Source organism: Anomaloglossus baeobatrachus, chromosome 3, assembly GCF_048569485.1.
Source record: "Anomaloglossus baeobatrachus isolate aAnoBae1 chromosome 3, aAnoBae1.hap1, whole genome shotgun sequence".
NCBI classification, from domain to species: domain Eukaryota; kingdom Metazoa; phylum Chordata; class Amphibia; order Anura; family Aromobatidae; genus Anomaloglossus; species Anomaloglossus baeobatrachus.
In genome coordinates, this window is record NC_134355.1 from 72,623,064 (window position 1) to 72,767,242 (window position 144,179).

A 144,179-nucleotide genomic window follows, 5' to 3' on the forward strand; every position below is an offset into this window, starting at 1 on the left:
ATAAAAAAGTATATTAAAGTAAGATGCTCTTAAAGGACTGGATTCGTTCATGTGGCATACAGGTTTTTCAAAAACAATAAATCAAATTTAATTAAATAAACAACAAAAACAAAATGTGATAATTAGAATTTACCAAGTATTAGAAGAGTAGCCATTTTGTATTTATTTTTGTCGTTTTTACAATTTTGTAAAGAGTTTTCACATTGGATATGGTGTAGAAATGCATTTTGCAGTACAAGGTAGGCAAAATGTCCACCAATTAAGTTTTTATTATTCTGACAGCTATGAAATTCTGTGAAAATAAACAGAATCAAAGCTGATTTTCTGTAATCCCACTCTCTTTTCCGCGGCCATGGAGTTAAATGATACAATTTGGGCTACCTCCACCCACCACTAGAGGGAGATAAGGAGCTTACTACATACTGCTCTTAGTAAACTATAATATGTCTATACTCACTAAGCTCTGAACGCCCCCAAGTGGTGGCTTCAGGTAAGTGTAGAAATTTTTTTTTTCTGATCGAATAGTGGTAAATGAAGACTGATCCAGAAAACAAAATAAGGTATTACAATTTGCTTACACAATAGTGAAATTGGCTTTAAAGACTTAGTTTAGATGCCCATCCATCCACTATTGCACATAGCCATAACTGTTGAACCCTCTCCAGGTTATATCTCACCATTATTAGAGAATTTGGAAAATAATAAATATTATAAATTATAAATTTTATTGCGTTGAATATAAAAAAAAATAAAATAAAATATTAAAAATGTAATCCTCTATACAAAATGGCTATCTTTCCGGGCCTCAGTAGAAAAAAAATAATACATAACATAAAATACATAACCATATCTTCTTTATTATATATTTACATATTTCAGCATGGTCTTGCCCGGTTGTAAACTCATTTTGTTACTTAAAATATGTCCCTTATATAATGAAATCATACATGCTATAAAATAAATAAACTTAAAAGAAATCTATATGTTTGATTTAACAAATCATTTGCAGCTGAGTAAATTCACATTTCCCGTGCACACACATAATATATATAAGTATCAAGCAAACGTTAATACAAGCATTTCACAATCATATACCCCCTTCCACCATAGCCATTTCATAGGCTCCTTTATAAATGTTGCCTTAAAGTGCCTATCAGAGACAAACCCAAGCTGATCAACGGCAAGAAGTGAGCAGAGACCGCTTTATAATCGCCAGATGACGTAAAACATAATTTAAAAATTTCTTAAATAAATTAATATAACAGTAATTTCTAAAGAAGCAATACACATTTAAAATAGTAGGTTGCAATCTGTAGTTAACAGCTAAAAGTACCATACAGAAAGCAAAGAAATACTGCACAGAGTCTGGAGAAAGAAAAATGTTTTGAAACCTTTCTTTTTAATTTAATATCGGCAATACGCTCTTGTAAAGCCTCGATAGATCGAAAGTTGCAATAGTCTTTGATACATGACTCTTAAGAAGGACGAGTCAGCAGAAATTATTCCCATTGTGTATATTATTCTCCTTGCACCCCTGAGTATACCGTTTTTTGTTTTTTTCAAATCCGACATACAGTTTCAGAAATAATAAGAATATGAGCAGCCTAAAGACACGCCCCTGAGGATCATGTGAGCCACACCCCTTTGTAAAGACCATAAAAAAGCTCATATCTCTGGAACTGTATGGCGGCTTTGGAAAATACCAAAAACACAATATTCAGGAGGGCGACAGGAATAAAAATAAGTGTGAAACTTGGTGACCGATCCTTTTTAAAATCTTGTAGCAAGAAGGTGACCCATTCAAGACGCCAGCCTAGTGACATTTTTGAACTGCATCCACCTTACAAACATACAAGAAGACACAGTTTTCAAAATTAAATAGGAAGGATAAATTAAAGAAAGCAATGAACATGTTTTGTTTACACAAAGTATTGGTAAGAGTGGACAAATATACAACAAACTGATATTAAAGTACTGAAACAGCAAAGACAAGTGATGATATCAGTCTCGACAAACCAATTAAATATGGGAAGATTTGGCGACTTCCTGCTTACAGACAAAATCTGAGGCATCTCATATACAAAACAAAAAAGTATGCTGCAAGCAAAGTGACCCAAATGGAGGCAAGGCATGCACTGCAATGGCAATAGTGTGTCGAGAAGTAAAGCACTACCCTATAACAAGTAGTACATTGTTTTTATTATTTTTTTTTTTAATTTGACCACAAATATCCAGTTGGTTCTTACAGCATTTTCCTGTTAAAATTTACCACCAATTCTCTTAGTATCAGATGCGGAATCATTTAATAAATTTGGTGGGAACCAAAAGAAGAAACGTTTTTGATCGCGTAAGCCCATTTTATCACTAATAAGAATGATAAATTGTATAAAAATTGCATACAAACCCAGTTATGGGCAATTTATGATCCTCACAATGGTTACCGAAGTACAATGCCTATAGGACATGGAATAAAATGTCTATTTTGACACCAAATACGAAGAGAAGAATGTTGCCTGCTCATCAGTGCCCCTTTTTTTTCCTGCAAAAAATGTGAATGAGCCATTGTGAAGACTGAAATAGATAAGGGTTTCCCTACAGAAGTGGGTTAGTAATGGTTCTCATGAGGTAGCTGGGATGTGTTTATATGCAAAACAAAACTTAAAATGTTTCATGAAAAAACATCCAACTAGGCTTTGCTATAAATCGGTTCTCTACAATTTTACCGTAAAGCAATCCTAGTCTTTTAGTAGGGGGTAACTTGAAGGGTTATTCCCAAGTAGGATAGGTGATAACATGCTGCTTGTTGGGGAACATCACAGATGACAAGAATGAGATTCCAAAATGTTCCGTAAAAATGGTGGCCACACGTCCATGACACAATGGCACTGCCCAAAATAGCCGAGTATAGCGCTCAGCTATCATCAGCAGTCCCATAGACTATATTTACTTTCACTAAAGAAAATCTGGTGCTATGATTAAAAGAGTATGGCAGAAGATATCTGTTTTAGCCACATAATTATCAGCTGCTTGGAAGGATTGAAATAAACTGTGATTTAATATAAAAGGGAATCTCAACTTTCCAACTTTAGTGATAAACATAACATCCACATCAACATACCCATATAGGTCAACAAGATGGACATTATATTAGGCAAGGAGAGGTAGGTTGCATACTTTTCCCAAGAAGCATTACCTTAGTGACTCTCTACCATTAGCTGGATGTTACCATAGAGTATCAGTACCTTTTGTTTGGCTGTTGAGTAGGAAAAGTGATGAAATCAGACTGACCGAAATCTAATTTCAGAAGTTTTCTTTTCCAATGATTACAGATGTTTTGGGAGTGGGGGGCAGGCAGGTCACCAATCAACACAGACCCTAACAATATTGCAAGGTATGGCCAGCTTCAGGGACCCCAAACACGATAAATAACTGAGACACGAAGGATGGCTCAACAGATTGTTTGGCCAACAGCTATTGCTCCCAATTTCCCCATACACATGAGCGTTCACTCTGCAGATTCCACAGGTGGTGGCTTATCTCACCAACAAAAGGATCCTTATGTTCCCCAACATCATCTGTTGGAAAAATTAATGAGGCCCCTATTTGTCGGCCATGCCCACCACTGGGTCCCTCCTCCATTAGTCTATTGTTTATAGGGGACATGTTTATAGTGGATCTGACATCCAAAGAAAATGTGTATATGAAGAAAACCCTGATAAAGAGTCACCAATGGCAAGCCACAAACATTGAGGGACAATATTTTGGGTCTGGCATGTCTTCCATTACACAGGATAGATGCCTTATCAGAAAAACAGATACAGATGGTCTTTGGTCCTAATTCAGAGAATATTTGACTGGTTACAGTTTGGGTTGTATTCCTAGAAACATATATTTGTTCACTTTGGATATGTATAGAAAGGCACATGTCTGGCAAATGATGGATAGAATATGGACACAACACATTGAGGACATGGCTGCATTTCCCCTACATTATACTGTTGTTCAGGCTTTTCAAGATCAAGGCAAGTAATTACGGTTTAGTTGTGTAATATGGCGCTGGACTTTGTAAGCAAGTAATTCATTGTGTGAGGTGGGAAAACAAAAAATGGGTGGTGATAACAGCAAAATTCTCTATTTCAGACCTTGTCAAATGGCTTGTCCCTACTTAAATATGGGTAACCAATCAGGTTATCTAAACACAGTATTAAAGGGGTTGTCCTGTATCAAAAACCAAAAGACACAAAGAGCGTCTGTCTGGAGGATCTGTCCGGTTCTGCGTTACAAAGTCAACCCGTTGATTTTAATAGACATGGTGTAATTCTTTAAATTTCCTGTAGAGGAGCTGTAGGAAAAGTTAACACTTATCGCCAGGCTTGTGCACTGATTGCAGCTGGCTGCTAGTGGTTTCAGCACTTGGACACTTCAAGATCTAATTGTTATCAAGTCAATTAAAGTGGACAACCCATTAAAAAGCGGAACCATATTGTGTATCATGACTGCCTCTCCATATTGTTGATGAAAATTGTCATAGTTTCTTAATAAGTTGATAACTGTATTGCATGTACTGACAACGTTGAGTCACTCATAAAATGGTTATCAAGAATGTAATAGTGACAATAGTTCTTGATATACAGTCATGTAACAATAAATGGGAGCCAATTTTAAAGGGGTAATCTGGGGAGATAAAAAAAAAAAGTCTTCTTCTGTCCCTGCCCTCATAAACTATAAAGATGAAATGCACGGCACAGTTCTATTATCCTTATAATACCTGTAATTCAGTGTGACAGGAGCTGTTCTTTCTGCTCCACCTCCCCTCTGGGAGATTACCTCACAGATCAGGGGGGGTGCTCTCTGCTGTTAGTAACAGTCAGTCTCCTGATAATAGCTGCTTCTGTTGAGAATGTGACTACGCCCCCTGTTCTCGGACTGCAGAGAAGTAAATATTATCAGGAGGCTGGCTGTTACTAACAGCAGGCAGGACACCCCCTGATGTGTCATGTAACCTCTCAGAGAGGAGGAGGAGCGGAAAAAACAGCTCCTGTCACACTGAATTACAGGTATTGTCATAATAATAGAACAGCACTGCGCAGCTCATCTGTATAGTTTGAGGGCATGGACAGTAGAAGAATTTTTTATTTCCCCGGAGTATACCTTAAATAATTTTGGTTCAGTTTAAAGAAAAGCTATTATCAGAAAATTAAATATTGTTTAAATCATGTTTTTCTGTTACATGTAGTTTATTTTTTTTTTTAATTTTGGCAGTATTTTTTTTTTTTCATATCACTTTCTTTAAAAAAAAAAAAAAAGAATAAAAAAAAAATAGTAATCTTAAAATTTTTATACTAGCCACTGGGGCTTTTTTAAGCTCAAACTTCCGGTACTTTCAGGAAGAGTTTTTAGCAAGCTCCTTAACATCAGAGGCAGGACTGCAATGACAGGTAACACCTCTATACTGAGCTGGTAATATACGGATCAACCAATCAAAATAGGTGATATCACAGCTCCCCTACTTTTATAATGACTTTTGTACACATTGATGAGATGTCTTAATACAAAAGATAGGGTTGAGGTCTGATTATTGTGGCTATGTACATGTATTGTTTCCTGGCTGTGGACATGTATTGTTTCCAAAAACTACATGAACCTACAATCTAGAAAAGCCCCAGTGGGCAGTGTGAAAATTGCAGAATTTCTTTTCTTCTATTAATTATTTTAGTACAAATTGTGATATGAAAATATACATTGCGAAAAAACCATTTGACACAAAAACCTGATTTAAACAATAGGTCAATGATGAAATTAGAGTAATTGGTGGAAGCCAGTGACCCAATCAAGTGGAGACAGGTGAGTGAGAAAATAACACTTCACAGGGTGAGCAGAATATTTACCAACTATATGCCATTTTAGTAACAACCTCAATTTCTTTAAAATACAGCTTGAGAGAATCCTACTTCTTAAATTTGGGCTGAACTGTAGAACCAAGATATAAAAAGTTATGGACCAATATTGTACATTTCAATTGGAAAGGAAATTCATAAGCAAATCCTATCAAAATTACTTTGTCGCTTTAAACATTACTTGTCTCCGCATTTTTTTTTCTCTTTTTCCTCTTTTCTAAAAAATCAATATAATAAATGACAGAATCTATACAAAAATATAAAAAAAAACATTTGGGCAAGTGGGATCTAAGCAGCCAGGTATATGCAATTCTTACTGAAAAAGCAGTAATTAATGCCTCCAATTTTTCCTCCCAACCTAAAATGCCAAAGGGGGAGGTACTGATTACCTACCTAATAAAATTTACCTCTTGCAATAACCCTAATTGAAAAAATAGACAGTTATGCACATGCAATTTACAGCGTTCCCCAACATAATTCTTGTGCTTATATACGGACAACTTATTTGACATTTTTAAGTTGTCACTTGATAGTTTTATATGAAATCTTCTGTGGACTGGGGTACGACTCTCCTTGGAGACAGACTTATAAAGGATCTCCAAAGTGGTCATACAGAAGGCACTCCAATACAGCGTAATGCAATATCTAAACAGGATCCTTTTTTGTTATCCAAAAAAAGGCAAAAGTATGCATGCACAGTGCTGTGAATGTGGGGTAAGGAGTTGAGGAGTATGTAGAGCTCTTTTACGAACCAACCAAAACCTCCATTATGTGATCTAATTCTGTGAGGTCCATCTTAAAAGGCTGACTTGGGGTTACCGGTTGGTTGCTATAAGGAGACAAAGTTTTGAGAAGTTCATCCGGTGCCATTTTCGAGGCTGCTCCAGTATTGGATGTGCAAGGGTCAAAATCGTACATGGACGTGTCAATGTCAGAAAAAAGGATGTCATCTAAAGTTAGGTCAGTAAGAAAGCCGGTGGATGTTGTTAATTCAAAATTCCCTGGAAGAGAATCCATTAGTTTTGGCTCACTTGTTCTATTCTCTTGTGTTCCCTCAGGCTTAAGGGTTCCTGCTGCAACAGGTTCATCTTTTAGATGGACGGCTGCTTCTACAGCTGCCTCTATGGAGGTAGACGATGGACACAGCTCCTCAATTTCATCCAATGCGGAGGAGAAACTGTCTTTTACTGGCTGGACAAGAGGCGGTGGAGGCGGTGGTGTTAATTTGCTGCTAGAAAGATTCTGCTGGACTGTTTGGGAAGTGCAATATGTGTCCTCCTCAAGCAGAGAGGCAGGAGTGAGGCAAGACTCTAGTGGTGTAGTGCTTATTAAGTCAGTGGGTTGAAGAGGCTGGGAGTTGAGATGGCTAAAAGCAGGCTGAGCCTCCTGATACGAGTCGCCAAGAGGATCAGAAGACTGTGAAGTGCTAATAAAAACAGGCCTCAAGCTGCCCTCTTGTTTTAGCTCCTCCTGTATCCGTCTCAACATGTTATTAATTAAAACTGTTTTCTGCAAGCTTGGCTCCGTCAGTGGCCTGTGGTTGTAGAGTTTCATAAGGGAAATGTTGAAGATAGTCTGGCGCTGTAAAGTGTAGGATACTTTCGATGGCCCGTCTGTTGGAGACACCACTTTGCCTTCCAACCCATCTTCATGCTCGTCAAACTTTCGCTTTCCCGGTTTAGCCAACATATATCTAAAAGACAAGGGCATAAGAAAATTAAGTTGTTACAATTGTCAAACTGTGTCTTCTGAAAACAGCTAAATTCAAGATTAATTGAAATGAATAACTGTAAATTAGGCCTAAGGCTAGTTTCACGCGTGCGTTGGACGGGATCCGTAGCATTGCGTTGTGTGACGCATGTAACGGATGCGTTGCATATAGTGGCACAACGGATGCTACGGATCGTATAAAATAACGCAATCCGTTATAGTTTTTTTTTCCTTGACTTTACACATCTGGGCATGCGCAGTTGTGTAAAGACGGATGCATTAACGGAATCCGTCAAATGACGCATTCTAAAGGAATCTGCCACCATAGGCGTCCATTATAAAAACAACGGACGCCAAACGGATTCCTGCAGGTTGCGTTTTTTTGACACGCCGCCAAGCGCAGAAAAACGCTACATGCAGTGTTCCATCCGTCCGACGCAGCGTTAAAATAACGACGCTGCGTTGTCCAGCGGATGCAACGCAGACACTTGCGTTACAGTGCGTCGTTCATATAAGTCTATGGAGAATAGCGCAGTGCGTTAACGGACTGCGCTATTCTCCATAGTGACGGAATGCGCTGAACGCAAGTGTGAAAGTAGCCTAAGACACACGGCATGAAAATCGGTGCAAGTGGAGTGCGATAAAAAAATCTCATTCCACTCGGACCAATTCTAGCCTGTGTGTCAGCACACATGAGCAATATTTTCTCAGCCCTAATCGGACCAAGAAAACAATTGCAGCATGCTGCGACTGTAATGCGATACTGTTTTCTCTCGCACGCATTCAAGTCTATGGGGCGAGAGAAAAATCGCACTGCACTACACGGGTGTACCGCGAGTGCAGTGCGAGAATGGCAATAGCCGACTATAGAGGAGAGAGGGAAATAAATCCCTCCCTCCCCTCCTCAGTGCCGGGCCGCCCCCCCGCAGCTGAGGTCCGCTTGCACGGTCGGACCTCAGTCGCAGGGACACTTGCATGACACTCGGCTCTGCTGTATTGAAAGCGTAAGGCAAGTATCATGCGAAGGGATCGCAGTAATCCCCATGTCGTCCCAGCCTTATTGTATGTAACAAAAATGACCCTCTTAGGCTGCATGCTCACGATCAGTGTTTGCAGCGTTTTGGATGCTGTGTTGTACAGCACAATCACAGTGGATGGAATTTCTAGAAATCCCATGCCCACTGTGCGTGTGCGACCTGCAGGGAAAGTGAAAACTGACCTGCGCTGTGGCTTTCCGAGCATGTTAATTCTTTGCTGCGGAATCGCAAGAGTCCTCTGTAGGGAGAACACAAGAGAAAGACCGCAGCGCCCTGAACCCTGATCATAGGCACGAGCAGCTGCATTCTCCTGCAGAAGAGACTCTCAGCCCCGCAGGTCCAGTACGCAGCGGATCCTGATCATGGGCACGTACCTTAATATAGGCAAAAACTGGCCAAGATGTTAAACCACGCGCAGGTAAAGTATGTAACTGATTATTTTGTTAGAATGACACTTGGATATTTAGACAGTAAATTAAGAGCATGTACACATGATATTCTTTAGACACCAATGACCCTGCATTGTTTTGAAGCAAAAGAAAATGCTGGTAGTATTATTCCCTGAAACATCATCTTACATGTCTGTTGTATCATTTTTGCAGCGATTTGGCTTTTTTTTTTAAAGGGAACCAATCATCAGGATTTTCGTGTATAAGCTGCAGCCAGTGCAGTACTGGCACTATCATGCACATTGTGAACATACCATTGGGGTGCAGCTCGGGTGTTTAGGCAGTGAAATTCATCTTTATAAAGTTTGAAATTTCGTGCACTTTTTGATTGACGTGTGCACCTCTCTGTTAATGTCCGGGCGGGTTATGCAGGAGTTCCCCGCCCCCCCCACCAGCCTGTTCCTCCCTCTCTCCTGATGTCCGGGCGGGTTATGCACGTGTTCCCCGCCCCTACGCGCTGCCTGTTCCTCCCTCCCTCCGGCTGTATGTAAATATCTAATCTTCAGAAACATGGCGCCGGAGTGGGCCTCTGCGCACAGCGCTTATCTCCGGCGCCATGTTTCTGAATCCCCCGCATTACAGCTTGGTGTCTGCAGACTGCAGAACAGCTGATCGGAGGACGCGATATCACTACCGTGACCGGGTCTCGCAGCACTGCCGTCACGGGGTCATGTGAGTCCATGGTGAGCTTACCTCACCTGACCCCCGATGTCGCTGGCAGGCTGCTGTCCTGGCCCGGTGTCCTGAGGCGGCACGTCATCATAGCTACAGCTGATCGCGTCCTCCGATCAGCTGTTCTGCAGTCTGCAGACACCAAGCTGTAATGCGGGCTTCAGAAACATGGCGCCGGAGATCAGCGCTATGCGCAGAGGCCCACTCCGGCGCCATGTTTCTGAAGATTAGATATTTACATACAGCCAGAGGGAGGGAGGGAGGAACAGGCGGCGCGGGGGGCGGGGAACACGTGCATAACCCGCCCGGACATCAGGAGAGAGGGAGGAACAGGCTGGTGGGGGGGCGGGGTACTCCTGCATAACCCGCCCGGACATTAACAGAGAGGTGCACACGTCAATCAAAAAGGGCACGAAATTTCAAACTTTATAAAGATGAATTTCACTGCCTAAACACCTGAGCTGCCCCCTGATGGTATGTACAGCCTGTGCATGATAGTGCCAGCACTGCACTGGCTGCAGCTTATACACGAAAATCCTGATGATTGGTTCCCTTTAACATTCTATATAAGATAAGAGAGTTTCCATGCAGAAGCCGGAAGAAGAATGGTCAAGTCAAGTCTTTTAATGGCTTCACAGCTTTTAAATTATGTAGGGGTCAAATTAAGTTACAAAAGATGGAACATATGCACAGCAAGTTGTTTTGACATTGCTGAGTTTATGTTTCTTATTATTCAGGTGAGTTCCGCTGGAAATGACATCGTGTGGACATACTCTATCAATTTTTGAAGCAGATGAGTGAAAGCAGTGAAGAGTAGAGTAAGGATTTAAGAGCCTTTGACAAATGCCAAATTGCGGGAGGTAGACAACTGGGTCACAACACCATTGTGGGGTGGCATGGTACGCAGTGGTTAGCGCCAAAGAAAAGCAGTTCAAGGAATGAAAACCCAAGGTTAGCTGATAAATATAGGGAGTGGAGACTAGATTATTTAATTCAAGTCCATATAAATTTCTGAAAAAGTTATTGTTGGACACTTTTACAAGTCTAGTGGAGTCGATTCGTTGATAGATCAGAACTTTTTCTGCACCACATTAGGATCCTTTACAATATTCAGCAGGTAGTTTTTATTTTATAGCTGAACAGGATAGAGTAAATTAAAATGTAAAACTGTGGTATTTTTTTGGTCTGGAGTAAAAACTTCTAGGGTTTGACCATACTCAAGAAAAATAGAATAATTACCCAATGACTTGATCTGGTAATGCAATATAATTTAGTAGTGCGTTTGTTTGTTCTATAACCTGAACCAAGTTACCGTATTTTTCGGATTACAAGATGCCCTTTTCCTTCCAAAAATTTGGGAGGAAAATTAGGGGTGCGTCTTAAAATCCAAATATAGCTTACCAGGAAGTGGAGAATTGGCGGGGGGCTGCCTGTGCGTCTCTCTGTGCGGGTGGCCCGGTACCTGTCTGTGCGGGCGGCCAGGTGCGGGCGGCTGCCTCTCTGTGCAGGTGGGAGGGCGGCCTGCTGGCTGCCACTCTGTGCAGGCGGCTAGCTTTGCAGCGGCTGTCCCAGATGGTCTGTCTGCGGTCTGGGCTTCAAATGATGGCGCCCAGAGTCAGTACGTGTGCAGATGGAGCTCTTGGATGAGAGCTCATCTGCGCACGCGTCGCTCCGGGCACCATTTCTTTAAAGCACGGACCGCCGACAGAGCATCTGGTACATTCGTTGGACCAGCCTGCTCCACCAAACAACCACCGTCGCCAGCATTGACCCGCCGCCGCTATTAGCACTGACCCACCACTGCTGCCAGCACAGCCTCTACCTTCTGTGACCCCGCTCCACCACCGCTGCCGCCCCCATCCTGTAAGACAACACCGGAGTATAAGACAGCCCCCCCCTTTTTTTAACCCCCCTTTTTTTAACCTTTTTTTAGCTCTAAATTTGGGGTGCGTCTTATAATCCGGTGTGTCTTATAAAATTAAAACTATATGAATGCAAAATGTCTGCTCGCACAAGCCTTTCTGAGGTCATCACGGCCAGCGTTTCAAACTTCCTATTGGGATTGCCATATAAACAATAACAATTATAGTCAGCGGTCTACCACAAGGCTGTAAACCAGCCTATAGTCACTGAACAAGAGCTTTAGCAGCGAATATGTTGATTTAGGTAAAACTTTTGCAGCTCACATGACAATGTTAAAAACTGTAGAGGTCAAATTCAAACAGCATTTAATGGTTGTGGGATGTTGTATGCTTTACAACCATCTGAACATAAATGTCAGTGGTGCCCACATACAGGATTTACATGTGTTTTTTAGAGAAGGAGTTAACCTGATGGTTACTATGATCGTACTTCTGTTGTGGGAATACACTATAATGCTAAGGGTCGCTTTACACGCTACGACATCGCTAAAGCGATCTCGTTGGGGTCACGGAATTTGTGACACACATCCGGCCGCTTTAGCGATGTCGTTGTGTGTGACACCTATGAGCGTTTTTGAATCGTCGCAAAAACGTTCAAAATCGCTCATCGATGACATCACCCCCTCTTCCCAATTATCGTTGCTGCTGCTTCTACGATGTAGTTCGTCGTTCCTGCGGCAGCAAACATCGCTGTGTGTGACACCGCAGCAACAAGGAACCTCACCTTACCTGTGGCCGCAGATAATGAGGAAGGAAGGAGGTGGGCGGGATGTTCGTCCCGCTCATCTCCGCCCCTTCGCTTTGATTGGGCGGCCGCTTAGTGACGTCGCTGGGACGCCGAACGAACCGCCCCCTTAGAAAGGAGGCGGTTCGCCGGTCACAGTGATGTCGCTAGGTAGGTAAGTAGTGTGATGGTTCTGCGCGATTTTGTGCGCCACGGACAGCGATTTGCCTGTGTCGCACAAGCGATGGGGGCGGGTACGCTCGCTAGCGATATCGGTAACGATATCGCAGCGTCTAAAGTGGGCCTAAGGCTCAGGCAGTATTCTTCTTGTAGTATTGTACTTTTAATATTTTACTGTGTTTACCCTTTTCTTAGCTCTGGTCACGCGGTGCTAGTGGCGACCTTCTGCTCTATATGCCAGTGGCCCTGTTGTCGGATGTGAATCAATACTAATGAGTTTCAGAGCTCAAGGCATTGATTGGCTGCAGTGGTCACAGCATGTACAGCATGCAACGAAGATAATCAGAGAAAGGCACTGGCTAGTGGAGCACCTACAGGGAGTGTACCTTTACCTTATTTCTTTACTGTTAGACATTTTTGTGGATCCTGGATATCATATTTTCTCCAAAAAAGTAATGCTTCTTTGGGAAAAACTTTGCATTATATGATTTGCAATGAAAAATAAAAGTATGGGTAAAAAAGAAATATCACTGTATAAGTATTATAGACCATAGGAGCCACATTACAGATCTGCCATGTTTATTTGTTACTTACCGTATATAGCACCATCCTATTCCACGGCGCTTCACCGACATTATTATCACTGTTGGGGCTCACAATCTAAATTTATTAAGAGGTGCAGGTAGATGAAAGGGTTAACAGCGGAGCTGCCGTGGAGTAAAATCGAGTCCAAACTGATAAGGAGAGTGAATGTGGTTAATCCTGCGCTGCTGTCGGTGAACGAGTCCAATGTAAAAGCAGAATTGAAAATAAAAGGTGGTTTAGTCAACGCATTTCAAAGTAAACTTCGCTTCTTCTTCAGGAGAGACCACCAAAAATTCAAAACAAATATAGTATTTTTGGTGGCCTTTCCTTAAAAAATTAAGTTTACTTGAAAATAAAAGGTGATTTATTCAACGGGTTTCTAAGTAAACTTAATTTTTTCAGGAAAGGCCACCAAAAATACTATATTTGTTTCGTATTTGTGGCGGCCTTTCCTGAAGAAGAAGCTAAGTTTACTTCGAAACCAGTTGAATAAACGAACTTTTATTTTCAATTCTGCTTTTACATTGGACTCCTTCACCGACAGCAGTGCAGAATTAACCACGTTTTTATTCCTGTCATCCCCTGGATTTTATTTGTCCTGAAGAAGGAGAACTGTGAAACGCGTTGACTATCTCTGAAACACGTTGACAAATAAAGATCACGATTCTTATCAGTTTGGACTCAATTTTACTTCCACGGCAGCGCGGCTGTTAAACATTACATCTACCTGCTCCTCTTATCTTCCATCGCGTGGCTGCAGCAGCCGGTGTTATACGTCTATACAGTAGTTGTGACTTTTCACAAGTACTAAAAGGTGAGCATTCCTGATCCTTTTGAGGTCCACTATTACACTCAGATAAGACCCTATCTGTGGTTTTTGTAACTCATGCAAACATGGGGAGAACATACAAACTCAATGCAGATGTTGTCCTTGGTGGGACATGAACCCAGAACCCCAGCGCTGCAAGTCCACCATGCTGTGTTTTCTTGCGTAATTATCTGCTTTGTAACCTACTCCCCATCACTTCATTTTGAGAATATATATACCCAATCACATTTAGATTCTTACAATTAAGAAAGGAGAGGGAGGAAGAAATCTTTTTTTACACTGTGATTGTACAAACGTGGTAAGTAAGAGGTTAAAATCGAATGTTGCGTAGAAAAGGGACTAGTATCTTCTCCAGACATAGCAGTCTCCACCAAGGTCACATTCAGTCTTAGTCAGCACAGAACAATGTCTAGCCCCAATACACAATAGGTTTTTTCCAGCGCTGCACCAAAAAAAAAATGCCCGAACAGAAGTCTGAGGTTCCATCAAAACCGGTAATTCCCTACTGGGACAGTACGTGTGCAAATACAAAAACGTCACTGCTGGTACCAAGAAATTTAGCGTTACAACATAACCCTTTCAATTGTAGCTCAAAGTGATGTTTAGTGATCTTTTTTATGCACCCTATTAATGAAATCTGAGTAGAGAGAGGGAAGGTGTACATCTCCGAGCCACATAAGAGAGTAAGTAGTTAAAGGGAACCTGTCATCAGAAATTTCGCCCAAAAGCTAAAAGATTCCCCCTCTGCAGCTCCTGGGCTGCATTCTAGGAAGGTCCCTGTTATTATTGTGCCCCATGTGAGACCAAAATAAAGCCTTTATAAAGTTCTACCTTTTTGTATGCAGCTTCTGTAAATGTGTCACGGGGGCGGGCTCTCTGCCGTCCGTTATTCTGCCTCCTGGTCCTGTATGCCGCCCCCATCGCTCCTTTCCATATCTGATGCACCGCCCACTGCTCCAGCCATCCCCGCGCATGCCCAGTGCCAGTCTCACAGGACTGAGCAGTGTGACCGCTGGTGACGTGTGCGCAGGCAAGTGATTATGGGCGGGACTGTGACTGTTATCAGCAAGTACCCGCCCATAATCTCGTGAGCGTGCAAACCTCTCCAGCATTCACACTGAGCTCAGTGTAGATGCTAGACTGTATGGGCTGCTTCCAGGGATGACGTCCCTTTGTCATGTGATAGTATTTTGAACACGCCCCTATCACATGACAAAGGGACGTCATCCCTGGAAGCACCCCATACAGTCTAGCATCTACACTGAGCTCAGTGTGAATGCTGGAGAGGTTTGCGCGCTCACGAGATTATGGGCGGGTACTTGCTGATAACAGTCACAGTCCCGCCCATAATCACTTGCCTGCGCACACGTCACCAGCGGTCACACTGCTCAGTCCTGTGAGACTGGCACTGGGCATGCGCGGGGATGGCTGGAGCAGTGGGCGGTGCATCAGATATGGAAAGGAGCGATGGGGGCGGCGTACAGGACCAGGAGGCAGAATAACGGACGGCAGAGAGCCCGCCCCCGTGACACATTTACAGAAGCTGCATACAAAAAGGTAGAACTTTATAAAGGCTTTATTTTGGTCTCACATGGGGCACAATAATAACAGGGACCTTCCTAGAATGCAGCCCAGGAGCTGCAGAGGGGGAAGCTTTTAGCTTTTGGGCGAAATTTCTGATGACAGGTTCCCTTTAATTTCAGTAGGGATGGTGTAATGCCTAAGATCACCTGTGATGGCGCTGCAAGGAAACTAAATACATACTGTCAGGGCGTCCCAATCAATTACAGCTGATCGTTGGAGGTCTTAACAGGGGGAACACTGCTTATTGTCAAGGAAATGTCTAAAAAAAAAAAAAATGGCCAAAGCGGGCATCCCCACTAGGAATTATTACCAATAACTCTAGTTATCAATCAGTGGAAAAAGAAACTAAATTAAACTAAATTAGGAATTTCCATTACCAATGAAGACTTGTAGAAGAACACAGAAGCCATTTATTGTGTTAAGCGGGCTTTACACACTGCGGTATCGGTCCCGATATCGCTAGTGTGGGTACCCGCCCCCATCTGTTGCGCGACACGGGCAAATCGCTGCCCGTGCCGCACAACATCGCCCAGACCCGTCACACATACTTACCTGCCCGGCGACGTCGCTGTGAAAGGCAAACCGCCTCCTTTCTAAGGGGGCGGTACGTGCGGCGTCACAGCGACGTCACTGAGCGGGCCGCCCAATAGCAGCGGAGGGGCAGAGCTGAGCGGGACGTAACATCCTGTCCACCTCCTTCCTTCCGCATAGCGGCCGGGAGGCAGGTAAGGAGAGCTTCCTCGTTCCTGCGGTGTCACATGGAGCGATGTGTGCTGCCGCAGGAATGAGGAACAACCTCGTTACTGCTGCAGTAACGATTTTTGAGAATGGACCCCCATGTCACCGATGAGCGATTTTGCACGTTTTTGCAACGATGCAAAATCGCTCATCGGTGTCACATGCAACGGCATCGCTAATGCGGCCGGATGTGCGTCACCAATTCCGTGACCCCAACGAGTTCGCATTAGCGATGTCGTAGCGTGTAAAGCCCCCTTTACTCTCATATTAGGAACAGGAAAGAAGCACAAACCATAGTTGCTAGTCTGTAATCACACAAAGCTTGCAAGGATATGCAATATGCTTTAAGCCTGCTTTACACGTGTCGATATGTCGTGCGATCGCACCCGCCCCCATCGTTTGTGCGGCACGGGCAATTTGTTGAACAGCATGGCGTGCACAAAAAAAATCCCTATTTCTCATAGACTTTGCTTGGAAATCAAAACGCATGCATTTTGGCATTAAAAAGGTGCAGTTGAAAACACTGCTGAAAAGCAGGTAAAAAAGCATCGTGGGCTCATAGCCTTACACAGTTTCCTCATCCAGTGTTCTGTGCTCAGGGATTCCCCAGAATACGGCATCACCGATAACATTTTATAACAGAGAAATAAAATTTGCATGAGCTTCACTATAATTATGAAGTTGTAAATTAAAGGATTGGATGTTGTCCAAAAGTATACTAAGACTTCAAACAATATAATAAATGCCATCAAAATGTCTAATAGGACATATCCACAGATTTACAGTATATCATGAAAGTGAGTACACCCCTCACATTTTTGTAACTATTTTATTATATATTTTCATGAAGCTCTGACATTGATATTTTGCTGTCTACACTGTGCATTTTTTTTTGTCAGCATCTTGGCTGCGTTTTTGAAGATGCAACATGTCAATTCTTTTTTGCGTTTTCCCAGCGTTTTTGAGCCCTTCCAGTCAATAGATTTGACTTAAAGGGATCCAATCACCAGGATTTTGGTATATAAGGTAAAGCCAGTGCTATACTGGCACTATCAGGCTGATTCTATACATACCATTAGTGGTCAGCTCGGATGTGTAGGCTTTCAAATCCAAGAAAGTAAACTTTCAAAAATCAGCAGCTTCTTGATTGGCATTTGCAACTGAGCAGATAATATATGGGTGGGTATTCATATGGATTCCTGCCCCCCTGCTGTTGTTCCTCCCTCTCTGTTCACTATGGTATTATACAAACAAATCACTTTGCTTAAGGACCTGTGGCGAGGTCATACCCATGTTGCCTCAGCCAACAAAGCTGGATACCAGGTCACATGGGTATGACCTCGCCACAGGTCCTTAAGGAAAGTGATTTGTTTGTATAATACCATAGTGAACAGAGTGGGAGAGACAACAGGCAGGGGGGCGGGAATCCATATAAATACCCACCCATATATTATCTGCTCAGTTGCAAATGCCACTCAAGAAGCTGCTGATTTTTGAAAGTTTACTTTCTTGGATTTGAAAGCCTACACATCCGAGCCGACCACTACAGGTATGTATAGAATCAGCCTGATAGTGCCAGTATAGCACTGGCTTTACCTTACATACAAAAATCCTGCTGATTGGATTAAAAAAACGCATTGGGAAAAACGCCGTAAAAACGTCAAAAACACACACTTTTTTTTAATGCGTTTTTGCTGCAGGTGCATTTTTTTGGGGCCAAAAACGTTGCATTTTTGTAACTACAAAACATGCACTGTGTGAACATAGCCATACACTGCACTGACTACTTTACATTCTATCAAAGGGTCAGATCTTCATTGTTGTCCCATGAAAAGATGTCATAAAATAATTACAAAAATGTGAGGGGTGTACTCACTTTTGTGATATACTGTATATTGGCCAAAAAAAACACTTAAGCTTCATCCACTACATTGGGTCATGTAATTAGTTAGCTTACAGGTGCTCTGGCTCTAAATGTATATTTACATGACTCTTAACATGTTGCTGATATTTACTATCCAGTCTTTCTTCTTTGTTCCCATTTATTAAAGGGAACCTGTCACCACTTTTTTGGCCTATAAGCTGCAGCCAGCACCACCGGGCTCTTATATACAGCATTCTAACATGCTGTATATAAGAGCCCAGGCCGCTGTGAGAACATAAAAACACTTTATAATGCTTACCTAACGGTCGTGCGGTGGGCCATATGGGTGTCTCCGTTCTCCGGTGTCGGCGTCACCTCTTTCGGCCATCTTCGTCCATCTTCTTCTCTAGCCGCAGTGCATGACTCGTCCAAAGTCATCCACACTCGCCGGCATTCAGGTCCTGAGCAGGGCAGAGCAAAGTATTGTAGTTCCCCTGCGCAGGATCGTCGAGTGTGTATGACGTAGACGAGTCATGCACCCAGGCTTCAGAAAGAGGACGAAGATGGCCGAAAGAGGAGGCTCCGGCACCGGAGAACGGAGACGCCCATATGGCCCACCGCACGACCGTTAGGTGAGTATTATAAAGTGGTGTTTATGTTCTGCACAGCGGCCTGGGCATGTTAGAATGCTGTATATAAGAGCCCGGTGGTGGTGGCCGCAGCTTATAGGCCAAAAAAGTGGTGACAGGTTCCCTTTCACATATCGATGCTCAAACTTAAAATAAGTAATAATTCAGAAGTTCAGAAGAAGAAAAACAAGGTCACGTTTCCAAGTGCAAAAATGCTACTTTTTTCAGCTGCATTTTTTGTTTTAGTTTACGACCAGAAATGCAATAGCATTCTGCCTTGATTACTGCATTTTTTTTAATGCATTTTCCCTTTAACTTTTTGGTGCAGATTCGATGCAATATTTTTTAATACAATTTTTGGGGGTGAATACAAACAATGTATACTTTGATGTGAGCGAGCCTTAAGCCTGCTTTACATGTTACGATTCTGCATACGATATCGTATGCGATCGTAACCGCCCCCATCGTATGTGTGGCACATTCAATTTTGTTGAATGTGCCGCACAAACGATTAACCCCCATCACACGTACTTACCCGTCCATACGACCTCGCTATGGGCGGCGAACGTCCACTTGATGGAGTGGGAGGGACGTTCAGCGACGTCACACGGCAGCCGGCCAATAGAAGCGGAGGGGCGGAGATGAGCGGGACGTAAACATCCCGCCCCCCTTCTTCCTTCCGCATTACCGGCCGGGAGCTGCAGGATGCTGGTAAGATCTGTTCATCGTTCCCGGGGTGTCACACACTGCGATGTGCGCTGCCCCGGGTACGATGAACAATCTGACGTTCAATTCATGAGGAATGAACGACGTGCGTGCGATGAACGTTTTACCGTTCAATCGCAATCACACTTAGCTTTTACACACTGCAATGTACCTTACAATGCCGTATGTGCGTCACTTACGACGTGACCCCGCCGACACATTGTAAGATACATTGCAGCGTGCAAAGCGGGCTTTAAATGCTTTTATTTATCAATTCACCTTCGGATTGAGATACTCCGCTATTAAGGTCTATCATAAAAAAACTGATTTTACTACTCGACCCTCACATGTAATTTGTGCTCCTGATGACCCAACAGAGCATGAACGCCAATGAAGAAAGGCTTGGTGCGAGTCCCCTCTGTACCGTGCTGCAGTATATGGCGGTGCAACATGAATTATGGATAATGAGACAATCAATGTATCCATTTAATTTTGTTTAGACAAATTAAATACTGGGAAAACAATTCATGTGTATATAATCTCTCCATAAAACGACACACTGCTGTGGAGTGACACCATTGGAACTGTCAGGCAGAAAGGTCAAGTGTTTTGCTGAAGTTCATCACAAAACAAAGTGTTTCCAGGACTATTCCAATTTCAACGGAAACAAATATTTTTCTCATCTTTTCCTTCAAAGTGGATTATTTAACCCTCCCTCATATTATTTACTAGTCCTATAAATTTTCATGGCATGGTCATTTACCAGTTGCACTGAAGCATGCCTCTCACTTGCCGTCTTGTCACTAATGAATGAAGATTTCCAACAAACTGACTTTGGCATGTAAAGGTTAGGATCTTAATAAAACGACATAGCTGGGATTCTCTCACATAAAGACCAGAAAGAAAGCAGGAATATATTAATTATCCTTTTCAGTGTTGGCTCCTAAAAAACAAACAAACACCTGAAATTGGATTTGTCACCAGCTTTGACGATACAAATGACTGTATATACATTATTAAATAGATCTCTCAGACCTGATGATTCTGATGTACTTACATTGAAAAATTCTATGGTACAATGGCTGTATAATTCTTTTTGAAAGTTCAAATTCAGTCTCCACCCTCCTATCCTGATTGTCAGCTCCTCACTGTTCCTCCTCCCTGCTAAGATCTCACACTCCTCAGTACATGCTGCAGCTGTCAGTCAGGCTGGATGTGGCAATATTCATGGGTATAGATGAGTGAACCTGAGGCTGTAGTTTGAGTTCGGAAACTGACTTGCAAAAAAACCCCAAGGTTCGGGTTTGAGGTTCGAGCGGGTGACAAGTATGAACCACTTAAACGTGCAGCGTTGTGCTTGGGTATGAGTGATGCACAGCCGTGTGTGAGCCGAGTGCAGTGTTTGATCGGCTCACATTTGGGTAAAATCAGTGTGATTAGATGTAGTGTACACACACAAACCCTCCCCCCCAAAACAAATTATGAACCCTGCCCCGGAAGAGTTTTGCTAATGGCCCATAAGCAAAACACTGGCACACGGCTGTACATCACTCATACCCAAGCACAGTGATGTTCGCCTGAGTGGTTTGTACTAGTCACTCACTTGAACCTCAAACTGGAACCTTGGTGTTTTGGAAGTCGGATTCCGAACTGGAACCTCGAGCCTTAGGCGGGCTTTGCACGCTGCGACATCGGTAACAATGTGTTACCGATGCTGCAGCGATAGTCCCGCCCCCGTCGCACGTGCAATATCTAGTGAAAGCTGCCGTAGCGATTATTATCGCTACGGCAGTTTCACACGCACATACCTGCCGTGCGACGTCCCTCTGGCCGGCGACCCGCCTCCTTCCTAAGGGGGCGGGTCGTGCGGCGTCACAGCGACGTCACACGGCAGGCGGCCAATTGAAGTGCAGGGGCGGAGATGAGCAGGATGTAAACATCCCGCCCACCTCCGTCCTTCTCATTGCAGCCGGCGGCAGGTAAGGTGAAGTTCCTCGCTCCTGCGGCTTCACACACAGCGATGTGTGCTGCCGCAGGAGCGAGGAACAACATCGCACCTGTCGCTGCACCGGCATTATGGAAATGTCGGAGGCTGCAGCGATGATACGATAACGATGCTTTTGCGCTCGTTCATCGTATCAAAAAGGTTTTACACGTTGCGATATCGACTGCGACGCCGGATGTGCGTCACTTTCGATTTTACCCCATCGACATCGCACGTGCAATGTCGCAACGTGCAAAGCCGCCCTTAGGCTCGCTCATCTCTATTCATGGGCTAGCCGTGAGGCTGGGTAGTCATGAGATCCGTCGGTCAGATATCAAAAGGGTTCGTAATGAACAAAAGGGGTAAAGGGCACTTTACACGCAGCGACATCGCTATCGATATCGCTAGCGAGCGCACCCGCCCCCCGTCGGTTGTGCGACACGGGCAAATCGCTGCCCGTGGCGCACATCGCTTACACACATCACACATACCTGCCTAGCGACGTAGCTGGGGGCGGTTCATGCGGCGTCACAGTGGCGTCTCTAAGTGGCCGCCCAATAGAAGCGGAGGGGCGGAGATGAGTGGGACGAACATCCCACCCACCTCCTTCTTTCCTCATTGCGGGTGGCCGCAGGTAAGGTGATGTTACTCGTTCCTGTGGTGTCACATGTAGAGATGTGTGCTGCCGCAGGAACGATGAACAACCTACGTCCTGCAACAGCAACGATAATCGGAAAAGGAACGACGCGTCAACGATTAGATAAGTAATTTTGATCATTAACAGTCGTTCATGCGTTTCACACGCAACGACGTCGCTAACGAGGCCGGATGTGCGTCACGAATTCCGTAACCCCAACGACATCTCGTTAGCGATGTTGTTGCGTGTAAAGCGGCCTTAAGACTATGGCGCACTCCGGCATGGTCTCAGCTCAAAATTCCAGGAAGGTATTGGGTAAAGACAAAAGTCCAAGTCAAATAGATAGTCAGAATCAAGGCTAAAGGTCAGGTAGCAATAGATCGGAGACTGAACACAGGAGCACAGGGCACGCAAACACCACTGAGCTTAAGGCCAGAGTCACACTTGCGAGTGCCTTGTGTGTAACTCGCGTGAGTCTCTCATTGAATCACCCGGCATGGACTCACACTCTCCGGACAGGAGCGTCTCAGCTGCATAGACATACATGCAACCGACCCGCTCCTGTCAGGAGAGTGCGAGTCCGTGCAAGATGATGACTCGCGCGAGTTACATGTGAGGCACTCGCAAGTGTGACTCTGGCCTTAAGCTACAACTGGCAGTAATTGTAGGCAGGGAGCCAGCTACATAGCCAGGTAATTACTCCAGACAGAAGACACATGGAGGATACCCAGCACGGCCCTGCACAAGATATGCCTTTGCTATTCTGCTATATTTACACCACAGCAGAAAACATTGCAATAATGTAAATGCCATCAATTCCTAAATGCGCTTGATATCCACTATAGCAGCCCTCCTCCTCTTCCAGGGTCTCCTCAGTGCCCTAATGCAATGACTACACGTCAGTGTCACAATGCACTTACCCCTGACGTGAGCGGCAGAGAGCAATCAATACAGTATTCTCCAGATTACCTACAGTTGTGCTGATATTAATCCTCATATTCATTCCCGCATTTGCATACAATAAATGAGACCATAAATCTACGAGACAAGATGTAGACCAAAACAAATGGAGGTGACTGCTCGCCACTATGTAACATCACAAATTCTCCCGTACAGGGATACAGATGCAAATCATATAATGGTTACCAAGTGTTAAACTGAAGCAAAAGCAGCTGAGTAGACGATCCCGGGGCCGGCACGCAGACTCCACCTGTTCTGGAGGAAAGGGCGAGCGAGCCTGAGGGCCGAGGCCTCCGTGTAGGAAGAAGAACTGTATTCCCACTTGGAGACACGGACATTTTTCATTTTTATGTGCTTTCCTTTGAGGTCTTGATTTTTGTAGGACAAGTTGTAGTTTTCAATGACAATACTAATGTCACCATATAATGTACGGAAAATTAAACTCCAAATGGGGTGAAACTTAAAAAAAAGCTCAGCAATTCCAGGTCAATTTAGGATTTGCTTTTAGGGTGTCACTACTTAAAAAAAACCCAAAAAGTTACAAAAAACTGGAAACAGCAACATTTGTCTTCAGTTGCTAGTTTTTTAGGACCCATAAGTTTTTTTTTCCTCATTTCCTCTGATACAGCTTCTTTTTTTGCAGTGTGAGCTGTAGTTTTATTGTTACCATTTTTGGGGTCCTTACAACTTTCCAATCTTTTTTTCTTTCATTTTATCTCTCTAGAAGGTGACACGACCCTCCCAAAAAAAACAAGAGAACCTGCATTACAATTTATTTCTGCTACAGCGATCACATATGGAATAAATATATTCAGATTTTTAGTTTGGAGAAAAAAAGCACTCAGCGATACCAAACAGGTATATGTTTTTTATTTCTTAGGTTTCACTATTTACATGTGGAGAAAAATGGGTGATTTAAAATATATATATATACATACACACACACACACACGCAAATATATATAATTGTTTATACATATTTTTTCAACGTTTTACGTTTGTAAGTAGTCTTCTTAGGGTGCATGCTCAGAATCAGTATTTGCTGCGGTTTGGACGCAGCATACGTCAGCTGTGTCCAAACCGCTGCGTTGTACAGTACAAGAACAGTGGATGGATTTCTAGAAATCTCCTGCCCACTGTGCTTGTTTTTTCCACAGCAAACTCTGACCTGCGGTGCTGCTTTCCCGTCCGCAGCATATCAATTGTTTGCTGCGGAATTGCCTGCGGCCTCCGTAGGGAGAACACAAGCAGGAGACCGCAGCGCACGGGACCCTGATCGTGGGTACTGACGACTGCGGTCTCCTGCAGAGCAGACACGCGGCCCCCCTGATCAGGACTTGCTGTGTTCTGAAAACAGCGAGCCCTGATCGTGGGCACATACCCTTAGGTGACTTGAAATTGCAATCCATACTTATGTCACGAGTGTGTCAGGGCCTGATGTGAACTCTGGGGATCTGGGATCAGGTCATTGTGCATCACAGATTCACATTAGTGCCTGCTCATCATTTTCCCTGCATTGGAGCATATTTAATTCCATCCAGTACTGAAAGGGTAAAAGTGCATTTCTATCTATCCTGCAGTGATCAAACAAGTAGTTGCAACCTCACCTATAAATGTCCACTCCTCACTTCTCTCTATGCTGGCTATAGCTCATACCTATGCTGACCATGTTGAAAGAGCTTGTTGCTGCATAGCAGTGGTGTCATTACTATTGCAGCTGCAAAGTTTCTTATGGAAGAATGCAAGGAGTGCTTGTTGTGTCTTTTCCCACCCATTTGTCTTACCTTCATGTTTTCACTAGTCAGGGTGAGTTCAGTGCCAGCAAGGGCCTAGGCACATGATCAGCATAGGGGGGCAAGGACCCATCTAGGGACCTTAGGGAGTGCAGGGATCAGCCTCAGTTGAGTGTTAGGAGGTGACCCCGCTTTCTTTTCTCTAGCTCCAGGGCCTACTTCTGTATCGTTTCCCTGGTGTATCCTTTGTGTTGGGTCACTAACTGGGGGTCTTCCCCTCTCCCAAATTACATTACCTGATGTTCTTGCTGTGTTGCGCCGCTCGCTGGGAGTCCCCTTGCTCATGGCTTTACACCTGTACTCACACTGTGACAACCTTACCCTGCAATACTGTAGATTGACAACCGCTCATAATGCCCAGGTGCGTTTGGTAATAGTTACGATATAAGCAGTTACTTTAGGGTGCTGGCTGTATAACACAGCAGGCACCTGCGTTGTACAGAGATGGCTCAGATTTAACAAAATCTTATCCACCCATACATAGAAAGACTGTAGCATAAATTGTGCTGAGGTCTGAATCTTGTGGGAGTGGGGGGTGACATTCTGTGTATTATTCCTCTGCATCCTTGTGCTATTCCGTGATCTCACATATCTGTATATCCCGCATCATGACTATTCCTCTGCTCTTCCATACTTATTGGCGTCTATTTAGAAGAAATACATTCTATGTTACCTTTAAAATTAATTACTATGTTTAAATCTCCGGCCTGATTTTTTTTCTTCGGAGTCTGAATGAACATACTGTGCTTACGGAGTGAAGTGTTCCAGGGCTGTTGTTTAATAAGCAGGGCCGTCGCTTTAAATGAGAGCACAAGAGCCTATTCATAAGTACATATGGGCAAAAGGTCAATTTTTTTTCCAACTTTGCAAAAAAACTTTCATGAAATTGTCGTCATTTTCCAAGAACAGGTTTCTCTTCGTGCATTGACATATCGTTTTAGGGTTAAAAAAAATAATACCTCTTCTTATCCCACGATAACTCAGTGCTAACACTATGGCGGTACTCCTGATTGTTTCTTTTACCAAAAGTTTAGTATGTAATCGCTGCAATCAGTGGCAGAAATGTTCACCAACCGTACTACTGGCATCATGGCTCCGATCATTTTGCCAGCAGTTACCGTATTTTTCGGACTATAAGACGCACCGGACTATAAGACGCACCCTGGTTTTAGAGGAGGAAAATAGGAAAATAAAATTTTAAGCAAAAAATGTGGTCATGACACACTGTCATGGGGCAAGGATCTGCTGCTGACACTGTTATGGGGGTAATGTCCCCAAATTCTCTACTAAGGTGCCGCATCCTGGTAATGATCCTCCCTGCCTGGTATATACAGTATATGTCCCTCATCCGCTATACACCGTAATCCTGCCATATGGCCGCATCCTGCTATATACTGGCATGTGGCCGCATCCTGCTATATAACCCATCATGGCATATGGCCCCATCCGGCTCATAATATGCCCCCATCCTGCTCATAATATGCCCCCATCTGGCTCATCATATGCCCCCATCCGGCTCACAATATGCCCCCATCCGGCTCATAATATGCCCCCATCCGGCTCATAATATGCCCCCATCTGGCTCATCATATGCCCCCATCCGGCTCATCATATGCCCCCATCCGGCTCATAATATGCCCCCATCCTGGTGTATGGCCGCATCCTGTGGCACATAAAAAAAATAAACGTTCATACTCACCTCACTTTACCTCACTCCCTGCAGCATCGCTCGTCCTCCCGTCTGTGTCAGCGGCAGCGCCGCTGATTGGAGCCGTCCCCATTACCCTGCTGGATCGCGATCATCTCCTGTGTCTGTGCCAGTGTCCCGGCCGCTGCGTGTGGACACGTGCGCACAGCGATGACGTCATCGCTGTGCGGCCGCTAGTCTCCACTCAGCTGCCGGCACAAACACAGGAGATGATCGCGATCCAGCAGGGTAATGGGGACGGCTCCAATCAGCGGCGCTGCCGCTGACACAGACGGAAGGACGAGCGGTGATGCAGGGAACGGTGAGTACTGTACACTCACTGATTCACTGCTGCCCGCGCTGATGATGACGCGCGGGGAGCAGTGAATACAGCCGCACATGATCACTCCAGGCCGTAGTTGCCAGGGGTGATCATGCGAGCCGGCTGTTTATCCCCCGCCCATCATCCGGCCACCTGTCAGCGCCGGCTTCAGCGCTGAGGGATGATGGGCGGGGGATGGGCGTGCATATTAAATGAGCGGGTCCACGTGGTCACGGCAGGCTGCTACAGCCTGCTCGTGCCCCCGATGACCCGCTCCACCGCAGCACCCACATTCCCCGCAGCCACATTCAGACCATAAGACGCACCCCCCACTTTCCCCCAACATTTGGGGGAAAAAAAGTGCGTCTTATGGTCCGAAAAATACGGTACTTTATGCACATGGGCAGCTTTAGGATATGTGCACAGGTTTAGTATTTGGTGCAGAAATTTCTGCACCATTTCAGCATTTGGCTATGTGCGCACTTTGCGTTTTTATCTGCGTTTCCGCAGCGTTTTCATGCCAAAATGCATGCGTTTTGATTTTTAAGCAAAGTCTATGGGAAATAGGGATTTCTTGTGCTCACTTTGCTGTTAAAAACGCAGCGTTTAATTTGCATATTTTTGGGCAAAACCTCAGCGTTTAAAGAAGCAGCATGTCAATTGTTTTTGCCATTTGGGCAGCGTTTTGCAAACATTGAAGTCAATGAGAAGTTGCAAAACGCAATCAACATAAAAATTCTAGCGTTTTACATGCTTTTTTGATGCAGAAAACGCGTTTTGGACCAATTAATTGCATGCGTTTTTGGCAAAATATTAATGGCATAATATGTCCCTTTACACACACACACATAGTCCGACAATTAAATTTAAGAAAATCCATAAATAAATGTAATTTTATGCATAATTATTATCACAAAGTTATCATTTTAATAAAATTAGCCAATTTTTGATTGATAATAATCTTGATATTTGTCATCATTTTTTTCCTTTTTTTTCATAGCAGTTGTATGTTTAAACTTTATTTAGCATTGTAGTTTTAGTCAAAACGCATCTGATTTTAAGCAGTGAAAAAGCATGTAAAACGCGGTAAAAACATGGTAAATACGCACGCGTATTTATAGCATTTTTGTGGTCAAAACCAACTTTGGCAAAAACCATTTCTGCCAGAGGATGCGTTTAGAACTGCAACTACCTCGACGCAAAGTGCGGACACAGCCTTTCTCTGCTGTAGATACACGGTGACAAAACTGGGAGTTTTTGCTGCATTTTTGGTGCAGATATTTCAAAGTCATTAGAATGGGTGAAATCTGCAGTGAAAAAGGCTGCAAGAATTGACATGCTGCAAAAAGTAAATTCTCAGTGTGTGCATGAGATTTAAGGACTCTCACTGACTTTGCTGGCATCAGGGTTCCCTTCAGTTTTTGTGAGAAATCCGCATTCAAAAATGCATCAAAAAAAGCTATAAAAATGCACTGTGTGGCCCCCTTTAAACATTTGGGAAAATCACTGACGTTTTGCACAGACTGTGTTGAAGGTGCGTATGGCCCTCCGTGTGCTGTGTTTTTGACACACTAGTGTTCACCGTGTGCTATCCATGAGAGCAGGAACGTTTTACTCACCTGTCCCCGGCGCTGCTGTCTCCGGAACTGCTGTTTCCGGGTCCGCGGTGCAGTGAATATTCATGAGCCTAATAAGCGGGCCTGGAAGCAATAGCAGCTCCGGAGACAGCAGCGCTGTAGAAAGGTGAGTGTAGAAAATCATATTATTTCAAAGACATGTGTTTTCTCCGGTACGTGTCACACTGATGTCAAACGGATCACATGAATGTGTGGTTCGTGTGACATCAATGCTTCCGGAGAAAAATAGATTTTTCTCAATGCGGAACACACGGACACACATGTGTGGCACAGGGACACATGTCTGTGAGAAAACACTGATGTGTGCGCAGACCTATTGATTTTAAAGGGTCTACATATGTCTGCGTCTCCGGTACGTATAAAAATGGACATCATACGTACCGAAATCACTGACATGTGAAAGGGGCCTTAAGGAGGAATTAGTTTTCAGAATAAGCTGCCATGTCTACACACACATAACACTATTTCTGGCCATAACTGTATATAGCTTTTTTCCTGAATTTTAGAAGTTTTTTGCCCATGAACTAGAAGCCTCAGCAGTTTCGCTTTGTCTTTCTCTGCTCCGGTCTCCTTGCAGCTTTTCCCTCCTTCTTCTATATAAAGTTTTATAGGCAATGTCAGTAACTTGATCACTCACTTGAAGACAGACTTGTAGACAGATTTGAGTAGTGTTTGCGAGTGAATGATCAGTGCAGGAGAAAAAGTGACTGACAAATTGGTAAAAAGGTTTTTTGGTTTTTTTTTGTTCTAGGAAGATATATTACAAACTTACGAATAAAAACACGGGCGCTTCACTGGATAAAATTAATTGTATAGAATTGGAAAGTAAGAAAGCTGCTGGTATAAAGCAGGCTCCGTGTATTAGCCTGTCAAGTAGATATATATGAACTACCGTGCTACCATATGCAATTCTGATAATAAAAAGTGCAAATATTAAATAGGACTGCACACTGGAACAGACAAACACAATGGCCAACAACATTTGGTTTGTAAAGGGCAAGAGTTACACAGATAGTGCAGAGTGTTCCTGTGTGAATCTTGCCCTTTACAAACCATAGTCATGTGCATATATATTAGTCAGTATCATCTCCATGAATTGTGCTGTGGGACGACCTTGGATGGATATTTAATGCAATTCCATTGATATTATTATTATTTATTATTATAGCGCCATCAATTCCATGGCGCTTTACATGTGAAAGGGCTATACATAATAGGGACAAGTACAATATTCATAAACAATACAAGACACAGACAGGTACGGGAGGAGAGGTCCCAGCCCGCGAGGGCTCACAGTCTACAAATTGATATGTCGGGCATGCCCTGACGAAGAAGGTCTGGGTGCCTTTGAAATGTGTTGGTTTTTGGCCACAGTAAGGCGGGCTTTGCACACTACGACATCGCAGGTGCGATGTCGGTGGGGTCAAATTGAAAATGACGTACTTCCGGCATCGCATGCGACATCGTAGTGTGTAAAGGCTCGATGATTCGATGAACAAGCGCAAAAGCGTCATAATCGTATCATCGGTGCAGCGTCGGCGTAATCCATGATTACGCTGCTGCGACGGTCCGATGTTGTTCCTCGTTCCTGCGGCAGCACACATCGCTGTGTGTGAAGTCGCAGGAGCGAGGAACATCTCCTACCGGCGTCACCGCGGCTTCCGTAGGATATGCGGAAGGAAGGAGTGGGCGGGATGTTTACATCCCGCTCATCTCCGCCCCTCCGCTCCTATTGGCCGCCTGCCGTGTGACGTCGCAGTGACGCCATGCAACCCGCCCCCTTAATAAGGAGGCGGGTCGCCGGCCAGAGTGACGGTCGCAGGACAGGTGAGTGCATGTGAAGCTGCCGTAGCGATAATGTTCGCTACGGTAGCTATCACAAGGATATCGCAGTTGCGACGGGGGCGGGGACTATCGCGCTCGGCATCGCAGCATCGGCTTGCGATGTCGTAGTGTGCAAAGTGCCCCTTACACTCCGTAGCCAGGAGCAAGTGACATCATATACTTCCTCAGTTTGCGCCTCGTGGTTTCTAAGCATGCTACTGGCCGAGGCTCCCTATTACCTTTGCTTACCATCACCACAATGCATCAAGGATCTATAAACCTTTATACCACAGCCTTACAAGCACATTGACCATACTCAGTCAAGCATTTACAAACTTTTTTTGAGTTATACTTAAAACTCGCAGCACGAAACCTATATATATTTAGATACACATACACACACACACACACACATACACACAGTGTCATGGTCGAAAAGTGCTGGAACCCTTGAAATTCCTGCACAGAATGAAGTATTTCTCCGAGAAATTTATTTATAACAGCAAAACAAAACACAGAAAAAAAAAAGAAAAATAAGCAAATGCAACATAATTTCACAAAAAATCCCCAATCCACAAAATGAGCCAGACAAAATTATTGGCAGCTTTTCAAAATAATAAATAAACACCTTTGTTTCAAGCATGTGATGCTTGTTCAAATTCACCTGTGGCAAGTAACAGGTGGGGGCAATATGAAAATCACATCTGAAATCAGATAAAATAAGAATTTGACTCAATCTTTGTATTGTGTGTGCCACACTAAGCATGACGAACAGAAAGAGGAGACGAGAACTGTCTGAAGACTCGAGAACCAAAGTTGTAGAATAATATCAACAATCTCAAGGTTACATGTCCATCTCCAGAGATCTTGATGTTCCTTTGTCCATAATGCACAAAATAACCAACAAGTTTACAACCCATGTCACTGTAGCTAATCTACGTGGACGGCAGAGAAAAATTGATAAAATGTTGCAACACGGGATAGTCCAGATGATGGATAAGCAGCCCCAGTCAAGTTCCAAAGAAATTCAAACTGTTCTACAGGCACAGGGGATATCAGTGTCAACATGAACTATCTGTCCCCATTTGAATGAAATGCTATGGCAGAAGACCCTGGAGTACCCCACTGCTGACACAGACCCATAAAAAAGCTAGACTGAAGTTTTCCAAAATGTATGTGAGAAAGCCAGAATCCTTTTGGGAAAGCTTTTTGTGGACAGATGAGACCAAGATAGAGCTTTTTGGTAAAACACATCATTCTACTGTTTACCAAAAATGGAATGGGGCCTACAAAGAAAAGAACACAGTACCTACAGTCAAATATGGTAGAGGCTCAAAGAGTTTGTTTTGGTGTCTCTGGCACTGGGGTCTTGACTGCACGCAAGGCATCATGAAATCTGAAGATTACCAAAGAAGGTGGCAATGCAGTGCCCAGTGTCAGAAAGCTGTGTTGTGTCCTAGGTCGTGGGTCTTCCAACAGGACAATGACCCCAAACATACTTCAAGAAGCACCCAGAAATGAACAGAAACAAAGCGCTGGAGAGTTCTGAGGTGGCAGTGATGAGTTTGGCTCTAAGTCCCATTGACACCTGTGGAGAGATCTTAAAGTTGCTGTTGGGAGAAGACGCCTTCAAATATGAGACCTGGAGCAGTTTACAAAAGTAGAATGGTCCAAAATTCCAGTTGAAAGGTGTAAGAAGCTTGTTGATGGTTATGGGAAGGGATTGATTGCATTTATTCCAAAGAATATGCAACCAAATATTAAGTTGAAGGTGCCAACAATTTTGTCCGGCCAATTTTTGACTTTTGTGCGAAATTATGTCCAAGTTGCCTTTTTTTCCCCTCTGTCTTTTTTGTATTGTTCCAGTAAACACAAAGGATATAAAAATGTGCACAGCAAAATGTGCAATTGCAATAATTTTCTGGGAGAAATACTTCATTTTATGGAACAATTTCAAGAATGCCGACACTTTTGACCTTGAATGGTATATAAAAAAATATATATATATATACACACACACACACGCACAATATTTAAGGCCAGTTAGATTTGGCAACTACCATATTATAAGGATTCGTTGTTTTCGTTTGCTATTGTTATATTAGGTACCCGACGTGAATCCTGAATGCCATGCACTGATATAATGCCAGGAGAAAATTATCCTTGATGATGAAAATGTCCATCAGGTACTTGGCAACAAGTGAAAATTATATATTTTGGATACATTTTCAATACATGTAAATGCAACTTTAACATTGTAATGGTGTCTCACTTCTAAGCAAACTGCTTGGTGCAGAATAACACACAGCGCAATATATACCGTAAATCTGAACTATATATATATATATATATATATATATATATATATAAAAAAGATATAAGATGCAGAGCGTGTATAGTCACATAAGATATGCACAAGAAATAATAGACATCCCTGGAACAAGATTACACTCCTGAGAAGCTTAGGTCTTATCATTTGCATTTTAATACTATTCTAGGACAAATGGCAACTTATAAAGAGCAAGGAAAAATCACATTCAATATACAGAAGAAATTATAGTATGCAGCTGAGCAATACAGGGACATGTCAAGCCACAAATCTGCTAAATCTGTGACCGTCCCTTGTTATTTGGGAAGAGTAACGAGTAACAAACTGACTTGATCCTAGCCATGGTATGTCTAACCGCAGTGCCACAAAGAAGAAAAAAAAGGAAAGATTCATAATGTTTTAGCCCTATCTAAAGGGAACCTGATTGGAGACTAATGCTGAACGAACCACGGGCAGCAGGAATCACAGACCAGGTGTGTTAATGCAGTCGTGTATGTTTTACTTTGAAACGTTGCGATGTTCCATGTAACGCCCCTGCAACCGGGTCGTTACAGGGTATTAAATATTACCCCCATTTTTCCCGGGCAGGAGGAGTGAAGTCCACACACACTCACTTTCAGGAAGGAGTTAATAGCTTTTGCAGCATGTAGTTTGAGCCTGCATGACTCATCCTGTCTCCTAAATGAGCAGGTGTGCAGGTCCCCATGACAACCCAAGGGGAGGGGGAACCTGTTGAGGAGTGAGTACAGTGCAGAGCAGACAGAAAGTTTACCAGAACGTAAGAGGCTGCGAGAGAGTGCAGACCTCCAGAGAACAGCTCCTGTTGAGGAGATGCTAAGAGACCAGGGCTGATAACATCTAGAGGAAGGGGATGGAGCCGAGGACTGGGGATCTTGGAGAATGTTGTACCTGGTGGCAGTTAAAGTGTACGCTACCGGGCAAGAGAGAGACAGAATGGCGGTGAGTTCCAAGATGCTCCATGCCACGGGGATGGCACTAACGCACTGAAAGAGAGGGAACCCCAGATCACTCCACCGGACCCTTCCTCCTACCTGCCCGGGACCGACCAGAGGCCACAGGCGGCGAGGACCAGCACCTGGGTGCGATGTGGAACAGACTGGAAATAAAGAGAAACTGGAACCCACACTCCGTGACTGGTGTAAGTAATGCTACCGCCCCGTGCCCCCCGATGTCCCTGAGTACTGTTGCCCTGGGTCTCATTAACCTCCCGGTGCTCCCCAGCTCCACCCGTGGGGAGCGATTCCATCTGGCTGCCTGTAACACCTGCCCAGGAGACACTGCGCAGCGGCGGCTAAACATCTGGCCGCATAACACGGGTGGCGCTGCTAGCACCCCGTCCCCGACCCATACCGTTTCCTGGGGGAGAGCTGCGGCAGAGGAGGTCGAGACCTCAGTGGCCGCTGTGAGCTCCCCAGGAACACAGTCACCCTCCTTCCATCCCCTTGTCACACCGGACTGACTGTTGGACTTTCCTTTTATTGAAACCCACCGGGGTCATGGAAGCCGGGTCTGGCCACTCACAGCCTGACCCCGAATACCACCGGCCCGGTGACAGTGACGGCCCTGCAGGCCCCGGCACGGGTGTGTCATTCCAGACAAACCATTCTTTGAAAACTTGTTTGGCGACTATGTATTTCAGATGACCAGTATGAGGCTGGTCCCTGCTCTTCTAGACTGACAGATATCATCCCATACACAGAAATTGGGAAAGACCTGTCAGTAATCAGGAGGGGGGGGGGGGTGAGGGCAGCAGGCTTTATTTGACAAGTCAAGTAGATTTAAAAGGGGTTGTCCACTATTTTCCCCCAGTAAAGTAATAACACTAATACTTACCTCCGGTGGTGACGCTGTTCCAGCAGTGTCAGCGCTACCTCTCCTGGGCTCAAGTAATAGTGATAGGCGATTCCAGGGGAGACAGTGCTGACACTGCTGTAACAGCGCCGACACCGGAGGTTAGTATAAGGTTACAGTTCCACTTGCATCTTGCACGGACGAGTGAATCTGATAAAACATCGGACTGTACTCGCACCAATGCAAAACTATGGTGCAGTGTTCAACTGTGATTGATTTCTCATACCATATCGGCCTGAGAAATGAATTGCAGAATGCTGCGTTTGGCAGCAATTCTTGGCTCATGCGCCCCCATACAAGTCTATGGGAGCGTGTGAAACATTGCACTGCACTTGCATGCCATCCGACTGCACTGCGATATATGCAGAGACAGGCAGCAGAGGAGATGGCGAGAAAGTGTTCCCTCCCTCTTCTCCATTCATTGCAAGATCGTATCACCGTCACATGACCCTCGGCTGGCTCTCGCAGCAGAGGGTCATTAGCATATCGCTTCTGATGCTCTCGCATAGGAAGCTATGTGCAAGTGGAACCGTACCCTAAGGCTATGTGCCCACGCTGCGGAAAATGCGCGGATTGTGCCGCGGATTTCTTGTGGAAAAGCCGCGGATTTTCCAGAAATCTGCAGCACAGCTACTCCCCAGCCATTTCTATGGCATTTGGGAAATGCTGTACCCACGCTGCGGATTTTTCCGCAGCAGAAATCGTGCGGATTTTTGTGCGAAAAAAAAAAAAAAAAAAAAAAAAAAATCGCAAAATCCACAACAAAATCCGCGTCAAATCCGCACCTATGAAAGGTGCGGATTCCGGGGGAAAGCTGCGGATTTTGATGCAGAAAAATCCGCAGATACAGAGTCCCGTGGGCACATAGCCTAGGTATTATTATTTTGCTGGGGGAAACATAGGGATTGAGGAGAGGTTGTCTGAGAAGTGGACAACCCCTTTAAAGTTAGTAAACATAGCACTAATACAATGTGATTGAAATGACAATTATGTTTGCATTTCTCTTGGTATCCTAGAAGTGCTGCTGTATTTTTGTGTTTGATTTTGCACTGCAGTCTCCGCAGATTTGCATCTGTAAACTCATTTGTTAGGAAGTGGTGACTAACTGTAATTTAGAAGCCTAGATGCGTTTGTACATAAAATAAGACCCTCCCTGCTGACATCACAATACAGCTCCAACCATTTCAATAAAAGAAGATCTGCCATCAAAGCTTGGAAATGTAAGTAGCAAAAGTTTACAGTAGTGATGGGTGGACCCGGACTGTAAAAGTACAGATCTGTGCAGTTTCAAACTTACCTGAGTGTCAGACCCAGGATTCCAGGTAATGATCCGGATCCGGCACTCGGGAAATAAAAAATAAAGGAAATGTTAAGAAAATAAGAATGAAGCCAGCGAGCTGTACTTACCAAGGCTCCGGCGTGGCTGTAGCTGCTCCCGTGGTTGCCCATTAAGTTCCGTGGGCCGCTCATTACCTTTATTCAATATGCACTGCTTTCCCCGCCCACCAGCGTGTGTGATTGTTTGCAGTCAGATGTTATCACACAGGCTGGGTGCACGTCTGACTGCAACCAATTAGAGATGTCGGTGGGTGGGGAAAGCAGTGCCTATTCAATGAAGGTAATGAGCAGCCCCGGAAGTGAATGAGAGGCCGCGGAATCAGTTACAGCTGCGCCGGAGCCTCTGTAAGTACAGCCCGCTTACTCCTACCCCCCTATCCCTTTTACCACTATTTTTAATAGCCGGATTCTGGTACCCGAAGACCTGTATGAGGACTGGTGTTTGGCCAAGAACCAGAATTTTTTTTTCAAATCCAGTTAGGTCTGCCGCCTCCCGATTATCTGCGAGTTGGCCCATCACTAGTTTACAGTGATCAGAACCACTAGTTCAGCCCACTGAAATGATTGATGGGTCAGCCAGCCACCTTTACAGAAAATTGAAATACTATTGTGAACAATTTTATCCTCTTAAAGAGTCATGAGCTTTTAGGATAGCAGCACAATTACCCGTTGGGACGACTGTGAGCACGGCCTGATTGTCTCAATTCACATAACAGATCATTAGAATCTTTCATACATTCCATGGCCTTGCTATTAAAATCAGTTAAAACACCACAATATTTTTAACACACATCAATAGTACAGGCAAATAGCACATGTTTTGTAATATATCTAATTTGAGAAAATATGCTTCTTTCTCCACTTATACGCCACTTCACCACTTTTTCCCCTCCTCCCTGAACTCATCACACGCTGAATAAAAACAGCTCAACACCATATTTTTTTTACAGGAAGGGACTGAAAACTCATTAACATGCCAGGTTACACTTTAGGGAGAGGAGGGAGGACGACTTAGCACAGTAAGAGACCAGGCGGACATAAGCAGATCGTGCTGCAGCTTCTGACAAATGTATTTAACGTTAATGCAGGATTAACAGCCACACAGCTCAGTACTGCTGTACTCCTTCTGTGTGTGTGGTACAGGGGAAGACGAGCCGGAATCCCTCAAGTCTGCGGGTTTAGGAGACATCATAGCAGATAGTCTCCTTACAATAGCGCAGGCAGAATTGAATATTGGAAATAGCGCCTCCTAGAGCAGAAAAATAGAGAAAAATGGAGGATACAAGTAAAATAATGAACAGGAATGGTGTTGTTCCTCATCTATACACATGACAGCTTATTTTGAATAGTTACCGGAAATGACAGGGTCACTTTAACTACCTTTTTCTCATTAGGTCCTTGCCCTTACAACACAGAGGGAACACCAGGGTAGCACTACAAAGAAAGGTCCTAGCGCTAGGGAGAGGGGTGTGGGGTCACCTCCTAACACGCACTTGAGGCTGATCCCTGCACTTCTTATGTCCCTTGATGGGTCCTTCCCCCGTGCGCCGTCACAAGCCTAGGCCCTTGCTAGCCTAGAACTCACCTAGCTAGTGAAGGCCAGCGAGACACTCATCTGACCGCTGCAATAAGACAACACGAGGTAGGTAAGACAAACAGGTGGGGAAAGACACAACATAACACTATAGCAGGAACTTCTCAGCTGCAACAGAAGCAACACCTCAGCTTTCTTCAGAGACTGGCTCCTTCAAAGTGAACAGTATAGGTATGAGCTATAGCCGATATAGGGAGGAATGAGGAGTGGATATTTCTAACAGAAGGGAGTGGTTGCAGCTGTAAGATCACTGCAGGATAGAAATGAACATTAACCTCTTCAGTACCGGATGGAATTAAATATGCTTCAACTCAGGGTAAACACTGACTGGGTACTAAAGTGGATCTGTGATCAACAATACACTGTGACTTTCTGATCCCAGATCCCCCGAGATCACATCAGTCCGTGACATACTTATAACAGATCTCCTCTTGTTTATGTGAGCTCCTTCCAGGTATTTTGTTGCTCTCCACAAACTCTAAAAATATACCAATAATTAAATTTGTAATTCAGATTGTGAGCCCCAATGGGGATGGTGATGAATGTGAGTGATAACAATCCCTGTATAGTTTTAAGGAATAAGGTGAAGACAAATAAATACAACAAATGCTGAAAATAAATATATACAATAAAAAAATATTAAAAGGAGGACATGAAAAGTTGTATCATTTGGGAGGAACATGCAAATCGCATCTTGTCATCTCCCTAACACTTTGCTGATCTGTGGTCCTCCGATGCAGTGATATCAATGTATCCCATATTCATGACACCTTGAAGCTCTATTCTCATATATCATGCTCCCCATGCTAGACACTACAGACTCCAGCAGAGGGCGTATTTCATTCTACAGACCTCCGGACACACTACTCCGGTATCGTTAACCGGAGACACCAGGCGTGGAGAACCAGATGTGCACTGCAGGACTTTTAGAAGATTCTTTAGGAAGAAGGATCATTGTAATCTAGCCAAATCCGCGGAGTTAAATCGCGCTTTTGGTAAAACTGAGAACGCAGCACGAAGAAGAATCTCTAATCGCAACGTAACAAACAACAATAAGAAGCTCATTCGGCAGAATGGATATTACAAGAGTCAATTATGCTTAATTCCTAAAAAGTTCTTAATAATCAGAATTTAAAGCAGCACCACATGTTCCCTTGTAGCGGAGTCCCAGCAGTCACATCCATGTTAATTGGAAGGCAAGACAAGACCTTCTTTAACAAATAAGCAATGTAATTATAAAGGGAGTTAATAGCGTAGAGCCAGCTAATGTGTTCCAGCGATATTTTGAAACTGTAATCCGATACTACTGTTTCCATCCTCGTGCTGGCTTCCCTCTCCCTTGTTGCATGCTGTACTATTTGGAGCCCAGAGGGCAGAGCCAGCTCGTACTGTTTATTAATGTTCAGACACTGCGATGTACACGGCACGCCGCCCACGCCAGTCTATACGCCGGCGCTTCCTGACAGCTACCATGGTTCACTTTCGAAAGGGTTAACGGGAGTGCTGCTCACTCAGCATATCCACACACGGCAGAGTCTTCTTCCACTGTCCTCTTCATGTACATATCGCAGCTAAAACCTCATTCAGAGGTCACAGAAATATCTGCATCGTGTGAATATACACTAAAGGAGGCGACTGGGCGCTTCCTCGTAACATTTACATATGGCAAGAGTCCAATTCTACTATATGTGAAATTTCCCCAGTGCTCAGGTGTATAATTATGTCCATAGGGGGCAGTATTAGGCCTTATTCCAAAAACGTACTTCATGTCAATATTAGCTCCCAAGTTCTACCAGATCTAATGTCACTCAATGCAGCTACTCTCACATTCACATTTCTTTTTAATATTATTTATTATTATTCCATTTATTCCATGACGCTTTACATGTGATAATAACTTATGACCAATACAGGGCATAGTATAGGGGGCTTTACAAGCAACAACATCGCTAACGAGATGTCGTTGGGGTCACATTCGTGACGCACATCTGGCCTCGTTAGCGACGTCGTTGCATGTGAAACGTACGAACGACCGCTAACAATCAAAAATACTCACCTAATCGTTGATCATTGACACGTCGTTCAAATCCCAAATATCGTTGATGGTGCAGGACGCAGGTTGTTCGTCGTTCCTGAGGCAGCACACATCGCTACGTGTGACACCCCAGGAACGACGAACAACACCGTACCTGCGTCCTCCGGTAACGAGGTGAGCATGACTTTCCTTCGGCTGCTCTCCGCCCCTCCGCTTCAATAGGATGCCTACCGTGTGACGTCGCTGTGACGCCGCACGAACCGCCCCCTTAGAAAAGAGGCTGTCCACCAGCCAAAGCGACGTCGCTAGGCAGGTAAGTACGTGTGACGGATCCTAGCGATATTGTGCACCACAGGCAGCAATTTACCCGTGACGCACAACCGACGGGGGCGGCTGCTTTCACGAGCGACATCGCTAGCGATATCGCTGCGTGTAAAGCAGCCTTAAGGCCCCCTTGACACATCTGTGCAAAACACTGACGTTTTGCACAGACCGTGTTGCAGGTGTGTATGGCCATCCGTGTGGCGCGATTTTGGCACACTAGTGTTCACCGTGTGCTATATGTGATAGTACACGGAGAGCCGGAAGTTTTTATTCACCTGTCCCTGATGCTGCTGTTTCCGTCGCTGCTGCTTCTGGCTCCGCAATGCAGTGAATATGCATGAGCATAATGAGCGGGCCCTGAAGTAAGTGACAGCAGCGCTGGAGACAGGTGAGTATAGAAAATCATTTTGTTTCAAAGATACGTGTTTTCTGCGGTACGTTTTTACACAGATCTCATGAGTGTGTGGTCCGTGTAACATCAGTGCTGCCGGAGAAAAACGGACATGTGTGTGCTCCACACAGACACACGGTCCATATGAAAACTCAGACCCATTGATTTTAATGGGTCCACATGTGTCCTTGTCTCCGATACGTGTGAAAAAGGACGTCATATGAACCAGAATCACAGATGTGTGAAAGAGGTCTAAGAGCGAGGACCCTGCCCACGAGGGCTCACGATCTACAACACTTCTATGGTTTCCCTAGAACCTATCACCAAGTCCAAAGTGGGCAGTATTTGCTCTTATTTTATTCCTGCTTCTCCCCTGAGAATTCCGTTGTTTTTTGTTTGTTTTTTAAAGCTGCCATGATTCCAGAGACGTAGGTCTTTTTACTTAGTGTAAATTTGTATATTATTTTCCAAGAAGGCGTCGCTAACAAATCAACTTAGAGACACGCCCCAGAAGATCCTGAGAGCTACGCCCCCTTGTAAAAACCATAAAAATTGTACTAAACGAAAAAAGTGTATATCTTTGAAACTCTATGATAGATTTTATAAAAAAGAAGAAATCGTTAGGTGCTGAGTAGTAGGAATGAAATAACAGAGAGAAAGGGATCTGTCACATACAATAAATATATGGGTGGCACAGGGGCTCAGTGGTTAGCACTGCAGTCTGGCAGCGCTGGGGTCCGGGGTCCAATTCCCACCAAGGACAACATCTGCAAGGAGTTTGTATGTTCTCCCCATGTGTGCATGGGTTTCCTACAGGTTCTCCAGTTTCCTCCCACACTCCAAAGACATAGTGATTAGGAATTTAGATTGTGAGCCCCAATGGGGACAGTGATGTTAATGTATGTAAAGCGCTGCGGAATATGTTAGCGCTATATAAAAATAAAGATTATTATATATATTTTCTGTTTTCCCAAGTCTGGCTTTTTGTTGTTTTTTTTTTTTTGCTCCTGTGCCTTTCTTATCCCCAAGATAAAGCTTTACAAATCTAGTTCTTTTATCCAACTGGGCGTGGTCCTCGAGAAGATGCACACAGAGAGCAGTTGAGGACCATGCCAACTAAACTTAAAGGGAATCTGTCAGGAGGTTTGTGCTATGTAATTTGAAAACAACTACTGTAGGTAAGGACAGAGACCCTGATTCCAGTGATGTATCACATACTGTATGCAAGAGTTATTACAGAGTCAGTTTTCTCTGCAGCAGGTGTACCTGACCTCAGTTGTTGAACGCTGTATAATCCCACCCACATCACAGCTTCAGGTGGGGTTATTGTATAGTGACAGAAAGCTGCTATTGGATTGGACTAGAAGGCACGAGGCCAGTTGTCCTGTAGTGATAATCTCCTGCTGATAAAACACTGATTATATTAAAACAGCAAAATGCAGTCCAGTAAGTGACACAGTGCTGTAATCAGGGTCTCTTTCTGTACATTATGGTGCTCTCAGATTACATAACAAAAACTTGAAGATAGATTACCTTTAAAAGACAAGGAGTTAAGGGAAGGGCAGACCATATCTCAGGAACAGAGTAGCGCAGAGATAAAAACTATGCCAGATTCAGGAGAACAGTGGGATTTACACCAGATTGAAATTACATATTTATGGCAAATTCCAGGTCCTCTTGAAAAAAATATACAGCCTCTTATTTTAGCTAATTATATCCATATTTACTTAGTATACAGTAAGTTTCCTGATTGGTACAGCGACGTAATACAGCGACCATAAGAGCGGCTATATTACGTTTGTCATTATTTCATATGGAGGGGCACAGTGTTATTTGCAAATAAATATCACAAAAAAACCCCACAAGACTTATTTTTTGCCATATTAAAAGGGGTTTTCAATTTTCAATGAAGTGGACCCCATTCATGTAAAATAAAGCCGATGACTCTCACCCTCACCAGGTCCAGGCTCTCTGCTGCTGCGCTGGTCTCTTTGTAATTGCTGCAATGGTGTTATGATAATTACTGCGCATGTCACCACTGCAGCCAATCACTGGGCTCAGGGGTCCGTGCCATCTACAACAGCAGTCACTAAGCTCAGTGATTGGCTGCAAGGGTGATGTGCGCTATAGTCAGATTCCCTTTAAGAGAGTAGAAGGCAAATTATATATTGATAAATTTGATAAAAACACAGGAGTGCTCTGAATGCTGAGCACTGTATAACCCGCCCACTCCACTGACTGGTGATTTACACTGTGCATAGGCAGAAAGCTGCCAATCAGAGCAGGTTTACTAGTTCTCTTGTGATAAACTCCTGGTGATAAAAGAGTGGATTTTATCAAAACTCTAGAAAGTGACACTTCACTGGAATCAGGGTCTCTGTCTCTACATAATGCTGCTCACAGATTAAATGGCAAAATCCTGTTGACAGATTCCCATAGCAGGCTGGCCGATGGAGACATTTGGTCCTCTTTATAATATATATATATATATATATATATAAAAAAATATATATTAATATATATATATATATTATATATATATATATTAATATATATATATATATATATATATATATATATATATATATATATATATATATGTATATAGCAGTAGCAGTGATGGTGTGAAATTACGTATTAAAATAATTTTCAGTAAAATTACCAAATATTTTCCACTCAGGAATGCTTGTTGTAATTTGATTTTATCATACAGGGATTATGTAAAAATCTCGTCATCCAGGTATGCAAATATCAAGGTAATTTCCACCTATTTCTTTACTACCTGAGCTTCTCTTGAATTACATATTCTGCAGCCCTACTGACAAAATGAATCGCTCACGTTGGGCCCCGTCCCGGTCTAATTTCCTTATTTCACTTTTTTCGGAAGCTAATGGCAGGGGCATAACTATTGAGGGTACAAGGGTATTAGTTGCACCCAAGCCCTGGAGCCTAGAGAGGACCAATATGTCTCTCTAGCACACATGAGAAGACCAATACTAATAAATACCCCTGATAGTTGGGGCTCTGTTGAATATATTACCTAGATGTCTTCTGTGTTATACAGCCAGCACCCACCTGCTGCCCACCATGGTGGGGAAGCTGTGCCTCAGTCAGAAGGCTCTTAAGTGAGTGCCAGAAAAGTGGTGAGAGGTCTCTTAAACACTGAAAACAACCACTACAAGGCACAACAGTGTCTAGAGACCGACCTCAAAGCGGTATTTACAGGAAGCTGTTGACGGCCCTTGTAGTAGGCGCCCAAAGAGCCACGATTACAGTAAAACAAACAAACAAAAACCAATGCGGCTTCTGAGTATAAAAGTAAAAGCTCAAAAGTGCCACAAGTAAAGCGGGCTTTACACGCTACGATATCGTTAATGTTTTATCGTCGGGGTCACGTTGTTAGTGACGCACATCCGGGGTCATTAACGATATCGCAGCGTGTGACACTTACCAGCGACCTTAAACGTCCTCCAAAGTGGTGAGAATCGTTCACCATGGAGAGGTCGTCCTAAAACGAAAAATTGTTAATGGTTGTTTAAAGATGTTGTTCCTCGTTTCTGCGGCAGCACACATCGCTGTGTGTGACACCGCAGGAGCGAGGAACCTCTCCTTACCTGCGTCCCGCCCGCAATGAGGAGGGAAGGAGGTGGGCAGGATGTTCGTCCCGCTCATCTCCACCCCTCCGCTTTGATTGGCCGACCGCTTAGCGACGTCGCGGTGACGTTGCCGTTGCGCCGAATGCACCTCGCCCTTGAGGGAGGGATTGTTCGGCAGTCACAGTGACGCCGCCGACCAGGTAAGTGCGTGTGATGCTGCCGTAGCGATAATGTTCGCTGCGGCAGCGATCACACGATATCGCATGCACGACGAGGGCGGGTGCTTTTGCGTACGATAGCGCTAGCAATTGCTAGAAATATCGTAGCGTGTAAAGCCCGCTTAAGGCCGAGTAGTTTGGTGGCCATTAGTATTATTATTTATTAACTGCAGTTGAGGCCAGGATCACACAACCGTATTTTCTCCATCACTAATCAGATTTTGATCATAGTGGGATCCATTCTTCTCAGATGTGGAGAAGAATAAAAAAAAAAAATCTTTATCTTCTCCATTCTGTCAGTCCGTGAATCATATCAATTCTTTCATGGACACAGACTGGAATGACTGAGCGCCCTGTAACCACGTTGTGTCCATACTCTTTGATAGCAGGATCCTTTCCGCCCAGACACGTAGGTTTTTACGCCAGATAGAGGCATTTGAAGTTAAGGTCTCGGTATATAAGAGATCACCTTGTCTGGGTTACTGGGCTCACATGCATTGGCCAATCCATAAGTCAAATATCTCTTTTTTAAAATATTTGTATAGCAGTAATGCAATACCAGAGTTCCCTTATTAATTTTTAGCATTTTAGAGTGCAGCTGTATGTATTTTTGTAGTTACGTATTTCAGCTAGCACCTGTTCACACCTGTTGGATCTGCAGGTCCATCTTTTTGATATATTTGAGTGCCATCTAATTCATGGAAAAACTAAGGCAGAAAACAAGTGCAATAGGGTCTTAACTTGTTACCATAGGGGGTAGGGATGAGATTAGTATCTCCGCACCTGGGATAGTTGTGTGTGACACAACTACTGATGTGTGTGTATCAGGCTGCTGCAGATCCGCAGGTGATGGACACCGAGATATGAGACGATCAGGATAAAATGCGGTTCCTTTGAGTGACCTCCATGGACTAGAAGGACTCCAAATGGCTTAAGTTGAAAATGGCTTGTCTACACGTTTCAAGACAATTTAGCCCCTTCCTCAGGACAATCCTATCGTTTTGTCCTGAAGAATGGGCTAGATTGCCTTGAAACACAGACTGTTTTCAACCTAATCCATTTGGGGTCTTTCTCGTCCACTGACAATATCCAAAAAACTGACCCGCACATCCAACAAATGTGAACAGGTGCCAGCTGAAAAAACATAGTAACTATAAATGCATACAGCTATACACTGAAAAGCCAAAAATGTACAAGGGAAAATATGGTACTGCATTACTGCAAAAGAGAGATATTTAGTTTATGTATTGGCCAATGCATATAAGCCCGGAAACCAATGGCAAGGTATCTCTCTTTAATCCGGGAACCTAAGGGGTACTTTGCACGTTGCGACATCGCTAGTAAATGCTAGCGATGCCGAGCGCGATTATCGCTACAGCAGCTTCACACGCACATACCTGGTTGGCGACGTCGCTGTGACTGCCGAAGAATCCCTCCTTCAAGGAGGCGGTGCGTTCGACGTCACAGCGACGTCACCGCGATGTCACTAAGCGGACGGCCAATAGAAGCGGAGGGGCGGAGATGAGCGGGATGTAAACAACCCACCTACCTTCTCCCTTCCGCATTGCCGGTGGACGGCGAGCACAGGTAAGGAGATGTTTGTCGGTCCTGCGGCTTCACACACAGCGATGTGTGGAGCTGCAGGAACGACAAACAACATCGTACCTGTGGACGCACCGACATTCTGAAAATGAACGACGTGACACAGATCAGCGATTTTTGACTGTTTCACGCTCGTTCATCTTCTCTCCTAGGCTTTACACGTTGCGACGTCGTTACCGGCGCTGCTAGTGCGTCACTTTCGATTTGACCCCGACGATATCGCAGTAGCGATGTCGCAACGTGCAAAGTACCCCTAACTTAAATGCCACTATCTAGGCTTACATGCATTGTCCAATACATAAACTAAATATCTCTCTTTTGAAGTAATGCAGTACCATATTTTCCCTTGTACATTTTTGGCTTTTCAGTGTGCAGCTGTATGCATTTTATAGTTTCTCCTCCACTGAGGCTGCGCAGAGGAACCGCATTGTATCCTGATCGTCTCTCTGATCGAGGCATTGCTTCAATGAATAATATTGGTCTAAAGTTTGACGGATTGCACGAGGACTGAAAATACGGTCATCTGCACAAGCCCTGACAGAGATTGTCACCTTCTGTCACCACTGGAACAAATTAAATATGCAACACTTGAGATTTCCCCAATATTGAGAGACTAGGGGCACGCTCCATGGAAATACATGATGTTTTTGTAATCGCCATGCAAATGTTAACCCTGTATTCGTTTGCCTTAGTTGCTGCACCCTCAAAAACATCCTGCATTTCCCCCATATCTATACATTCTCACAACCAGGGTGGGGTCAGAGGGGAGCCATCCATGTACACCCAGCCTCACACATGTTGGATTCCCACATCTGGTTTTCTGAAATCCTTGGATAACTTTTGGAAGCTTAGTGAAGAACAGACGAAAAGCTTCCTATGACTTAGCAGCGAAGACCGCAGGTCGGAGGCCCAGAAAATAAACTGTGGTGTGTTTGTATGGAGAATCGTATGGTTACTGGTAGAAAAGAAGAACTCGCCCGCACAGTGTTTCGGAGACCGTCACAGATAAGCACATGTCCTGTCACACAGTTTACGAGACGGAGGTGGGCGTTTTCGTAAAACAAGGAATCAAATAAATAACAAAGTCTGCTATCCTGTTACAGGCTGGCAGCCCACGGTCTGACATCTAGAGCAGAACGGGCGGCCAAATATCTAAAAAGAAATCTCAGTAAAACAACAATGCCACACCCAGAAGGCAAAATTAATACCAGGTTTAATATCAGGATTTTTTTATATTTATTTTTGGATATAGAAGCCATAAATGAATTGGCAACGACACCTTTATTCCTGACACCGGCTTCAAAGTTTTGCTGGATGGTAAAATTTTACCAGTGGGCACAAAATGTCCCCATCCTGGCCGCTATTGCAAAAAAATCAAAAAGATTTTCCCTCCACTAGCACTGAAGGGGGAGAAGAGTGACACCTCGGATTCACAGAATATGAAGACTGCTCCTGCGCTATCTTTGCCCTGCAAAATTTGGGAGACGGAACAGTGTCCTCAATGATCACAAACCGTACTACAGCCATCATAACAATATAGTGCAGGGGTCTCAAACTTTTTAATTAATGCTTTATTTTTTTTGTTTGTTTACATTTTAGAACTTTCCTGTAAGTAATATAGTTTTATAATTAGGCCTAAGACACCCAGCATGAAAATCGGAGCGAGTGGAGTGCGATAAAACATCACATTCCACTCGGACCAATATTACTCTATGGGGCACTTTGCACACTGCGACATCGCAGGTGCGATGTCGGTGGGGTCAAATTGAAAATGACGCACTTCCGGCATCGCATGCGACATCGCAGTGTGTAAAGGCTGGATGATACGATTAACGAGCGCAAAAGTGTCGTAATCGTATCATCGGTGCAGCGTCGGCGTAATCCATGATTACGCTGATGCGACGGTCCGATGTTGTTCCTCGCTCCTGCGGCATCACACATCGCTGTGTGTGAAGTCGCAGGAGCGAGGAACGTCTCCTACCGGCCTCACTGCGGCTTCCGTAGGATATGCGGAAGGAAGGAGGTGGGCAGGATGTTTACATCCTGCTCATCTCCGCCCCTCCGCTCTGATTGGCTGCCTGCCGTGTGACGTCGCAGTGACGCCGCAGGACCCGCCCCCTTAACAAGGAGGCGGGTCGCCGGCCACAGGGTGTGTGTGAAGCTGGCGTAGCGATAACTTTCGCTACGCCAGCTATCACCACATATCGCTGCTGCGACGGGGGCGGGCACTATCGCACTCGGCATCGCAGCATAGGGCTGCGATGTCGTAGTGTGCAAAGCCCGCCTATGTGTCAGCACCCATGAGCAATTATTTTCTCAGCCCTAATGGGACCAAGAAAACAATCGCAGCATGCTGCGGGTGCAATGTGATCCTCTTTCTCTTGCACCCATTCAAGTCTATGGGGCGAGAGAAAAATCGCACTGCACTCGCATTACACCGGTGTACTGAGAGTGCAGGGCAAGAATGGCATTAGCCAACAACGAAGAGAAAAGAGGGAAATAAATCCCTCCCTCCCATCCGCAGCGCCAGCCTGCCCCTCAGAGCCAGCCCGCCCCTTGCAGCTGTGGTCCGATCGCATGATCGGACCTCAGTCACAGTAACACTCGCATGAAACTCGGCTCCCGCTGTGCTGCCAGCGTGAGCAGAGTGTCATGCGAGGATTGCAGTAGTCTCCGTGTGGCCCCGGCCTTAGGACCATATAGCCAACATCTTTTAGTACTGTCCCCCATCCTGTTACTCTTCTTAAAGTAATGTTCCCATGCTGGTCGCCATCCTCTAGTAATGTGCCCATCCTTGTCCCCTTTTACAAATGTGCCCTAACCTTGTTCCCATCCTGTAGTAATGTGCACTATCCTGTAGTAATGTGCCCCATCCTTGTTCCCATCCTGTAGCAATGTGCCTCATCCTTGTCCCATTTTACTAATGGGCCCATGTAGATCCTCTTCTTGTAGTAATGGCTCCTGTACTGATCCTCTTCTTAGAGCAATGTCCCATCCTGGTCCCCAATTGTGCCATTCTACACACACACACACACACACACATTCTTCTCACCTGTCCTCCGTTCCCTCAGCATCCTCTTCCCTGCTTCTTGCGGCCCACAGGCACAAGCCCCCTTGACAATTGCGGTCCGTCAGACCTTTATCTGAACTTCAGATGAACGTTTGTCTGCTGTGCAGTGTCAAGCTCTCTCTACACTATGCAAATGGCAACAGCCGGCCAATCAGATAGAAGCAGCTGATGTCATATGCATCAGCTGCTTGCCTCTGATTGGCCAGCGGCTGCCATAAGAATAGTGCAGACAGAGCTTGACTCTGCGCAGCACCGGTAAAACATTCATCTGAAATAGAGCAGTGATACGTGCCTGCGGGCCACAAGAAGCAGCCTCAGTGGCTGCATGCGGCTCACGGGCAATGTGTATAAGATGTCTGATATTGAAATAACGTGTCACCTTTGTGGCCACAGATTAGAGCATCTCATATTGGGTATCATACATGGGCGTCTTTGGGAATAAGGTAGTAAAAGTGCAAAAAAATTTGGTGACAGCAAGTGAAAATTTTGGTAAAATAGATACAAAATGCAATGGTTCTAATTTTATATTTTAATCATTTAAAGGGAACCTGTCATCAGAAATTTCGCCCAAAACCTAAAAGATTCCCCCTCTGCAGCTCCTGGGCTGCTTTCTAGGAAGGTCCCTGTTATTATTGTGCCCCATGTGAGACCAAAATAAAGCCTTTATAAAGTTCTACCTTTTTGTATGCAGCTTCTGTAAATCCGTCACGGGGGCGGGCTCTCTGCCGTCCGTTATTCTGCCCCCTGGTCCTGTATGCCGCCCCCATCGCTCCTTTCCATATCTGATGCACCGCCCACTGCTCCAGCCATCCCCGCGCATGCCCAGTGCCAGTCTCACAGGACTGAGCAGTGTGACCGCTGGTGACGTGTGCGCAGGCAAGTGATTATGGACGGGACTGTGACTGTTATCAGCAAGTACCCGGCCATAATCTCTTGAGCGCGCAAACCTCTCCAGCGGTCACACTGTGCTCAGTGTAGATGCTAGACTGTATGGGCTGCTTCCAGGGATGACGTCCCTTTGTCATGTGATAGTATTTCGAGCACGCCCCTATCACATGACAAAGGGACGTCATCCCTGGAAGCAGCCCATACAGTCTAGTCAGTGTGAATGCTGGAGAGGTTTGCGCGCTCACGAGATTATGGGCGGGTACTTGCTGATAACAGTCACAGTCCCGTCCATAATCACTTGCCTGTGCACACGTCACCAGCGGTCACACTGCTCAGTCCTGTGAGACTGGCACTGGGCATGCGCGGGGATGGCTGGAGCAGTGGGCGGTGCATCAGATATGGAAAGGAGCGATGGGGGCGGCATACAGGACCAGGGGGCAGAATAACGGACGGCAGAGAGCCCGCCCCCGTGACGGATTTACAGAAGCTGCATACAAAAAGGTAGAACTTTATAAAGGCTTTATTTTGGTCTCACATGGGGCACAATAATAACAGGGACCTTCCTAGAAAGCAGCCCAGGAGCTGCAGAGGGGGAAGCTTTTAGCTTTTGGGCGAAATTTCTGATGACAGGTTCCCTTTAAAGAGCTTGCTGTGTATTTTGGCACAGATTTCTACTCGTGTCTATGGGATATGTAGTCTAACAGTATGATTCTGCAATGTATTGGGAAAAACAAGATATCTTTAGGGAAAAAAAAAGATACAAAAGGGCTGTAAACTAGGATTAACATTCTGATATAGACAAGGTAAGCAGCTGTTCCCACAGATGGCGCCAATGAAGGTCTATTTTTATTGACAGATCATTTGGATTGAATAATTTCAACCAAAATATCAAGACAGTGTCATCTAGGGTCATTATGTGGTCACATCATAAATAATGCAAACTAACAAAAATTGTACTATATATTATAATTGTATACTGCTAATATCAAAGGGGTTGTCCATGGTATATATATGGAGATACTGGGGGGTCCGACACCCGTCATCGGCACAGATCAGCTGTTTGCAGTGACCATGAGTAGACAGGGTCCTGAGCCATAAAAGCAGGACTCCCTACAGCATATGGTAATCGCAGGTGAGTTTTCAAATCTGCACCAAAGGAAGGGAAATACTAAGAAAATCACAAGTAACAGAGCAGTCTGCTATTCCATATTAGTGTGGACCACGGTGGAAAACGTGCATGAAAAACTCACACTGTTTCCATACTTGGAAGACATGGCCCTATAGCAAAGTGCGGCCTGCAGGTCACATCTGTCCCATAGGCTATTACACTCCGGTATTCTGTCCGATCGCTGAACGGCCGTACCATGACCTGCGCTGCCCACGTCCTGATGTCACCGTGATGCAGATAGTGGTGAAATCATTGGTGGAGGCCGGAGCTGTTGGCTCCTTCTTCCACCAATCACCATGTGCGACTGAGACAGCATATGCAGTGATGCCACATCATTGCGTCTGCTGTGAGGTCAGTGAACCAAAGATTCGTATTGGATTTGATGATGCCCTACAACTTTGTAATTCACTTTTTTTCCCTCTATCTCGTTCCGTTTTCAAGATAAAAACGCTAACTCCGTTGTTTTCCACCAGGTGGCGCTATAGGTGGTTTCATTGCGTAGCGCATGGCTACTTTACTATACCTAGACACCACTTCTATGTCTATAGCTGCCGCCGTTCTCAAGTTAATGTTGGTGGACACACTAATTATATATATATATATATATATATATATATATATATATATATATATATATATATATGGGTGGAGACACTGTATATTGAAGGCTATGTGGGGACGATATTGTATACAGGAGGGCTATGAATGATGGGGCTCAGACTGTATATAGGAGGCTATGTGGGGGCTCTTAATGTAGATAGTAGGGCTGTGTGGGGGATCATACTGCATATAGGAAGGCTATGTGGGGACTCATGCTGTTTATAGGAGGGCTATGTGAGGGTTCATAATGTATATACGAGGGTTATGTAGGGGATTATTCTGTATATGGGGCTATGTTCGGGCTCATACTGTAAACAGGGAGGCTATGTGGAGGAAAGAGGAAAATGGATCCAGCACCAACAATTATGTATAAAAATAGAAAAAAAAATATTTACTGATTCTTTAAAAAAAACGGCATTTCACATTATAACGACATCAGGCATACAAGACACCTCACGCGTTTTGGACAAACATTAAAAATGTCCTTAGTCATAAACCTATAGACCGTTTTTAATGTGTTTGTCCGAAACGCATAAGGTGTCTTATATCCCTGATGTTGTTATAATGTGAAATACCACTTTTTTAAAGAATCAGTAAATATTTTCTTTTTCTATTTTTATACATAATTGTTGGTGCTGGATCCATTTTCCTCTTTCCTCCTGCTCAATTGCCATACCAGACTTGGCCGGTCTGGAGGTTTTCCGTGCACCTCCTCTGAAGTCCTGTGGCACCCACTTCAGGTAAGCTGAAAACGTTTTCTTTTTCACATTAGGCTATGTGGAGGATCATACTATATAGGAGGGCTATGAGGGGGCACATACTGTATAGAGGGGGGCTATGTGTGGGATCATACAGTATAAAGGGTGGCTGTGTTGGCTATCATACTGTATATAGGAGGGTTATGTAGGGACACATGCTGTATATCGGGGTTATGTGTGACCTCATACTGTAAACAGGAAGGCTATGTGGGGGATAAAGTATATAGGAGGGCTATATGGGGGCTCATACTGTATAGATGGGGGATATGGCCTCATACTAAATAAAGGGTGGCTGTGTGGGGACTCATACTGTATTTGAGGCCACATACGATATAGAGGCTGTGTGTACTCATACTATATACTGGGGGTTATGTGTTGACTCATACTGTATATAGGGGGATGTCAGCATACTTCATTTTTCACAAAATTAAGTGATGCAATCAATATAAAATAATTGCCTACTCCTCGTGTAGAGCATACTGCATTTGGAATGTAATAAAAAGGCAGTAACCCTATAAATACACCAAAAGTGTGAAAGCACCACATAAGGCACTGTTTGTTTGTAATATATTTTGATATTTTCCACTATCTAGCCGAAGTGGGGGTTTTTGCTGCAAAAAAAAAAAAAAGTGTCAAAAACAACAGCTAAAAGTTTCAAAATGCAATATTTCTACAAAAACACTATCCAAAACCACTTCAAAAGTAAATGCTGCAACCAGACTGGTAGGAGTGAGCATCCCTTAGGGGGGCTTTACACGTTGCGACATCGCTACTGATACAGTCATGGCCAAAAGTTTTGAGAATGCTACAAATATTAATTTTTACAAAGTCTACTGCTTAAGTTTTTCTAATGGCAATTTGCATATACTCCAGAATGTCATAAAGCGTGATCAGCTTAACAGCAATTACTTGCAAAATCAATATTGGCTAAGAAAATGAACTTTAACCCCCAAAACACATTACATCATTGCATTCCTGCCTTAAAAGGAGCAGCTAACATTGTTTTAGTGATTGTTCCATTAACACAGGTGTGGGTGTTGATGAGGACAGGGCTGGCGATCAAGCAGTCATGATTAAGTAAGAATGACACCACTGGACACTTTAAAAGGAGGCTGGTGCTTGGTATCATTGTTTCTCTTCAGTTAACCATGGTTATCTCTAAAGAAACACGTGCAGCCATCATTGCTCTGCACAAAAATGGCCTAACAGGGAAGAGTATCGCAGCTACAAAGATTGCATCTCAGTCAACAATCTATCGCATCATCAAGAACTTCAAGGAGAGAGCTTCCATTGTGGCTCCAGGGCGCCCAAGAAGGACCAGCAAACGCCAGGACCGTATCTTAAAACTGTTTCAGCTGCGGGATCGGACTACCAGCAGTGCCGAGCTAGCTCAGCAATGGCAGCAGGCTGGTGTGAGTGCTTCTGCACGCACTGTGAGGCGGAGACTGCTTGAGCAAGGCCTGGTTTCAAGGAGGGCAGCAAAGAAGCCACTTCTCTCCAGAAAAAACATCAGGGACTGACTGATATTCTGCAAAAGGTACAAGGAATGGACTGCTGAGGACTGGGGTAAAGTCATTTTCTCAGATGAATCCCCTTTTCGATTGTTTGGGACATCTGGAAAACAGCTTATTAGGAGAAGAAGAGGTGAGCGCTAGCACCAGTCTTGTCTCATGCCAACTGTTAAGTCTCCTGAAACCATTCATGTGTGGGGTTGCTTCTCAGCCAAGGGAATCGGCTCACTCACAGTCTTGCCTAAAAACACAGCCATGAATAAAGAATGGTACCAGAATGTCCTCCAAGAGCAACTTCTCCCAACTGTCCAAGAGCAGTTTGGCGCCCAACAATGCCTTTTCCAGCATGATGGAGCACCTAGCCATAAAGCAAAGGTGATCACTAAATGGCTCATGGAACAAAACATAGAGATTTTGGGTCCATGACCTGGAAACTCCCCAGATCTTAATCCCATTGAGCACTTGTGGGCAATCATCAAGAGACGGGTGGACAAGCAAAAACCAACAAATTCTGACAAAATGCAAGCATTGCTTATGCAAGAATGGACAGCTATCAGTCAGGATTTGGTCCAGAAGTTGATTGAGAGCATGCCAGGGAGAATTGCAGAGGTCCTGAAGAAGAAGGGTCAACACTGCAAATATTGACTTGCTGCATTAACTCATTCTAACTGTCAATAGAACCTTTTGGTACTCATAATATGATTGCAATTATATTTCTGTATGTGATGTAAACATCAGACAAACACAATTAAAAACCAGAGGGCAACAGATCATGTGAAAATATAATTTTGGTGTCATTCTCAAAACTTTTGGCCATGACTGTATATCGTCGGGGTCACGTCGTTAGTTACGCACATCCGGCGCCGGTAACGACCTCGCAACGTGTAAATACTAGATGCGCCGATAAACGATCGCAAAAGCGTTGAAAATTGGTGATCTGTGTAGCGTCGGTCATTTTCATAATGTCGGGTCGACCGCAGGTACGATGTTCTTTGTCGTTCCTGCAGCAGCACACATCGCTGTGTGTAAACCCGCAGGAGCGACAAACATCTCCTTACCTGCGTCCCGACGGCAATGAGGAAGGAAGGAGGTGGGCGGGATGTTACGTCCCGCTCATCTCCGCCCCTCCTCTTGTATTGGCCGGCCGCTCAGTGATGCTGCAGTAACGTCGCTGTGACGCTGAACGCCCCTTCCCCTTGAAGGAGGGATTGTTCGGCGGTCACCGCGACGTCGCCGAGCAGGTAAGTGCGTTTGAAGCTACCGAAACGATAATGTTCGCTACGGCAGCAATCACAAGATATCGCATGTGCGACGGGGGCGGGGACTATCGCGCTGGACATCATTAGCCGATGCTAGCGATGTCGCAACGTGTAAAGTACCCCTTACACTTTGAGAGAAACATCCAATTCATGTCTGGGATTGGATCTGCCAGGCAACCACATACAGTGTGAAATTCCCTGAAGATCGCCAACAATCTCTCTATTGTTCTTTACAGGGTTTTTTCCATTTTATGTAAATAGAGATTAATCATGGCATGAATTAGAAGTCAGCTACATATTGCTTTGAATTGCTCAAGATCTTTGCTTGCTGTCAGAGAATGCACACACATTCCTTGTTTACATACAGGAGTTACGTTTCCACATTCCACAGCATAGTGGGGCAAAACCGGCCTTCAGTCAACAGATCTCAATGGGGTAAAGCTGTGCATTTTATTTTCGCCTTTAAAAAGAAATAAAAAAAGCTTTACGTACGTTAATATTTGTATCACCAAATTAGAGGAATTATAATGCTCCAAAAAAATAAATAAATAAATAAAATAAATTGTTCACTTCCAGATGAATACTGCATAGTTTGCAGAAGAGACGGAGGAAAGTGGGCGAAAGAGGAAGGAAGTTCTCTGACTAGCCGGAAGATTTTTCTCTGCAAATAGTGACCAGACGCTAGGGGAGACAGCTGCGTAAAGCATTAGCAAGCACAAAGAGCCACTCTAATGTAGGCACCAACATAAATGAGCAGCATATAAGTGTGCAGTGGAAGCGAGCTGCTAATGTCATTTACACCTATGTATGCAAATTTTTCCAAAAAGTGTCACAACTCGACATATGCAGGCGTATCGATCAGATGTGGATGGATGTTACAAACTCTTTGTGCTTTTATCCATTTGGATTGGTAATTAGGGGCAATTACATACAAATATGAGTATTTTTAATGTTTTTTTTTGTTTTTTTGTTTTTTTTAAAGAAGATGCACCAATAAAGTTTTGTAATTTTTTAAAAAGAGCACCAATCAGCAGGAGTTTCCTATATAACCTATAGCCAGTGCTATACTGGCACTATCAGGCTGATTCTATACATACCCTTAGTTGTCAGCTCGGATGTATAGGTTTTGAAACACAAGCAAGTAAAGTTTGTAAAATGATCAGCTTGTTGACTGACAGCAGCCGATAGCTGTGGTGGGTATTCATAGTTATCCCCTCCCCCTGTTAGTTATTTTTATTCTATTATACAATCGTTTTACTTTGTGACTAGAAGGCCCTGTGCTGATGTCATACCCATGTGATCAGAAGAGGCGGGGCCTCAGCCAACAGAAAAATTTTGCTTCCTGGTATAAGCGGTTGGCTGACGCCCCGCCCCTTCTGGTCACATGGGTATGACATCAGCCCAGGTCCTTTTAGTCACAAAGTAAAACGATTGTATAATAGAATTCACATAACTAACAGGGGAAAGGGAAAACTATGAATACCCACCCCAGATATTATCTGCGGCCAATCAAAAAGCTGCTCATTTTACAAACTTTACTTGCTTGTTTTTCACATCCTAAACATCCGAGCTGACCACTAAAGGTATGTATAGAATAAGCCTGATAGTGCCAGTATAGGAATGGCTTTAGGTTAGATAGGAAAATCCTGGTGATTGGTTCCCTTTAACAAATAAGGAGGAGGTTTTTGCATAAGCTGGACATTTTGCCTCTTTATTGTTTTTTCCTATACACATAAAGCCTCATTTGCATACACGAAAAAACGGACGGAGCTCATCAGTGTGCTTCATCCATTTTTAGTCCATGTGGCACTGTTTTTCTTGCATGCACAAAAGCTTCTCCTATCCATTAAACAGTAAGGCCATGTACACATGTGTGAATTTTTGATGCATTGTTGATACTTTTTGGTGCAGATTTGTCACAAAAACTGCATGCCTTTCCTTATGCCAGCAAAGTCAATGAGAATTCTGAGGTGCTGTGCGCACGTTGCTTATTTTTTCCTTGCAGATTTGGTGCAGAAAATAGTCAATTCTTGGTGCGTTTTTGAGCCCTTACACCCACTGACGTCATCATGAAAAATGCTTGCAAAAAATGCACTAAGAAAGCTGGAAAAAAAACAAGCAGCGTTTTTGGTGCGTTTTTCTACCAGGAGATGCAGATTTTGAGCCGAAAATTTCCGCACCAAGTACTCAACGTGTGCACATAGCCTAAAACTTGGCGACAGATGAAAAATGAATGGGATCTGTGTGCCGTTTTGTTTTGGGGTTTTTTCATGGACCTATTCATTTGAATGAATGAACTTTATCCATGACTCACATCAAAAACGGACATGTCTTCACATCTTATTTGTGCAAATGTGTGAACAGCCCTGTAAACTATAATGAGTATGTGATCTAGCCGTAAAAAACATGGATATAACAAGTAGGTGAAAAATATCCATCCTTAGGGCAGACTGGCGTATCACTTGCACAAGTGCAATGGAGAAAATCTCGCATTGCAGTCGGCCCCATGTAGGACAATGCTGCAGCTCAAATCAGCGAGTTTTTCCTCAGCCCTAATCGGGCTGAGGAAAAAATTGCAGCACGCCATGATTGTCAGCAAGAGCCGTTTCACTGGCACCCATACAAGTCTACGGGTGCATGAGAAAGATCGGTCTGCACTCAGATGTCATCCAAGTGCAGTGTGATATATGCACAGGCTGACAATGGAGGAGATGGGGAGAATAATTCCTCCCTCTCCTCCACAGCTGTGGTCCGATCACAAGATCACAGTTGCATGACGCTCAGCTCAAACTTGCAGCAGAGCGATACGCTAATGTAACCCCAGCCTTACTGAGTCTGTACAGCTCCTAAAGTATACCAGATCTGTGCGCACTAAGATAATATCCAATGGTAAACTTACGTATGCCTCTGTAAGAAATTGGACCCATAGAGATGCACAGTAAAGGTCTATATTCTTCCGTGACGGCCCCCAAAACATCTCTATACAAAACTTTGTGTGTATAAGTCTTGCATTTTGTATTTTTTTCTTTAAGTTGGCAATTCCTTTCTTTACATAACTTTTTGAAAAAGTTGGATGACAACCCTTATGGCTGCCATTTCATCTCCTGCAGAGAGTGTCACTCAGCTGAATGAAAAAAAAAAGCGGTCATACAGGAAAAAGCTACAAAAACATCAACTCCCCCCCCAATAAAAAAACAAAAATGCAGATTTTGCAAACAAAAAACGCAAGCATTTGCAGTAAGATTATTGAATTTTAGGGTTAAAATGCTCTTTGGTAAAGCATGATTTACAATAGCAAGCTTATAGACTATAATTATAACTCTGAAGTCACGCTATTTTTAGCCTAAGTGCATTAACAATCACTTCCTGTAGAACAGGTGATGTTACTTTAAATGCCTCATACTTGACTGTACAGTGTACATGCATATGAACAGCTCCACCAAAATAGCGCGTTCATTATTCATAGCATTACTTTATATTAGACACCATATCAGAAAATGGGAGTTATAAGTATTGAACACATCACCAATTTTCTAAGGGTGCTACTAACATGAATATCTCACCAGATGTCGGTAAGAACCCATCCAATCCACACAGGGAAATAAATCAAACCAAAGACGTCCATAAATGAAGTTATGTGTAATAATGAGAAATGACACAGGAAAAAAGTATTGAACACATGAAGAAAGAGATGTGCAAAAAGCCATGAAAAGTCATGACACCAGCTGAAATCTATCAATAATTTGAAAGCAATCCTGCCATTTAGTGAAAAATAATATCAGATGGTTCAACTGATGGTCTATAAAATGCTGTCTCATCACCAAGGTGCCACACAAGAAACATCTCATGATCAGTAAAACCAGTGAGCTGTCTCAAGACATTTGCAACCTTATTGTTGCAAAACATAATGAAGGCATTACTTTCAGAAACATTTCTGAACTACTGAAGGTTTAGGTGACCACTGTTGGGGCCATAATCCAGAAATTTAAAGAGTATCATTTCACCATAAACTGTCGATGACCAGGTGCTTCATGCAAGCTTTCAGACAGTGGAGTGAAAAGAACTATCAGAAGAGTTGTCCAAGAGACCAGGACTACCTGTGGAGAGCTACAGAAAGATCTGGAATCAGCAGGGTCAATTGTTTTAAAGAAAGCAACAAGCAATGTACTCAACCTCCATGGCCTATATGCGCGCACACACACACACACACACACACACACACACACACACACACAATATGTGACTCCATTGCTGAACAAAAAGCAGGTTCAAGTGCATTTATAGTTTGCTCAACAACATTTAGACAACCCTGAGAAATACTAGGAGAATATAGTCTGGTCAGATAAGACCAAAATTGGACTCTTTGGATGCCATAATACACACCATGTTTGGAGGCCAAAATGCACTGCATATCACCCCAAAAACACCATACCAACAGTGAAGTTTGGAGGTGGAAACATCATAGTGTGGGGCTGTTTTTCAGCATGTAAAATTCATAAAAGTGAAGGAAGGATGAATGGACAAATGTATTGGGACATTCTTGAAAAAAATCTGCTGCTATCTACCAGGATGATAAAGATAAAATGAGGATGGACATTTCAACAAGACAATTATCCCAAATACACAGCCAAGGAAACTTTCAATTGGTTCCAGGGAAGGAAAATAAAGCTGCTAGAATGGCTCAGCCAATCACATGACCTGAATCCAATTGAAAATTTATTAAATGAGCTGAAGCTCAGAATTTATAAAAAGAGCCCATGGGATCTTCAGGATTTGAAGCGTGTTTGTGTGAAAGCTTGGACCCAAAATCACACCTGAGCAATGCATGCAACTAGTTTTTCCATACAGGAGGTGTCTTGAAGCATCATCAAAGGCTTTTGTATGAAGTATTAAATAAATTTCAATACCTTTTCCCTGTGACATTTCTCAGTATTACACATCACTAAATTTAAGGACATCTATGGTTGATTTCTAGAGTAAAGGCCGCTTTACACGCTGAAATCTCGCTAGCGTGAGTACCCGCCACCTGTCGTTTGTGCGTTACGGGCAAATCGCTGCCCGTGGCGCACAACATCGCTCGGACCCGTCACACTACTTACCTGCCTAGTGACGTCACTGTGACCGGCGAACCGCCTCCTTTCTAAGGGGGCGGTTCGTTCGGCGTCACAGCGACCGCCCAATAGAAGCGGAGGGGGTGGAGATGAGCGGCACGAACATCCCGCCCACCTCCTTCCTTCCTCATTGCGGGCGGCCGCAGGTACGGTGAGGTTCCTCGTTCCTGCGGTGTCACACATAGCGATGTGTGCTGCCGCAGGAACGACGAACAACCTGCGTCCTGCAACAGCAACGATATTTGGGAATGGAGAAGTGTGTCAACGAGCAACGATAAGGTGAGTATTTTTGCTCGTTAGCGGTCGCTCGTACGTTTCACACGCAACAACGTCGCTAACGAGGCCGGATGTGCGTCACGAATTCCGTGACCCCAACGACATCGTGTTAGCGACGTCGTTGCGTGTAAAGCGGCCTTTAGTCAATGCTTCTTGGCAAATGTGCACCTTTAAGCAATCTCTGAAAGGGAAAACTGACCATTTGGGTAGGATCAAATGCATGTGGCTCTTGCACTCCTTGCAGGGTCTGTAAAATTAAAAAAAAAAATTTAAAAAAAATCAAGCGATATTTTCCATGTTTAAATGTATTATGTCTGTACTTGTTGATGCAGATAGTATGAGCCTCTGAGTCCAGTGATTGGCTACAGTCATCACGTGCACTGTAGGTGTCATGTCACTGCTGCAGACTGCCTACAAAGATCGGGGTCAGCGGCAGAGAGGCAAAAAAACCTTCACTGGTAAATACGGACACACTGATGAAAATATGATCCAACACACTGATGAAATCGGTCGGTTTATTCTGCGCAAGAGAAAAATCACCGACCTCAGTCCTAATGTTGAGTTTATTATTTTTAATATGAGCATTCAAAAATTACAAATGGAAACTCCCTCTAAATCATCGGTGTCGCAGATGACTCATGTTTCACCATAGCTGGCAACTATTGTAATGAAAGCAGAATTTGTTGTCTTTGCAAATCTTCCTAAATAATTTATGCATTAATGAAACATAACTTTACCACACAGCATAGTGGTCCCCGATGTCACCCATTTAGTTTAATAAGTTTACGAAAGTGTTCAGCTGCCTATTGGTACGACTCAAAAATGGCAGCTGTGACTGTCTGCAGGGGAAGGATACACATTTAAAAAGCTTAAATGTTCTCCAAAATGTGAATGCAGCCAAACACTAAATACAAAGTCGCCTTGTTCCTGCTTTTACAAAAATTCCTAAAGAAGAAAGAACTATTGATATTTCCTATTTTTATTTGGCTTAAAGAGGAATTGGCAGATGTGTACAACGCTCTTAAATGCTTTGGAAAAGGGCTAAAATATTTTTATTCTCATATGTGTGCCACAGTGGTGTATGCAGAGTGGTTCACACTACGTGGAGCACAGCAGGGCTCATCTTGTCTCTGTGCAAGCGGCCAGAGATTTCTGAGATGTCTAAGGCAAAGCTAGGCCCCCTTCACCGGTCCGTGTTTCCAGTACCTGTGGTGTCCATTTTCACAAATGCTGGAGACACGTTCACACACACGTTTTCACACGGACCATGCGTATGTGGAGACATGTCCGTTTTTTTGCTCCAACACAGATGACAAGGACTAATAAAAGTCTATGGGTCTGTGAAAAACACATACAGCACACGGATGCGTGTGACATCCAGGTGTCTGCCGTTCATGCGACACAGACTAGAATTAAATGCATTCAGCAAATTCAAGATTTTTATCTGTTAAAGATGTGCCAAGATTTTATTTTATATATATATATATATACACACATTATATATATATATATATATATATATATATATATATATATATATATATATATATATATATATATATATATATATATATATATATATATATATATATATATATATATATATATATATATATATATATATATATATATATATATATATATACACACACACACACACACACACACACACACACACACACACACACACACACACACACACACACACACACACACACAACATGAGGTTCCCCCCCATTTTTGATAACAAGCAAAGTTAAAGTAGACCGCTGGGGGCTGGAATTACCAGGCTGGGAAGGTCCATGGTTATTGGGCCACTCCCAACCTGAAAATGCCAGCCTGCAGCCACCCCAAAGTGGTGCATCGTATATACGCCAAATCTGGGGCTTAGCCGAGGCTCTTCCTTGGTGCAGTGGCAATCTGGGCAATGGTTTTTGGGGTTGATGTCAGCTTTGCAGTACCAGCTGACATCAAGCCCTGGTGTTAGTAATGGAAAGGTGTCTATTAGTCAGCCACATTGCTAACCCAGCAATCCCCCCCAAAAAAGACACACAAAAAATTTAGTTAAAAAAAAAAACACTGCCTAAAACGTTTCCTAGTTTACCGGTTTTTAAAAACCCACGCAGCTCCGCCATAGTCCAGAGGATCTGTCGTTGTCCACCAAATGTGTTGAAGTCCACAAAAGAATATCTGAAAAAATAACATGAATATACAAACACAGAGAAATAAAACAAGATTCCTACCCTCATTCACCACCTTATTCAAAAGGAATTTTTTTTTCCACCTGATCCAACATAGTGCAGTGCAAATCTGATGAACAAAGTCTATGAAGCACCGTTCTAAGGCTATGTGCGCACGTTGCGTACTTCACTGCAGAAATTTCTGCAGCGATCTGAAGAGCACACGTGCGCTTCAAATCGATGCCAAAAATGTCTGTAGTGAGAAAAAAAAAAAAGCCGATTCCATGCGCTCTGCCTGCAGCTCCTGCCGTAGACAGGGCAGGGGCTGCCGGCAAAGCGCAGGAAAGAAGTGACATGTCACTTCTTAGAACGCGCGCTTCGGGCTACAAAGCGCAGCGTAACTGCATGTAATTACGCAACGTGCGCACATAGCCTAACACTACATAGACTTTTTTTTACAGGTAATTCCTGGTCATGCTCTGCTTCAGGAGACCCGGCGCCTCTGAAGAGTGGTAAAATCAGTAACGTTACCGCTGTTCAGTATTGAGAGGTCACTATGTCACGCTGCTCTGCTCGAGACCCGACTCTTCTGATGAGCAGTGACGTTACTGACCTCAGCACTCATCGAAGGCGCTGGATTTTATGCAGCATAGTGTGACCCTTAGTAACCTGGGGACCTAGCACCTCTGATGAGCAGTGACATCAGTAACATTACCGCTCATTAGATGCACCGGGTCTCACGCAGTGCAGAGTGACCCATATTGACCTGATGACCCGGCAACCCTAAAGAGCGATAACGGTACTGATGTCACTGCACTTCAAAGGCACTGGTTCTCCCACAGCGTAGTGTGCCCCAGAATTGCCTATAAGAGACTATGGTGTGTCACAACGATGTTCCATAGACTTTTTTTGTTGGATGTGCTCTGGACTACATTGGACTAGCTGGGAATTTTTTTCCCTTTTGAATAAAGTGGTGAACGAGGGCAAGTGTCTTGTTTTATTTCTGTTTGTATATTTGTTTTTTCAGGTGTCCTTTTTTGGACTATGGCAAACTCCCTGGACTATGGTAGAGCTGCATGTTTTTGTTTTTTTTTATAAAATGGTAAACGAGGGAAAGTTTCAGGGAGTGTTTATTTAAATAAATTATTTTTGGGGATTACTGAGTTAGTAAAGGGAGTGTTAAGATAGATACCTCTTCAATGCTAAAATCAGGGCTTGATGCCAGCTGATACTACACAGCTGACATCAACCCCTACTACCATTACCGCAATTGCCAAGGCAATTAGGAAAAGCAGAAACGAAGCACCAAAATTGGCACATCTAATGTGAGCCACCACTTCTGGGGCGGCTGTGGCCTAGTATTCTTAGTCTAGCAAGGGCCCAATAATATGGACCTTCCCAGCCTGATAATATCAGCTCACAGCTGTCTCCTTTACCTTTGGTGATCATCAAAAATGGGGGGACCTTATGTTGTTTTTTTCTTTTCATTATTTATTTGGTTAATAGCTGTAAAATCTGTTATCTATCTATCTAATAATTTCAGTGTCATGCGTTTTTTTCACGAATGTTCCAAAGATGTCAGATGACAACACACACGTACCTACGGATGGTCAAAATGAAATGTGCTTTTTTAACGGACATGTGATGGGGACCTTACATTGTAGGCTCATACAGACAGGACTGTCTCCTTCTCGAGCCTGTGAAATTGGGTTCACAGTTATGCAGTGCTCTCAGCATTGGGTCGCGATTATCTCCGCAAATAATACAATGTTTATATATATATATATATATGTATATATATATATATACACACACACACACACACATATAAACAACTGCTGAATCCACCTTGGCTTCTGTTCAAAGTCCATCTTTTTTTCTTCTATGTTATTGTGTCCACCTAAAGGAAGACGCTGTTAAATGACTTACAAAGTGACTCTGCATTCTATCAAAGAAATCCATCAAGATTTCCATCTGAATGGATTAAAACCTTCCCGGTATGTTCAAAACTAAAAATGAACAAATCGATTCTAGGAATTCAGTATGAAATTTTCAAAAAACATTAAGGATCTAATGATTCTGATTTAATATGAACATCCTTCTGATGCTGCTTACTGCCTGGTCCTCAGACCAGCTTCTCATCGGTCTTCTCCACTCATGTGAGTCAATGACGTGACCACATGGTGCTTACTCAACAGTGATGCCAACGTGAAGGCTTGGAAAGAGGAGAAGATCGAAGAGAAGCCGATGAGAACACAGGACATGGAGTGTTGGTGACGGAACAGGTTTGGGGAGGACCAAGGAGATAGGAGTCTAAAAGCTTTTGTTGTAAACATTTCTTAAAAATTTGATTAGCACCAAATTTATTTATCTCCGTTCTGAATTGAGAGAACCTGGCCGAATTAGCACGTCTATAATGTCTTTTAAATTCAGTACCAATGGAACTTCATAAGAGGTGGCTGGATAAGCAAAAAAATACATTAAATCCACTTATGAGGGTGGAGATTATTCAGAAAGACAGATCTATATAGCTTATTGCACAAAATATGGTGAATTTAGATAGTAATGATATCTATTAGGTCCTGGATTATTTCAGTCTTGATCATGGGATGAGGGGTTGAACAGGCCTTTTATATTGATGGTTCATCCTTAAGATAATTCATCTATATCTGATCGGTAGGGGTGACCCACCACTCAGCGGTTCCTGCTGCTGGCAATGGCCGGATATGCTGAGTTGCGGAGCTGCACAGCAAAGATCCATCAACAGATTAGCAGTCGCTGCCAGGTACTGCACATCCTCTATTGAAAGGAAAAGGGGGCAAATGTGCAGTACCCAGCCGCGGACACTATGCAGTTGACGGAGCTGTGCTGTGCACCTCCACAACTCACACATCCAGCACAGAAAACAGTTGATTGGTGAGGGTGTTGGGTGTCACACCGCCATTGACCAGATATTGAGGACTTATTTTAAGGAAAGGCCAGCAATATAACAGTCCTAGACAACCCCTTTTAAAGCGCACTAATCACCAGGATTTTCCTATATAAAGTAAAGCCAGTGCTATACTGCGCTATCATGCTGATTCTATACATACCTTTAGTTGTCAGATTGGATGTATAGTTTCTGAAATACAGGCAAGTTATAGAAAGGTACAGCTTTTTGATTGGCAGCAGCTGCCGAATAGCTAATATGTGGGTGGGGTTCTGCTATCTATTCCCACCCCTGTCTGTTGCCCTGCTTCTGTAGACGCCAGACTGTATGGGCTGCATTTCTATCATGCCCCTATCATGTGACAGAAATGACTCGTACCTGGAAGGAGCCCATACAGTCTAGCATCTACATAGGCTAGGCAGCAGAAAGGGGCGGGAATAGATAGCAAAACCCGACCCACATATTAGCTATTCAGCAGCTGCTGCCAATCAAAAAGATGTAGATTTCTGTAACTTTACTTGCCTTTATTTCAGAAACTATACCGTACATCCAATCTGACAACTAAAGGTATGTATAGAATCAGCATGATAACGCCAGTATAGCACTGGCTTTAGTTTATATAGGAAAATCTTAAAGATTGGTGCGCTTTATGTAAAATTTAAAAGGGGAAAAAATAAAACAAAAAAAAATGTCTTCAACATAAAAGCAATGGTGCCACAATGGTGTGTGTATATAGGGAGTAGGTAGTGGAAATTATGTCTTAGAGGTAACACAATGTCTAAAGTTTCTTTCCTCTGAGATCTTTCTTTGGACATATTGACATGATTTATAAGAACAGGGTGAGTGAAGCCTGCTCCTTACAGAATAATTGGTTATCTTCTGAGCCCTAGAAGGTCAAAAGGGATCTATTAGGATCTGAAAATTCTGTAGGTGTAAAGCTCAGGATATAAAAGTCAGAAGCAATCACCAGTAAAGAACAACAAGCAAAGGCATGTTAAATATGATAGGTAGGTAATAGACAAACGGATAGATAAATAGATAGAAGGATAGATAGATAAATAGATATACGGATAGATAGATAAATAAATAGATAGATAAATAAATAGGAAGATAGTTAAATAGATAGATAGCAAATAAAGAAGTATTTTCTGCCATTCTTTCACACATATAATGCTATACTTGTGTAATTTGTTTCTTCCTAGAGAAATAAGGCCTCATTCAGACCTCCATTTTTCACATACCTCTTCTATCTGTATTTTTCTCTTTTATGTGAAAAAAGGGCCTAATTTTCATAATTCTCTTGAATCAGATTTTCATCAGTGTTTTCAGCAGTAAAAAACTGACAAAAACAATCCAGAAAATCAGATCCAGAACATTGATGGAAATGGCTTTGTTTTTTTTTTTATCACTGGCTGCCATAGGATTCAGAGCTGAGCAATGTGATGAAATGGGAAGAGTAGGCTACAATAGGGAACTATGTCAGTAGGGGAAAAAAATGGCAGACCTCCCAGACTAATACAAGTAAACACCAATGTTTATACAAAAACCTCTACATTATCCTCTAATAATGGCATATTTTCTCCTTCCCTTCTTTTCATAATTTTTTTCTAACAACAATTACCTTTTTGTATAAATCACCAGTCAAATGTAGACAGTTTTGCGCTTATTTTATTCCCACTGCTCCCCTAAGTATTTTTTTTTTCTGCTTCAAAATCAGACATATGTTTCCAGAAATATGGGGCCTTTCATTTAGCACAATATTTAATGGTCTTTACAAGGGGGCGGAGCTCACAAGATCCTCTGGGGCGTGTCTTTAGGCTGCTCTGCATAATTACCCTGTGAGTAACGCCCCCCTTACTAAAGAACATAAAAATTAGCACTAAATTAAAAGGCCCATATCTCTGAAACTATACGGTGGATTTATAAGAAAAAAAAATATACACAGGGGAGCAGCGAGAATAACCTAGGATGAAAAAGTGACCTAGTGACAGGTCTGCTTTAATAGAGCTTTCCTATAAACTATTTGTTCATGAATGCAGTATTAGATATATTTAATGGAAAATCTGACTAATATTTTGGAGTGATCTGATTCAGAGTGACTCAGAGATAAAAGATCATTAGTTAAAGAATAAAAAAAAGTCACTAATGTGCAACATTCAATGAGGTTAGAATAAAACGGCATGCAGATTTTAAAAACTATTTGTACATGCACAAGATGACTATGTATGACTATATGTATGTATGTATATGTATATATATATATATATACACAAACACACACATACTGTATATACAGTATATATACACATACAATGGCGGAGAAGACTGTATGATCTGTGTGAACATTCTGGAGAAACCATTAAGGATCCGTTCATTGACAACCTGCACACTGACTGTCTGACCTTACAGAAACAAAACAGAAACTGTGAGCTGAAGAAAGAAAACTAAACCTAGAAATAAAAATATATGTCAGTCTGCTATACATTCTCCAGGAATTCCAGAACTCCGGCAGAAAAATCAGGCGCCTCCTTTGGGACAACTCCATGTTAAGAAGATGACTGAAAGAGGGGTGTGGACTGAAGAAGGCGGCATTGTCTCGCTTAGGCTAGGTTCACATTTCCGTTGTTTTGCATCAGTCACATGCGTTGCTTGACGCTTGTGACTGATGCGTTGTACAACGGATGACAAGAATAGAATTCATTGTCGGACAGATGATCTCCCAGCGGCCGGTTAATGAGAGTGATCAGCCAATCGCTCACAGCAGCCGGCCGCCGGATGATCAGCTGTTTGCTCATAGGAGCCGGCCGCCGGGTGATCAGCTGTTTGCTCACAGCAGCCGGCCGCCGGGTGATCAGCTGATCGTTCGGCATCCGAGAATGTGTGCGGGGGGCGGAGTGTGGGGTGGGTGGAGCCGAGCAGGGCCATGGCGCTGAGGACGTCAGTGCAGGGGACTGCATGGCTGGGAACAGGTGAGTGTGTGTGTGTGTACACATGCCGCGTGCGGGAGGGAGCGGAGCCGAGCGGGGAAGTGTCGGGCTCCCTGCACACGTAGCCAGGGTAAATATCTGGTAACTAAGCAAAGCACTTTGGTTGGTTACCCGATATTTACCTTGGTTACCAGCGTACACTGCTTAGCACTGACTTCTTGCACATGTTGCCAGGGTAAATATCGGGTAACTAAGCAAAGCGCATTGCTTAGTAACCCGATGTGTACCCTGGTTACGTGTGCAGGGAGCCAGAGAGATCATGTACAGCTCAAAAAATGTTACAAGCTGCGTTCCTGCCGCCCGGCGGTCAGTCGTTCCACGACTGATCAGTCGGGCGGAGGATGCAACGCAAGGGCATCAGTCACAATCCGCTGCTCATATAAGTGTATGGGAACAACGGAATCCGCCTAACGGATTCCTTTGTTTACCAGAGCCGCGGATTGTGACTGATACAAATTGACGGAAATGTGAACCTAGCCTTGCCTGGACTGTTACAGACAGAGCAGAGAAGGTTACTGCTGCAGCAAGCAGCATCCCAGGCAGACAAGGAACAGTCTAATGGCCTGGTAGTGGATGGGCTGTTATACGACCACCAATCCGTTATATACAAGACAGTCAGAGGTCGCATGCTGGTCTCCTTAGACAACCCGATGAATAAACGTGCTGATAATAAGCCAGCTTGAAGTGACACTAGTGTTTGGCCTCTAATCCCAATTATGGTTCCTAAGGTGGAACTAGTTATAATTAAAGTAATAAAATAATGATATATCCAAAAATGTGACATTTTATATTATACTAGTGGAGCAAGTAATAACAATGAATAGTTTCAGGTTATCAATTATTTAGGTATATTTTACTCTGAGGTCCCTTTTCATCAATGTATGGCACTGGCAATTATTCACACTGCTTATGTCTGATCGAGCCAAAACTACAGTGATGGCAAATAACGGACATGATAGCTCATTAGATAACCCCTGTCTATATTTATTTTTCTTGCTTGTGCACCATTAATTTCACAGTGCTTTACAAACAGCAACACTGTCCCCATTGGGGCTCACAATCTAAATTCCCTACCAGAATGTCTTTGGAGTGTGGGACGAACCCTGAGGAGACACGTAAACCAAGAGAACATACAATCTCCTGGCAGATGTTGTCCTTGATGGGATTTAAACCCAGGACCCCAGCACTGTTTAGATACAGTCAATGAGCCACCGTGCTCCATATGTACTCTAAGGGAACATGGACGTCACATATAGTGTGCCCCGGTGAGGCTTCCCTCCATGAGCCCCAACAGAAAAAGAGCTCTGACTCCGGATGCTGTCGCAAACCAAGGACAGCGATTCAATCCAATGGCCGCCACATATTACTAGATTTCCCCAGGGTTTCCCAATGCAAAACAGCTGTTTGCCGGGAGAAGGACCTGTCAGCTGCATTTTGAACGGGGGATTTATATTCACTTCCTGACGCACCTGTTGCATGGCAGCATCATAGATACATTTTTGGAAAACACTAATTGTAAAAAAAATAAGGGATACGAGCATTCGGGAATACTACTAGTTTCAAGAAGCCGTCAGTCTCCCCTATACATCAGTTTTAAAAAAATTAACTGCCTTATTAATAATTGCCTTAAAAAAGTTGAAAAGTCTGCGGGGTAAATAGAAAGCATTATTGTATTAACTAACAAACAAAAATCACCGAAATATGGGATCCTCCTATTTCTGTCCCAAATCCTAACCCAAAGAAAGAAACACCTTCCCGGTGTTTACACATCGCCGGCTCCTGCTTGTGCACTTTACTCTGTCCTACTGCGGGCAGAGCCTGAAACATAACTGCACATGTGCGAGCCCGAGATGTGTCTTCGCAGGTGCCAGATTTTCCCTGGCTATGTCGATGACGACATAGCTCGGCAAAATCTCATGCCTTGAAGACACATTGGCAGTTCGCGCATGCGCACCTATGTTTTAAGCTCTGCCCGCAGTAGGGAAAAGCAACATACACATCGACGATTTGCGTTTTGCGCATGTGCAAGATTTCCCCCTGCAAGTGTCATCCACGTCAACCAAAGGAAAAGGATGGCAATTAGCGGCGGAGAGGTAGGATAGACGCCGCAGCAAGAATGCCCATGGGAATAGACCGTCCAGATTTATATAGAGTGATGGAGAATATTAAAGGGTTTTTGGAGGCTATACAGGGGGAGCGAGGGGATAATATACACCTTTATGAATGCCGGTACAGGCTCTGCAAAAGGTGGTAGTCTAAGGGGCACTTTGCACACTACGACATCGCAAGCCGATGCTTGCGATGCCGAGCGCGATAGTCCTCGCCCCCGTCGCAGCTGCGATATCATGGTGATAGCTGCCGTAACGAACATTATCGCTACGCCAGCTTCACATGCACTCACCTGCCCTGCGACGTTGCTCTGGCCGGCGACCCGCCTCCTTATTAAGTGGGCGGGTCGTGCGGCGTCATAGCGACGTCACACGGCAGGCGGCCAATAGAAGCGGAGGGGCGGAGATGAGCGGGACGTAAACATCCCGCCCACCTCCGTCCTTCCGCATAGCTGGTGTGAGCCGCAGGACTCAGGTAAGGAGATGTTCCTCGCTCCTGCGGCTTCACACACAGCGATGTGTGATGCCGCTGGAACGAGGAACAACATCGTAACATCGGTCATTTCCAAATTATCGAAATGACAGACGCTACAATGATGATACGATTACGATGATTTACCTGCGATATCGTAGTGTGCAAAGTGCCCCTTAGTTCACACATGAAAAATCTGGTGACAGGTTCCCTTTAATCGTACGTAAATCCGCTTCTTTCTCTCTCGTGGACTCTCAAAACTCTCGATTTATAGGTAAAACCTGTCTTTAGTGAATACAGACGTTCCCATTACTGAGATAGCAGATGACAGTTTATAGAGAAGTGTTGTTTCAGGAGGACATGCAGCAGAATGTCTGTGTCTTCTCCAGATCCTTTCTCCTCCTCTCCATAGAATCTTAAAAGCACCAACAGTCGTCTCCTCTCTCAGAAATATGAAAACCTATCTTAACAGAATACATATTTTACTCATGAATTGAGAGTAAAAGATCAGTCCAGGAGGAGATAGAAGCATATTTCTCTGATAAGGTATATAAAGTTTCTTATTTTCATGTGTACTATTGATTTATGAAATAAAAATTGAACCGATGGTTACACTTCATGTCTTCAGATACACAATTGCATGAATGTACAGTCAGGGTTGAGGGAGGCACAATGCTCTCACTAAAACTTTTAGCGTTGCCATAACCAATAATTTGAACCAGTCTTTATAGCTTCAGAACGTCGTACTAATCTGCCAGTAGTTACTAATTTAATTTCCATATCTAAATAATATAAAAGAATAGAATTTCTCACAATTCCTAATATACAGGATATAAACAGTGGAAACGGGCAATGCTTTGGCTAAAAAGTTACCTCTTTAAAGCACATCAACCACCAGGATTTTCCTTCATAACCTAAAACCAGTGCTATACTGGCACTATCAGGCTGATTCTATACATTCAGTGCTATACTGGCACTATCAGGCTGATTCTATACATACCTGTAGTGGTCAGCTCGGATGTATAGGTTTTAACACTAGAACTACTGGACTCGTAGTCACATAGGAGAAATACATAGTGCAAGTAGTCAAATGACTACCTCAGTAGTTCTAGTGTTAAAACACAATCAAGTAAAGTTTGTAAAATCAGCAACTTGTTGAGTGACAGCAGCATCAGCAGCTGATAGCTGGGGTGGGTATTCATAGTTATCCCCGCCCCCTGTTAGTTATGCTAATTCTATTATAGACTCAATTTACTTTTTTGACTAAAAGGACCTGTGCTGATGTCATACCCATGTGACCAGAAGGGGCACGGCCTCAGCCAACATAGCTAATACCAGGAAGCATAATTTTTCTGTTGGCTGAGGCCCTGCCTCTTCTAGTCACATGGGCATGACATCAGCACAGGTCCTTCTAGTCAAAAAGTTAATTTAGTCTATAATAGAATTAGCATAAATAACAGGGGGGGGGGGGATAACTATGAATACCCACCCCAGCTATCAGCTGCTGCAGCTGCTGTCACTCAACAAGCTGCTGATTTTACAAACTTTACTTGCTTGTGTTTCACAATCTATATATCCTAGCTGACCACTAAAGGTATGTATAGAATCAGCCTGATAGTGCTAGTATAGCACTGGCTTTCGGTTATATAGGAAAATCCTGGTGATTGGTGTGCTTTAAAGCCACTTGTTGGCTTTAAATTGTATATATTTTAATTGTACAGTAGAACCTCGGTTTACAAGTAACTTGGTGTGCAAGTATTTCGCTATACGAGCAAGCTTTGCTGTACGAGCAAATACCGCACACACTTCCGGTTCCGTACTTTCACCGCGCTCTAACCCGCTCTTGCAGTCCACACACATAAGCACAAACACGCACACACACATATTATGCTCACCTTACCTTCCGTTCTATCGCCGGCCTCCTGGTTCTTGTAGTCCGCAGGTGCAGTATGTGTATCCGGTAACCATCGCGACGATGGAGGAACTTCCGCTGTCAGTGCTTCTCAAAGGCAGTGCGCTGACCAATCAGAGGCAAGCGGCTCTTCCCTTTGACGTCAGCGCACTGGCAGCGGAAGCTCCGACATTGGTTGCGATGGTTATCCGATACACATACTGTAACGGCGAACTTCAAGAACCAGGAGGCCGGCGATGGAACGGAAGGTAAGGTGAGCATAATATGTGTGTGTGCGTGCGTGTGTGGATTGGCACAATAGGGGACCAGGATGGGACATTGAGCAAGTTGTGGAATGAATTGTCTGCGCTTGCATTATTTCCTATGGGAAATCTTGCTTTGCTAGACGAGTAACTTGGTTTACAAGCGCACTCCCAGAACGGATTGTTCTTGTAAACCAAGGTTCACCTGTATATATCTTTTAAATTTATATGGAATCAAGTATCCTTTTACACCTCATCCCTTCCGAGTTGGTGCAATGGCATTGTTTTCTATGGCTTTGATCTGTACCAGGAGATGGCGGCAGCCTGGGCAATATTTTCACGACTCACGAGGTTTCTGTTATATATTTATGTCTTAAATGTAGCTAAGTAAATAAGTCCACAGCAATGCTAGATGTTGGGAAGTGTGATGATATTTTATGGCATTTTCTAAAATCCTAAATAACTTTCATAGGCACCTAGAAACCTGCTGATCCATCTTAGATTATATGGGTGACCGGAAGAGAGGGTAGAATGTAGTTAAAAGGACACTTAGCCGCCCCATGCTGCATACAGACGGGTGAGTGTGTTTAATTACACGCGCTTTGTGGTCTCTGTAATAGGAGAATCCTGTAATGCAGTGAGACAATGGACTACACTACTGATGAAGGTGTTCAGACGGCAACACAAAGAATATTACTCAAAAGGTTTAAAAAGTATAAAAAAAATAAAAATAAATTATATATATATATATATATATATATATATATATATATATATATATATATAATATATATCTTAATAGATTTATTATGTAACTGTAAAACAAACATAACAAGGGTCCATTCATGACCTCTGTTCTGTAACGGATTAGGAACATTTTAAAGGGAAACTGTCACCAGTATTTTGACCTATAAACTGTGGCCACCACCACTGGGCTCTTATATACACCATTCTAACATGCTGTATATAAGAGCCCAGGCCGCTGTGTAGAACATAAAAAACACTTTATAATACTCAGCTAAACCGGTCGCTGCGGTGGATGTGGCTCAGATGGGCGTCTTCGTCCTCCGGTGCTGGCGCTCTTTGTTGCCGCTTCTGTCGTCCTTCTGAAGCCTGTGTGCATGATGCGTCCAACATCATACACACTCGCCGGCATTCAGGACCTAAGCAGGGCAGATCAAAGTATTGAAGTGCGCCTGCGTGGGACCGGCGAGTGTATGACGTAGAACGAGTCATGCACCGCGGCTTCAGAAGGAGGATGAAGTTGGCCGAAAGAGGAGGTGCCGGCACCGGAGGACGAAGACGCCCATCTGAGCCAACTCCACTGCAGCGACCGGTTTAGGTGAGTATTATATAGTGTTTTTTATGTTCTACACAGCGGCCTGGGCTCTTATATACAGCATTCTAACATGCTGTATATAAGAGCCCACTGGTGGTAGCCGCAGCTTCAAGGGTAAAAAACTGGTGACAGGTTCCCTTTAGGAAATTTGATACGTATATCTTATTATTCTAAATATCGTGGCCAAAAGTAATATCATTGTGGGTTTGACAGATGTCATGCTACATTGCCTTCTTTCTACAGCAAACCTACTTCCGACAGAAACAGAAAAGGGCTGCTGGGCAAGTACAATATAGGAGCCCTTTGCAGCCCAAAAATTCATTGAAATACACAATTTCACCTGCTTTGCTGTCTGAAATGGGCCCCTTTACCTCTTGGGCCCGAGTAGCCACACAGGCTGCACCAATGATACGTCCGCCCCTGCTACAATACATTGGATGCAGAACGTCCTTAGTTTAAACGGAATCTGTCATCAGGTTTTAGCAGCATAATGTAGACAAAGAGACCCTGATTCCAGCGATGTGTCACTTACTAGGCTGTTTGCTGTATTTTCCATAATATCGCTGTTTTATCAGAGGGAGGTTCTCACTAGAGGACTAGTAAACCTGCTGCCAGGTAGTCCTCCATATTCATGAGGTCTGTATAACCCTGTCCCCCCACTGATTTTTATTTTTTTGGCAGTTTTTTGCCTATGCACAGTGTACACAGAAAGCTGCCATTCAGTGGTGCGGGTGGGGATATACAGAGCTCAGCATTCAGAGAACTGGTAGATCTGCAGCATATAAAAAGGAGATTATCAAAACTACAAAAAGCAGCTCAGTAAGTGACACATCTCTGGGAATCAGAATCTCTGCTCCTAAATCATGCTGGTATCAGATGGGGTAACAAAATACTGGTAAAATATTATCTTTAAAGAAGTCTTATTACTTGCCATGTATATGTCATTATGTCACTGATTACCTACATCTGGTGTTTTCTATTACTGAGATATGGCCCCCCTGTTTCTTGTATGTAAATCTAGTCTTGTTATCCTCAAGAGAATACCCACAAAAAGGAGTTGGTGACCACGCCTACTTGGCTAAAAATCTTAGATCTACATACAGGAATGGAGAGGTGCAAGAACAAAACTAAAACAATGCCAGATTCAGCAGAACAGTGTCATTTACACCAGGTTAAAAAAACTGAATAAAAAAAATCATGTTTATGTCAAATGACCTGACCTCTTTAAAATATTACGAGGGGCTGCTGATAAGTCTTTGGCTTTACCCAGAAAGAAACGAGATAGGATGATGAAACTTTACATTTAGTCCACATACTCTCCACTGATGACAACACACTTCTTACATCGGTATTCCAAGTTCTGTAAGCCTAGCAAAAAGAAGTATTTCGGTTGTGCCTCAAACCAGGCATCTGTAGCAGCCATGGCATCAGAAATGATGTGGAATTTGGTACCCTTGAAGTGTTTGTTCAGGTTTGGAAACAGATCATAGTCGGAGGGAGCTAGATCCGGTGAATAAGGTGGGTAGTCAACCAGCTGGAAGCCCAGCTCTGCCAGTTTTGCCGTGGTCACTTGTGCAGTGTGAGCAGAGGCGGTGTCTTGTAGGAACAAGATTCCTTTGGACAGCATGCCGCGCCATTTGGCCTTCAGAGCTGCCTTCAATTGGTTCAAAGGTTCAATGTAATACCTTGTATTGATGGTGGAATCCTTTTGAAGGTAGTCCACTAGCAGCATGCCCTCCTTATCCCAGAACACCGACGCCATTACCTTAGTGGCTGATTTTTGCACCCTGAACTTCTTTGGACGAGGAGAACCACTGTGCCTCCACTCTTTTGACTGCTTTTTCATTTCAGGGTCATAGAAATAAATCCAAGCCTCATCCATAGTGACCAGTAGATCCAGGAAGTTCTTATCAGTCGGAAATGATGACAAATGGACCGGGAAGTTTTCACTCGCATGCTTCTCTGATCTGTTGTCAAACATTTGGGGAGCCACTTTGCAGATAGCTTCCTCATGTCCAAATGTTCATGGATAATGACACAAACACGTGCACGGGAAATCCCCATAATGTCTGCTATTGCTTTAGCTGATATATTCGTGGATTCTCCAGTATGAGGTAGTGCACAGCATCAACGATCTCCAGAACAACAACCACTCTCGGTCGTCCAGGACGTTCCTCATTATTGGTGCTGAAGTGGCCCGTTTCTTCTCTGTGGAATATGAAGGGCATTTATCCCCCAATGTCTGCGACATATCACCATGAATATCCTTCACGGACTTTCCTTGCAGAAACAAGAATTTTATCACTCCTCTGCAGTCAGTTGCTGTGAATATCGCATTAGACTCCGCCGTTTTGTTTTCCCGCATGCGTAGAACACTGTTGCCATAAGCAACAAACACAAAATTTTGAAAACATATATTAGACACATAAGGGTACTTTCACACTAGCGTTAATTTCCTTCCGTCAAAATCCGCCCTTTTGGAAAACAGTGGAATCCGTTAACTGATTCCGCTGTTTCCCATAGACTTGTATGGATGACGGATTGTGCCAAAGGTACCTGCGTTGCTTCCGCTGGCCGACGCTGCGTTGCGTCCGCTGGGCGGAAGGAACACAGCATGTAACATTTTTTGAGCGGCGGAATCCTCTATTTTTCACTGCGCATGCTCATCTTTTTTTCTTTTTTTAATCATAGAAACTTTATTTTGTCTCTCGGTGGCCGAACATTCAGCTGATCGCCTGGCTGCCGGCATGTGAGAGCTCTCAGCTGAGCGCCCGGCCGCCGGCATGTGAGAGCTCTCAGCTGAGCGCCCGGCCGCCGGCATGTGAGAGCTCTCAGCTGAGCGCCCGGCCGCCGGCATGTGAGAGCTCTCAGCTGAGCGCCCGGCCACCGGCATGTGAGAGCTCTCAGCTGAGGGCCCGGCCACCGGCATGTGAGAGCTCTCAGCTGAGCGCCCAGCCGCCGTCATGTGAGAGCTCTCAGCTGAGCGCCCGGCCGCCGGCATGTGAGAGCGTTCAGCTGAGCGCCCAGCCGCTGGCACGTGAGAGCTCTCAGCTGAGCGCCCGGCCGCCGGCATGTGAGAGCGTTCAGCTGAGCGCCCAGCCGCCGGGTGATCAGCTGATCGTTCACAATAGTCTGCTGCCGGTAAAACTAAAAAATAAAAAAAAAATAATAAATAAAAAAAAGCTTTCCGTTGTTTTGTACGATCCGTTGCATCTGTTGTGCCATTATATGCAACGCATCCGTTGCATCCGTCACACAACGCAATGCAACAGATGCCGTTCAATGCAAGTGTGAAACTAGCCTAGGGCTTTCATGTGATGTAACAGTCGTTACTATAGAAACAAAAAAAGATCACAAAGCTAAAGACTTATCATCAGCCCAATTTTGTTATTGAAAAATCAGAGTTTTTTTCTAAAGAGTTTTGCTTTGAAATCAGCACTTTGGGCTTCAGAAAAGGGTTTTTAGGAGTGAAATCTGACCATCTAGTTCATGACAGATTCCTTTTTAATGTGATATTTCATTTACTCTATTTCTTAAGATATACGACCTCCCTAATAAAAAGGATATAACCCTAAATGATGAATATACTGCACATTACAGCCTAAATGAACCCATATAGTAATGCAAACCATCAAAAATAGATGTGAATTGGGGCTATTTAGATCTGAAATTCTTTTACTATTAGAGCACGGGCGGACTCAGCCCCCAGGACTAATAATAATTTGGGAATTTGATTGGAGTAATTGTCCACCTGGGAAGCTAGAATGCATTTCCTTCTATAATTATATTATTTAACTATCTTACTGTCTTTTGTAATGTAGTGTCTATAAAGTGTTCCACGTCTGTAGTGTAAGAAAGATCGCGCTTTACTTATGAATCAGGCAGAAATACTTCAGTCTACCAACTCTTTGCAAATCTCCCTCCAGGCAATTAGAACTAGTCAGACCTGCTGTGGCAAGCTTGTGTCGCACTACACAAAATGAGAGGGATAGCGAAAAAGAGAGAGAGAAGTAGCGTCCACAGTTTTCCAGCTTCCACCCACAGTGATCTGCATAGGTTACCTCCAGTCATGGGCGTTCCTATACGGCTGCAGCTTGGTGAACGAGAAAGAAACGCTTAGAGTGGAAAATATTAAAAGTCTCAGAGAAATGGCCATATCTGACTTCACAGAACCTCAAAACTTGTTTTTGTTAAAAACTGATCATGGAAATAAAAAATATTGTTGTACATTGGCTAAAAATTGTCAGAGAATGGGTATGAAAACCGAATAAAATCAATAAAATCAATAATGGTGGTGCTAAATAATGCTTAGGCCTCATTCAGTATTTGATAAAACAGCAACTATCAGGATGAACCCTTTTCCAAATAACTGGGGTCCTATGATTGCCAGAGAGGAACATGAACCCCTTATCAATTACAGATTGGTTACATAAAATAATTTCCCTATATATACAACTTACCACAATCGCTCCATTTATAATAAAACTTACATCAGGGCAGTAGGATGGACCCCCTTAAAAATCGTTGGGGTCCTTTGACTGCCAGAGAAGAACATGAACCCCTTATAAGTTACAGTTTGGTTACCTAAAAACAATTTCCCTATATACCACTTATCACAATCGCTCCATTTGTAAAAAAAAAAAAAAAAAAAACAACAAAAACTTACATCAGGAAATTTAAAGGGGGTTTTCTCGGGAAAAAATGTTTATAATGTGACAGGACTTGTCAAAACAATAATCTTTATAATTAATTTATATTCAAAATTCTGCTTTGTTTTAGTAAGGCTAAGTTCACATTTCCGCTAAAATCTATCAGTCACAATCCGCTGCTCTTGTAAACAGCGGAATCCGTTTAGCGGATTCCGCTGCTCCCATAGACTTGTATGAGCAGCGGATTGTGACTGATGATGCTGCGTTGCACCCTCCGCCCGACTGATCAGTCGTGGAACGACTGACCGCCGGGCGGGAGGAACGCAGCATGTAACGTTTTTTGAGCAGCGAGATCCGTCGGATTTCGCTGCGCATGCTCTCTGGCTCCCTGCACACGTCACCAGCTTTGGTTGGTTACCCGATATTTACCCTGGTTACGGTGCAAGGAGCCAGCGCTAAGCGGTGTAGGCCCGTAACCAAGGTAAATATCGGGTAACCAAGGTAAACATCGGGTGCTTTGCTGTTACCCGATATTTAGGCTGGTTACGTGTGCAGGGAGGCCGACACCTCCCCGCTCGGCCCCGCCCCCTCCCGCACTCCGCACATGTATGTACACACACACACACACACACACCTGTCCCCAGCCATGCAGACAAGCACTGACACCCTCGTCTGGCCCCGCCCCCTGCTCGGCTCCGCCCCCTCCCGCACTTTGCATGTGCACACACATACACACATACATACATACATACATGCACATACACACACTCACTCACTGATACACTCACCTGTCCCCAGCCATGCAGACCGCAGCACTTCCACTGACATCCTCAGCGCCTGGCCCCGCCCCCCGCTCGGCTCCGCCCCCTCCCGCACTTTGCATGTGCACACACATACATACATACATACATACATACATACATACATACATGCACATACACACACTCACTCACTCACAGATACACTCACCTGTCCCCAGCCATGCAGACCGCAGCACTTCCACTGACATCCTCAGCGCCTGGCCCCGCCCCCCGCTCGGCTCTGCCCCAGAACTCCGCCCCCCGCACACAACGGAATCCGACAAAGAATTCTGTTCTTTGTCATCCGTTGTACAGCGTTGAACAGCGCATCAGTCACATGCGTCAAGCGACGCATGTGACTGATACAAATCAACGGAAATGTGAACTTAGCCTAACCCAGAGCTCTCTTCTTTTCAACACAGGAGGAGTCAGATCCTATGTTGTGATGTCACTATACCATGTGACTTGACCCCTTTAAGCCAGTGTTCAGTGTGGGAAGGGTTGTGGCTAAATCCCAGTGGCTAAAGGACCTTCCTGGTTAGTGGGCGTTGGGCGTGACCAGTTTGGCTAGTGGGCGTGAACGGCTTGGTTAGTGGGCGTGGCGATGTTTCCTCCCATCCACTAGAATGATTCAAGGGATGGCCTTGCCCCCTTGCACACCTCTCCATTTGGCGGTCTTACACCCAGACCCCCGCTTCTATTATAAACAACTCCATGACCACATGGAGTTTCTTCCTGGTATCAGCTATGTTGGTGGAAGCCCCGCCCCTTCTGGTCACATGGGCATGATGTCAGCAGAGGTCTCTTAGCATCTACCGTGTGTGGGAAGTCCTCTCCACATTTCTCTTGTTCTGACCCCAGTAAACATGCGACTGCAGCCGTCTTCAGCTATACCTTAATCATTAATCATTCAAGAGATGCAGATAGCAAGGATGGAGTAACAATAATAAAGTGTGACCATTACTGATTAACCTTCGTCAGGCTGCATAATTTCACAATGTTAACAGCGACCCCTTATCTCGGAAGGGGGTGGAGATATTTTATTGAAATTTGGCCAATATATTCTGGACCAAAACTGTAGAGATGTCACGAAATTTCCGCCCTCTACGGCTTTTGGAAAAAAAAAATTTATTGCAATTTTAAAACGGAATAGTTACAATTGTACCTATTCAGCTGGACAAAGGTTAAAGGTGGGACATAGATTTAAAGGGGTTTAAAGAGGTCAGGTCATGTAGTTCTGTTATGTCTAGATTTAGGATCCGTTTCTTAATGTGTAAAATTTGAGGAAACTACACCCCTTCCTATCTGCGCCTACAAACACAAAAAACTGATTAAATAATTCAGAATTTTAAATCGTTATTATCAAAAATTACTCTTTCACCATTGCCGTCAATTTCAGAACATGTTTTATTCCCTAAAACACCCCTTTATAAATACCCTCTGCAGACTCCAGGACAGAGAACATCATGTGACAAACTCATCCCGATGTGTTTCATCATTCTTGAGGAAACTGAGCAGTAGATTCTCTAGAAACATGACATTTTTTCCTGCACTTGCCAGATTTTGATCATTTTCAGACTATAGGCTTGCACACGTTTACTAAAAAAAAAAAAAGAAAAACTACAGCCAGGGGCCAGTATAAAATCTATGAATAATGATCAAGGATATGCTAACCTGATCACATGAATTCATTGAGGATGGAAAAGATTGAGGTACTGTACATCTGAGAGATGGAAAAGAATGAAAAATGACAGTCGTGTACGGAGCTGTCTGAAAGTAGTTCATTCATATTCAAGAATAGACGCCTTATTTCTTCTATCAAGAGTGGTGTTGGCATGAATTTGTTAAAAAAAGAAAAATATCAGTCGCACGAGTGTAGAAATATATAAACACAAACATAGAACACCGTAGCAGTGAATGGTACCTCAGTAGATAAAATATATCGACCACGGAACCATGCAGCCTCCTGCCAGCCGGGGCAGACGAGCATCTTACACAAAGCCCAGGTCAAGTGGAGGGGCAAGAGGTGACGTGAATCTCAAAACTGGTGGTCCAGCGCCTAAAGTCTACCCAGAGGCACAACTTGGAGGTTCTAGGCCCCAGGCAAACACTGTAAGGCCACGTGCACATGCTGAGTATTTGGTGAGGTTTTTTTTACCTCAGTATCTGTAAGGCCACGTGCACACGTTGAGTATTAGGTGAGTTTTTTACCTCAGCATTTGTAAGCTAAACCAGGACTGGGTGATAAATACAGAAGTGGTGCCCGTGTTTCTATTATACTTTTCCTCGGATTGTTCCACTCCTGCTTTTGGCTGCAAATAATGAGGTAAAAAAACTCACCAAATACTCTGCGTGTGCACGTGGCATTACAGATACTGAGGTAAAAACCTCCCCAAATACTCAGCGTGTGCACGTGGCCTTACAGATACTGAGGTAAAAACCTCACCAAATACTCAGCGTGTGCACGTGGCCTTACAGATACTGAGGTAAAAAAGTCACCACATACTTAGCGTGTGCACGTGGCCTTACAAATACTGAGGTAAAAAACCTCCCCAAATACTCAGCATGTGCTTGTGGCCCAATATACCCCTAAATAGCATCTACTATTTACATACTACTAAATCCTTCTTCATTAGCCATTCATTAGTTTGAAAGTGCATTTTGACAACACACCTTTTTTTTGGGAAGGTTTGTTGGCAGCCATGAGGCTATCTGACTCTATGGTGAATCCAGGAAGTTTTTCTGGAGGGTTCGTAGGTATGTGTTAGACCCATGACTCCCCTCTATACTTAAAAGGGGCATTCCCATCTCCAAGATCCTATCCTAATATTCAGCAGATGCAATATTAATAATATTAGCAGTTACCTCCAATTAGAAATGTAGTATAGTTCTTCTGATTTACTATGTAACTTACCTCATGTGCAGAGCATTGCAGGAGCTTAGGAATCCATGGTTACATCCACTCATATAGTCACAGTTAGTTACGGTAGTTAGTTGCTCATGGTCATAACCATGGATATCTAAGGTCTTGCAATGCCCTGAACATGAGGTAAGCAACAGAGGTAATCAGAAGAACTATACTATATATTTCTAATTGGAGGTATTTGCTAATATTATTACACCTATTACATATTGATATATGATCATAGAAATGGGAATACTCTTTTAAACCAATTTTAAAGGGTTATTCCCAGAATTAAGGATTAAAGTAATCAATTACCAATAAGACAATGGGGGTTCGGATCCATGAGAACGCCATTTGAAACAGAGCTGAGATATGCATCCTTGATCTGTGCCCCATTCATTGTTTCTTCAGAGCCCAATTCTCATGGATCTAGAACCCATTTCTCAGAATTGCTGGGGTTACCTGTGTTCGTACTCCCAATGATCAGTAAGTTATTCCCTATCAATAGGATAATGAGTGACCAGAACCTCGAGAACCTGGCTTGGACTGGCTGACCAGAGAACAGGAGGATGCTCCGGTGGGCCTTTCTGCAGTAGTATGTCACTTATCCCCCAAACATGATTAGCAGTTGGCACAATATACTTGTTTTACTATGTACAAACAAAGGAAACATCTCGTCATTCATTTTACAGACTACCCACTATATTATTTTATAGAAGTATAGGCAAATTTGTGAATGTACTGGTGGGCCCCAGTCTGACACTGCTGAGAACGGTGCTCTGCAGAACCCTGTCTTGAATGCAGAGGAGGTGCTCATGCTTGTCTTCTGCTCCGTGCATTGTCTCTGTAGAGCTCAATTCTCAAAACCGCTAGGTGTACCAGTGGTGATAAGTAAGTTATCCTCTATACATAAAATAATTTGCGTCTGGAACCACGAGGATATGGATTTGCAGAGCCCTGTCTTGAATGCAGAGGAGGTGCGCATTCTAGACATCTGCTACTTAGAATGTCGCTACACAGACCCATTCTCGTGGTCTCAGACTCTCATTGTAAGATTGTTGGTGGACCCTGTGGTCGGACCCCCACTGTCCTATGGATAGGGGGTTAACTTACAATTCAGCAAACAATGATTTATCATTTACAGTTCATGGATAATGTCCCTGTGTGTCAGCTCTTGTAGTCGCACAGTGTAATTTAGGTTCTCAATGCTACAAGGAACCCAGCAAACATGGTAGGGTGCAGGGTCGGAGGGAGGTTATAGTTTTTTTTTTGTGTGGATCACTGCTGTATAGATATCTTTGTACATATTTCTAATGCAAATGTGAGAAACTTGCAGTCTAGTAGTGCCTGATCCTGCATCGATGGGGTCCTCAAAGTCTGGACTCAGAGGAAAGGAAGGAGCCGGATGTGTTTTGCTCCTTTATCAGACTGCAGGTTCTGTAATCAAGACCTAAATTCTGTTCATTGTCACAAAAAAGAAAAAGAAATCAGTCCACTGATTTGTACTCAATATATGAAAATGAAGTATTGGAAAATTGCTGCAAATGTAGCTAATACCTATAAAGTTTCACTGAAGGACAGATCCTCGCTTCAAGTGCATTTAATGCGGACCAGTGATCCAGTTCTATTTTGGGGCGTCTGCAATCTCCCTGAAAGTGAGTGTATGAATGCCGACAGCAGGCAGAGAACATGATGTACTTACTGGAAGGAGAAGTAACAGCCCTCCTCCTTGTGCTGGCTGCCTGCTCCTTATTGCTACGACGGCCGAACGTGCACATGAAATGCTGAGGATCTAACAATGGCCACCTAAAGCACTACAGAATTTCACCATTTAATTCCTGTAAGGCACGGCATGCATCTCCAGTAATAAACACGTGACTCACTCATGAATCAGTTATTTGTTCTTACCCAAATGATTCACCTGCAAACTAGCCAAGAACGGCATCTTTACATCCTCAGCCCCATCTTTCAGGTTGTGGATACCTAATAATTGGGCGCTTTCTGTTTTACGTATTTTATACCAAATTATCTATTTATTATCGATTTTATATATATATATATATATATATATATATATATATATATATATATATATACACATACATATACATATATATACATATATATATACACATATATATACATATATACATATATATATATACATACACATTTTATATATATATATATATATATATATATATATATATATATATATATATATATATTTTTTTTTTTTTTTTTTTTATTTATTTGTTTTCTGACTTTTTTTAAATATTTCTTTTTAGTACAAGTCATATTGTAGTGTATCATACTTTTATATACTGGTCTTTATTCACTAGGTCACTATCCCCTGAATTGACAGTGGAGGGAATCCTAATTGAGTCACCTGGTGACTAAACAAAAAGAGGGCAGGTGGTCTCCTCTGCTGATTTTATGGTCATAGACCACAGAGTGACCAAAGGGTTAAGTGGCCAGGATAAAAAATATCCTGAAAACATGACCTGTTGGGTCCAAATTGGCATTCATTGTCCAGAAACTCCAAAAGTTCAGCAAAGTGCACTGGAAACTTGAGAACCGAATTCACTTCCTCTAAGTTTCCATTCTGTACTGCTCAGGCTTACATATTACTAATATTAGATTTACACTATTTTCCGGGGGCATAACTAATAAGGAAGGGTTGCAGTTACACACAGGCCCTTGAGCCATTGGGGGGGGGGGGGGGGAATCTAAAAGGTCTTTTTGGCCAATATAAAAAGACCATATAGCCATAGTAGCTGGGAGCCCAGTAGGATATTTTGCATTGGAGCCCACAAACTTTAGGTTACACCACTATTCTTTCCTGGAGCTGTCTGATAATCAATAATAATTTATATTCACTTGCATAGTGCCATTAATTCCATAGCGCTTTACATATATTATCATCACTGTCCCTATTGGGGCTCACACTCTATATTTCCTAACAGTATGTCTTCGGAATGTGGGAAGGAAACCGGTGTACTCGGAGGAAACCCTTGCACATACGGGAAGAACATACAAACTTCTGTCCTTGGTGGGATTTGAACCCAGGTCCCCATGTTTAATATATGTTTGAGTTGATGTTGGATTATAAGCATTTTTCTGTACTTAAAAAAACAATATGCACTTTTTACGGACGCGGCAAACATTGACCGACGCTACAAAAATTCTCTATAGTAGTGGTGTTTGCGAATAGGAGCAGGTGAAGGCGCTAACTTACAGGGAAGTGGGTACGATCAAGACCCTGGCCAGCAAAATATGATCACACAAAAATATTTAGGCTTTATTCAGGCGTTAGTGATTTTTCTTACATACACAATAAAATGTTTTGGGTCAGATTTTCATCACTATTTGATTAGTGTGCCAGTTTTCAGCATAAGAGTTTTATCAGTTTTTCTCATATGCAAAAAAAAAAAAAAAAAAAAAAAAGAATTGTGGAGGTTTTTCAAGCTTCTGCGAGTTCACATGTCCTGTAATCTTCCGTTAGAATGGATTCTGTAGAGATTCATTGTCAAAAAAAGTTCTGCAAACACAAGTTTTTTGTCCTTGTTAAATACTGATTTCAGACGGATCCGTTTTTTTTTTTGTTTTTTTTAACATTGGAGTCTATGGTGAACAGATCGATTAACAGATTGTTATTTAGTCATCCGTTTTTCTTGCATTTCTAAAGGATATGTTTTATTCTTACAGGATGCGTTTTAAATGGAAGATAAATAGCAATCCATTGCCGGATCTGTGCTCCATAGACTCCAATGTGAAAAAAACGGATCCATCAGAAATCAGTTACGGTATTTAACAAACAAAAAAAAAAAATTGTGTTTGCAGAACTTTTTTGCTAACGGATCGCTGCAGGATTCATTCTAAGGCCGGCGTCACACTTGCGATTGACTCGCACGAGTGCAATGCGAGAAAATCTCGCATTGCACTCGGACCAATGTTAAGCAATGAGGCAGCTCCCATCTGCTATTTTTTTCTCAGTCCAAATCGGACTGAGAAAAAAAAAAACGCAGCATGCTGCGATGTCTAGAGTTTCTCGTGCGAGACTCTCCAATGGAAGTCTATGGGTGCGAGAAAAAAACGGATGTCACACGGACGGCACATACACCATCCTAGTGACATCCGATTTTCTCAATACAATTCTATCATGTAGCAGAGAACACTGTAAATGCTCCTGTACATGACAGTAAATGAGTAACAGCTGCTGAGGAAAAAAACAGATTGCACACTAACAGCACACTGACAGCACACTAACAGCACACTGACAGCACACTGACAGCACACTGACAGCACACGGATGAAAAGTGAGAAAAAAATCGTCCTACTTTCCGGCATAAGAATTGGACCGATTTTTCAATCACAAGTGTGACGCCTGCCTAACGGATGACTACAGGAAATATGAACTGAGCCTTAGGCTTCTTTCACATGTCTGTGCAAAACACACACATTTTGCACAGTCCGTGGGGTCGGTGCATATGTGTGTGCATGTGTATGTTCAGCGTGTGCTATCTGTGATAGCACCCGGACAGCGTGAACTTCTATACTCACCTGTCACCCGCACTGCTGTCTCCACTGCTGCTGCTTCTTTTGGGTCTGCAGTGCAGTGAATATTCATGAGCATAATGAGCAGGACTGGAAGCAAGTGATAGCAGCGCCGAAGACAGCAGCGCTGCAGAAAGGCAAGTATAGAAAATCAGTTTATTTAAAAAAACACGTGTTTTCTCAGGTACGTGTCACACTGATGTCACACAGATCACATCAGCGTGTGGTCCGTGTGACACCTGTGCTGCAGGAGAAAAACGGACATGACACTGTGTGTAGGTGTGGGGCTACACGGTCCATGGGAAAACGCGGACATGTTTGCAGACCCATTAATTTTTCTGGGTCTACTTGTGTCTGTGTCTCCGGTACATGTGAAATCGGACGTCATATGTACCGGAATCATGGATGTGTGAAGGGAGCCTTAAACAGTATGTGAAAATCAGACAGCATAGAGATGGCATGTGATTTTTTCGCAAAGCCACACTCGAATTGACGTGATTGATTCCAAGACTCGATAGACAGATAGTGGACAACAAGTCAGTGGCAAGGTGCACTGATCTGCCTGATGACACCAAAGGTGCACCTGTGCTGGGTCTGAACAGTCATTTTATAATGACAAGCCCCTATTAAGTCACAGTGAGATATGATAGAACAGGAAAGGATGTTTCAGCAGTTCTTCTATGGATATTTCATCAGATTTGTAGTCTGCCTACTGACATTTGAAGTAAATAACAAAGTGCCTATATGGCCAGTTCGCCACCAAGATAGGGTGTGATGCATTCCCGCCTCAGCACTAATTATATCCCCAGAGGTTGCATTTCTAATGTAGGAAACCCCCTTACCATAAAATTCTCTCAAATCAGATGTTTCAGCAATTCTTCCCTGGATATTTCACCACCAAGAGAGGGGGCGATGCACTCCCACCTCGGCACCAATGATGGCCCCAGAGGTTGCATTTCTAATGTAGGAAACCCCCTTACCATAAAATTCTTTCAAATCAGATGTTTCAGCAGTTCTTCTATGGTTATTTCATCAGATTTGCAGTCTGTCTACTGACAGGCTCTATTTGAAGTATATAAAACCATTCATATATTGGCCAGTTCTCCGCCAAGAGAGGGTGCGATGCATTTCCGCCTCGGAGCTGATGATACCCCCAGAGGTTGCATTTCTAATGCAGTAAACCCCGTACAATTAAATTCTTTCAAATAAAATGATTCGCTCTATAAAATTTGAAGCCATGTAAAATGTGATCAGAGTGATATGTTACAACATCAGGTCAAGTTACTCAACAGCCAAGCCATTGATGAACAAGTCGGGCCACTCTCCATTGCTTCTTGCTCGTACAGCTGACATTCTACATAAAGTGTGTGTGGCCACAGCCGACGAGGCCCTTCTCCCGACTACTCCGTGCATCCTCCAGTCACATATATGTACCGTACCCAGTTTACATCACGATGCAGCTGTCAGAGAATCCGTGACAGCTGTCCTGTGCTCCCTACACCCAGTGCAATTAGGGATCGGACCGTAGAAGTCAGCGGACCCACCGGTGTGACCCCAGCTGCTGTTATTATAGTCATGGTGTACGGTAAAGGCAATTTTTCTAGATTTTATATAATAGTAATGATATTTTCAGATATTTTGTGGCGCACAATGGTAACCAGTTGTCCCCAGTCTGTTTTCGTTTGCAGCATTTATTTTATTTCATGTTTTAAATAATCAGATTAAAAGCACAAAGTGAATGATCATTCTGCCTATTACACCCGCAGACGTACAGTGGAAGGAAATTCTAGATCCTCTGGCAAGCAATGTGTTACAGACGGCCCAGGGGACGAGCACGGTGCTCAGGATACTGCACATAATGCCGGCAGCCGGTCTACATTTAAATGGACCTTGCCCCTTTTCTTCTGGCTTGTAGAAGTGCAGCCTGCGATCTTTGGACTCGGTAATGAGCCAGTTTTCTCTACTACACTCTCTGTATTGCCAAGTGCTGTTGCAACTGGAGCCATCTCCTCTTGTGTCCAGCACACAGAAAACAGAGCGGCGGAGCTGCAAAGAATCACTGCAGCCATTATTTATAATCCGCCATACAATGTCACCATGCGTGGCCACTGCTCCATCAACGACACCCAGACCGGTCATATCATGAAATCTTCCCATACTACAGGCATGCATAATAACTGATATTAAAGGGGACCTACAAAGCACAATAATTACAAATAAACTATAATATATTCATAAGAAATATCGGATCTGGAATGCTAATATTCTGAAAAATGATATCGTGCTGGCAGCAATCAAGCTTGTATTTTCCACGTCACATCACCTTTGTTAAAAGACCATTAAATAATCCTATGAATGAACTTTAATGCTGTGTGCGCACGGTGCGGTTTTTTTTAATGTGTTTTTGATGCGTTATTTGGTGCAGTTTTGTGCCAACAGTGTCAATGAGAATTCTGAAGGGCTGTGCGCATCTTGCTTATTTTTTCCTTGCAGTTTTGGTGCAGAAAAAAAATCTGCAGCGTGTCAATTGTTGGTGCGTTTTTTTTCCTGCAGTTTGTAGCCCCTCCAGCCATTGACTTCTCTAAAAAAAAAAAAAAACACATGGCACAAAAACGCAGTAAAAAACGCTGCGTTTTTTTACCGCAGGTGCGGTAATCTTTTAGAGGGTGCGGAATTTTCTTAAGAAATTTCCATTTTCTAGTGCGCACAGGGCCTATGGCTGGATTTACACGATTGTATGGCATCTGATGTCAGTGCACTGGATGAGATATACTATTGACCCTCGGCCCCTGCTCTGCTACTAGCGTGAGCAGAGAGTCATGTAACTGTGATCCGATCACAGCTGCGGAGGAGAGGGAGAGATTAATCCCCCACATCTCCTCCATTATCACCTGATGCGATTATCGCACTGCACTCCAGTGTCATCGGAGTGCAGTCCGATGTTTCACTCGCACCCATAGACTTGTATGGGTGCAAGTTACATGTCAGCATGCTGCGACTTTTCGCTCATCCAGAATCTGGATGAGAAAAAAGCTGATCATCTGCTCTCCCTCATTGAATAACATTGGTGCGAGTGCAATGCGAGATTTTCTGGCATTGCACTCGTCCGAGTCATATGCACATGTGAGCGTACCCTTAGAGGAAATGACACATATAAGAGATATACAAATAAAAGAGGTCTGCCAGAGGATTTTTAAACTAATCTGTAGGTAACAGGACTTTAAAAATGCTAAAAAAAAAACAACTGCAGTGCATAGACATATATAAACGTGGACAGAAGTCTGTGATCACACATTGCGACAGTGTTGCATTTTTTCCATCAATTACTGCAAAAACTTATTGTTTGCTTTGATTTTCAAAAAAACAGCACTATACAATATAATACATATACAATACAATATAAGGGCAAGCACGCACTTTGCGTTCTCCTACTTGCAGTTCTAAACGCACGTTTTGGGCTTAATTGATTTGACCAAAGTTGCCTTTTTCAGAACTTTAGCGCTGAAAACGCATGCGCATTTACCGCGCTTTAGATGCGTTTTCAGCGCTTTTTGCATGCTTTTTCATCTGCGTTTTGAACATCAATACACTGCTAAATAAAGTTTAAGCAATCAAACATAATGAAAAAAGAAAAAAACGGGACAAATCTATATTAATGGAAAATATAATGAAAATAGATATATTTCAGAAAATTATAGCTGTAATATACATTTTATCACGAAAATAGCAATAAATGCATATTTTTATTAACTTAAATTGTCGTATTATGTGTGTGTGTAAAGGGACATATGAAATCATTATTTTGATGTCCAAAAAGCATTCGTTTTGGTAGTCCAAAATGCATCTTTTCTGCACTGAAAAAGCAGGTAAAACGCAGGAATTTGAAGGAATCTTGTTTTTTGCCATTTCTCATTGACTCAAATGTTAGCAAAACGCACCTAAAATGGCAAAAACAATTGACATGCTGCTTCTTTGAACGCATGTTTTTTGCCACAAAATATGCAAATTAAACGCAGCGTTTTAAAACGCAAAGTGCGGTCTGAAAATCACCAGTTTCCTATGACTTTGCTGGAAAATCAAAACGCATGCATTTAGGCAGAAAAAAGGTGCTTCTCAAAACGGACCAAAAAAGCAGTGGAAACGCAAAGTGCGTTCTTAGCCTAAGGATGGGGTAGAAAATATGTTTAGTTTCAGGCTATGTGCCCACGCTGCGGAAAATGCTCAGATTTTGCAGCGGATTTCTCGCGGATTTTCCAGAAATCTGTAGCACAGGTACTCCCCAGCCATTTCTATGGCATTTGGGAAATGCTGTGCCCACGCTGCGGATTTTTCCTCAGCGGAAATCATGCGGATTTTCGTGCGGAAAAATCTGCAGCATGTCAATTATTGTTGCGGATTTTTGTGCGGATTTTGCCTATTCAATTGAATTAAAAAAAAAAACGCAAAATCCGCAACAAAATCCACGTCAAATCCGCACCTATATAAAGGTGCGGATTCCGGGGGAAAGCTGCGGATTTTGATGCAGAAAAATCTGCAGATACAGAGTCCCGTGGGCACATAGCCTCAGTCTATGCTCAAAATTCACTGTGCACTATACTACCATCATTGTGGAATGCAATTTTATAAAATCTCATTTTCTGTAGAGAAAGTTTGCAGTAAAAATTGATCTGAAATATTACAAATGTCTATGCAAAGGGATAAATCAGCAGCAAAATGCACAACAAATTCTGCAGAATAAGGCTATGTTCACACTTTGCGGGGTTTTTTCTACAGCAAAACCTGCTCTCTTGGCAGTAAAAAAAACCCTGGTTTTTTTGCTGTGCTTCTGCTGCTTTTTTGCTGTCACTTTGGTGTATCATTTGTCTAAATAAAGTTTTATTCACTGCAAAAATGCAGCCGTGTTTTTCCTCACTTTCTCGCTGCTTTAAGGGCTCATGCGCACGTTGCGTAATTACATGCATTTACACTGTGTATTGCACTGCAGCATAAATGCATGCGTCCTGCGTCCCCTGCACAATCTATGAAGATTGTGCATGAGACGTGCGCACTATGCTTTTATGAACGCAGCGATCCGTGCGTTCTGGATGCAGCTCCCGCTCTGTCTATGGTAGGGGCAGCAGCCATAGCGCACAAAATCGGCTTTTTTTCTACAAAAAAACTGCATCCATTATGCAGTGTTTCTGCAGCGATTTGATGCGCACATGTTATGTCAAATCGCTGCAGAATATTCAGCAGTTACGTGCGCATGAGCCCTTAATGGTGAAAAAAAGCAGCAAAAAAACACTGAAATAATTGACATGCTGCTTTTTTCAAAAACGCTGTAGTTTTCCATTTCAGTCAGGAAAAAAAAAAAAGTGTATGTCTGTGTGCATGAAATTTCTGGAATCTCAGGTTTTGCTGGTACAGATTTTTATTTGCATAAAGTCAATGAAAAAAACCACACAGCAAAAACGCAACATGTGAACTTCGCCTAATAAAGAGCATTTTGACTTTAAGGCGATGTGCGCACGTTGCGTTCTGTACCTTGCAGAAATGAACGCATCCTCTGGCAGAATTTGTCATTGTCAAATTTGGTTTTCACCACAAAAACGCAGGAAATACGCATGCGTTTTTTTTGCGTTTTTACCGCGTTTTACATGCATTTTCAATGCTTAAAATGGGATGCATTTTCAATACAAAGACACTACTAAATAAAGTTTAAACATTCAAACACTAGGAAAAAAGTTAAAAAAAAAAATAAAATATATAAACCTTTAAATCATACACTATAATGATAATTTTCCAAAAATGATAATTGAGATTTAATAATTATGTTCTAAATAAAGTAAAATTATTGTTTGACTTTTTTTTTGAGTAGGGCTGGATGTGAGGGCAAATGGAAACCTCTTAACCTCACTATAAGGCTATGTGCGCACGTTGCGTAAAAACATGCAGTTACGCTGCGCTTTGTAGCGCAGCGTAACTGCATGCGTCCTGCGGCCCCTGCACAGTCTATGGAGATTGTGCAGGGGCCGTGCGCACGTGGCGTCTAAGAGCGCAGCGCTTCGGCTACTGCCGAAGCGCTGCGCAAAAAGAAGTGACATGTCACTTCTTTCCTGCGCTTTGCCGGCAGCTCCTGCTCTGTCTATGGCAGGAGCTGCAGGCAGAGCGCATGGAATCGGCGCTCACTACGGACATTTCTGCAGCGATCTAAAGCGCACATGTGCTCTTCAGATCGCTGCAGAAATTTCTGCAGGGCTTGTACGCAACGTGCGCACATAGCCTAATGCCAAAAACACATGCTTTGATTTTGACAAAAAAAAGCAAGCGTTTTGCATCAAAAATGTATGTAAAATGCTAGGATTTTGATTTAAGATGCGTTTTGATAATTCTCATTGACTTCAATGTTACCAAAACGCTGCCAAAACGCCCAAAACAATTGACATGTTGCTTCTTCAAACGCAGCGTTATTGGACGCATCGTGCGCACAAAATATTGCTATTTCCCATAGACTTTGCTTGGAAATCAAAATTTGCTTGCAAATCATTTTTGCATTAAAACGCTGCAGTTCAAAACGCTGCGGAAACGCATGAAAAAAACACAATGTGCTCACATAGTCTGTATCGCCATAGTCGAGGAGCGGGAATTCCGCACATATATCCGCATGAATAATTGACATGAAGTTACGTGCGGCTGCGGGACATCCGCAGCATGTTCCGCAGCCACACATACCGCAGCATTGATACAGCACTCCCCAAATTCCATAGGGTAACATGGGGAGTGTCTGTACTTGTGCAAACCTGCGGATTTATCTAGAAAATCCAGATAAATCCGTGGGTTTTCAGCAGCAAAATCCGCGGGTACATTGTCCCATGAGCACATAGCCTAAAGGCCGCTTTACACACATTGACATTGCTAACGAGATGTCGTTGGTGTCACGAAATTCGTGACGCACATCCGGCCTCGTTAGCGGCGTCGTTGTGTGTGAAACGCAGGAGCGACCGTTAACGATCAAAATTACTCACCTTATCGTTGATCGTTGGCGCATCGTTCCGTTCCCCAATATCGTTGCTGTTGCAGGTACGATGCTGTTTGTCGTTCCTGAGGCAGCACACATCGCTATGTGTAACACCACAGGAACGATGAACTACATCGTACCTGCGGCCGCCGCCAATGACGGGATATTCCGTCCGCTCATCTCCGCCCCTCCGCTTCTATTGGATGGCTGCCGTGTGACATCGCTGTGACGCCGCACGAACCGCCCCCTTAGAAAGGAGGTGGTTCGCCGACCACAGCGACGTCGCAGGGAAGGTAAGTCCATGTGACGGGTGTAAGCGATGTTGTGCGCCACGGGCAGCGATTTGCCCGTGGCGCACAACCGACAGGCCAAGCCAACAATGTCTATGAGAACCCTGTGGTTTTGTGCATGTTGCATTTGCACCAGAAAATAAACTGCAGCACGTCAATTCTTTCAGCATTTTTCCACCCCACAATGCATGAAAAACGCTTTGGCAAAAATCGCATGCAAAAAGTGCATCAAAAACACGTCCAAGAGATGCAGATTTGATGCAGAAATTTCTGCAACCAAATACTAAGCGAGTGTACATAGTCTCATCCAAACGGCCACACATCAAAAAATAGAGACATATCCATTATCAATCCAGCTGATGGATCAAACATGAGATGCCTGAGAACAATGGTCTCCGTGTGTCATCTGACTGTTATCCGTTTTTTTCTTAGTGGTTAGGAAAAGCTTTTTTTTTGCATATGAGAAAAGAAGATGCTACAGTGACGGTAAAAATGGACACATGGGCCAAAATGCAACAAAATTGCAACCACCAAACTTAAGTAAAAAGGGTCAATTTTTCTCTTAATGTGCGGTATAATGGATGTCTGAAAAAGTCCTTAGGGCAAGGACAGGTGCACACAGGACGTATGGAGGAGCGGATTTCAACCATCTCCGAGGATTGAAAATTACCTGCTCTATATACTCAATGGAACACGTTTTCACTGCAACAGAAATGCACAGAGCCTCAGTTATTATGACCCTTCAGCTGTGATGGAACTACAAATACCAGCATGCCATGCCAGCATCTGGCTCGTCTGATTCACGGGAGTTGATGAAAGAATGTGATGTAATATGCCTGAAAAAGCTGGTGACATCATTCCATCTGAGAAAAGGAATCCTGGCAACCTCGGACAGACCTACAGTATTCTGCCAAGAATTATGCCAGCGATGATATGAAAATCAGCAGCTCTTCCACTTAACCCAGAGTGCAGCGTAGTAGTGGCCGCCTTATCAGTCCGGGTCCGGCGTGATTTACTACTATTAATTACAAAGCAACACAAATGTATCATGCTGGTGATCAGAAGAGCCAGAGATATGCCCTGAATGTATAGCAGATGCAGATCCAAGTAACCTCGTACATTTGTGTGGAGACTGGGGCCCTGCTGTACAATGCAGCCCCATAGAAATAAATGGGAATTCCAGCTACCCCTCACTGGAAGAAGCCTTCATCAGGGACCCATACCCAAGAACCCAATCATTTACGAGGAATCATTTACAAGACGGGAATATCCCTTAATAAAAAAACAACTCATTAAAAGTGCATTTACACTATAACATTGTTTCATATTTAGTTTTAACATGTGATATCACTGATCACTAAAACTGCAAAACTGTAAAAACTCATGATAAAACATGTGGCTAAAAATGTAGCCGACCAGAACAGTGCAAATACAGCCCAAGTGTAGTGGAAACATAAGATGCTAAGTACCTTGAGTCAGTGACAAACAAGCGTAATTATATATATATATATCAAGCATACATATAATATATGTAGTATGTATACCAAGCAAACGTGGCTGAGGCCACATGGGGATTAGAGCGAGTTCTCGCATGACACTCGGCATACACTCGCAGCACAGCGGGAGCAGAGTGCCATGCGACTGTGGTCCGATCGTGCGATCAGACCACAGTTGTAGAGGGGAGTGCCGGCGCTGTGGAGGAGAGGGAGGGTTTTATCTCCCTCTCTCCTCCGTTGCCGGCTGATGTGAGAATCGTACTGCGCTCGCGTTACACCAGTGTAACGCGAGTGCAATCCGATGTTTCTCTCGCCCCATAGACTTGAATGGGTGCGAGTGGAACAGGATCGCATTCCACCTACAGCATGCTGTGACTGTTTTCTCGGTCCGATTAGGGCTGAGAAAATAATCGTTCACAGGAGCTGTCCCATAGAGTAATATTGGTCTGAGTGGAATGAGATTTTTTAGCGCATTGCACTCGCTCCGTATTAAGGCTACTTTACACTCTGTGATAACGGTCCCGATATCGCTAGCGTGGGTACCCGCCCCCATCTGTTGCGCGACACGGGCAAATCGCTGCCCGTGCCGCACAACATCGCCCAGACCCGTCACACATACTTACCTGCCCGGCGACGTCGCTGTGACCGGCGAACCGCCTCCTTTCTAAGGGGGGCGGTCTGTGTGGCATCACAGCGACGTCACTGAGCGGCCGCCCAATAGCAGCGGAGGGGCGGAGCTGAGCGGGACGTAACATCCCGCCCACCTCCTTCCTTCCGCATAGCGGCCGGGAGGCAGGTAAGGAGAGGTTCCTCGTTCCTGCGGCATCACACATAGCGATGTGTGCTGCCGCAGGAGCGACGAACTACATCGTTACTGCTGCAGTAACGATAATCAAGAATGGACCCCCATGTCACCGATGAGCGATTTTGCACGTTTTTGCAACGATGCAAAATTGCTCATCGGTGTCACACGCAGCAACATCGCTAATGCGGCCGGATGTGCGTCACAAATTCTGTGACCCCAACGACTCCGCATTAGCGATGTCGCAGCGTGTAAAGCCCCCTTTACTCGTTGTGTGTGCTGACCCTAATATATGTAGTATATGTACCAAACATACATGTAATATATGTTAGTTCTCGCCAAGCAAAAATGATCAAAAGTGAGTTATGGCGCTACTTTGCCATGTGATGTCATTTTCTACCTACGTTAGGACTATAGAAGGCTTCCGAGAGTGAGAAGTATCAAAATTCGGTAGTATTGGAAATATGCGAAGCTCAAATATCCTGGTCTCCCAGTTGTGATATTACTATTATGCCACTTATCCCTATAGCCCAGATGTGGCTCAGGCATCTCATACACACTAATGTCAACTCTGAAACAGCAAGTGCTACAATTATAACCTTCCTGAACAACATACGGGCATGTTCACACAAAGACACTGGTGCAGCCGATGAGTTTTCCCGGACGAAGCTCCTTCAAGAAACTGCCAGTAGTCAAGTGCGACTCCACCAGCGGTCTTGCCATCATTCTTGCTGTGGCACCGGCATCTCTTGCTTTATAGTGTGAAGCATAGGGAGCGGGCGGCTCCACAGCCAAAACTGGTCAGAGAATAAGAATGGCACTTCTTTAGACCCTGTACGCACACTGCGGATTTACCGCGGATTTTGCCACGGAATTGCTGTAGAAAATGTGTCTAACATTGCTGCAGTCATTCCCCAGCAAATCCTATGGGTTTTAAAAAATGTTGTGCGCACACTGCGTTTTTTTTATACCTGCGGATTTACCAGCGGATTTTCCACTGCGGAATTAATGAGCATGACACTTCTTTTCCGCAGGTACCTTAGATAATGGTAAAAACCGCGGGGACCAATTTACAGAAAATCCGCGACAAATCGCGAGTGCAGTTTTACCGCGTTTTTTGCCGCAGGTGCAGGATTCTTTCAGAGGGTCCGACTTTTTCTTAAGAAAAAGTCACTTTCTAGTGCGCACATAGCCTTAAACCGCAGGGTTTTACGAACACTAAGGCTATGTGTCCACGGGAGAATGTTGCTGCGGATTTTTCTGCATCAAAATCCGCGGCTTTGCCGCAAAATCCGCACCTTTTCAAAGGTGCGGATTTTGGTGCGGATTTTTTTTTTTCCCCAATTTTAAAGCCAAAATCCGGATCAAAATCCGCAACAATAATTGACATGTTGCAGATTTTTCCGGATCAAAATCCGCACCAAATCCGCCGCGGAAAAATCCGCAGCATGGGCACAGCATTTCCAAAATGCCATAGAAATGGCTGGGAAGTGCCGCTGCTGCAGATTTTCGGGAAATCCGCGGCTTTTCTGCGAGAAATCCGCGGCAAAATCCGCGCATTTTCCGCAGCGTGGACACATAGCCTAAATGCGTTAAAAAAAGTGATATGTGCCCATTTTCAGGGGAGCTTTTGCACCACTTTTTAAAGCTGATTCACAGGATCCGCCTGAAAAAGACGTCATCATGTGCAGAGAGCCTATGGGCTTGGCAAACCAGGCAATTTTTTTCAGCACTTTTCCCAAATACAGATTTTACCAATCATCAGTATATGTAGAATGTTAGTAACTTTATCGGTTCCTATTTTCACATTGCATTAGTTATTATGTATCAGATTAAGGCTGGGATCAGATGGCCGTATAAGGCTGCTTTCACACTACGTCTTTTTAACATGCGTCCTGAACGTTTTTTTAACGCAAAAACGGATCCAGTGGAAATGCGTTTTCATTTCAATGCATTTGCAGTGGACTCGCGTTAACATGCGTTCACCTGCGTTTGCGTGCGTTATAGTGAGGATCCAGCGACTTGCAGTTTTTTAACATCTTTCAAAAACGCTACATGTAGCGTTTTTGAGCTGCGTCCAAATACTGCAAATCGCTGGATCCTGACTAAACAGCATGCAAACGCATGTGAACGCTGGCGTGCTGATAGGCAGGATCCTGCTTGCTCTACTGAGCATGCCCAGAACCAGTCTCGCGTGATCAGTCCCTCTCTCTCCTACCTCTCTGTCTCTCCCCCTCCCTCTCCTCCACCTGAGAGCTGCGGACACTCGTAACCAAGGTAAATATCGGGTAACCACTTATCTTAGTTACCCGATGTTTACGTTGGTTACGTGTGCAGGGAGCCCGGCTCCTAGCAGCTGCAGACGCTCGTAACCAAAGTAAATATCGGGTATCCAAGCAAGTATACCCGATGTTTACCTTGGTTACGGACCTCCGCAGTTGTAAGAAGCCGGCTCCCAGTCTGGCAAGTTTAGTTCCCATCACTCCCGATCACATGACTCCAATGCCCGCCCTTAAACATCCATTGACAGGATCCTGCAAAGTAACATGCGTTTGCATGCGTTTTTTGCTGTAAAAGCAGGATCCGCTTTTGCAGCAAAAAAACGTTCAGGACGCATGTTAAAAAGACGTAGTGTGAAAGCAGCCTAACTCGGACAAGGATTGCATCAAAATACCCGGACTGGCCACCGGCTCTCCTGACCTGAGAGTATTCATGTATTTCTATGCAGCTCTCATGCTCAGGTCAGGAGAGCCACCGGCCAGTCCGGGCATTTTGATGCAATCGTCGTCCGTGTTATACAGCTCTCTGACTGCGCCAAAGACCAGTGTTTTGTTCATCCACACTAACAAAAACTGAAGAAAGAGTATGTTCACATGGCAGGTTTTTCCACAGTTTTTTAGAGCAGAAAAAGAGATAACAAAACGATCAAAAGCATGGGCCTGTTGATGGGAAAACGGCTCGCTGATCATATCTTCAAGCATTTTGAATGTCTTTTAGGCCTTGTGCGGACAAGAAAAGGGATTTTTCTCAAGAAATTTCTGGAGTCTGAAAGATTAGTGCACTTACGTTAAAAAAAATGTAATAATAACGCTCCAAAAAACGCATGTGTTTTTACAGCATTTTGCTGCGTTTTTCTACAGGTTGGTCCCTGCGTTTTTTTACCATTATCTATGGCAAAAAACGCAGGTACCCCCAAAAATACTCCAGTGGGAACAAAAACATAACAAAGCAAAAAAAAAAAAAAAAGACAGTCCAGGTTTACAGAATTCAAAATTCAAGTAAAAAGGAGCAATTCCTGAAGTGTCTTCTTGAAAAATTGACATTTTTGACAGTAGGAGTATGACACGGTGTGAACTTACTCTTAAGGCTGCTTTACACGCAGCGAAATTGCTAGCGATGTCGCTCGTGAAAGCACCTGCCCCCTTCGTTTGTGCGTCACGGGCAAATCACTGCCCGTGGTGCACAATATCGCTAGGACACATAACACGTACTTACCTTCCTAACGACGTCGCTGTGGGCGGTGAACAACCTCTTTTTTAAGGGGGAGGTTCGTGCGCCGTCACAGCGCAGGTGTCCAATAGAAGCGAAGGGGCGGAGAGCAGCCGCATGAAAGTGACGCCCACCTCGTTGCTGGAGGACGTAGGTACAATGTTGTTCGTTGTTCCTGGGGTGTCACACGTAGCGATGTGTGCTGCCTCACTCAGCAACGACAAACAACCTGCGTCCAGCACCATCAATGATATTTAGGATTTGAACGACGTGTCAACGATCAACGATTAGGTGAGTATTTTTGATCGTTAGTGGTCGTTCGTACGTGTCACACGCAACGACGTCGCTAACGAGGCTGGATGTGAGTCACGAATTCCATGACCCCAACGACGTCTCGTTAGCGATGTCGTTGTGTGTAAAGCCCCCTTAAGGGTATGTGCCCACGATCAGGACTCACTGTGTCCTGGACGCAGCGGGTCCTGACCTGTGAGGCCGCGGGTCCCCTCCGCAGGAGATCATAGGAGACCGCAGCTGCTCGTACTCACGATCAGTGTTCATCGCGCTGCGGTCTCTTGCTTGTGTTTTCTTTATGGAGGACGCATGTGAATCCACAGCAAACAATTGACATGCTGCGGTTTGGAAAGACGCACCACAGGTTAGTGTTTGCTGCGGAAAAAACAAGCATAGTGGGCACGGGATTTCTAGAAATCCATCCACTGTGCTTGTACTGTACAATGCAGCGTTTTGGACACAGCTGAAGCATGCTACATCCAAAACGCTGCAAACAGGCATTTTTTTATCAAGATTTTACAGTGAATCCGGTTCAATAATCAATATAAGAAAACTCTGTGTGAACATACACTAAAGAAAACTTCATTTGTGGGATTTTCATGTCTCAGAAGGGTTTGGAACGATTTCACGCCACAGAGCGGTTATATAGTATAAGCGCTATAGAACGCCGCATTGTCTCTTCCCATTGAGAAAGCATGAATGCTACATATGTTCACTGCTACGTCGTGAGGTCTTTATTCTAATGATGAAGGCTTTTCTTTGCCAAGCCAGCTGTTTTTGAAGTGCTTTCCAACTTTTTTCACAGGCCACAAATATGGCATTACTAAATGTTCACGAGCGGTATCTTTCGCAGGGAGAATGAGCCTGATATAAAACATCCAGCCCTTTTGAAATATGGACTAACAGCTGGACGACCTCAAAGAGTGGAAGACAAGGAAATGCTCTCAAAAATATATTTACAGTCATAAAGAGAAAAAAAATCCTCTGCTGTATTGTTGCATTAGGAGGCAAATTTGCCATTCAGTATTCTAGATTGCAAACTATGTCTGAGGTGACTTTTAAAAGGGTTTTCTGAGACTTTAAGGGGTTGTCCACTACTACGACAACTTCTGATTCCACGTTTCCCCCAGGTAAAATAAAAAAGCCTGCATTTACCTTCGTGGCCAACGCGGTTCCAGCGGTGCCAGCGCTAGAGTTCCTGGAGGTCTGATGAGTTGTGACATCACGCGAGCCCCGCCTCAAATCAACGCCGGCTTCCTTCTCCCTCTCCTTCGGACAAATTAATCAACAGGAAGTGAGCGCTCTGCGGCTGCTGCTCACATCCTGTTTATTGCTCCTGTGTCCAAAGGAGAGGAGAAGGAAGTTGGTACTGATTGGACGTGAGGCTCGCGTGACGTCACAACCTCACGTGAACGAAGTTGGCACTGATTGGATATGGGGCTCCTGAAATGTCAAAACGTCACAACCTCACATGAATCTCAAGAATGCAAGCGCCGACACCACTGGAACTGCATGAGTATAGGCTTTTGTTTTTTAGTTTACCTGGGGGAAACGTGGAATCATAAGGGGTTGTCCTAGTAGTGCACAGCCTCTTAAAAGGGGCTGTGCAATAAAAACAAATGATGACATATCAAGATAACTTGCAAATCAATGGGTGTCTGACTGCTGGGACAGCACCAATCGTCAGAACAAAGAATTTTTTCTTCCTGATACAAATCGGACGCTCTACCACACTCCATGGGGCTGCCGGGAAAAAGCCCAGAAGCCCCAAAGAGAATGAATGGAGCAGAGGTCGAGCGTGCACACCATCACACCATTATTAGGCTATGTGCACACATAGCGTTTTTTTGACATTTGTGCGTTTTTGGCCGCACAAAATGTACAAAAACCCCAAAAAAAACACACCGGAAAAAACATATGTGTTTTTACTGCGTTTCGGTACGTTTTTTGCTGCGTTTTTGATCACTGCGTTTCGCTGCGTTTTTCCAATGCATTGCATGGGTGAAAAACACAGCAAAGAACTGACATGTTTATTTTTTTTTTTAGCTCAAAAACCCAGCTAAAAAATAAAGTTGTGTGCGGACAGCAAAAATTAAACGTTTGCTGGGGAAGCAAAGTCATACAGTTTTGGGCCCAAAAACCCACAAAAACGCACCCGAAAAACGCGCAAAAATGCCGCGAAAAACGCCTAGTGCGCACATAGCCTTACTTTTATTCCCCATATTGTCAAAAAGTGCGTGTCCCAGAAGTTGGATCTGTAAAAACATGATAATTTGTCTTCACTGCACAACCCCTTTAAATATTGATAACCAAGTTCTAGTATTGCAAAACTCCAGGCACTAAAATGTTTGCAAGACTGGAATGGTTATAAGTGCATGTTCATACGCAGCAGAGTGTCTGCAGATATTCTTGCAGGTTTGATGATTTTAAAAAAATTGACAAAGCAGATTTTAAAATCTTCCTTTCCAAAATTCTCAGCAAGCGTACATGAGATTTTCTGACATCTCATCTACTTAGTCGGTACTGTAATATGCTGCAGATTTATCCAAGTCAATCCACAGCAAATGGAAAGTATGAGCATATCCTTAGGCTACGTTCCCACAATGAGTATTTGGTGAGTTTTGGCTGTTGCGGATTTTCTGTAGCATTTCTGCACCTGTTATGTAAATTCAGTCACTTGAGTTATTTCACTGCATTTTCAAGGCGTTTTCCTACATGCTGCTTATCACGTTTTTGACGCAGAAATGAAGCCAGGGATGAAACAACTGAAACGTAACAAGCCCTTTAAGACACATTATTGCATTTTTTTCTTATTATAGTCAATAGCCCCGTCGGCGCATGCGTCCGAAACACATTTTGCGAGGGGGGGAGGGGGGGTTCAGACAGATGCCCCGACAGGACCAGTGGACATAGATAGAAACGTAATGTGAAAGCGGCCTAAAGCGGGCTTTACATACTGCGATATCGGTCCTGATATCGCTAGCGTGGGTACCCGCCCCCATCTGTTGCGTGACACGGGCAAATCGCTGCCCGTGCCGCACAACATCGCCCAGACCCGTCACACATACTTAACTGCCCGGCGACGTCGCTGTGACCGGCGAACCGCCTCCTTTCTAAGGGGGCGGTCCGTGCGGCATCACAGCGACCCAATAGAAGCGGAGGGACGGAGATGAGCGGGACGTAACATCCCGCCCACCTCCTTCCTTCCGCATTGTGGCCGAGAGGCAGGTAAGGAGAGCTTCCTCGTTCCTGCGGTGTCACACGGAGCGATGTGTGCTGCCGCAGGAACGAGGAACAACCTCGTTACTGCTGCAGTAACGATATTTGAGAATGGACACCCATGTCACCGATGAGCGATTTTGCACGTTTTTGCAACGATGCAAAATCGCTCATCGGTGTCACACGCAACGGCATCGCTAATGCGGCCGGATGTGCGTCACCAATTCCGTGACCCCAACGAGTTCGCATTAGCGATGTTGTAGCGTGTAAAGCCCCCTTTTGTCATTCCCAAGTCAGAAATGTAATGCTAAAAACTGTTTGGTCATGTCTTCTTACCAGAGAGGTCCATGCACAATGAAGCAACCAGATTACTTGGTGATTGCTCTACAAATAAACTCTTGACTCTCCAGAGAGCTAAAACTGGAAGCCAAAACTGCATCTTTGAGCTCGCTCACACCATTGTATAGCACGAACAAGGGAAGTCTGAAGTTTTATTGGATAGCACTCAGCCCAATGTTATACTATGGGGCAGTGATGATCAGCATTTTTTTTTATCATGCCAATTTGGTATAAGAAAATAATCGCAGCATGGTGCGAGTGGCAGCGAAAATCGGATGATATGCACCTATATAAAGTCTATGGGTGCGGGGAAATCATCGGACTGCATTCAGATGGCATTCAACTACAGTCTGATTTCTGTGGACTCACAGAAAGGAGAAGACAGATAAAATTTGTTCTCCATCTTTTCCTCACCTGTACTACGATTCTCACATGTGAGAAAATCGGATCACATTAAGCTGACACTCTGCTCAGTTTGATCGGAGTGTCATAAACATAATCAATCCGATTCTTTAAACGAGAATATGCGCTCGTGTGACCATACACATCACACTAAAGTTATAAGAAAGTTTTAAAGCTCTGCAAGAACCTCTGTCAGACTCAGCAGCATTTTATGTCCTGGAGAACAAACAGATCAGGTGGTAAAAATCCAACAAGCAGACCCTTCTCTTACCGGACTTCATCTGGCAGGGCAGAGTTGGGAGGAATCTCCCCATACACATTACACTGTCAGCTGATCAAGCTAATATCATTAGGTTCGGACGACATTAGTCTAATGTGTACGGGTGATTTAAAGATGTCCGGACCCACCAATTTTGAAGGAGCTCGCTGACCATTTACTGTGTTTTTGGGAGTTTGGCCACCTTTTTTTCTGCAAAAAATAAGGAAGTAAAGATTGGGTATGTTGAATTCCAACATGCCCAATCTTGTGTTTACAAGAGAGAGAAACCTCTGCCAGATGTCCCCTCTTTCCATTAAGCACACAAGCACATGTGGCCGTACCGAGTATGATTGTGTATAGAGAGGCCAGGAGTAATAGCTATTGGCTAAATGAGTAATCATTTGACAACTATTGAAGGTGTTTGGCTGCATTAAGACACAACACTCCGCCACAAGTAAATAATAGTAGCAACTATGATAGCGCAATGATGAAAACTTCAGATGTGCTGTACATGTCAGCATCACAGACTTAAAGAGGTTGTCCACTACTTTTACATTGATGGCCTATCGTTAGTATAGGTCACTAATGTCTGATTGGGGTCCGACACCGATGATCAACTGTTTTCGGTGCTGATGGTGGCAGCCAAAAATGCTTACTTTCCGGAGCTGCCCCGTCTTCTGATACAGTAGCGGCGCAGAAGGGTACTGCACATCCACCTTCTAATGATCTGAATGGGAGGTAGATGTGCAGTACCCGGCCGCAGCTACTATCAAAAGACGGGCAAGCTCCGGAACTGAGCATTTACGACCACCTGCTGCCGGCGGCGCCACTGAAAACAGCTCTAAAGGTACCGTCACACATAACGAGATCGCAAGCGAGATCGCAGCTGAGTCACGGTTTCTGTGACGCAGTAGCGATCCCGTTAGCGATCTTGTTATGTGTGACACCTACCAGCGATCAGGCCCCTACTGTGAGATCTCTAGTCGTTGCAGAATGGTCCAGGCCATTTTCTTCAAAGGTGATGTCCTGCTGGGCAGAACACATTGCTGTGTTTGACGCTGTGTGACAGGGTCTCAGTGACTGCTGAGATCGTTATACAGGTCGCTACTGCGACCTGTATTGTTCCTGCATCGTTGGTAAGATCTGACTGTGTGACATCTCACCTGCGACCTCCCAGCGACTTACCTGCGATCCTATCAGGTCGCATCGTTTTCGGGATCGCTGGTAAGTCGTTGTGTGTGACTGGGCCTTTAGACAGGGATGCCGATGTCGGACCCCAGCCAATCAGACATTGATGACTCATCCCAAGGACAGGCCATCAATGTTAAAGTAGTGGACAACTTCTTTAAATCTCCTAAGCCCACATCTGAGACATCTATACCTGGGTCCCGCAGTTACAATGTGCCATTTATGATACTGGCATTGACTTGTAAGTAAAGACACCTTCAGGTATCAGTGCTTTGGTGAAATTGTGTCCTCTGCACCCTTAAAGTTACATCACTGATAGCACCCATAACCTGCTATATGCACATGTGGTACATTCAGGTGCCAATATTTTGGTACATACATATACAGAGTCCTTTTATGTACAAAATCAGGTAGAAAACATAAATTATGGGATGTGCCATCGTAAGCCGTAATATATAAGTAGTCATTGGTTCTATGGTAGAATATAGCACGTCACCTTCTTCTTACAGGTCTGCGTGCTTTGGTCCACTTTCTGTGCACATGGCACTGTCTTATAAAAGCAAAGAACTCTAAAGTCTAATAGATTTGGCTAATATAACTGAGCTCTAAGTCCACACACTGCATTATATATTTTACTATATGATATACTGTAGTCTGTTAAAAAATTGGACCCCAAGTTGATGTGTCCAAAAGTAGCACAGAAAAATTTGTAGGGAAACTTTTTGGGGATGTGTATGAAGACCTAGACCAACAATGTAGTAGAGTTGCTTGTAGTCCTATGTAAGACTGCATAAAACACATTGTGATAAGATAGAAAACTGTTCCAAATCACAAACCCTTGTAAACTTTGGCTGAATCATTAATGGCCAATTCCCCGGTATTATTATTATTACTATTATTTATTTTTAGAGCACCATTAATTCCATGGTGCTGATCAAAATATTCACTGCCTCTACCTGTGGCTTCCTGATCATGGTGCTTTGTGACCAAGTTTTAATGTATATATCTGTCTGTTGGACAGATATAGACATTAAAAAAAATTGAGATGATGACTAAGTCCATTGTGCTGCAATTATATTACAAACTTTAAGAAAGGAGAAAAACAAAGGTAAATAACAAAAGAAAAACAAGTTAAATTAAGAGCAAAGTGTAAAATTACATAAAGTATTGTATCAAAATAGAACGTATTATGGGAAAACTTAAATACTGACTCTGTCAAGTCAAAGAACATTCCCACCTGTTTTATGGTCTTCTAACATGTAGTCATGGGGCGATGGCAAAGTCTTCTGACAAATATCTACCAAGACCGACCCTACAGTTAGGAAATACTGAAGAAAATGCAGTAAGACGGAGCCATACTGTTGGAGCCTACACGCTGGTGATTGTCTAGAGAATCCTAACTGGAGACAAAAGGTCCAGGAACACATTGTGGATTTCTGGCCATCTGTCTACAGCTGCAGATACCCAGGGCTCGTCCGCCTGAGCCTCCAAACATGAAAACACACCACCAGGATGGCCTTTCCTGCTATGTGTAAATCCAGGGGACGAGTATTTCCTCATCTGAAAGCGGAAAAAGACTTTAAAAATTCAGGACTATGTAAATACACAGCATTTAGCTGGAGATGGCGAATGCTCTATTAACCCCTGTGTCCACCTACAGCTGCAAAGTGTATAGATGACACTGCATTAACTCTTAATACCCTTATGCCTGCAATAGAAAAGACAAGTTACAAAAAATAAATGAACAGCCCCATCGGTCTTTACCAAGGACGTTTAATAAGGTTAGAAAGAGAAACTAAGTTTCCAAGCAGTCACAACTGTCTTAACAACCGACGGTAGTAGCTGAACCTAGAAATTGTCGAGAGCCAACCCCTGTCCTCTAACTCAAGGGAAGTGCCTAAAGTAGCTGACACGGTCACACAGCTACCACCGACGGTGTCATCTGACATTTTCCTATGTCTTGTCTGTCAACGACAACTGCAAAAATCCTCTCGCTTCGTTCAATGAGAATTGTCTGCCTTAGGAATGTGGCACCCACACAGCAGGTCATCTGGACGGTACATGGCTGCTTTCTGATCGTACGGTGGAAAATATGGTGCCGATAGGTAGATAGGCAACTGTAGATAGGTGAGCAAAGGTTAAGTTTACTATCCAAGGCAAAGTGGCTCGTTAGCTCTGTGGCTAGTACTCTAGGTACATAATCCAGTAGCCCCAACCCAGCTACACTATTAGATAGATAGATAGATAGATAGATAGAGGTTTCATTCACCAGGCAAAGGTTTGGTGACCTAACCTGGCCAAGGCAAAGTGGCTTGTTAGCTCCCTGTGACTCTTTGCACTCTGGGTAGATGGACCAGTAGCCATCCTTTAGGAACACTCCTGAATTGATAGATAGATAGATAGATAGATAGATAGATGTACATAGAGGCAAAGATTCAGTTTAATAACATAAGCCAAGTGCCTTGTTGGCTACCCCTGGGTTTACGCACTTTGGGTTCATGCACCGGTAGCCATCTCCGGGCTACACTCCAAGATGGAGAGATAGATAGATAGATAGATAGATAGATAAGGGGCACAAATTCAGTTTGACACCCAAAGCCAAAAGCCAAGTGACTTGTTGGCTACTCTTGGGTTTAAGCACTCTGGGTCCATGCCCGGGTAGCCCTCTCCCAGCTACACTCCAGGCTGGATGGATACATAGATGCAAAGATTCGGTTTTACACCCAAAGCCAAGTGACTTGTTGGTTACCCCTGGGTTTAAGCACTCTGGGTACATGCCCTGGTAGCCCTCTCCCGGCTACAGTCCAGGATGGATGAATAGACAGATAGACATATTGTATGTATTCTCTAAGTCCATTGCATGGTTAGTAAATGTCAATATTTGTTCCACAATGTTTCTTATTCTGTCATGCTGACACCTATATCCTGGCACTCAATAAATAATAGACATTGTATATTTACTACTCCAAACATGAACACAAGTACACATTTCCCACCGCAGAAGACTTGCAGAAGAGCTGTCACAAATCAATGTACAGGCTCCAGCAACACTTGCAACAACTCAAACCCAAACGTATCAATTGTAAGTGAAGTGATGGAACTTTACAGCTCTCCTGCCCCAGCCTGTGCCAAGCTGCCAGTGGGCACCCCCAGCCACAGGAGTTCTCTCCTTAAAAAATAAAAAGCAAAACCCAGGGATGAAATGACTGGAACTTACCACATGCAGTTGCACCTGAGGTCTAAAGCATCTGGATGGCCAGAGTCCCCTAATCCAGCACCAGATCCATAGGTCCTTGGTGCTGCACAATTATGAAGCCAGTGCTTTTTGCATGATACAATGGAGGAGGAGAGGAGAAGAAGCCACTGGCTGTGCGGCTGCCTGTGCTCCCAGCACTTGCCATGAAACAATATGACGTGAAGTAAAAGCTCTTGCAAGCTCCTTGCCCTGTAGCTCACGTCAAAGCTCCTCCTATGTCCCTGGCAGAACTCCCTCCTCATAGCTCTTGTCACCCTCCCTCCTTGTGTTGTCTCCCTTCCCCTCCCCCTCCTCCTCCTCCTCCTCCTCCTCCTCCCTTCAGCCTCTGATCTGCAGCTCCAGACTACAAGGCTAGAAAGTAGCAGCTCCCAGCCACAGCCTAGCACATGCCCCACTTGGAGGGACTGGCCAATGGTGAGGGGAGGCCTCTCACATATCACTTACATGTGTCTTTGTCCCAAGAGATGAAGATATGTTAATGCAAATCTGCTGCAAGGCAGTGAGTGCAGCATACAGAGGTGCACACTCCATGCTGACCTGTCAAATCTCACTCTCCCTCATCTGCTGCAATGTATGAGGGAGGGGGGGACCTACAAAAAAAATGGAGAGGTTTATTTTTGCTTCAGCAACTTCTCATCCACTACTGCTGTTATTTTAGGAGAAGGCAGCTTCATTTTTGTTGCATTATTCATGGGTAAGGTGCAGTTCTTCGCCCAATACACTGTGTCCTCATTATACCCCATCACTGTCAGGGGCTGGGAAAAAAAATAGCCATTTTAATGAGAATTTTGTGAGGGGGGGATTTCGAAGTCTAAATCCCAAAGCAGTGTAAAAAAAAAAGTGTCTGTCAGGGCTTGTGTGACTGTAAGAAGGGGACTGCCAGATGTGTCCGAGACGGTCCTGTGGGTGTAATGCAAGGGTGACCTCTGTGAGGCCGTATGATGTCTCCGTGTGCCTCCAATTACCAGAAGCACATGAGTGCCTGTCTACACGTCCATATTACACCCCTGTAGGATATCTGTGTGCCACTAAAGGCGGTGTACACTGTATTGCCCATGGGAGTAGGAAAAGCGGTCATCTAGTGCATTAATATTGATTGCCTAGCCTTAGGCGGGCTTTGCACACTACGACATCGCAGTTGCGATGTCGGTGGGGTCATGTCGAAAGTGACGCACTTCCTGCGTCGCTCTCGTAGTGTGTAAATCCTAGATGATACGATTAACGAGCACAAAAGCGTTGTAATCGTATCGGTGTAGTGTCGGCAAATTCCATAATTACGCTGACGCGACGGTCCGATGTTGTTCCTCGCTCCTGCGGCAGCACACATCGCTGTGTGTGAAGCCGCAGGAGCGAGGAACATCTCCTACCTGTGTCACCGCGCCTCCCGTCGGCTATGCGGAAAGAAGGAGGTGGGCGGGATGTTTACATCCCGCTCATCTCCGCCCCTCCGCTCCTATTGGCCGCCTGCCGTGTGACGTCGCAGTGACGCCGCACGACCCGCCCCCTTAATAAGGAGGCGGTTTGCCGGCCAGAGTGACGTCGCACGACAGGTGAGTGCATGTGAAGCTGGCGTAGCGATAATGTTCGCTACACCAGCTATCACAAGATATCACTGCTGCGACAGGGGCGGGGACTATCACGCTCGGCATCGCAGCATCGGCTTGCGATGTCGCAGCGTGCAAAGTACCCCTAAGGATAGGTTATCAATGAGGATGCAACGTCCATTACTCCCACTGATCACCTGATCCTGGTACCGGTGGCCAGATGTGGTCAGTCATCTCTGCCAACTGTAAGGGGGCAAGTGCAGCTTATCCTCCCCCATTTGAATAGGGGTAGTTCTACAGTACCCCGCTGCAGCCACTATAAAATCGTTCTGTGGCTGATCATATCCAGCCGACCTCGGAAACAGCTAAGCAGGTGGGGTGGGGTGCAGAGTGTCACAATCCCACCAAATCTGATATTGCTGACCTCTCCCTTAAAGAAAAAAACCCTTTAAGGTTGCTTTCCTACCATTGTTAGATTCACTTTAAGTGATAATGAATCCATGAACCTGTCATTAGGTCTTTGCCACCCTATCTGAGAGTGAGAGCATGATGTAGGGGCAGAGACCCTGATTCCAGCAATATAAATTAATGAGCAAAAGGGTAACAAATGTTTTTAACTTTTGACTTTCAGGCTCCATATCTCACCAACCACTACAGCTTTGCATATGTGACTATCTTCATTTTATATACAATCATCTTGGCTATCTCATACATAAACGTGACTTGTAACTATACAGCACATGATGAATTATGCAGATTCTTGTCATGTCACTGCATTGTTACTGTTTTGCTCCTAAAAATCTAAATTTAAATGTTTATTATTTTGTTAGTGTTTTGTAAATCCATCTTTGGCCTCAGCTCTGCCTGAATCCTTCTGGGCTTGCTCTCGATCAGATTCAAGGATGTCTCTTCCGAAATCTGATCCCGGGTCTCTTCTACACGGTCCCGATCTTGGCGCATACTGGTCGCCTCACTTGGGTGTGTATACAGAATTTTCTTGAACTCTACCCACAAGTGTTCAGTTGGGTTGAGGTCTGGGGATTGTGGGAGCCGATCCATCACCTCTAATTCATTGTCATTGAACCATTTCTTCACCAATCTGACCACTATGTTGTCCTTTTCATACACAAAATACTCCAGTGTACGAAGTAACTCGTCTTGTATCACATATAGCTCAGCACTGAGACCCCACCATCAATCCTGGTCAAGTATCCAATGCCTTAGGCTGTGAAACAACCCCATATAATCAGGCTTCCACCACCGAACTGGACAGTTCCTTCAATTTCTTGATATGTTGGCCCTTTTTACCTTGTTTCTTCCAGACCAATTTGCACCCAACAGATGCTAGTCTACTGACTTTCATTTCAGCACTCAAAATCACCTCTTTCCATCTTCTACTGTCCACTTTTTGTACTTTTTCCCACACTCGAGCCAACGCTTTTTATGACAATATTGAAGTTGAGGATTCTTCACTTTTTTCAGGCCACCATTCCAGACTTGTGTAATGTGTGTCATACAGTGCTTGCATGGACATCTGTGATCTCACTATTATGAAGCATATGAGCCGCCTCCACTGCAGGGTTTGTTGCACCAAAACTGATAGACCTTGCGATGAGCCAACTTGTTGACTGATATTTTGCCTCGACGTCCACCTCTTGGCTTTTGAATGGATGGACGGACTTAATTTCTTGTTCTTCCAACTGTCATGGCTCTCATATAATACAGTTTGGCAATTTTCTTGGCCAAGAGTCCGCTATCAATAAGCTGGATGATGCTGCTTCTCTTTTCTTGGGTAATCTTATTCATGGCTGCTACTCAATTTGAACCAGTGACCTTCACTTGGGAATCAACCTAATAACACACTGAACTATTAGGGATTGTGAGAACAGGTTGTAATTTGTAGTAATTATAAGGGAAGAAAAAAATTTCGATCACCAGGCAAAACGGCAACAATGCAGTGACATGACAAGACTCTGCATAACTAATCATATGCTAAATAGTTGCAAGTTAAATTTATGTACAGTACAGACCAAAAGTTTGGACACACCTTCTCATTCAAAGAGTTTTCTTTATTTTCATGACTCTGCAAATTGTAGATTCACATTGATGGCATCAAAACTATGAATTAACACATGTGGAATGAAAGACTTAACAATAAAGTGTGAAACAACTGAAAGTATGTCTTATATTCTAGGTTCTTCAAAGTAGCCACATTTTGCTTTGATTACTGCTTTGCAGACTCTTGTAATTCTCTTGATGAGCTTCAAGAGGTAATCACCGGAAATGGTTTTTCAACAGTCTTGAAGGAGTGCCCAGAGATGCTTACTACTTGTTAGCCCTTTTGCCTTCACTCTGCGGTCCAGCTCAACCCCAAACCATCTCGATTGGGTTCAGGTCTGGTGACTGTGGAGGCCAGGTTATCTGGCGTAGCACCCCATCACTCTGCTTCTTAGTCAAATAGCCCTTACACAGCCTGGTGGTGTTTGGGATCATTGTCCTGTTGAAAAATAAATGATGGTACAACTAAACGCAAACCGGATGGAATAGCATGCCGCTGCAAGATGCTGTGGTAATCAGTCACATCAACAGGAGGAGGGGAGGAGAGAAGATCCAGCACCAACGTAATAAAAAAATTCTTTATTCAAAATTCATAAAAAAGGTAATTCCAACCAAGTGCAGAATATATTTACGCTTGACGCGTTTCGGAGAAAGTAGACTCCTTATTCATAAGCAACATAATCAGAATGAGTAGCCAAGGTGATATATATACCTATACGCCCCTCATCTGAGCCGGATCTATATACAGAACCACCAAAGTAGTGCTCACTTTATATATAAAAGAGATAATACATTAAAAAATATTAGAAATACAAACATGCAGAAATATAAAATCAATGTTAGACAAACCACATTTTCATTTTAATATATATACAATGAATCAAAGCAGTGATTTAGTTCTCCTAAATAGCGTGCATTCAGCTAAAGCGGGCTTAACACGCTACGATATATCTAATGAGATGTCGGCGGGGTCACGTCGTAAGTGACGCACATCCGGCATCGTTAGTGATATCGTAGCGTGTGACAGCTATGAACGAGCAGAAATACTCACCTTCTCGTTCATCGCTGACACGTCGCTCATTTTCTAAAAATCGCACGTTCTGTTGTTCATCGTAACCGGGGCAGCACACGTCGCTCCATGTGACACCCCGGGAACGATGAACACAGCTTACCTGCGTCCTGCCGACAATGCGGAAGGAAGGAGGTGGGCGGGATGTTTACGTCCCGCTCATCTCCGCCCCTCCATTCCTATTGGCCGGCCGCTGTGTGACGTCGCTGTGACGCCAAACGTCTCTTCCCCTTCAGGAAGAGGATGTTCGCCGCCCACAGCGAGGTCGTTTGGAAGGTAAGTACGTGTGACGGGGGTTACAGTATTGTGTGACACGGGCAACAAATTGGTGGTGAGCTGAACTAAATTCCTTAAGATGCTGTGGTAGCCATGCTGGTTCAGTATGCCTTCAATTTTGAATAAATGCCCAACAGTGTCACCAGCAAAGCACCCCCACACCATCACACCTCCTACTCCATGCTTCACGGTGGGAACCAGCCATGTAGAGTCTATCCATTCACCTTTTCTGCAAAGCACAAAGACATGGTGGTTGGATCCAAAGATCTCAAATTTGGACTCATCAGACCAAAGCACAGATTTCCACTGGTCTAATGTCCATTCCTTGTGTTCTTTAACCCAAACAAGTCTTTTCTGCTTGTTTCCTGTCCTTAGCAGTGGTTTCCCAGCAGCTATTTTACCATGAAGGCCTGCTGCACAAAGTCTCCTCTTAACAGTTGTTCTAGAGATGTGTCTGCTACTAGAACTCTGTGTGGCATTGACCTGGTCTCTAATCTGAGCTGCTGTTAACCTGCGATTTCTGAGGCTGGTGCCTCGGATAAAGTTATCCTCCGCAGCAGAGGTGAGTATTGCTCTTCCTTTCCTGGTGCAGTCCTCCCAGGTTCTTTGTAGCATTTGATAGTTTTTGTCACTGCACTTGGGGACAAAATTGTGTTAATTCATAGTTTTGATGCCTTCAATGGTAATCTACAGACAGGGAGAGAGACAGATAGGGAGAGAGACAGATAGGGAGAGAGACAGACAGGGAGAGAGACAGACAGGGAGAGAGACAGACAGGGAAAGAGACAGACAGGGAAAGAGACAGACAGGGAAAGAGAAAGACAGGGAAAGAGACAGACAAACAAGGAAAGAGACAAACAAGGAAAGAAACAGACAGGTAAAGAGACAGACAGGGAAATAGACAGACAGAGAGAGAGACCGACAGAGACAAACAGGGAAAGAGGCAGACATGGAAAGAGACAGGCAGGGAAAGAGACAGACAGAGAAAGAGACAGACAGGGAAAGATACAGACACAGATAGAAACAGACAGACAGGAAAAGAGACAGACAACCAAGCAGACAAAGAGACAGACAGACACACAGAGACAGACAGGGAAAGAGACATGTGCCGCCCCCGTGTCAGCAGCCGGACTGCTCGGATCCGGATTCCCGGTGGCTCGAGGGGCGTCCAGACCCAGGGGTCGTGCGGCCACTCAAATGAAGGGGGGTATTTACAGGGGATTTCGTTTAGAGTTCGTGACACCACCCATGGTGTGTGGTAATGTGGAATACCACCGCTGCAGTTGGGAGCACCCGGGGTGATGGAGTGGGGCAGCCAGGTGTTAGACCCCTCCATGGGTAAGGGGAATGCCCCGGGACTCAATGATGGTGTTCGGGGAGTGCCGTGGGAAGTGAAGGGGGTCACTTGCGTACTTACTTAGTCCAAAAAGCTGACACCGACAACTGGATAAACCAAAGTTCTGGACACCGCTGCCGCTAGTTTGGGTCCTGTCCCAGATGGTGCTGCCTGATGATCTGTGACCTTCCTCCTGGCACTTAGTTCACTTCTTTGTTGGTCCCGGTAGTATAGAAATAGTCGGGTCCCGCTCTCCAGTGTGGCTAACTGTGGGAGCTTGCTCTTAGAGTTCACGCTTGGGATTTTCTGGACCCTTTTAGTGGAAAGTCCTATCCCCCTCGTTGCGCTAGTACCCCGATTTTGGAGTGGGTGGAGAGCGGATCTTGAAGGCTCCGTTCTCGTAGGTTAAATTGTCAGGTTGCCTGAAGCTACTCCCTGACATAGCGTCCACGTACCTCGTCGTGCCTTGATCCCAGCCCGGTGGTGGTACAAGGCTGCCGGCTGTTTTCCTCGACAGTTCCATGCCCCTTGTCACAATCCCCTGCGACCGGGGGTCCAGCTCCTAATAGGTCCAAACCACTGTCTGCTACCTAGGTGCCTCCAAGGAGCCCGGCTCCTGACCTCCTCTCTCCTTCACTTCCAACACTCACTCTCCTGCTCCTGACCTCCCCTTACCAACCCCCCAAGTGGGCGACCCTATTCCACTGAGGCCGTCCACTGGTGTGTCTGGTGGGTGTGGTGCAGAGTGTTCCTAGGACTTTGATCAGCTGATGTAGGCAACACCATGTAGTTGGGAACCCATAACCAAAGAGGAGGTGAATATTGCACAAATGGGCAGATTGCACAATACCCTGTGACGTCCTGATAGTCCAGGGCGTCACAGGCAGACAGGGAAAGGGACAGACAGGAAGCTAGAGAGAGAGACAAAAAGACAGAGACATAGAGAAGTTGAGAGAGATACAGACAGATAGAGAGGGAGAAAAACAGAGAGACAGTTACTATCCTGGGCAATGCCGGGTACTACAGCTAGTCAAGACATAAAATCCAAAAAATAATCCATGGTGGGTAACCTGTGAACAAAACGGGATTTGTTCATAGGCTACCTACCATGGATTATTTTTTGGATTTTATGTCTTGATATTGCAAGTTTTTTATGAAATTTGTGTTAAATAAAGGATGAGTTTTTAAGAAGTCGTCGATTGCCGGATATTAATATTCCTTTGTACATCTTCTCCTACTGGTGAGCTGACCCCTTTCCTCTTGGTACTGCTGTATGTGCCCCTATTACTGCACCAGCTGTGTGGCACAAAAACTGTGCTCCTCTTACTGCCCCACATAAGGTAGTAATGTCAGCACGGTGCCCCTTACATGGTAAAAAATATTAATGGTGGAAATTATTAATGCCCTGTGCAAGTGTCCACATTTTGCTCCTAGAAAGTAATAATGCCCCCTGTGTGCTCCTTTGACGGTCACAATACCCTGAGTGCACCTATAACATTAATGATTAAGTGCTTTCTTAACATTTAATAATTTCTCCCCATGTACACCTCCCCTATACACAATATGATGGGTCCACAGCTCCCCCAAAAACAACAGTCCACACACACTGAATAACAAAACAAATTTTAAAAAAAGCAGCGGGCTGACACATTGGCCAGAGGCTTATGTCTAGATGAACAAAAAGATCAGCAGTTCGAAATCGGACATGTCCAATCGATATCACCCTTGGCCATCAGTCGGCCAGCGGACCATGCACATTAGACTGTCGGTTGAACCTACAGAAATCAGCGGATTTGCCCATTATTAGTCTAATGTGTATGAGTTTTCAGGGTTCCTTTCATGCTGTCCAACTAGCAATACCAAGAGTCTGTCCGCACGTTGCGTTTTTTCTTGCGTTTTAGTTGTGTTTTAAACTGCACTGTGTCATTGACAAACTGCATGCATTGTGCTTCCCCAGCAAAGTCTATGAGAAATCACAACTTCCATCTGCATGTTGCTTTTTTTAAGGCAGCGTTTTGTTTGACAAATATTTGTCAAAATCTTTGACAAAAAAAACAGCATATTAATTCTTTCTGCGTTTTGGTCACGTTTTTTCACCGATTGAAATGAATGAGGTGTGTCAAAACGCAACCAAAATGTTAGCTGTGCACTGCATTTTGGTTGCGTTTTGGATGCATTTTTGTCAACAAAAACGCAGGTCACCAACTTTTCTCCATTCTATCCCTCTTTCTCTCTCTCTCTCTCTCCCTGCTTCATACTCACTGATCACCGGTGCGGCACGGCTGTCACACGGCTCCTGCGGCCTCTTCTGCTTCTAAAAGTGCCGGCCGCTCATTAGGCTCATTTCATATTCACTGCTTCCCCCCGCCCATCGGCGCCTATGATTGGTTGCAGTCAGACGCGCCTCCACGCTGAGTGACAGCTGTCTGACTGTAACCAATCTCCAGAAACTGGCAGGCGGATCTATATTGTACAATAAAATAGATAATTTAAAAAAAAAAAACAGCGTGCAGTCTCCCTCAATTTCATACCCAGCCAAGATAAAGCCTCACAGCTGGGGACTGGTATTCTCAGGCTGGGGAGACCCATGTTATTGGGAGCCCCCCAGCCTAAAAATATCAGCCAGCAGAAGCCCGGAATTTCCACATCCATTAGATGTGACAGTCCCGTCACTTTAGCCAGCTCATCCCGATTGCCCTGGTGCGGTGGCAATCGGGGTAATAAAGAGTTAATGGCAGCCCATAGCAGCCACTAAGTCCTAGATTAGTGATGGCAGATGTTAAGGATCCGGCATTTCCAATTTTGGACCGCCGTTCCTTTTGTTTCCAGTGAGGTAAGCCAACACCAAAGTTGTTCGAAAGCGGCTTTCTCATATAAAACACAGGACAGTTCAATTGAGCAAGTTATCCTGTGTGTGGGAGAGTCTGGAGAGATAACTTGCAGCTGTCATTCGGCCAACAGCTACCCTGTTTCCCTGAAAACAAGACCTACCCCAAAATAAGCCATAGAAGGATTTGGGCACAGTAGCAGAGGGGCGCGCTCCCAGGCACTGCAGCAGAGTGGTGTGCTGGTGTTAGGGCCAGATGGACGGGCAGACCCGGGAGGTGGATCCACTGGGCCGAACTCCCCGATGAGGGAAAGGAGTCCGGTAGCCGGAGCACTTTAGGTAGCAGAACAGTCCGTGCACTGGAAGACAATGGAGAAGTCCCTGGGACCACGAGGTCACTGATGGTGGTCCGGGTGACGGAGCTCAGGTTCGGAAGCCGTGATGATGTCAGGCGGGGTCCGGAACCGTTGGAGCGAGATGACGGGTCACCGCAGGGAACCGAGATGGTGCGGACTGTCAGGATGGCAGATGGGCAGCGTTCGGGGTTCAAGACACAGCAGGACCGGATGGCGATGCAGGATCGGCTCTAGAAGACAGAGAGGTAAGTATCTCACAGAACACAAGGAGACCTGACTCCTAGATTGGGAAAACACGAAGAACAGGCCCCGCTCCCTTGGACATTAACCCCCTATATACCCTGTACCTGTGTGCATCATTTCCTGTTCGTGGACACTGGCCCTTTAAGAAAGGGTCAGTGACCGCGCGCGCGCCCTAATGCGCATGCGCGCGGCCCGGGTGCCAGAAGCCAACACAGGAAGCTGAGAGGAGGACGCAGCAGAGCCGGCCATGGACTGGGAAGCCGACGGGCGCCGGGAGCGGGGACCAGGGGGCCTGGGAAGCGCTGGGACTGGAGGCTGGAGAACGGGGAGCGTGGCAGGTGAGCCGGGGAGCGGAGCAGAGGACCCGGGGAGCGTGACAGTACCCCCCCCACGCCCCCCTCCCCGCAACCGGGACAGGAAGGCACGGATCAGAGGAGTGCCCACGTTCTCCCTGGGCTCCCAGGACCTATCCTCAGGACCATACCCTTCCCAGTCCACCAGGAAGAACTGTCGACCTCGTACGGTCTTCATAGCCACGATATCCCTTACCGCATAGATGTCGTCCTGAGCAATAGGGGGAGGAGCCGGACTGGCGGCAGCGGAGAAGGGACCAAGGACAACCGGCTTGAGCAGAGAGACGTGGAAGGAGTTGGGTATCCTCATCGTGGCCGGGAGCTGCAGTTTGTAGGAGACCTCATTGATCTTGCCGAGGACTTTAAATGGTCCGATGTAGCGAGGTCCCAGCTTGTAGGATGGTATCTTCAGTCGGATGTACTTGGAAGCAAGCCAGATGAGATCTCCCGGAGAGAAACACGGAGGATCCAGACGTCTCTTGTCCGCGTGTCTCTTCATCCGCAGGGATGCACGTGCAAGGGACGCCTTAACTGAGTCCCAAATGGTAGCAAAGTCACGGAGCACTGCATCAGCAGCAGGGATGTCCGAGGAAGAGGATACCGGCAATGGGACAGACGGCTGAAGTCCGTAGACGACATGGAAGGGAGAACTGGAGGAGGACTCACTGACGTGGTGATTATGGGAGAATTCAGCCCAAGGAAGAAGCGTGGACCAATCGTCATGATGGGCGTTGACGTAGTGACGTAAGAAAGAGGTCAATATCTGATTGACCCGTTCCACTTGGCCGTTCGACTGAGGATGGTAGGCCGAAGAAAAGTCCAAAGTCACTCCCAGATGTTTACAGAGAGCCCTCCAGAAGCGGGAGGTGAACTGAGTTCCTCTATCGGACACGATGAGTGATGGAAAGCCATGCAAGCGGAAGATGTGATGTATATAAGCGTCCGCGAGTTCCTGGGCAGAGGGCATTCCAGCCATAGGAACGAAATGGGCCATTTTAGAGAACCGATCCACCACGACCCATATGACTGTGTGTCCGGAGGACAATGGCAAGTCCGTAATAAAGTCCATCGCTATGTGTTGCCAGGGAACTGAGGGTATGGGCAGAGGCAGAAGACGGCCATATGGCAGGTGTTTGGGAGTCTTGTTCCTGGCACAGGAGGAGCAGGCAGAGACAAAAGAGGCGACGTCCGTGCGAAGGGATGGCCACCAGTAATGACGCACAATCGCAGTCCATGTTTTCTTCTGACCTGCATGACCGGCTGTTTTCGAGGCATGGCCCCAGTGTAACACTTTTTGCCTGTCAGTCTCAGAGACATAGGTCTTCCCAGGCGGTATCTGGGCCAGGGTGACAGGAGCCACTGGAATAATCTTACTTGGACAGATGATGGGTTGAGATGTCTCTTCCTCCTGCTCCATGGGCATGAAAGACCTAGACAAGGCATCAGCGCATACATTCTTGTTCGCGGGTCGGAAATGAAGCCGGAAGTCGAACCGGGCAAAGAACAAGGACCACCTGGCTTGCCGTGGGTTCAGTCGCTGAGCAGTCCGCAGGTATTCCAGGTTTTTGTGGTCCGTGTAAATAATGACGGGGTACACTGCTCCTTCCAGAAGATAGCGCCATTCTTCCAGAGCCAGTTTGACCGCCAATAGCTCTCGGTCACCGATGGTGTAATTGCGTTCAGGCGCGGAGAAGCTCTTGGAGAAGAAACCGCAAGTCACCATCTTCCCGGAGGAGGACTTCTGCATGAGTACTGCTCCGGCTCCCGAGGAGGAGGCATCCACCTCCAAGGTGAACTGGCGGTTTAACTCTGGACGGTGGAGTACAGGAGAGGAGGCAAAGGCTCGCTTTAGAGAGCCAAACGCGGCGTCGGCCGCAGGTGACCAGTCCTTTGGATTAGCCCCCTTCTTGGTCAAGGCGGAGAGAGGAGCAGTCAGAGCCGAGAAGTGAGGAATGAACTGGCGGTAATAGTTGGCGAATCCCAGAAAGCGCTGGATTGCCTTCAGTCCAGAAAGGGGAGGCCAGTTGAGAACGGAAGAGACCTTCTTTGGATCCATCTGCAGTCCGGTGTCGGTGATGAGGTACCCCAGGAAGGGGAGAGAAGACTGTTCGAAGACACACTTCTCGTACTTGGCGTACAGACGATTCTCTCTCAGTCTTTGTAGGACCAGTTGCACGTTCTCTCGGTGGGTCTGGAGGTCCGGAGAGAAGACAAGGATGTCATCCAGATATACCACCACACAAACGTAGAGAAGGTCCCGGAACACATCGTTCACTAATTCTTGGAAGACTGCTGGTGCGTTACACAGGCCGAAGGGCATCACGCAGTATTCATAATGCCCATCGCGAGTGTTGAACACGGTCTTCCATTCATCCCCTGAGCGGATACGGACCAGGTTGTAGGCACCCCGAAGATCCAACTTGGTGAACACACGAGCTCCTCTGAGCCGATCAAACAATTCGGGGATGAGCGGCAGGGGGTACTTGTTCTTTACGGTGATTAGGTTCAATCCCCGGTAGTCTATACATGGGCGTAGGTCGCCCTCTTTCTTCTTTACGAAGAAGAAGCCTGCTCCAGCAGGAGAGGAGGATCTCCGAATGAATCCCTTAGCCAGGCTCTCTGTGATATACGTAGACATGGCTCTTGTTTCGGCTGGAGACAGTGGATATATCCGTCATCGAGGTGGTGTAGTTCCCGAGAGCAGGTCAATGGCACAATCGTAAGGACGATGTGGCGGAAGTACTTCGGACTCCTTCTTATCAAAGACGTCCACGAAGGACCAATAGGCTGAAGGCAGTCTCGGTAGGGACTCGGGAACCGGAGGTCGCCGGATAGGTTGTATGGTCTTCAGACACTTCTCATGGCAAGAAGACCCCCATCGAGTGATATCGCCAGTGCCCCAGCTGACTGAAGGCTCGTGTGTCCGCAACCAGGGAAGGCCCAGCAGGATTTGATGTGACATATGTGGGAGGACGTAGAGAGCGATGTTCTCGGTGTGCAGAGCACCGATACGCAGTTCAAGCGGCTTGGTGATCCAGGAGATGGTGTCAGAGAGGGGTCTCCCATCCACAGAGGCAATCACAAGAGGTTTGGCGAGTGGAGTAACAGGCACCTGGTACTTGTCCACCGTGGCCTGCTGGATGAAATTGCCTGCTGCCCCAGAATCGAGGTACGCCTCAGCCGTAAACCGCGTCTCTCCCGTTGTCACTTGCACAGTCCATGTAACCGGGTCTGAGAGAGTCCCAGCACCTAGGGTGGCCTCTCCTACCAACCCTAGGCTTTGGAGTTTCCCGGCCTCTCAGGACAGGCGCGTAGCAGGTGTGTGCTTTCTCCGCAGTAGAAGCAGAGACCCTTGGCGAGCCGCTCTGCTCGACGTTGTTCCGACTGTCGCACACGGTCGATCTGCATGGGCTCATGGACGGAGACGCCTGAGGCCGTTGACTGGAGTACGGCGGGCTTCTGTGGAGGAGAGGAATGCCGTACCGGACGTCTCTCACGGGACACCTCTTTGGACCGCTCCTGGAAGCGTATGTCCACTCGAGTCGCTAGGGTAATCAGGGCGTCCAGGGTGGACGGTACGTCACGTCCAGCCAGCTCATCCTTGATTCGACCCGAGAGTCCTTCCCAGAAGGCGGCGGTTAGGGCCTCGTTATTCCACCCGAGTTCTGAAGCCAAGGTGCGGAAACGGATGGCGTATTGACCCACCGTCAGAGTTCCCTGACGTAACCGGAGAAGAGATGAAGCAGACGCGGAGGCGCGTCCGGGTTCGTCAAAGGTGCTGCGAAAGGCCTGTAGGAAGTCCTGGAGGTTCTTGGTCATAGGGTCCTCCTTCTCCCACAAGGGGTTCATCCACGCCAGTGCCTCGCCCTCTAGGTGAGACATGATGAAGGCGACCTTGGCTTGGTCGGAGGCAAACAAATGTGGCAGCTGCGTGAAATGGAGGGAGCATTGGTTTATAAACCCCCTGCAGGTCTTGGGATCTCCGGCATACCGGGGTGGTGAGGCCAAACGCAGTCTGGAAGCATCCGAGGAGGCTGCCACGGGAGCGGGGGCCGTGGATTGACTAGTGGAGGCCCGGGACGCTGAAGATGTGACCGAGGCTTGTAGCGTATTCAAGCGGGCGTCCACGGAACTCATAAAGTTCAGCATGCGGGTCTGGACTTCACGCTGGCGTTGGAGTTCCTCATGCAAGGCCGCTAGTGCTTCGGCGGGATCCATGGCCTGTTCTTACTGTTAGGGCCAGATGGACGGGCAGACCCGGGAGGTGGATCCACTGGGCAGAACTCCCCGATGAGGGAAAGGAGTCCGGTAGCCGGAGCACTTTAGGTAGCAGAACAGTCCGTGCACTGGAAGACAATGGAGAAGTCCCTGGGACCACGAGGTCACTGATGGTGGTCCGGGTGACGGAGCTCAGGTTCGGAAGCCGTGATGATGTCAGGCGGGGTCCGGAACCGTTGGAGCGAGATGACGGGTCACCGCAGGGAACCGAGATGGTGCGGACTGTCAGGATGGCAGATGGGCAGCGTTCGGGGTTCAAGACACAGCAGGACCGGATGGCGATGCAGGATCGGCTCTAGAAGACAGAGAGGTAAGTATCTCACAGAACACAAGGAGACCTGACTCCTAGCTTGGGAAAACACGAAGAACAGGCCCCGCTCCCTTGGACATTAACCCCCTATATACCCTGTACCTGTGTGCATCATTTCCTGTTCGTGGACACTGGCCCTTTAAGAAAGGGTCAGTGACCGCGCGCGCGCCCTAATGCGCATGCGCGCGGCCCGGGTGCCAGAAGCCAACACAGGAAGCTGAGAGGAGGACGCAGCAGAGCCGGCCATGGACTGGGAAGCCGCCGGGCGCCGGGAGCGGGGACCAGGGGGCCTGGGAAGCGCTGGGACTGGAGGCTGGAGAGTGGGGAGCGTGGCAGGTGAGCCGGGGAGCGGAGCAGAGGACCCGGGGAGCGTGACAGCTGGCAGAGTGCCAGGGGTAGTAGCAGAGGGGCATGTTACCAGGCACAGTAGCAGAGGGGTGAGGAGCAAGCTGCCAGGCGCAGTATCAGAGGGGCATGTTGCCAGGTGTTGTAACTGAGGGGCGAGGCACATGCTGCAGGCACAGTAGCAGAGAGGCAATGAGCGTGCTGCCAAGCCAAAGTAACAGAGGGCGAGGAGTGCTCCAGTATGCACCACAGCGGAGAGGTGTGTTGCCAGGTGCTACAGCAGAGGGGCACACTACCAGGCATAGTAAAAGAGGGGTGAGGACTGCCAGGCACCGCAGCAGGGGGAGCGCTGCAGTTAGAGGGGGGACACTGCCAGGCCCAACTGCAGAGTGGCGCACTGCCAGGCGCCCCAGCAGATGGGTGTGCTGCCAGGTGCCAAAGAAGAGGAGTGCGCTGCCAGGCACCGCAGCAGAGGGGCACACTGCAGTAGCAAATGGGTAAGGGCCGGGGGACTCTGCCTGGTGCAGTAGCAAAGAGGCGTGCTGCCAAGGGCAAATAGCAAGAGGGGAAAGGGGCCCAATGCCAGGAGCAATAGCAGAGGGGCAAGAGGCAGAATGCCAAGCACAGTAGTAGAGGGGCAAGTGGAGTAATGCCAGGTGAAGTTGAAGAGGGGTGAGGGGCACAATGCCAGGCATTGTTGCAGACGGGCAAAAGACACATTGCCAGGCACAGTTGTTGAGGGGCGTGCTGCCAGGTGTAAGTAGCAGAGGGATGAGGGACACACTATCAGGTGCAGTAGCAGAGGGGCGGCCTGCTAGGCGTAAGAGCAGAGAAGTGTGCTGTCAGGCGAAAGAAGCAAAGGGACACCAGGCCAAATTCAGTTGCAGAGGGCGATGGGCACATTGCCAGGCACAGTTGCAGAGGGATGAGGAGACACATTGCCAGAGACAGTTGCAGGTGGGCGAGGCACTGCCGGCCGCAGCAGTGGGGGGTGAGGGGTTTTCTGACCAGGAGGTGTCCCAGGTAGTCGCTATACCAAGTGTGCACTTCTATGTTTCCTATGGGCACAGGTAGACTTATCAAACTTTGGAACTACAACTTCCAGTCTGCTGTGATTTCATTGATACGCGTTCTGTGCGGTCCACCAATGTGTTGTCCACACTGGGAACAGCTGCTGACTGATCACAACTCCCTGTGGTTATCAGCAGATCATAGAGAAGGTTTTCTTCACTTTTCCCGTTGTCATGTCCATATGCTCCGCCATCTTTACTACTGGAAAGTGAACTAACAGCGCAGGAGCTCGGTCGTGGCTACAACGATGATGATGTCGCAGGAGGGGGCGGAGCCTCCTGTATCATAACGCCGGGCTCAACTACTCTGAAGAGGAACTGATAGCAGAGCTGTCCTGCACAAGGGGGAGGATTAGGCAGGGGAGCCATGTACTAGAGGAGGGGGCTGTATATAGATGAGAAGAGCCATGTACTAGAGGAGGGGGCTGTATATAGATGAGAAGAGCCATGTACTAGAGGAGGGGGCTGTATATAGATGAGAAGAGCCATGTACTAGAGGAGGGGGCTGTATATAGATGAGATGAGCCATGTACTAGAGGAGGGGGCTGTATATAGATGAGATGAGCCATGTACTAGAGGAGGGGGCTGTATATAGATGAGAAGAGCCATGTACTAGAGGAGGGGGCTGTATATAGATGAGAAGAGCCATGTACTAGAGGAGGAGGCTGTATATAGATGAGAGGAACCATGTACTAGAGGAGGAGGCTGTATAGAGATGAAAGGAGATATGTACTAGAGGAGGAGGCTGTATATATATGAGAGGAGCCATGTACTAGAGGAGGAGGCTGTATACAGATGAGAGGAGTGATATACTGTAGTAAGTGGCTGTATGTAACGGATAACAGAGGAGATGTACTGTGCAAAGCATGACCGCAGAACCAAAATCACCAAAAGGAGACTTGTTGTGAGACACTACACCCATAATATATTTTATTGGAGCGTACCATTCATATATTTTATGTTTTTCGTACAAGGCTGTATAGCACAAGACGCGGCCCCCATTACATCTCCGGGGGTCTCTCCCGGATTTCTAAAAATTCTGAGTTTTTATTTACTTTAACATCTGTCACTCAACTTTCGCAAAATCCTTAGTGGCTGATCCCCCGGCTCTAGAGCTGTGAATTCAGGGAACCATTGATTGCACATTTCCTTCTTATAGCACTAAGTCCTCTGCTTTGTAACGAGACAAGAAAACTGAACAGTGGGGCTCTTGGAATATAAACGTGGAGCCCTGCTACAATATTACTTTCTTATATAGGAAAAAGGACAAGAACGAGCCTTTGGATTATAAACCGTGGAGCCTTTGGATTATAAGCCGTGGAGCCCTGCACCCTTATTGCCTTTTTGGAGAGAAACAGGATAAGAATGCTACATATTCATCAGAATGAAAAAAGAGCCGATGGAGGATGACCCAGGACCATGATGTGAACCTGGTGACGTATACCACTCCCCTGCTCTGTATCTGCTAATGTCATGTAACCCTTTGGTGGCGTTTAATCAAGGCTGGTGTTTTTCTATACCAACTTTCATAAAGTGCCTGTTGGAGTAAGATGCACCAAATTCATTTCCTCTTAATGAATTTGACTCATGATTTAAAGGGAATCTGTCAGGAGGTTTTTGCCACCTAATCTGCATAACGTTCGGTCAGAGATCCTGATTCCAGCGATGTGTCACTTACTGGGCTGCTTAATGCAGTTTTGACAAAATCACTGTATAATCAGTAGTAGATTATCATTACAGGACTACTTGGCGTGCTGCAGGTAGTCCAGCATATTCATGATCTCTGTATATAACTGCTAGAGATCTGCAACAGAGAAAACATTGATTTTATCAAAATGACAGCAAACAGCTCAGTAAGTGTCACATCGCTGGAATCAGGGTCTCTTGTGACTTCTCCCTGTATATTCAGCTCCTTGGGAGACTCATGTACAGGGTGCAGTGTAAAATATGCAAAACAATTAGCAATTTTTTTTATGAGCTTTCTGGTTATAGGTCCTGTGAAAAATCTATATGTAAATTTTTTTCAGACTTTTAGTTCAGATTTGTTAAAGGGGTTTTCTGTCGTTAACCTCAAGCCTGGACATCCCCTTTAAGACAAAAATTACATTTTATTATATATTAAATATATTAAAATGTTTGTCCACGACGGGAAATCCCTTTTAAAGTAAATAGTTCCCCTCGTCAAATTTCTGGTGCAAACTGGTTGAGGAGTGAACTCTAAGGGCGGCTTTGCACACTACGACATCGCAGGTGCGATGTCGGTGGGGTCAAATTGAAAGTGACGCACTTCCGGCATCGCATGCGACATCGTAGTGTGTAAAGCCTAGATGATACGATTAACGAGCGCAAAATCGTCGTAATCGTATCATCGGTGCAGCGTCGGCGTAATCCATAATTACGCTGACGCGACGGTCCGATGTTGTTCCTCGTTCCTGCGGCAGCACACATCACTGTGTGTGAAGCCGCAGGAGCGAGGAACATCTCCTACCGGCATCACCGCGGCTTCCGTAGGATATGCGGAAGGAAGGAGGTGGGCGGGATGTTTACATCCTGCTCATCTCCGCCCCTCCGCCACTATTGGCCGCCTGCCGTGTGACGTCGCTATGACGACGCACGACCCGCCCTCTTAGGAAGGAGGCGGGTCGCTGGCCAGAGCAACGGTCGCAGGGCAGGTGAGTGCGTGTGAAGCTGGCGTAGTGATAATTTTCGCTACGCCACCTATCACACGATATCGTACCTGCGACGGGGGCGGGGACTATCGCGTGTGACATCGAAGCATCGGCTTGCGATGTCGCAACGTGCAAAGCCCGCCTAAGGGGTACTTTGCACGCTGCGACATCGCTAGCCGATGATAGCGATGCCGAGCGCGATAGTACCCACCCCCGTTGCACATGCGATATCTTGTGATAGATGCGGTAGCGAACATTATCGCTACGGCAGCTTCACAAACACTTACCTGGTCGGCCTCACCGCGACGTCACTAATCGGCCGGCCAATAGAAGCGGAGGGGTGGAGATGAGCGGGATGTAAACATCCCGCCCACCTTCTCCCTTCGCATTGCCGGTGGACGGCGGGCGCAGGTAAGGAGATGTTTGTCGCTCCTGCGGCTTCACACACAGCGATGTGTGGAGCCGCAGGAACGACAAACAACATCATACCTGCGGACGCACCGACATTATGAAAATGTCCGACGTGACACAGATCAACGATTTTTTACTTTTTCACGCTCGTTCATCTTCTCTCCTAGGCTTTACATGTTGCAACGTCGTTACCGGCGCCGGATGTACGTCACTTTCGATTTGACCCCGACAATATCGCAGTAGCGATGTCGCAACGTGCAAAGTACCTCTTAGGCTGCGTGCCCACGATCAGTGTTAGCAACGTTTTGGATGCAGCATGCTTCTGCTGCATCCAAAACGCTGTGTTGTACGGTACAAGCATAGTGGATGGGATTTCTAGAAATCCCGCGCCCACTGTGCATCCCGCAGTAAAAACCGACCTGCAGTGCGGCTTTCCTGAGCTGTAGCATGTCAATTGTTTGCTGCGGAGTCGCAAGTGTCCTCCGTAGGGAGAACACAAGCGAGAGACCGCAGTGCCCTGAACCCTGATTGTGGGCACGGGCCACTGCGGTCTCCTGCATTCTCCTACAGAGGAGACTCTCTGCCCTGCAGGTCAAGACCCTCTGAGTCCAGGATAGAGTGGGTATAACATAAAAAACACTTTACAATACTTACCTAACGGTCGCGCGGTGGGCCTTATGGGCGTCTCCGTTGTCCGGTGCCGCATCTTTTGTCCATCTTTGTACTCCTTCTTCTCTAGCCGCGGTGCATGATAGGTCCGACGTCATACACACTATGTTTATAACTAGCCAAGGCAAAGCAGACAGCGGGGGGTTGGTATTATCAGGCTGTGTAGGTCCATGGTTATTTTGCCCTTCCTAGCCTAAAAATAGCAGCCCCTAGCCACTTCAGAAGTGGCACATGCATTAGATGCACCAATTCTGGCACTTTGCCCAGCTTTTCCTGATTGCCCTTGTGTGGTGGCAATCGGATTAATACTTTTGGAGCTGATATCAGCTGTGAATTGACAGCTGGCATCAACCCCGGGGGTTAGTAATGGAGAGGTGTCTATTAGACACATCCATTACTACCCCGGCTGAAAGAAAAAATTTCATGGATGGCATATGTGCCTTTTGTGAATAATAGAATATTGCAAGTTATTGTTACTAGATTTTGTTATGGGACGTTGATCCAGGAAACTAGTCTGATTGCCATATGTGGAGTCGGGAAGGAATTTTTCCCCTAAATGGGGCAATTAGCATCTGCCTCATGGGGTTTTTGCCTTCCTCTGGATCAGCATATTAGCTTTTAGAATGAACTTGATGGACTTAGGTCTTTCAACCTTAAAGCTATGAAACTGTCTTTGTATTGAGGCTCAAGGGTGTGGGTAGGGACTCGCAAGATAATGAGGACCCTTGACGTGGGTTGCAAGCTTGTATATTTTGGCCAAAATATTGACCCATGCCACATAAACTTATTATATATTTTTGCACATTATATCTCTTTTTATGCAGGATGCAGCCAAGACCATCTATGTTGGCCTTGTAAACTAGGGTGTCTGTGAGTGCTGGGCAGCCCGCCTAATCTAATACTATGGGTGTCACCAATAGACTGGAAGCCAGGCACTCTGCACTTCATGTATGTGACCAGCCCCCTTCAGGCCTTTTCTGTGTGCAATGTTAATACTGAGCAATCACCCCCTCCACGATTTGACAGGTGGTTGTCTCATCAGTGTTTTGCACCTGTTTTGCAGCTGTGTTACCTCTATATTTATCAAGGAGGGCTGCTCCATCCGGTTACTGCATTACATTATGTGACCTGGGCAGGTAATTACTGTTGCCCATTTTTACTATATTGCAATTATGAAATTTTGGGAAATTTAAATTTTTCTGTGGCTTTGATTATAATTTTAGTATAGGGACTCACAAAACAATGAGGTCCCTTGACGTTGGGTTGTGAGCTTACGTATTTTATGTATTTATGTTGGTCTTGTACACTAGGGTGTCTGTCCCAGTGGAGTGCAATGATAGAGTGCTGGGTAGGGTGTCTGCCCCGGTGGAGTGCAATGATAGAGTGCTGGGTAGGGTGTCTGTCCCAGTGGAGTGCAATGATAGAGTGCTGGGTAGGGTGTCTGTCCCAGTGGAGTGCAATGATAGAGTGCTGGGTAGGGTGTCTGTCCCAGTGGAGTGCAATGATAGAGTGCTGGGTAGGGTGTCTGTCCCGGTGCAGTGCAATGAGAAAGTGCTGGGTAGGGTGTCTGTCCCAGTGGAGTGCAATGATAGAGTGCTGGGTAGTCCGTTTGATCTAATAGTAGGGGCTTCAGTAATAGGCTATAAGCCAGGCGCACTGTGCACTAAATTACCCGCCCTGTATACAAGCAGAATGCATGTGCAATTTTAATACTGAGCAATCACCCATCACTCCACGAATTGGTAGGTTGTGAGTGGTTGTCTCATCAGTATTTTGCCCCTGGGCTGCCTTCATCTTTATCAAGGAGGGCTGCTGTATCCTGTTAGTGCATCAGTTTCTGTGACCTGGGCAGATAAATACTGTTGCCTTTTCGTTTGCTATGTTTAACTTATTGTTGAATCAACCACTAGCCTCAAGCACGCTCCTCTGGCCAGCAGCTACTCTGTAGATGCAACCTATTGCTTGTGGTAAGTCTCTATCTCTGTACAAGGGTGTAAAAGTGAAGGACAAGGTTTCTCTGGAACCTGTAGGATAGAGTGGCTAGTGTCAAGTCTGTCCTAGGAAGCCTGTTTGAGCCGACGGCCTCAAACAGGTCCTAACAGAAAGTCGCAGTAGACAGTTTTTTCATTTAGGGTTGATTCAGCAACTCTAGCCTCAAGTTAGCTCCTCCTGCCAGCAGCTACTCTGTAGATGCAGCCCTGGACCTGTGGTACATCGCAGTAGCAGAGGGGTGTGAGCTGTACTGCCAGGCTCAAGCGGCAGAGGGAAAGGGGACCATTGCCAGGCGCAAGTAGCAGAAAGGGTTCGAGAAGCACCACAGCAGAAGAGCACACTGACAGTCACTACAAGAGAGCGGCGTGCTGTCAGGTGCAGTAGAAGAGGGGTAAGGGGCATGCTACAAGGTGCACATAGCAAAGGGGCGGTGGGGGCACTGTCAGGCACTGCAGCAGAGTGGCGCACTACCAGGCGCCACAGCAGAGAGGCTCACTGCCAGGCACAGTAGCAGAGGGGCACATTGCCAGATTCAGCAGCCAGGTGTAATAGCAAAGAGGTGAGGGGCATCCTGCCAGGCACTGCAGCAGAGTGGTGTGCTGCTAGGTGCCACAGCAGAGAGGCTCGCTGCCTGGTGCAGTAGTAGAGGGGCAAATTGTCAGGTGCAGGCACAGAGAGGCAAGGGGCACTCCGCCCAACACATTAGCAGAGAAACGTGTTGCCAGTTGACACACCAGAGCAAAGGGGCAACGGGAATGCTGCCTGGTGCAAATAGCACAGAGGCGAGGGACGCACTACCATAAGTGTTTTGTTTTGTAACGTTCAAGTTAAAGTGCCTCCCATAAAGGGAAAATCTGTTTTTGTTTTATACTATGCAAAGTTAAAAGCAATTCGGTACCATTGATATGTATTACATTTGCAGCCCGTGGGTGTGCTGGAATTTGCCAAGGGGGAATGTGGCGCCCCTGAGGCTTCAGGCGCCACAGGGTACTGCACCTGATTTAAGGTTCGGTGCTCATCCTGGATTCCTAGGAGACCAGTGCCGGTTCCACACAACACCACATACTTCAGACAGCAGACTTCTCTCCCCAATGGGGACTGGGACCCTTCTCTCCCCAATGGGGACTGGGACCAGGATTGGGTCACAAAGGGGGTCACCACAGCAGTTGGATCTATAGGATGCCACTGCACCTAGGGCCTCCCGAACTACTGGATCCGGGACTCAGGGTCAGGGAGGAGGAGTCACCGGGGAGTGGGAGGAGCGATAGAACAGTTAGTGACAGTTGGAGTTAGTCAGCAAGGGACTTCGGTCCAGAGAGGAGCTCACCTAGTGACATCGGTGGGACATATGAGGTACAGTCGCTGTTGGGATACAGCGTCAGTTCCCTCGGGACTGGCGCGATCGAGGTGCAGAGCCCTAGGTTAAGGGACGCTTCAAGTTCGCCTAATAATTCTGCCAGGGAGAGGTGATTTCAAGTTTCCTCACTCACCACAGAGTCCGGGGCACAGCAGCATATAAAGCCTGGGAATTGAGACTTAAGGCCCAGTCACACTAAACAACTTACCAGCGATCCCAACAACGATCCAACCTGATAGGGATCGCTGGTAAGTTGTTAGGAGGTTGCTGGTGAGATGTCACACTGCGACGCTCCAGCGATCCCACCAGCAACCTGACCTGGCAGGGATCGCTGGAGCGTGGCTACACGAGTTGCTGGTGAGCTCACCAGCAACCAGTGTCCCAGCCCCCAGCGCCGCGTGGAAGATGCTGCGCTTGGTAACTAAGGTAAATATCGGGTAACCAACCCGATATTTACCTTGGTTACCAGCGCACGCAGCTACACGTGCAGAGAGCAGGGAGCAGCGCACACCGCTTAGCGCTGGCTCCCTGCTCTCCTAGTTACAGCACACATTGGGTTAATTAACCGATGTGTGCTGCAGTTACATGTGCAAAGAGCAGGGAGCAGCGCACACCGCTTAGCGCTGGCTCCCTGCTCTCCTAGTTACAGCACAAATCGGGTTAATTACCCGATGTGTACTGCAGCTAAATGTGCACAGAGCAGGGAGCAGCGCACAATGCTTAGCGCTGGCTCCCAGCTCTCCTAGCTACAGTACACATCGGGTTAATTACCCGATGTGTACTCTGCTACACGTGCAAGAAGCAGGAGCCGGCACTGACAGTGAGAGCGGCGGAGGCTGGTAACGAAGGTAAATATCGGGTAACCAAGGACAGGGCTTCTTGGTTACCCGATGTTTACCGTGGTTACCAGTGTCCGCAGAAGCCGGCTCCTGCTGCCTGCACATTTAGTTGTTGCTGTCTCGCTGTCACACACAGCGATCTGTGCTTCACAACGGGACAGCAACAACTAAAAAATGGCCCAGGACATTCAGCAACAACCAACGACCTCACAGCAGGGGCCAGGTTGTTGCTGGATGTCACACTAAGCAACATCACTAGCAACATCGCTGTTACATCACAAAAGTTGTTCGTTAGCAGCGATGTTGCTAGCGATGTTGCTTAGTGTGACGGGGCCTTTAGATCCAACCCACTACAGGTTCGCGCTGGAGCCCATCTTGGTGGAGACCTGCACCCTGCGGGCATAAAGGACAATCACTGAGTAAACAACTGGAACCGCAGCCCCTCTGTCGCCTGCTTACTTGCTGTTGCCCTGTATCTCGGCGCCACCGTCACTATAACTACCATCATCCTCCCTGGGGCCTAGCTCTGCTTGCGGAGAGCTGGAACATTCTAGCTGTGTCACACCATCAGTCCCAGCAGTGAGAGACACTACGCAGCGGCAGCTCCCTCTCATAGCCGCACACCGCAAGTGGCGTGTAAAGAAGTCACCAAATACTCAGTGTGTGCACGTGGCATTACAGATACTGAGGTAAAAAGCTCACCAAATACTCAACGTCTGCACGTGACCTTAGGGATACTGAGGTAAAAAAAACCCTCACCAAATACTCAGTGTGTGCACGTGGCCTAACAGATACTGAGGTAAAAAACTCACCAAATACTCAGCATGTGCATGTGGCCTTACAGATCCTCAGGTAAAAAACTCACTAAATACTCAATGTGTGTGTCGCGGGCGGGGGACAGATCACAACCGGGGGGCCACTCGAGGCACTCGGATCCGGGCAGTGGCTGTGGCTCGAGTGGCAGCCGGATCCGGGGCTCGCGCAGCCATCCGTTGCCCACGAGTGAAAAGGGGTTATTTACAGGGGACAGAGTCTTTGTCGGTGACGCAACCCGTGGGTTGCGGTGAGTGACGGTGACACTGCTTCTGCCTTTTATGTGTTTGCCCAGGGTTGATGGAGTGGGGCGGAAAGGTGGGATCCCCTCCACGGGTAGGGGAGGTGTAGTCCCGGGGCCCAGAGAATGGTGAGGGATTGCAGGGAGCAGGAAACTCACAGTTCAGTTGTCATGGTGCTAGATGAGCTGCGGGTGATTTGGCTGGTCAGTAACCACACACACAGTCTGTATTGTAAACCAAATTGCCAATGGCCGGTCACCTTTGGCGGGTGTCTTCGGGTCCCACACCCAGATATACAGCCAGGGGTCCTTTTCTTCCACACTCTCTGTCTGTCTCTTTCTTGTCTGGACTAGTCCGCTTGAACGGCCTCCTGACCGGATCCCCTCTCTCGGCACCAGCGGGCTACAACCCTGTCCCGGTTGGCCTCAGGTTCCCCGCGACCGGATCTCCGTGCCTGTGGCCCTCACTGCCACCTAGTCCAGTAGTCCAGGGCTCCAACCCCGACTACCAACCTCTCCAGGAAGCTCCAACTCCCTCCTGTCAGCTTTTCACTGACTACAGCTCAAACTGAAGCTAAACTCTGCTCTGTCACTTCCTAAACTCTTTCTATCCCTCCCCTCCCATTTTCCAGGAGAGGGTGTGAGTAGGGCCTGATTGGCTAGTGTATATCTGTGTGGGGACTGTGTTGGTGCCTAGGAGGAGAATGGCCTGCACTTTGGTGGATTTGTGCAGGCTCTGTGACAACCTGGCTTTGCCAGGGCGTCACATGTGCACGTGGGTTTACAGATCCTGAGGTAAAAAAAACTCACCAAATACTCAGTGTGTGCACATGGTCTTACAAATACTGAGGTAAGAAGCTCCCCAAATACTCAACGTGTGCACGTGGCCTAAATTATCTTTTATATTCATTTTATGGATCTGTAATGTTCGGAACTCATCAGATATACTACTATATTAGATATCCTAGCTACATTATATGTTCTGTGTAAACCCTTGAAATTAAACTCTACTTATGTTATGTAATGGTCACATGTGGTGTATTTGTACTGGTTTTTTTTTCATTGGATATTCACAAGAAAATCCACAGTAAAGCATGGCACTGTGCATGTAAGGCCTTATTGAGACGTCCATGATTTTATTTCACGTAAAAACATGGACCGCTGTACATCAGCATTTTGTCCGTGTGTCACTTTTTACCATCAGTATTACCTTACTAATTTATCATGTATGTGTGGCGCCCCTGCGGCTTTAGGCGCCACAGGGTACTGCCCCTCCCCAGAGATGCAGTATTCACCCCTGTACGATGGAAGTTGTCACCGGTTAGCCACCAATAATACAGTCAAACAACACATAACACGGTAGCTTTCACTGGGTCTGGGCTAGGGTAGGTGCTAGGGTGGCCATCATGAGGTATGGGACCTCTTGCCCACTAGTTCAGGAACCCGGGAGGCGGGGCACTAACAAGGGTAGTTAGGAGCCATCTCACACAATAGTCAGTCTGTTCCGGGTGCAGCAAGCGCTAGGTCACACTCAGGAGGAGATAAGCAGAGACACGGACAGTTCGGGACCCGTGGTCTGGAGCTGGAGGCTCGACCCGGGTTCTTAGGAAAGAAGGGAGATCCCAGGGTTCGTGGGGAGTGCAGAAGGCACCCGTAACCTGTTCCACGGCCCAGGAGCTGGGGGTGGAGGGAAACCGACAAAAGGAGACGCACAGAAGTAAACACCGGCCTCGAGCTCCGAAGTATCCGGAATCGGCTGAAGCCCATCACAGCGTAGCTCGGTGCTCCAACGGCAGTGTTCTTCCAGTGAGTAAAGAACTTAAACTGCATGCTCTGTGTGGTCCTGTTACTGCCGGCGCTTCCAACATTACGTCCCTTCGCCATAGGTGACTACCATTCCTTTTATCCTCCCTGGGGCCAAGCTCTGTCTGTGGAGAGCTGTGAGACATGAGCTGCGTTACCATCTGGCCCAGAAAAGAGAAGTCCCGCAGCGGCGGCTAATAATTTGCTGCACACCACAGGTGGCGTCACGAACAGCTACCCCCACCATCCCCATCCCTTCATCTTTATTGACACCGCCGGGGTCACGAAACTGGGCAAGGCCACCACGGCGTCCCAGGAGAAGAACCACGGCCCAATGACGGGTAACCTCAGACCCCATGGGCGCGTCAGGTGAAAAAAAAAATCAATTGCAAAGTTTCCACTGCACATTCATGACATCCGGGATCAATGTATGCAATTTTCATGGAGTCATAGACTTGTATGGGTAATTTTCATCCGTGACTTGGATCAGCCTCGGACATGTTTCAGTGATTTTTTTTGTAAATACACGGCCTGCAAACACACGGTCATGTGACCAGCGCCATACACTTTAAAGGGCACATGTTCTTTCCATATAAATTACAGCTAGAACTTGTATGTGATTCATGGACGTCTAAATGAGGCTTAAAGGGGTAGGTCATTACTCTGCAGTAGTGGCCACATCCCTGTAAAACTGATAGGGAAGGCTTTTTCTAAATACCTTGTTCAGCCAATTCACCCTATGAGCGGCATGATTGCGGTCCGCTCATCCCCATGAAGTGACCCCCGGGCTCCGTGACCTCTGAGATGCGGTGATATCACGTCAACTTCCAGTTGACCCGACATCACCGAGGCGGCCTGTCTTCCTGAGTGACTGGTCTGTGGGTGGTGTTTCCCTGCTCATCACAGCTGCGGGAAGTACGTTTCCATAAACTACCATTCATGTCCGGCGCTACGATCACAGCGGCTCAGAAGCAGAGCTGGCAAAGTCATGACACATAACTGACACCCTACATAATACATTTTACCCCTCTGATGCCGCTGTCAGTAGTGACAAGGGCATCAATCTACTTACCAGAGGGATGGAGCTCCCTCTTTCCTCTGATCACCATAGCGCGATTGTGCCAATGGTCTCCATTTTGACCCCGGGCCAAATAATGGCCGTGGAGTCACCCAGGTAGGGTGACCTGTGAGGCCTGACTCGCCTCTTGCCTTTCTGCTAGTCACTGAACTGATGCTCTGCAATGCAAAACCAGACCATTAGATCAGTGGTCACACCAGGAAAAGTTGATGTCTTAGGCCTAAGCCACACGGCGAGAAAAACGGTGCGAGTGGAGTGCGATAAAAAATCGCATTCCACTCGGACCAATATTAGCCTGTGTTCCAGCGCACATGAGCGATTATTTTCTCAGCCCTACTCGGACCGAGAAAACAATCGCAGCATGCTGCGATTGTAATGCGAGAATCTTTCTCTCGCACCCATTCAAGTGAATGGGGGGAGAGAAAAATCGCACTGCACTCGCGGTACACCGGTGTACCGCTAGTGCAGTGCGAGAATGGCAATAGCCGGCTACGGAGGAGAGAGGGAGAAAAATCATTCCCACCCCTCCTGCTCGCACGAACTGACCTCAGTAGCAAGGACACACGCATGACACTCGGCTCTGCTGTACTGCCAGTGTGAGCCGAGTGTCATGCAAGGGGATCGCAGTAATCCCCGATGGCCCCAGCCTTATCCTAGGACTAGGTAAAAAAAGAAAGTTGAAAAAAATTGTAACAAAATAAAAAAAAAAAATAAATCACACAATAAAGGACAATAAACCTGAAAAAAATATGATACCAATAAATACATATAAATATGTAAAAACAGAAATAGACAAAAAAGTACACATATTTTGTATTGCTACATTCAAAACAATTCTCTCTATACTGTCACACTAAATAACCCTCGAGCACACACTGTAAAGAAAAATGTGTCAAAAAACATTCCATTTTCATCATCCCCCAAAAAAAGTATAAGGCTCCTTTCACATTGCGTTTTTCCCTACGTCCACAGGTCCCGTCGGAGGATCCGTCTGAACCGCCCCTCCCCCACTCTGCAAAGCGTGTTCCGGACGCATGCGCCGGCAGGGCCATTCACTGTAATGGAGTGCACTGCGTTAGCGTGTGCTCTGTTTTGTGCCATTTTTGCACATATACGTTTTCTGCAGACAGACACCCGAACGTAGTGGGCGGTTCGGACGGATCCTCCGATGGGACCTGTGGACATAGGGAAAAACGCAATGTGAAAGGAGCCTTATAAAACACTATAAAAAGTTGCATGTCTATTAAAATGGAATGGCTGAAAACGCTATCTTGTCCAGCAAAAATTAAGCTTTCACTCAGCTCAGTTCACAGAAAAATAATAAATCTATAGCTCTCAGAATGTACTAATGCAAAAACCATTATTTTTTCTATAAAATTGTTTTTGTTGTGTACAAGTGGCAAAACATAAAAAAACAACATAAATGTGGTATGACTGACCCAAAGAATAGACCTGTCTTATCAATTTTACCAAACGGTGAACAGCATAAAAGAATCCAAAAAACCCCTCCTGATTGCTGTTTTATGTTCACTCTGCCTCCCAAACAGGAATAGAAAAAGCTCAAAAAATGTTATGCGCCCAAAAATGGTACCAATGAAAACATCAACTTATCCCTCAAAAAAAACAAGCCCTTACATGACTGTCTGCAGAAATACAAAAAAAGATAATAGCTCTCAAAATATGGTGATGATCTCCTGGGAACTACAATGTATTGGGCACTACAATGGCATATTTGCAACATCCTATACTGCTTGTTTCTGGAAAACACCCATGGAGTCAAAATTGTTGCTATGCCTCTAGATAAAATCGAAGAAGGGTGTAATTTAAAAAATGAGGTCACTTGAGGAGGGATTCTCTTCTTCCTACACTTAGTGACTCTGTATATAGTCTGCAAACTATTGTGTGAAAACTTGTACTCCAAAAGTCAAATAGTGCTCCTTACTTCTGCAGTCTGGCCTTGTGGCTAAGCAGTACTTTACAGCCACATTTATTGCCAGGTTCAGCAAAAATTGTATGACAAAGTTTGGTGCCATTTTTACCCATTTCCCCATGTTAAAATATAAAATCTGGGGCTAAAACAAAACTTTTGTAGTAAAAATGTAATTATTTTTTCCTCATCGCCCAATGGTAGAAAATTCTGCGGCACACCTGTAGTTTCAATATGATGACTGTTTGTCAAAGGCAACTAAACCCCTATACTAAAGACTATAAAATAAAACTTAACTTTTAATTCATATATTAAATAATGAAGCACTAATAATATAAAAAACACACAGTATGGGACTAATATTGCTAATAGCACAATTACATTCCTTATCTTATTAATCCCTATGGATGAGACACCGGCCGTGTGTCTATAACATTCACCATAGAGTTCAGTAGTCCCTATACTGGCTATTTAAAACCTAAGGGCGGCTTTGCACACTACGACATCGCAGGTGCGATGTCGGTGGGGTCAAATTGAAAGTGACGCACATCCGGCATCGCATGGGACATCGCAGTGTGTAAAGCCTAGATGATACGATTAACGAGCGCAAAATCGTCGTAATCGTATCATCGGTACAGCGTCGGCGTAATCCATAATTACGCTGACGCGACGGTCCGATGTTGTTCCTCGTTCCTGCGGCAGCACACATCGCTGTGTGTGAAGCCGCAGGAGCGAGGAACATCTCCTACCGGCGTCACTGCGGCTTCCGTAGGATATGCGGAAGGAAGGAGCTGGGCGGGATGTTTACATCCTGCTCATCTCCACCCCTCCGCCGCTATTGGCCGCCTGCCGTGTGACGTCGCTATGACGCCGCACAACCCGCCCCCTTAGGAAGGAGGCGGGTCGCCGGCCAGAGCGACGGTCGCAGGGCAGGTGAGTGCATGTGAAGGTGGCGTAGCGATAATTTTCGCTAAGCTAGCTATCACACGATATCGTACCTGCGACGGGGGCGGGGACTATCGCGTGCGACATCGCAGCATCGGCTTGCGATGTCGCAACGTGCAAAGCCCGCCTAAGACTCAAGCCTCCCCAACATGCTACACCTCTACAGGCATCATCAGAGGGAACGAGGCTCATTCCTCATTCCCCCTGATGAAGCCTGTAAAGGTGAAACATCTTGTGTTGGAAAGGCTTGAGTCTTAGGTTTTAAATAGCCAGTATAGGGACTATAGCTACTGAACTCTATGGTGAATGTTATAGACACATGGCCGGTATCTCATCCATAGGGATTAATAAGATAAGGAATGTAATTGTGCAATTAGCAATAATAGTCCCATACTATGCGTTTTTAATATTATTAGTGCTTCATTATTTAATATATGAATTAAAAGTTTTATTGTATAGTCTTTAGTATAGGGGTTTAGTTGCCTTTGGCACATTGTAAATTTGATTACCCCTACGCTGACTTATTAACTAGTCCATTAAATATGATGACTGCACCCCGGATGAATTCATTGAATGGTGCAGTTTGTAAAACAAGGTCACTTATGAGAGGTTCTGATGTTCTGGTACCTCAGGAGCTCTGCCATTGTGAAATGGCTCCCTCAAACTATTCCAGCAAAATTTACACTATAATGTGGCGCTCCATCCCTTCTGAGATTTGAACTGTGCCTCAAAAGTAATTTTCAACCACATATGGGGGTATTGGCATACTCAAGATACATTGCACAGAAAATTGTATTATTCGTTTTCTCCCATTACCCCTTTTGATAATTAAAAAGATGGTTCCAAAGCAACATTTTAGTGGACAAAACGGTAATTTTCAATTCTGTGAATTGCTTGAGAGTTAAAAATGCTCACTAATGCCCTTGATGAATTCTTTGAGAGGTGTAGTTTCCAAAATGGGGTCACTTGTGGGGGTTTCTTCTTCTTTGGCATGTCAGAGGCTCTTCAAATGTGACAATCTATTCCAGCCAAAATGGCGCGTCTTTCCTTCTGATCTATGTCGTGCACCCAAACAATAGTTTTCCACCACACATGGGGTATTGGCGTACTTAGGAGAAATCGAAGAACAAATTGTACTGTAAAAGGCAGACAGGGGCGGGAAAGCAAGACCCATCCTACATGTTCCCTTCCTGTTGCACCTGTCAATCAAATAGCAGTGCATTGCTGGAACTTTACTTATTGCACATATTTCTGAAATAGAACAATAGGTATGCTTACATTCAGCATAGCACTGGCTTTACTTTATAGATGAAAATTCTGCTGGTAGGTTCTCTTTAATAAACTTCTTGGATGTGGTTTTGAGCAATTTGAGGGATACAGTTTTTAGATTGGTTGTACTTTTGGGTATTTTCTGTCAAAGTCCCTTAAAATGTGATGTGGCACCTAAAAAAAATGGTTTTGTAAATTTTGCTGGAAAAATTGCTAATAAACGTTTAACCCTTCTAACTCCCTAACAAAAAAAAATAAAATTTATGTTTAAAAAATGGTGCAAATGATGTAAAGTAGAGATGTGGTAAATATTTTGTGTGACATAATTCTGTGGTTTAGGAGCAGAAAAAAATAAAAGTTTGAAAACTGCAGAATTTTCAAAATGCTTGGCAAATTTCCGATATGCAATATTTTCACAAATAAATGCAAAAAATATCATCCTACATTTACCAGTAACATGAAGTACAAAATGTCACGAAAAAATCTCAGAAGAGCGTTATTCAAGCGGTTTATTTATTTTTTTTTACATTTTCACTGCCCGAGATGGGAACAGATGCAAAATGAGTACCAAGTTTTGTGCGGCAGATCCAGAAGCGTCGTTATTCCCTATTGCTGGGAAGATGCGGAATTGCGTATGGACTAGAATGATTTTTGTGTATGGTACTGTGATGCTAAACTGGTTGACAGTGGAAGGACTGGAGACATCAAAGAAAGAAACAATTGAGGAGCTAGAGAAAGAAGTGTGTCCAACGGTGGCCTGTACTTTGGAAACTGTGTTTAAGATATGGGTCCGCTGTCTCAGGCTCCCTTCACACGTCTGTGAAAAACATTCGTGTGTTGCATGGCCATGTTGTAGGTGCCTATGGCTCATCCGTGTGCCATGATTTTGGCACACTAGTGTTCACCATGTGCTATCCGTGATAGCACACATAGAGCAGGAATTTTTTACTCTGTTGTCCTTGGTGCTGATTTTTTTTCCAAAAAATGGTCTGGCTCACTAATGTGGTGCTCAGGAGAAAATTTAGTCCATATATAGAAGAAACTCCGGCACACAATGATGTATCAATTAGTATTTTATTTTCATAAATTGATGATTCAGATGTAGATAACGTTTCGGCTGATGCCTTCTTCACAACTGAAATTCATATAACAAAATAAAGTATAACAAGAAAAGATCAGTACCAATAATCATTCATATTTCATATTAGTAGCTATCAAATAATTTATGACTTGATATAATAAATCATTTTACCTAAATGATGTATTGAGTAATATCTGAGAAGAACGTCAGACGCATGTAATCATTTATATCTGGAAAAATAATAACAATGCCCACATTTCAGGAATCATAAAAATCATAAAGATACCCTAATATATACATTAGGATAAAAATCATATCTATTGTTTACATCATAGAGCGTATCACTAATGTCAGTCTATAGACTTCACCGGGACATATAAACCCAATCAATGATCAAAATAGAAAACATCATTACCTTCATTTTGAAAAAATAATATGTGATTATAATTCCCAAAGGGGAGGTGGTTATGGTGTTGGACCGCTATAAGACTGGAGAAATAAAGTGGAAAAGAGACTATCAGTATATCAGAAAGAAATTCAAGTGAAAACAAAAGAAAACACGAGAAATCTCATAAAAAATGTTATTTTAGGTCCAGAGTGACAAAGTGCCGCTCTAAAAGGGGTTAACAGAGGGAATGAACGTGACATACCTGTTTAGCCGAGGATCAGCGGTGAAGTGAAGTGAAGTGACCGCGCTGGGGTTTAAATGTGCTGGAGGGGCGGGCATAATTAAATAATTTCCTGTGTGTGGAACGCATAAGAAAGGATGGCATGCAAGCCGCGCGTGCGCAGAAGTAAAATCTGGTGTAAGTGAACTACGGCTCCCGGAATTTCATTATAAAGCGAGATGTGTTAAGTGCGCATCTGGAAAAGAAAAGAAGAGATGGATAGGACTTTTAAGACCGGAATTAATTCTATATGAACATGATTATGAAGCGATTTGCATAATCGTTAGAAACAAACAACATTTGCTGTATTCACATGTGTGCCTATGTACATTAACATGCACTCATATGTATGCTAATATGTATACTATAGTGCGATATAAGACAACACATATCATACATGATAGTATAAAACAACTATGACACGATTAACTCTATATACTAAAAGAGAATCACAGAACAATTATTTAGGTTATATAGAATTCAAACTATAACGTGTACATATGAGTGTGCAGGCACTGTATGTGTCCGCACACTCACATGTGCACCCATAATTCTCATCAACATATCAATGAAATATCTATACAGAATCTACACAATAGACTATATAAAGACCTCCCACACTTTACGAAAAATCACAATAGTAGAAATAGGACAGGACGGACCCCACATCAATAATTCTCATATTCTCTATTAAGTCCAAACGGGGAGAGGGTATTCAGGGTATGGATCCAATAGGATTCCCTTTCTTTAAGTTTCTTAATCCTATCACCCCCACGTCTCAAAGGTGGAATATGCTCCAAAACCTGAAATCTCATCTGAGAAATCGTATGCCCGCACTGGATGAAATGATGTGGAATAGGCAACATAACTAATTTACATCGTATGGTGGACTTATGTTTCCCAATGCAGTCTCGGACATGCTGGGTGGTCTCCCC

The 144,179-nt window shown here is 44.9% G+C and overlaps 1 protein-coding gene across 1 annotated transcript; it reads right to left on the reverse strand.

The window, feature by feature from the left end:
- Positions 1-5,067: 5,067 nt before the first annotated feature.
- SERTAD2 (SERTA domain containing 2) lies at positions 5,068-109,556 on the reverse strand. The gene is made up of 2 exons (XM_075338049.1): positions 109,379-109,556; positions 5,068-7,590 (listed from the first exon to the last, which is right to left on the reverse strand). The coding sequence occupies exon 2, from the start codon at positions 7,584-7,586 to the stop codon at positions 6,642-6,644; it is 945 nt and encodes a 314-aa protein (XP_075194164.1). The 5' UTR covers positions 7,587-7,590; positions 109,379-109,556; the 3' UTR covers positions 5,068-6,641.
- Positions 109,557-144,179: the final 34,623 nt, after the last annotated feature.

Coding starts and splice junctions, on each gene's coding strand:
- SERTAD2 (XM_075338049.1), bottom strand. CDS start 7,586: ATGTTGGCTAAACCGGGAAAGCGAAAGTTTGACGAGCATGAAGATGGG.